The sequence below is a fragment of the Balaenoptera musculus genome, chromosome 3, assembly GCF_009873245.2.
Source record: "Balaenoptera musculus isolate JJ_BM4_2016_0621 chromosome 3, mBalMus1.pri.v3, whole genome shotgun sequence".
Lineage (NCBI taxonomy): Eukaryota > Metazoa > Chordata > Mammalia > Artiodactyla > Balaenopteridae > Balaenoptera > Balaenoptera musculus.
The window spans coordinates 164360201-164501771 of record NC_045787.1 but is presented as its reverse complement, the minus strand read 5'-3'; the positions used below and the strand labels follow the sequence as shown (position 1 = coordinate 164501771).

Genomic DNA, 141571 nt, shown 5'->3' with positions numbered 1-141571 from the left:
TGCGCGTCTGGAGCCTGTGCTCTGCAACAAGAGAGGCCGCGATAGTGAGAGGCCTGCGCACCGCGATGAAGAGTGGCCCCCACTTGCCACAACTAGAGAAAGCCCTCGCACAGAAACGAAGACCCAACACAGCCATAAAAAAAAAAAAAAATTATTACCCATCTGTTAAAAATAACAATAATAAGCCATTACATGTAAACATAAATATCTTTATTTTTTTTGAAGTATATTTTCCAAAACAAAAAATTTAGAGGGAAGAGTAGCATTGGTATATCTCTTTTTTTAAGGAAAATTTTAATTTTGTGATCATTTTTTAGATTGGCAGACAAGTTGCAAAAATGGTACAAGAATCCTCGTTTACTCTTTTTTTTTTTTTGGCCACGCCACACAGCATGTGGGATCTTAGTTCCCTGACCGGAGCGAACGTGGCCCCCTGCGGTGGAAGCACACAGTCTTAACTACTAGACAGGCAGGGAAGTCCCTTTCATATCTCTTTAATGTCTACTTAACAGTAACAGCTGGATTCTCCTATCTCCTTTTACAATCAATGTGTTGTGATATGTTGTTTTGATTGAAGTATTTAAAGAACTTCAGCTATACATAGATACGTAGATGGAAAAGGGATGAGTATTTCTACAGCCTCTTCAGATAATTGTGAATATTCGTCTTTGATACTGTACCAAAATTAACAAGCAGTCATTTATTTCTTAAAGATTAGTTGCCCTGTGGAATCTGAAACCATTATCAATAAACTTGTCATACTTTGTCATACTCTGTCACAAGCAAAAATCAATTTCAGGTTGACTGAGAATTTAAACGTGAAACCAAACGTCAAAAGCTGAAGAAGACAATGAAGCTGAACATATTTAGAATCGGAGTTTGGGGAAGGATTTCTTAAATGAGACACAAAAAGAAAGACTAACACATTAAACTAAACTAAAATTCAGAATCACTGTTCATCAAGACAGCATAAAGAGAGAGGGACATCTACAACAAAAAAAGAATTGGTATCAGAGATATCACACTTCTAAATATCACAGGGAAATGACAAAGATACAGAGAAAAATCAGCAAAAACATGTAAAGGTAATTCCCAAATGGAAACTCAAAAGAGCCAATAAATATAAAAAGATGCCCATTCTCATTAGTAATCAGCAAAGTACAAATTAAAACGAGATACATTTCACATAGAATACAAAACAAATTTGAACATAAAGATTCTACACTCAGCGAATTCATTTTTAGAGTAACTCATATATACGTGCAATGGGAGGTGTGCAAGAATGTCTACAGCAACATTATTCATAATGGATAAAAGCTGCAAACAACCCAAGGAGGTAGAGCAATCTTCCATCTCTTGGCTTGGTTGATGGGTACAAGTTTATTGTTTTTTTTTTTTAACTGTACTCATACGTTTTCATCAAATCTTCTCTATTTCCCATTTTTTAAAAGAAAAATGCAGAATAGAAATCATAACTATTAAGGTGGTAGAAATTAATCCAGTATGTTAGGAATCACAATAAAAAAACTGGATGGGTTTACAGATTGAAAGACATTTTCAGATTGGATTGGGGTGGGGGTGGGATCCAGCTACATCCTCTTTACAAGAGATACATCTAAGTACACAGAAGGTTCAAATGAGAAGGATGGAGAACTATCTAACAGACAGAAAACTGGCATGGCTTTATTAATAACACCAAACAAAACAGACCTAAAAAATCTTTCTCCTTACTGTCTCCAGTTTTTCTCCTAGTTTCTTCTGAACCCATTTCAATCAGGTTTTTGTGGACAGTAGATCACAGCATCAGCTTTGACAGTGACTCCCATTGATATTTTGATATCTGTTGCCAAATCCAGTCAGAAGGAAGGGAGAAGGGCCGAGGAAGGCTGGGTCCGAAGAGTCTTGGACAGAGGCGCAGTCTAGCCAAGTTAGGGCCAGACCAGTGCGGGGTTCTTGAACCATGCCCATCAGTGGAAGAGCCCTACAACCCACAAATGGGCTTGTACTATATTACTCCTGCCAGGCTTAGTCGCTGCTAGGAACAGTCTTAGCACAACCCCAGAGGTGGTTTCTGGGAGGGTCAGCAACCAGGGCCACCAGCAAACTCAGCCCCCTAGTTGGATACCCAAGGGATGGGTTCTCTTGACTACTGCACCAGCACAAACTACTCAGCTGGGAGTAATAAACATTTCCTGAGAGTAATAAAAAAAAAAAATTCCTGATAGCTCCCCCACCATGAAACTACAATGAAGACTTTTTTTTAAAAGAATATTTCTTTTTCTCACGTACCATGAGTCTAGAAATAAGCAGTTCAGGGTCGGTACAGCCACTCAGAGAAACCACTGAGAAGCAAAGAGCCTCGTGTTCTGGCTGCGCCATCTTTGCCTGTGGCTTCTGCCTACTGGTCACCTCCTTCCAACCCCAGGCATTGTATTTACTTTCCAGGCAGAAAGAAGGAGGAAGGACCAAGGACAAAGAGTGAAGATAACAAGCATGGGACTGTCCCGTTTTCAATGGCTTTCCCAGAAGCCACACCAGTGGCTCTGCCTGTCTACCAAGGCTGTGGGACATTCCTTCAAGAAAGACTAAGAGAGAGAGCTGGGTTTTTCTGTTTTTTGTTTTATAGTAAACATTTAACAAGTTGAGCAAAATCCAGGTTCTGAGAGTCAGAAGAAGGGGCAGAGTGGACACAGAGGCAGCAAGCAGTGTCTGCTACACTGGGCCATAAAGTCCCAACAGATGCCAGAGAATCCACACTGTACAGGTCACTGACTCTGACCACAAACAACTAGAATGGAAATGAAAAACAAGGCGACTAAGAACCCCTGGCACTGCATCTGGAAAACATATTCCTGAATAACCCGTAAGTCTAAGAGGTTGTCAAAATGGAAATAAGACAGTATTTAGAACTGAGCCACAATAAGTAAAAAGATTACCTATCACAACTTTTTCAATAACTTAGAGGGCATTTAGAGGGATTTGTGTGGTGTTGAGTATTTATATTATGAAAGGAAACGCAAAGAAATTAATGAGCTAGGGGTCCGTATTAAGAATGCAGCATAGGGAACTATACTCAATATTTTGTAATAGCCTATAAGGGAAAAGAATCTGAAAAAAAAAAAACAACCCAGATATATATGTATGTATAACTGAATTACTTTGCTGTACACCTGAAATTAACACAACATTCTGTAAATCAACTATACTTCAATAAAAATAAATTAAAAAAAGAAAAAAAGGATGCAGCATAAAGGCAAACGCACATTCACAACATTGGCATGGCCTCTCTCAGAACGAGTTCTCTGGTGAATAGTAAGTGAAGATCCACCCCTGAAAGCCCATCCATAGTCATTATACTAACAGGACCGTCCTCCATGTGTCCTCACGTGTCATACAAGGATGAGTGCTTCTGAAGGCTTTCACAACTTTTTCTGTGAAAAACAAAATATGACGGTTTTCCGTGCAGGCATACTTCCTGTCCTATCTGATTCTTTTGAGTCGAATAAAGTGACTTTTGTCAGAAGGCTCTATTTAAGTGTCTACTTTCCCAGGGCTTCTTACATAAGATTTTTTAAAAATAATTTTTAAAACTAAATTATATTTCGAATCCTCAAGAAAGGATATTTATGGGAAGAAATTTGATTATAGGTTGTGAGCTGATAACATTTTATCCATGTTAAATTTCATAAGTGTGTTAATGATATTTTGATTATAGAGGAAAATGTCGGAAGACAGTTCTCCACAGGTAGCTCACGTTTCCACGTGTCTTACTCTGTTCTGGACTATGTCTCGGAGCACAGGGCAGGTTTGTTTGCTGTCCAGTGTAATAAAGTTAAGGTCTCCCTCCGGGGCAAAGATTGGGCAGGTTTATTTGCAGCTCATTAGAAAAGCTTGGGGTTCCTCAGCTGTGACACAAACTCACTGCACGTGTAGCAGCCGCCTGGTCCACTTCACGTCACTCCTGTGGGACTTGGGAGTCGAGGGGAATTGACAGGAATGTGAAGCATCTGCTGCCTGCTGTGCTGTAATAAAGCCCTTGGTCTCTGACCAAGAAGTCTGGTGTCTTGGCCAACATCCATTAAACTGTGGCAGACTAACTAGTTAGCTTGAAAGTAGGGATAATCCTCAGATCTTTCCGTTCTCGACAATGTCCCTGTTCTTGGGGATAAATGCTAAAGAAGTCTGATGTCTAATGGCTCCCCCATTAAAGAAAGTTACACACAAGCAAAGAAAGATACAAAACAATTGTCAAAAAAATGTTGATAACTGGTGAATCTAGGCGAAGGCATGGACTTTGGGGGAATTTCCCCAACTAATTTTATGGGGCCAGCATATCCCAACAACAAAAGAACAGCATGACAAAAGGAAAATTTGCAGGCTGGTCTCACTCAAAGATGCAAAAATCTTAGCTAGCAAACTGGGAACGATGATGTGTAATAAATATGTGAGGGTCAAGTTACCCAGGAATGCAAGGTTAATAGCACAGTGGAAAAATCAGTTCAAGTAATTTACCACACAAACATGTTAAAAAAAAGAGAAGTTACCTATATTCATTCATTCTTTCATTCAACAAATACTTATTGAGTGCCTACTATGGGTTCTACCATTGGTCTAGGGGTTTTGAAATACATCAGTAAACAAATATTATCATCTGAGGAGATGCAGAACAGACATTTGATAAAAATGCAACATCTGTTCATGAGAAAGAACACTAACACCCTAGGAAGAGAAGGGAACTGTCTTATCCTGATAAAGTTATGTACAAAAATGTTACAGCAGACACCACACTTAAAAGATAAAATAGGAAAAGAATGCCCTTTAAGATCAGGAAAAAGACACGGATGCATAAGACCACTCCTAGTCATAATGGTTCAAGCCCCAGCCAGAGACAGGCAATAAAAGCTTAAGAAAGTTGTAAGGATTAAAAAGGAGCAAAGGAAATCTGTCTGTATTTATAGATATGATTATCTATAGAAATCCACAAAAGATCTATGCATCAGTTATTAGATAGAAGTGTAGTAACTTTGCTACAGTCAAACTCAACACACAAAGAAAATTCTCTATGAGGACCAGCAAGAGACATATACCTCTAGGCCTTCTCCAGAAACCTTATACCCTGATATAAAGTATTCAGAGCCTAGGAAAGGAAACCATTCCACGTCTCACAAAATGTCCAGACTTCTAAAGAACACAAGGAAAAGAACCAAATTAAAAAGTGCAGCATGGAAACTACGGAGTAAAAAGAGGAAGGCCCTGAAAGAGAAGATGACATTGCCGAGATAAATAAATACCCCACCTGAACCCCCAATAAATGAGTTAAAGAGTGTTACGCTCTTTAGATCATTCAGTCCAAAAAGGATTCATTAACTGGATGCTAGCTTTTGAGAAAACAGACTGAGACTGGCATCTATGAGGAACGCCACAATTCCAAGGATGACTTCAAAACTGAGTATTATGGGTATATCCTGCCACAATGGAGACTGTGGCTAGATTTATCAAAAAGAATGCATAATGGAAGCACCTTTTATAACAGCTTTAGTGAGATATAACTTACATACCGTAAAACTCCCCATTTGAAATGTACAGTTCAAATGATTTTTAGTTGACATATAGCGTTGTGCAAGTATCAACATGAACCGGTTGTAGAACATTTCCATCAACCCAATAAGATCCCTTATGCCTGCTTAGTTAATCGGGTTCCCCCACCAGAAACAATAACCTACTTTCTGTTTCTATGGCTTTGCCTATTCTGCATATGTCACAAATGGGATCATACGGTCTGTGGTCCTTTGTGACTGGTTGCATTCACTGAGCATCATGTTTTGCAAGGTTCATCCACGTTGCAGCGTGTATCAGGACTTCATTTCTTTTTATCGCCAAATAATATTTCACTGTATGGATAACTACATTTTGTTTATCCATTCTCCAGTTCCCAAAAGGGAAACTTTTGGGGTTTCCCTTTTTGGCTATTATGAAACATGTTATGAACATTTGTGTGCAACTCTTTGTGTGGACATATCTTTTTATTTCTCTTGGGGTCAAATGGTTTTTCATTATGACCACATCATTTTACGTTCCCAGCAGCAATGTATGTTTCCTGAATTTTGGAAGCTGCATTTCCCTGGTTCCCCTTTTCCCTCAAGATCCATGTTTGTCAATAGAAATTATTATTTTTTAGATTTTTTTTTCCTTTTGGCTGTGCTGCTGCAGCTTGTGGGATCTTAGTTCCCCAACCAAGGCCCCTGCAGTGAGAGCACCAAGTCCTAACAACTGGACGGCCAAGGAATTCCAGATTTTTTAAATATTGAGGATCCAGTGTCCATACTTCAAAGTTGTACATGTGTTTAAAAAAAAAAAAAAAAGCCAATAAGGTGAAGTGCTTTTGGAAAACATGAGCCTCCTTTCTCCACTTATTTATTTATTTATTCAGTTGTGCTGGGTCTTAGTTGCGCCTTGCCAACTCCTTAGTTGCAGCACATGGGCTCCTTAGTTGTGGCATGCGAACTCTTAGTTGCGGCATGCACGTGGGATCGAACCTGGGCCCCCTGAATTGGGAGCACAGAGTTTTAATCACTGCGCCACCAGGGAAGTCCCTCTCCACTTTCTTAATGCAAACTCTTTGCCTTAAAAGAAGGATCGGCCAGCGTGTCTTCTGTTTCTGTAAATACAATTATGTTGGTGTACAGCCACACCCATTTATTTATGTATTTTCTGTGGCCACTTTTGTGCCACACGGCAGAGCTGAGTAGTTGCAACAGAGACCATCTGGCCCACCAAGCCTAAAATACTTACTATCTCTCCGTTTATCGAAAAAGCTTGCAGACCCCTGTCTTAAATATTAAGTTTAAAAATCTGCACAAAATACAGAGTTAAACTACTGTTTTGGAGGGCTAAGAAAAGTATATCAGGCTGACCTGACCTAGAACAGTAAATCTGCCCTGCAAATTAACCCCCAATGCAACTGCTTTAAGGTGTTTAGAGTTCTGTACAAAGCTCTTGATTGGAGCACTGGGAAGGAAACTGGCCTACCAGATCATGTGATGTGGGCATGCGTGAAGAGGGAAAACAGCTTACATGCCTACTAGGCTGTTTGCTAGGGTTAAACTGCCCAGGCTTAATGTCAGGTTGGTTTTGTTTTGTTTTTTTGGCCGCTAGGCGGCTTGCAGGATCTTAGTTCCCAGACCAGGGATGGAACCTGGGCCCCCTGCAGTGGAAGCTAGGAGTCCTAACCACTGGACTGCCAGGGAATCCCCTCACCCCACCACCTTCTTTTCTCCTGTCAAATTGCTGCTTCTATTCTGGAAGACAAAAGCATTTCCATTTCCACAGTTTACAGCTTTGTTAATGTTGGGCAAAATCAGTATGTTATGCTTTCTGGGGTGATGGAAATATTTTATATCCTGATTGGGGTAGTGATTATAGGGGTGTATACACTGGTCAAAGCTCACCAGCCTATACATTTCAAATGGTGCATTTTATGTGGAAAGTAAGTTATGAGACAGAATTATAAAATTAAACATCGTTTTTAAGAGAGATTCAAAGAAACGATTGCCTACATGAAAACTGTATTTAAAGATTTCTTTTTTGTTCATGGAAATAGGGTATATAAAAAGAACAAAGATATTTAACTATAAAATACTGTGATTCATCAATCAGCACACACTTCCATTTCCTGGAGTTCATCTACTGACTTTGAACATAAATTACGTGGTGAAAGATGTAAAGATTTTGAACTAACGTTGATTCACATTGTGTTCTCTTACTGTATTTTGGCTTTTCAAAGTACTGCCCGTTGAAAAGGAAAGTACTATGTTTACAAGTCTATTCGGAAATGTTCAACAAAATTTAGTAGAATTCTTAATAAACATTTATCTCTAGCATTCAAAAACATTAAGAATATATGTTTACAAAGAAAAATTACATTTTTAATATATTAGCATTTAGAATGATAAAATGTGATAAAATATGAAGTGCCTAGGAAGACATCTGACACTAAATGTGCCAGACCTTCATAGGAAAATATATAAAACTTTACTAAAAGATACTAAAGAATGCCTCAATAAATGCAGATACTGAGTTCATGGCCTGAAAGATTTAATAACATAAAGATGTTGATTCCACCAGTACTGATTCAATGCAATTCCAGGCATGATACCAATGTGATTTTTTGTGAAATTCTCCAAGCTTATACGGAGACATAAAAGGCACAGAAGAGACATGCCACTCTTGAAGAAGAACAAGTTGTAGGAACCTGCCTCTCAGATATTAAAAAAAATTAGGCATAACGTTATTAAAGATGGTGCTATATTGATGCAGGACTAATAACCTGACCAGAACTGCATGGAAGGCCCAGAAACACAAAAACACACACACAAACAACTTATGGGACCTGGCTTTCTGATTAGAGTTCTAGGAAAATCAGTTCTGTAGGGGAAAATTAAATTGGGCCCCTCTTGACACCACATATAAAAACCAATAATGGATAGGAAAATATTTTAGAAGACATTTTAGAAGGATATTTTAGAAACATTTTACAAGATGAGAGACCTGTAGTATTTACGAGTACAGGTTACTGTCCCAACACAATCAGCCAAAGACCACCAGGGACAAAACCTATAGTCTGACAAAGTCAGGTTTACCAGCTTGTTGCAACCAGGTAGACCACATACGTGAGGAACCTCGGGGTGTCCCACCAAACCAAGGAAGACACATGGGTATTATAGGATTTGGGGGAAGGAGAGAGTTTGGGTGAAATTCAAATGAAGTAGCATCTTGACAGGCTTAAAAAGTAACGTGACACTGTGAGTTAAAATAGATCTAACAGAGATATCAGATGATATTTAGAACTAAACCAAAATTTTAAAAACCTTAGCTCGGGGCTTCCCTGGTGGCGCAGTGGTTAGGAGTCCGCCTGCCAATGCGGGGGACACGGGTTCAATCCCTGGTCCGGGAGGATCCCACATGCCGCGGAGCAACTAAACCCGTGCCCCTAGACCCCGCGAGTCACAACTACTGAGCCCACGCGCCGCATCTGCTGAGGCCCGCGCGCTCTAGAGCCTGTGCTCGGCAACAAGAGAAGCCCGTGCACCGCAACGAGGAGTAGCCCCCGCTCGCCGCAACTAGAGAAAGCCCACGCACAGCAACGAGGACCCAACGCAGCCAAAATAATAAATAAATAAATTTAAAAAAAAAAACAAAAAAAACCTTAGCTCAAAACTCATGTAATATAGCCAAATGGGGTAGGTAGAGGGATATCTATGGCCTTAAATGCTTATATTCAAAAACACAGACTGAAAATTAATGAGCTAGATTTCCAACCTCAGGATAGGGCCCTGATAAAAGCAATCCCACTTTCTTCACATTTATACGGTTTCTCTGCCACTCTGAATTTCCTTGTGCAGTAGTTTAAGTCCCAGCAGAAGACTTCCCCATACTGAAGATATTCACAGAGTTGCTGTCATGTGAGATGGATGAGGCTTTCCCTGCTTGCACTCCTACAATTGTCTTTACTGTGCGTTCTCACATGTTTCCTATGTGATGAGTGACTACTGGAAAGTTCCCCACAGTCGTTGCACTGCTACATCTTCCCCCCTGTGTGTACCCTCTTGTGGGCAGTCGCTTTACAACTCCTATCGAAGGCTTTTCCGCAGTCACTGAATTGGCGGGGCTTCACCCCAGTATGGGTTCTCATGTGCACCGTCAGATGGAACTTCCTGCTAAAGGTTTTGCTGCAGTCACTGCACAGATGGCGTTTCTCCCCGGTGTTATGCATAGTCAGGTCACTGCTCCTGATGAAGGCCTTCCCACAGTCACTGCATTCATATGGTTTCTCCCAAGTGTGCATCCTCCTGTGTATGGCGAGGCTCGAGCCGGATCTCAAGAATTTCCCACACTGGGTACACTTACATGGTTTCTCTCCATTGTGAGTTTGCTCGTGTGTCCTAAGAGACGAGCAGCGACTGAAAGCTTTCCCACACTGAGAACATTCGTAGGGTTTCTCACCAGCGTGAGATCGCATGTGGATCCCAAGGGATGAAGGATAACTAAACGCTTTCCCATGTTCTTTACGTTCACTGCGTTTCATTCCTGTGTAATTCCTCTTGGGCAAAATAAGGTCAGGATTCCTTCTGATGGCTTTTCCACACAGACTCTGTTCATGGGGTTTCTCTCCAGGTTGAGTTGGTGCCTGTTGATTAAGGGATAAGTGGTAACTAAAGGTTTTCTCACTTTCATTGCACTTGTGGGAATTCTCCCCCATAGAAAGTGTGTACAGTAAAGAAAGCAGATTCCTACCTTAGAAGTCGCTACCACTTTCAGAGCACACAAATTGAGTAGAGGGAATACTCGACCACAAGGCTCCATCATGGCCACATTCATAAGGCTTCTTAGGTACAGAATTTTTTTTCTGATAGTTGTTTAAAACAAAAACTGAACTCTGCGTCAATTCTAAGTCTTATTTATGGACCTGCTTACTTGTGGGACCTCTCCATGAATCAATATGGAAATCAGTTTAGAATGTTCCCCAAATTCATGACACCCCAAGACTCTCTCCTGAGACACGACTTCTCTTGGGTGAAGGCCACTGACTGGCCCCATGTCTTGCCAGGTTGTTGTGCTGTTCTATCTCATGGCAATTCCCTCCTGCAGAGAACCAGCAATGAGCCCTCATGAGCCTTACCGCTTTCCTGCTGGTAAATGGTTTTTCCCAAACTTTATTCTGCTTGGCAGTGGTCTCTTTGGTTTTAAGCTGAGAATTCTGGTCTGAAATGAATCGGAGGAAAAAACACTTAAGTTCTTGGAGAAATAAATGGTGAGATAAAGGTGATTTAAACAAAAAAAAAAAAAGCCAGGTCCACATAGATTCTTTTCATATACTGACCCTAAACATGAGAAGGCAATGTGACGGGAAAGAATGCATCAGCAGTTAAAGACAGACTCCAAGGATTTCAGCAATGTGTAGAATTTGACAAGGATGTGAACAAGGGGTGGAAATGGCAAAGTGTCTGGCTAAGAAACAATTTTGTTAAAAATGAGACGGCTGCCAATAGTCTGAGAGAGGGCACTATATCATGCAAGCAAAGTGTGAAGACAGTGGGAAAATGGGCAAGTAGCACACCTGGAAATGTTCTGGAAAGAGGAAGCAGTACTCAGTACTCTGTAATGACCTATATGGGAAAAGAATCTAAAAAAGAGTGGATAGGGGTTTCCCTGGTGGCGCAGTGGTTGGGAGTCTGCCTGCCAATGCAGGGGACACGGGTTCGAGCCCTGGTCTGGGAAGATCCCACATGCCGCGGAGCGGCTGGGCCCGTGAGCCACAACTACTGAGCCTGCGCGTCTGGAGCTTGTGCTCCGCAACAAGAGAAGCCACGACAGTGAGAGGCCCGTGCACTGCGATGAGGAGTGGACCCCGCTCGCCGCAACTGGAGAAAGCCCTCGCACAGAAACGAAGACCCAACACAGCCAAAAATAAATAAATTAATTAAAAAAAAAAAGAGTGGATATATGTATATGTATAACTGATTTACTTTGCTGTACAACAGAAACCAACACAACATTGTAAATCAACTATACCCCAATAAAAATTAATTAAAAAAAAAAAAGAAAGCAGAACAGAGCTTTTTCTAAGAGCAAACGTGGGAGAAACAAGGATTCACTGCACAGCACAGGGAACTATATTCAGCATCTTGTAATAACCTATAATGGAAAAGAATTGAAACACAAAAAAGAATATAGATATATACATATATGTATAACCAAATCACTTTGCTGTACACCTGAAACTAATACAATATTGTGAATCAACTATACTTTAATTTAAAAAAAAGGTGGGAAGAAAGAAAAGAGAGAAGGAAAGGAGAGGAAGGGAAGCAGAAGCTTCGAGGGGAAACTAACCCCAAGTGGCCGGAGATAATTTCTTAGACAAAGATGACATTTGAGAAACTCCCTAAAAAGGGCTCCTCTTGCCCAGGGCTCACCTGCACAGGTGTCTTGGAGAACTCTCCTCTTCTTGGTCCTCAGCTCCTCCTGGGTGAGCAGGCTGGGTTTACGGAGATGATACCCTGGCACGTGGGGAAAGACACATGAGGTGGGGGCAGTGCAGGGATGAAAACAGGAGCTCCCCCCCCCACCAGAGTAGGGCCGACACTTTCGGCAAATGGGCATGTGTGAACCCACGAGCAGTAACATGATGGTACCCAGGACCCCAAACTCTAAACTACCCATCATGCCCTACAGGGATCAGGGATCCTCAGACCCAAGCTCAGAGACACACTTCAGGAGCATGGAAGCTTCCAATCATGAAGAAAACTAAGTCAGTGTAATGGATGAATCTTCACTCTCAAGAGGGAGACACTAGACTAGGGGCTGGTGACTGCAGCCCAGGGGTTAACCACCTGCTTCTGAAAGTCAAATTTTATTGGAACACACTCCGCAGATGGTACATTTGTTTATGTACCATCTGCGGTGGCTTTGGCACTACAGCGGCAGCATTGAGAAGTTGCAAGAGACCCGAGGGCCCACTAAGCTGAAAATATTTCCTCTCTGGCCTCTTAAGGAAAAGTGTGCTCACCCCCACTCTACAACGTCACTGCTTTTTTTGGGGGCTGGGGGACCGTGTCATGAGGCTTCCAGAATCTTAGTTCCCCGACCAGGGATCGAACCCAGGCCCTTGGCAGTGAAAGCGCAGAGTCCTAAGCACTGGACCACCAGGGAATTCCCTACAGTGTCACTTCTTAAGGGTGGGCCACATCTCCTTCTGTGTCACTCTCTTCCCAAGAGCAAGAACAGTTCCTGCAACATAGCAGATGCCGGAGAAAGGTTTGCAGCAAAAACCAATAAATGAAGAGATGAGGCCGACCTCACTCACCCACAGAGGCCAGGTTCCTGTAGTTCTCCAGCATCACGTCTCGGTACAGGATTTTCTGAGCGGGGGCCAGCAGGGCCCACTCCTCCTGGGAGAAGTCCACCGCTACTTCCTGGAAGGTCACCGGGTCCTGAAACATCACACATTCGGGCTCAGCTAAGGCTCATCTCCAACAGTGTCCCAAGAGGGCAGGGTGTGAGGAGGACATTGCCTGGGGACTGACGCTTGGGAAGTTCAGACAGGAAGGCGAGCTCGCCCTCAGCAATCCCATCCAGCCCCATAGGTGTATTAGTTCTTCAGTGAACAGTTGAACTTTCGAACTAGACTGTGAACCCATCCAGCCTGGGTCCCCTCACTCAGGCGCCACACAGCACTGAGCTCCCAGCGGCCTGGGAGGAATACTTAGTAAATGAATGAGTGATGTTCCCAAGAGTTCCTGAGACAAAGTGGTCTCATAGCCTTTCTTGGTTTTCTGTCACAGCCCACAAGTGAGTATACTGAAAAAAATTCATAAATACTGAGGCAATGAGAGCATTCTCTAGGAAGTCCCTTAGCTACAATTAGAGGAAGCATGGGGACAAGTCCCGGTGAGGTTTGAGGCTCCAGGCCACCCACACTCAGGGAAGGGAGATGCCACGTTGGACATAGGGGGATATCTGGTTACCTGTGACCAGGTGGTCAGCAGCTCTGGAGCCACCCCTTCCTCCTCCATGTTCCCCTCCTGGCGACAGGTGGGGTCTTGAGCAGGCACAGCTAGAGGACAAGAGAGGGGCCATGAGAGATGGGCCATGCCTAGATTCCACCCCGCACAAACCTGGACGCTGCTTCACAAGACCCTGCAAGAAGCAAAGCACAAGCCCACCCACCTGCAGGCAGATTTCCTGAAAGGCCAGGGAGGTCCTGTCTCTCTCACAATCGGAAAAGAGGCCTGTGGGCCTTGCTGCCCATGGGGAAGGCTAGTAAACTCCTGTGACTGTTGAGGTCAAGCTTCAGAACAGTTTTGCAAGTCGTATAAGTCGAAAACAAGGAGGGGAATTCCCTGGTGGTCCTGTGGTTAGGACTCTGCGCTTTTACTGCCAAGGGCCCGGGTTCAACCCCTGGTCGGGGAACTAAGATACCACAAGCTGTGCAGCCTGGCAAAAAAAGACAGAAAGAAAGGGAGGAAGGGAGGAAGAAAGAGAGAGAAAGAGAGAGAGGAAGGGAGGGTGGGAGGGAGGGAGGAAACAAGGAATAATGCAATATTATCCCCCAAGTATCTCAAACCCTAAAAGGCACCGACCCTGACACAAGCAGACTCAGGGGCTCCTAGGACTCACTCCCACCTTGTCCTGGCCTTTGGAAGCCCTGGAGGAAGAGGGTCTCAGGAAAATAGTGGCCAGGGCATGATCTACCTCCAGGAGGGGGCTCAAGGGGGAAGAAGGCCCATGTGGGAGAGGGCAGACAGCAGAAGCAAGAAGAACTACAATTCTGCAGCCTGTGGAACAAAAACCACATTCACAGAAAGACAGACAGGATGAAAAGGCAGAGGGCTATGTACCAGATGAAGGAACAAGATAAAACCCCAGAAAAACTAAATGAAGTGGAGATAGGCAACCTCCCAGAAAAAGAATTCAGAATAATGATAGTGAAGATGATACAGGACCTCGGGAAAAGAATGGAGGCAAAGATTGAGAAGATGCAAGAAATGTTTAACAAAGACCTAGAAGAATTAAAGAGCAAACAAACAGAGATGAACAATACAATAACTGAAATGAAAAATACACTAGAAGGAATCAATTGCAGAATAACTGAGGCAGAAGAACGGATAAGTGACCTGGAAGACAGAATGGTGGAATTCACTGCCATGGAACAGAATAAAGAAAAAAGAATGAAAAGAAATGAAGACAGCCTACGAGACCTCTGGGACAACATTAAACACAACAACATTCTCATTATAGGGGTCCCAGAGGGAGAAGAGAGAGAGAAAGGACCCGAGAAAATATTTGAAGAGAGTATAGTCGAAAACCTCCCTAACATGGGAAAGGAAATAGCCACCCAAGTCCAGGAAGCACAGAGAGTCCCAGGCAGGATAAACCCAAGGAGAAACACACCAAGACACATAGTAATAAAACTGACAAAAATTAAAGACAAAGAAAAATTATTGAAAGCAACAAGGGAAAAATGACAAATAACATACAAGGGAACTCCCATAAGGTTAACAGCTGATTTCTCAGCAGAAATTCTACAAGCAAGAAGGGAGTGGCATGATATATTTAAAGTGATGAAAAGGAAGAACCTACAACCAAGATTACTCTATCTACCCGGCAAGGATCTCATTCAGATTTTTTTAAAATTTATTTATTTATTTATGGCTGTATTGGGTCTTCGTTTCTGTGCGAGGGCTTTCTCTAGTTGCAGCAAGCGGGGGCCACTCTTCATCGCGGTGTGCGGGCCTCTCATTATCGTGGCCTCTCTTGCTGCGGAGCACAGGCTCCAGACGCGCAGGCTCAGTAATTGTGGCTCACGGGCCCAGCCGCTCCGCAGCATGTGGGATCCTCCCAGACCAGGGCTCGAACCCGTGTCCCCTGCATTAGCAGGCAGATTCTCAACCACTGCGCCACCAGGGAAGCCCTCGCATTCAGATTTGACAGAGAAATCAAAAGCTTTACAGACAAGCAAAAGCTAAGAGAATTCAGCATCACCAAACCAGCTCTACAACAAATGCTAAAGGAACTTCTCTAAGTGGGAAACACAAGAGAAGAAAAGGACCTACAAAAACAAACCCATAACAATGGTAATAGGAACATACATATTGATAATTGCCTTAAATGTGAATGGATTAAATGGTCCAACCAAAAGACACAGGCTCGCTGAATGGATACAAAAACAAGACCCATATATATGCTGTCTACAAGAGACCCACTTCAGACCTAGGGACACATCCAGACTGAAAGTGAGGGGATGGAAAAAGATAATCCATGCAGATGGAAATCAAAAGAAAGCTGGAGTAGCAATACTCATATCAGATAAAATAGACTTTAAAATAAAGGATGTTACAAGAGACAAGGAAGGACACTACATAATGATCAAGGGGTCAATCCAAGAAGAAGATATAACAATTATAAATATATATGCACCCAACATAGGAGCACCTCAATACATAAGGCAACTGCTAACAGCTATAAAAGAGGAAATCGACAGTAACACAATAATAGTGGGGGACCTTAACACCTCACTTACACCAATGGACAGGTCATCCAAACAGAAAATTAACAAGGAAACACAAGCTTTAAATGACACAATAGACCAGATAGATTTAATTGATATTTATAGGACATTCCATCCAAAAACAGCAGATTACACTTTCTTCTCAAGTGCGCATGGAACATTCTCCAGGATAGATCACATCTTGGGTCACAAATCAAGCCTCAGTAAATTTAAGAAAATTGAAATCATATCAAGCATCTTTTCTGACCACAATGCTATGAGATTAGAAATCAATTACAGGGAAAAAAACGTATAAAACACCAACACATGAAGGCTAAACAAAACGTTACTAAATAACCAAGAGATCACTGAAGAAATCAAAGAGGAAATCAAAAAATACCTAGAGACAAATGAAAACGAAAGGATGAATCCAAAACCTATGGGACACAGCAAAAGCAGTTCTAAGAGGGAAGTTTATAGCAATACAAGCCTACCTCAAGAAACAAAAATCTCAAATAAACAATCTAACCTTACACCTAAAGGAACTAGAGAAAGAAGAACAAACAAAACCCAAAGTTAGTAGAAGGAAAGAAATCATAAAGATCAGAGCAGAAATAAATAGAAACAAAAAAATAAAAAGAAGGCCCACGTGGGAGTGGGTAGAGCTTGCTGACTGGGGTGTCCGGGGAGGAAAGTTGGGGGGGGAAGGGGGGCAGAGGGACCAGAAACTGAGTCAAGATGAGGGCAAAGGAGCATATGGATTTACACCTCATGACTAGCTTATCGGAAGTTTTGCACGAAGAGTGTTCTGTTCCTATTTATATTTTTTAAAGATCATTTTGGCTGCTGTTCACAGGACAGAACTGGGGAGGGCAAGGATAGAAGCAGGCGGCTGGGGGAGGGCAGTGGCAGGGCCCAGGACACCTTGGAAGAGGCCAGGAGCAGCAGAGAGATTCTAAGTGATTAGTATGGTATACATATCAGCGGAAACATCAAAGGATTTGCTAGGGAATTAGACTGGGGTGGAAGGGGACATGGGGGAAACCCAAAGCCAATAACAGAAGGTAGAGAAACCATGGAGGATCACTGGATCCTTTATACTGACAATGTTGAACTTTTTTTTTTTTTTTTTTTTTTGCGGGTGGAGAGGGCCACACCAAATGGCTTGCGGGATCTTAGTTCCCTGACCTGGGATTGAACCCAGGCCCATGGCAGTGAAAGTGCTGAGTCCTAACTACTGGACCACCAGGGAATTTCTGACAGTGTTGAACTTTATACCTGAGCCCTGTGGTCCTAGAAAACAGCAATGGGACTTCCCTGGTGGTCCAGTGGTTAAGACTCTATGTTCCCAATGCAGGGGGCATGGGTTCAATCCCTGGTCAGGGACCTAAGATCCCACATGTCACACAGCACAGCCAAAAAAATAAATGAAATAAATATACTTAAAAAAAAAAAAAAAGAAAAAGAAAACAGCAGTGGGTAAGAAATCCCCCCAACCCTTTGTGTCCTGCAATGAAACACCCTTCCCCACACAACTTAGGTAAGACCCAAGGATGACCCCTTTGTTTACCTATGAAAAGACCAGGCAGAGACTGTCCAAATTCCCCATATCTGTCTCATGAATGAGTAGCTAAACCGTCTGTCCCCGCCCCCCCAGCAACCTGGACAAAACTTCACCAAACTTCAATCAGGCTTCTCCCCACCCACCCACCTCCCACCATGCCCCTGGGCCACTGAACTCTGGCCCACCCTTGAGCCTGGAAAACAGCTGTCCTTCAGGATCTCACTTCCCAGCCTTGTTTACTCTTTCTGATCAAAGAAAAGCCTGACCCTGGGGCGGGAGTGTTGGGTCATTAGCAAGTCTCTCCTTACAATACTAATAAACTGGGTAAATAATGGCCATTGCTTGAGAGGGAAAGATTAAGGAGGGGCAGGTTTGTTCAAGGTGAGGTGTGGCAGAGACAAAAATATATATATTTTGTATACCCTGAAAATTAATAATGATGTATATATCATATAGACTCTACACATATATATTTAACAAATAGCAAATATTTTCCCATCAAACTAAAAGGGGTACAACGCCATGAAAGCTCAGGCACTAGGGAACTCAGGAGCTCAGAGGGTGTGGTCATCTATCCCTCTGACCACCCTCTCCCCACTCCTTGGCAAAAGACGAGGGGGCTGCCAGCTGGAGGTTTCAGGAAGGAAAGGAAATTTCCTCGTGGAGCAGGGCCACTCCCATAAGGCACACTCCCTCAGAAAGAGGCTTGACAGAGCAGAGGCTTTTTTTGCAAGAAGGATATATCAAGGCCTATTCTTAGGCTCGTGGGAACGAGGGGGATTGGGGGGAATAACTTCAAAATGTGGTGGACCAGCAGGCTGAGAGAGGGCTTCCAGGGATGTCTTACCTGGGCTCCAGGTTCGGGCAGCCATCTGCCCTCAGCACCCGGTAGACAAACTGTATAGCCACAGATGACAAAAGATGACCAGGGGCCCGTGGCAGCTGGGGCTGTGCTGGGGATATTTGGAATTTATGTGTATAAAATTTTTAAATATCCCTATGCCTTCAAACCAGCAACTTGTAGGACTGTAAACAAGAGGAACCCTGGCACCTGTGGCGATATAGACAAATGAAATAGATGTGTGTCTGTATTCAAGCTTGTTTACTACAAACTGTTTATAATGGGTAAAAACTAGAACCAACCAAAACATCCCGTTACAGTATAGCAAGGGGCTAAAGAATTATCAGATATTTGTATATGGGATATGATTACAGTGTTTAAAACAAAACCAAACAACTGACACAGATCTGAAGACAAAGTATAAATACATTTACGTAATTTATAAAATATATATGTGTATTGAAAATGACTGCGAGGTGAAGGCTTTTTTTTTTAATATAAATTTATTTATTTATTTTTGGCTGCGTTGGGTCTTCGTTGCTGCGTGCGGGCTTTCTTTAGTGGCGGCAAGCTGGGGCTACTCTTCCTTGCGGTGCACGGGCTCTAGGCGCACGAGCTTTGGTAGTTGTGGCACGCAGGCTCAGTAGTTGTGGTGCACGGGCTTAGTTACTCAGCGGCATGTGGGATCTTCCCGGACCAGGGCTCGAACCTGTGTCCCCTACATTGGCAGGCAGATTCTTAACCACTGCGCCAACAGGGAAGCCCCGAGGCGAAGGCTTTGAATAAACATTTCTCCAAAGAAAATATATAAATGGCCAATAAGCACACAAAAAGATGCTCAACATCAGTAATCATTAGGAAAATGCAAATCAGAACCATCATGAGATACCACTTCATACCCGTTAGGATGGCATAAGGGACGGAGGGAGGGAGGGAGGGAAGGAGGAAGGGGGAAAGAGGGAAAGAGAGAAAGGAGAAATGAAATAACAAGTGTTGGAGAGGATGTGGAGAAACTGGAACCCTTGTGGGAATGTGAAATGATGCAGCCACTGTAGAAGAGTGTGGCGGTTCCTCAAAAACCTTAACCAGAGTTACCTTAACAGAGATCCAGCAATTCTATTTCTGGGTATACACACCCAAAAGAATTGAAAACAAAGCCGAACAGATATTTGCACACTAATATTCATAGCAGCATTATTCACAATAGATGAAAGATAGAAACAGCCCAAATGTCCATCAACAGATGAATGGATAAACAAAATGTGTATACTTACAATGGAATATTATTCACCCTTATAAAGGAATGAAATTCTGACACGTGCTACAACGTGGAAGAATTTTGAATACATTATGTTAAGTGAAATAAGCTGGACACAAAAGGACAAATGTTGTATGATTCCACTTATCTGAGGTATGTAGGTAACAGTCAACTTCATAGAGAAAGAAAGTAAAACAGAGGGTGCCAGGGACTGGGAGTTACGGTTCTGGGGAGTTATTGTTTAATGGGGACAGTTTCAGTTTGGGAAAATGAAAAAGTTCTGGAGATGGATGGCGGTGATGACCGCACAACAATGTATTATGTACTTAGTGCTACTGAAAAGTACCCTCAAAAAAGGTTAAAAGGTAAATTTTATGTTACATATAGTTTACTACAATTAAAAAAAAAACTGCAAAGACATACCTACATTGGTAACACTGGGGCCCTCTGGAGAAGAACATGACACTGTTTCATGTGCACTTGGCAGGGGAAACATGAAGGGAAATGTTGACATTTTTACTCTACAGTTTCCTGAATTATTTTAATGTTAAACAACATATCCACACATTACCTGTGTAACTGAGAAAAATTAAACTGTCAAGTACAAACAAAAATGATGTATGGGGACTTCCCTGGTGGTCCAGTGGGTAAGACTCCATGCTCCCAATGCAGGGGGCCAGGGTTCGATCCCTAGTCCGGGAACTAGATCCTGCGTGCATGCCGCAACTAAGAGTCAGCATGCTGAAACTAAGAGTTCGCAGGCTGCAACTAAGAAGTCCACATGCTGCAACTAAGTCTGCATGCCACAACTAAAGATCCCACGTGCCACAACTAAGACCCAGCACAGCTAAAATAAATAAATATTTTTTAAAAAATGATGTATGTAGCTGAAGCATCACCCCTGCACATGGCTAATCTCATGGATCAAAGGAACTTTTGCTCTCTCACCTATAGGCACACACCAAGTGCCTTCCACTTGGAGCCTTGGCAACCAAAAGAAGAGCCTTTTTTAAAAAAAATTTATTTTATTGAAGTATAGTTGATTTACATTGTTGTGTTCATTTCTGCTGTACAGCAAAGTGATTCAGTTATACATGTACATATTCTTTTTTATATTCTTTTCCATTATGGTTTATCACAGGATATTGAATATAGTTCCCTGTGCTATACAGCAGGACCTTGTTGTTCATCCATTCTATATATACTAGTTTGCATCTGCTAACCCCAAACTCCCAATCCATCCCTCCCCCCTCCCCCTCCCCCTTGGCAACCACAAGCCTGTTCTCTATGTCTGTTTCTGTTTCGTAGATAGGTTCATTTGTGTCATATTTTAGATTCCACATATAAGTGATATCATATGGTATCTGTCTTTCTGGAAGAGCCTTTTAAATCAAACAACTATTTAGCTTCATGAAATGCATCCTTTTACATTATTTTATCGTTAGAAATAGTGTGAAGCAAACATTATTGTGCACTGTAAGGCAACATTATTGTAAGTTGCATGTAATGTGCCCAAGTTGTGGCCTGTAGCATGTCCCACCTGGAAGATTCCAATGTTTTCCAGACTGGTTCCTCTGCCCCCTTTTATCTCTATGTCTTAAGAGTTAACAGTGCTCCATGAAGTCGACAGAATTCTCTTGGGGAGGAAAAAGCCCACAGATCTGATTATGCCCCTTCCCTTAAGGACTTAAGAACTTCTAGAATACCTCCTCCAATCACAACAGGGAAGACCCTCCCACATCTGGCTCCAAGCAGCCTTCCACACACCTACCCAGCCCTCCCCGGCATGAATGCTTGCTGAAGAATGACTGGGGGGCAGACCAGGGTCCTTCTGGTCTCGGTGCTGGGTTTTGGGGGCAAAACTCTCTCCTGAGAATTTGCAAACACAAGTCCACTTCCCGTGGGTATCAGGCCAAATTCACAATACCTCTGTGGTCCAAAACATCTCCAGCAGGGAACTGGCATGAGCATATGAACGTTACTTTCGGAAAAATTCAGCTCCCACCAGGTCATAAAAGAGTCCTACCCATGGATTCCCCAAACCCACGCTGACACTGAAAAGTTCCATAAGTCAAGGATACACCAGATAATAATAAGGAGCCCATCTCATTCATGAGCATAAATGCAAACAGCAGAGAGAAGGTATCAGCACACTGAATGTACCTTAGTAAAATGTATAAATGAAAAATTTATAAATAAATGTAAAATATAAAGAATGTAAAATACATTTATAAATAATAAATAATACAAATAAAAAATGTATAGATAAAATGTGTAAATAAACGTAACATGTAAAAAATGTTTAAAATGTATAAATGAAAATAAAAATAAAGGGAATTCTCTGGTGGTTCAGTGGTTAGGACTCTGCGCTTCCACTGCAGGGGGCATGGGTTCAATCCCTGGTCAGGGAACTAAGATCCCACAAGCCACGTGGTGTCAATAAATAAATAAATAAATAAATAAATAAAAAGATAATCTACCACAACCACAAAGGGATCCAAGTCAGGTTTAACATTTTTTAAAAAACCAACTCATGGAATTTACAACATTAATAGACTGAAGGAGAAAAACCATATGATCATCTCAATAGATTCAGAAAACATTTTTTTAAATTAATTAATTAATTTATTTATTAAATTTTTGGCTGCGTTGGGTCTTTGTTGCTGCGCACGGGGCTTCTCTAGTTGTGGTGAGGGGGGGCTACTCTTCGTTGCGGTGCACAGACTTCTCATTGCTGTGGCTTCTTATTGCGGAGCACGGGCTCTAGGCACGCGGGCTCCAGTAGTTGTGGCGCATGGGTTTAGTTGCTCTGTGGCATGTGGGGTCTTCCCGGCCCAGGGCTCAAACCCGTGTTGGCAGGCAGATTCTTAACCACTGCACCGCCCGGGAAGCCCCCAGTAAACATATTTGATAAAATCACTATCTATTCAATGACAAAAAAAGAAAAGTCAGGACCTCCCTGGTGGTCCAGTGGTTAAGATCCCTCGCTTCCACTGCAGGGTTCTATCCTAGTCGGGAAACTAAGATCCCACAGGCCAAGCAGAGCGCCAAAAAAAAAAAGTTAACAAATAAGAAAAGGGCAACTTCCCTGGCAGTCCAGTGGTTAAGACTCTGCGCTCCCAATGCAGGGGCCTGGGTTCCATCCCTGGTCAGGGAACTAGATCCCGCATGCTGCCAACTAAGAGCCCGTGTGCCGCAACTAAAAAAAAAAAGATCCCACATGCTGCAACAAAGATCTTGCACACAGCAACGAAGATCCCACGTGCCACATCGAAGACCCGGCGCAGCCAAATAAATAAATATTAAAAAAAAAATTAAAAAGGAGGTAACAGGCTCATCGGAAAAGTTTTCTAAAAACCTACACCTTGAGCTCAATATCAAAAAAACAAACAACCCAATTAAAAAATGGGTGGAAGACCTAAATAGACATTTCACCAAAGAAAACATACAGATGGCCAAGAGGCACATGAAAAGATGCTCAACATCACTAATTATTAGAGAAATGCAAATCAAACTACAGTGAGGTATCACTGACTCAATAATCAGAATGCCATCATCAAAAAATCTGCAAACAATAAATGCTGGAGAGGGTGTGGAGAAAAGGGAACCCTCTTGCACTGTTGGTGGGAATGTAAATTGATACAGCTACTATGGAGAACAGTATGGAGGTTCCTTAAAAGACTAAAAATAGAACTACCATATGACCCAGCAATCCCACTACTGGGCATCTACCCTGAGATAACCATAATTCAGAAGAACACATATACCCCAATGTTCATTGCAGCACTATTTACAATAGCCAGGACATGGAAACAACCTAAATGTCCAACAACAGATGAATGGATAAAGAAGATGTGGTACATATATAAAATAGAATATTAGCCATAAAAAGGAACGAAATTGGGTCATTTGTAGAGATGTGGATGGACCTAGAATCTGTCATACAGAGTGAAGTAAGCCAGAAAGAGAAAAACAAATATCATATATTAATGCATATATATGGAATCTAAAAAGAAGGGTACAGATGAACCTATATGCAGGGCAGGAATAGAGACACAGACATACAGAATGGACATGTGGACACAGCGGGGGAAGGGGAGGGTGGGACAAATTGGGAGATTAGGTTTGACATAAATACACTACCATGTGTAAAATAGATAGCTAGTGGGGACCTGCTCTATAGCACAGGGAGCTCAGCTCAGTGCTCTGTGACTACCTAGATGGGTGGGATGGGGGGTGGGGTGGGAGGGAAGTCCAAGAGGGAGGGGATATAGATATACATATAGCTGATTCCCTTTATTGTACAGCAGAAACTAACACAACATTATAAAGCAATTATACTTCAATAAAAAAAATTAAAAGGGCTTCCCTGGTGGCGCAGTGGTTAAGAATCCGCCTGCCAATGCAGGGGACACGGGTTCAATCTCTGGTCCGGGAAGATCCCACATGCCACGGAGCAACTAAGCCCGTGCGCCGCAACTACTGAGGCTGCGTGCTGCAGCTACTGAAGCCCACACACCTAGAGCCCCGTGCTCCGCAACAAGAGAAACCACTGCAATGAGAAGGCTGAGCACCGCAAGGAAGAGTAGCCCCTGCTCGCTGCAACTATAGAAAGCCCGCGCACAGCTCAACGAAGACCCAATGCAGCCAAAAATAAATAAATAAAAAATAAATTATTTTTTTAAATTAATAAATAAATAAAAATTTAAAAATAAAATAAATTATTTATATTATAGTTTATAGAAGTTATAATTTATATGATTTAAATTATATTATCAATCATGCTATTACTTAGCATCTTTAGTCCTATTATCAAGTATATTATTAATTATAGTTTATCATTTTGTATTATACAATATTATATTATTAATAATATAACAGTATTTCATATGATACATTATTAATAATATAAATGTAATTATGTTATAATTAAGATATAATTCTATTTCAGTTATATAATTCCATCAGTTTATGTAATTTCAATTATATACAGTTCAAGGACATGAAAAAATAATGTCTGGTGATAGGAATCACAAAGTAGCAGCTCTTAGAGTTGGAGACTGTCTGGGAAAGGGCACCCGGAACTTTCTGGGGTGATGGGAAACTCATATCCTTGATTGGGATGTTAGTTATTCAGATGTACATATTTGGCAAACCTCTTGAAATTGTTCACTTAAGATCTGTGTATTTCATTTTTGGTAAACTTTGCCTCAATTTTTAAAAGCCGTTTTTAAAATTTGGGGGAAAACAAACAAATAAAGAAAGAAATGGGCAGGGGTCCTCTAAAAAAATAATAATAAAATTAAATTTAAAAATTAAAAAATAAATAAAAACCTACACCTCCAGAATGTGGTAACTGAACTGAGGTTACAAAAGAGAATGTTTTTAAGAGACACATGCTGAGATCTTTAGAGGTGAAGGGTTATTTCTGCAACTTACTCTCAAATGGTTCAAAAAAGATAGTGTTGACAATTATTACATGTATAGAGAGAGAGAAAAAAAAATGTGGCAAAATGTTAACAAATGCTGAATCTAGACAAAGAGCAAATGAGATTTCACTGTCCTGTTCTTACAATTTTTTATTCTGTAAGCTTAAAATGTTTTCCAAATGAAAACAAAAAAAGGAGCCATAACTTACTGGTGAAAAGTTGAAAAATTTCCCTTTGAAGTCCGAAGAAAGACAAGGATGGCAGCTGTCACCATTTTATGTCATGATGGTACTGGAGGTCCCCATCAGGGCAGTAAAGCTGAAAAAGCAAAGAAAAGAATACTTTGAGGACTGGAAAGGGAAAAACACATCCATCATATTCACAGATGAATGCAGTATGCATAAAAAATCCAAAAGCATATACAGGTCAATTATCCCACTTAAATAGCTTTTTTTTAAAAAATTAATTAATTTATTTATTTATGGCTGTGTTGGGTCTTCGTTTCTGGGCGAGGGCTTTCTCTAGTTGCGGCAAGTAGGGGCCACTCTTCAGCGCGGTGTGCGGGCCTCTCATTATCGCGGCCTCTTGTTGCGGAGCACAGGCTCCAGACGCGCAGGCTCAGTAATTGTGGCTCACGGGCCCTGTTGCTCCGCGGCATGTGGTATCTTCCCAGACCAGTGCTCGAACCCGTGTCCCCTGCATTGGCAGGCAGATTCTCAACCACTGCGCCACCAGGGAAGCCCCTAAATAGCTTTTTTAATTTAAAAAATTTTTATAGGATACAAAACATACAAAAGTTACAAAAACCAATTGTAATGTTATATGTGACATTTTTAATAAGTATTTCAATGCCACTCACAAGTCTATCTTGTCCCCTGAAGTGGGCGCTGTGCCAGGTTCAAAGTGACCAACAGAGGTTTGTCCCTGTGTAAATAAATATGTAAATAAATAAAGTGGTGCCGGCAGAGGGAAGCCCACGTGCCCCAGGTGGGACTAGAGCGAGATGCCTGGGAGTCCACAGGTGTGTGGGTGTCCTCCTAGCCACAGTGACAAGCAGCTGCCTCTGGAGTCCGCCAGCACAGCCCAGCTGTTGCCACTTGGGGGGCAGGGGGGGAATGGGCCCTGTGCCCTCAGTTCATTAGGCCCTCCTCCCATGGAGACAGTGGAGGGGAACGTTTGTGGCACAGGTGATCATGCATACTCTCCTTGTTCAAATTCTGTACAATGAACACTCAAAACTTTCACAGACAGACACAAACACACAAACTCTATTTAGATCTATTACATACATAATATATATACATCCAAATATCTATCCATTTTGGATTGAAGATAAGAGCCATTTTTCACCTTTTCCCCATTAGAGGTAAGGAAACCTCATTGCTTCCATAGCACCCCAAAGCCACGAGCTACTCCAAAGGCTACTCCATCGGTATAAATGTTTGCGGTTTTGCCCTCAGATAAAGTACAAGCCAGAGTAAAAGCATATAATTCAGGCTGGTGGACCAAAGTAGCCATAGATATAGGTGCTGCCTCAAGGATATCAAAAGGAGTTGCAATATTTACCCAGCACAATATTTACCATTTTCTCCCTTTAAATAAGAACCATGGGTAAACCTTGAAAAATCTGCATTGGTTGGAGGAGTCTCCTGTAAATTATTATGCGGAGTCAAAAGGTGATCTGTCAGGGTTAGGCGGTTGTGAGGGATTTCGTCAGTGAAGGAGGGGAGAAGAGTAGAAGGGTTGAGGTGAGCACAATGTGAGAGTTATGTGAGGAGCGATTAGCAAAAGGATTTCATTAGAGGTGAGGCGGCTTATTGGAAAGTGCTGAGGTGTGACAAGAAATTAAGAGGGCTTTGACTGCATGGGGTACAAAGATGGTTAAAGGGGATCCCATGATCATCTCTTCAGTGGCTTTAGCCAGAAGGGCAGTGGCAGGAATGGCTCTCATGCAAGGGGACTAGCCCATGCCAGAGTCCAGCTGCTGGCTATAATACCCCATGGTCAGTGATGGTCCCTATTGTTTTGGGTGAGTACTCCAAGGGCATTCCCTTCCTTCTCACATACAAAGAGGAAAAAGGGAAGCTGATGATTAGGATGTCCAAGCTTTTCTTTAAGGCTTCAAAAGCTGGGTCATCTTGATCTCCCTAGTTAATGGGGTCAGGTTTGCAGGTTTTCAATAAAGCGTTATAGGGGCTGAGCCATAAGAGAAATTTGGAATCCAAATTTCGACAGTAGCCGGCTGGCCCGAGAAAACCTCCTAACTGGCTCTTAGTCTTAGGTTTCGGGAAGTTCAGGATGCCACGAAGCCTATCTGCATCCAAATGTAGTCCTTCTTCCGAGATCGGGTGCCCTAAATATCAAACCTGAATATGAGCAAACTGCAATTTTTCTTTGGAGACTTTATATCCCTTTAAGGCCAAAAGTTTTAGCAGGTGGATGCTATTTTCCTGGGAGGAAGCCCTACTCTTGCCCGCCACCTTGGCTATTATTAAGATGCTGGGCATTCCAAGTTTGACTCCCTAGAGGCTAAAGGAAACCACCTCATTGCTATTTCTTCCCAAAACACTGCTCTCAAAGGAACCAAAGGCCAAACCTCAGTCATGGTCCAAAGAGACACTCCCCAAGATAACAATTTACAAAAACTGACTAGAAATGCCCAACAATTGGCTCCAGAAAAGGAAAAAATATATATATATTGACCTAGTAACTGTTGGTTCAATAAAAAGAAAGAACTCCGGTTTGGGCCAAATAACTGGTCCTACTAGAAATTCTAAGATTCGCATTCCTGTCGTTTTGGTCCACTGACAAAATGAGAGCATTCAAGAACCATTATTGGTGGGGAAATAGTAAGAAGCCTACGAAGACCACCTACCTTGCGTGCCCCTCCTGTCCAAAGTACAATGCAGGGAAACCTGTTCATGCTGTTCCTGGACATTTTGAATTGCCTGATGGGTCATTTGAGGTTTGGCAAGTGGATTTCACGCAGCTGCCCCCATCTCACGGCTATAAATACGTTTTAGTCATGGTCTGTATGTTTTCTCACTGGACCAAAGCTTTCCCCTGTAGACAGGTCACTGCTGCTTCTGTGGCTAAAATTTTGTTGGAAAAGATTATCCCAGGACTTCCCTGGTTGCGCAGTGGTTAAGAATCCGCCTGCCAATGCAGGGGACACGGGTTCGAACCCTGGTCTGGGAAGATCCCACATGCCACGGAGCAACTAAGCCCGTGCACCACAACTACTGAGCCTGCGCTCTAGAGCCCGCGAGCCACAACTACTGAAGCCTGCGCACCTAGAGCCTGTGCTCCGCAACAAGAGAAGCCACCATAGTGAGAGGTCCGCGCACCGCAACGAAGAGTAGCCCCTGCGCGCAGCAACGAAGACCCAACGCAGCCAAAAATAAATAAATTGATTAATTAAAGAAACATAAGGAATCAATTAATTAATTGATTAATTAAAGAAAAAAAGATTATCCCTCCCTGGGGAACCTCTCTCAAACTTCATAATAGTGATCAAGGAACCCAGCTCACTGGTCAGGCACTTTGGCAAGTCTATACTGTTTGGCCAGTTTTACATTTTCACTGTGCTTACCATCCTCAAACCTCAGGGTTATTTAAACATAAGACCCTCCAAATACCCTGGCCCAAAGCACTGCCATTGGTCCTTCTAAATCTCAGATCCACCCCTAAGCTATCTGCTGGCGATGTAGAACTTCCACTCCCCCCCCCCCCCCCGCACCCCGGCCTTTCCAAGCAGGAAATGACCTCCAGCCCGCAACACCTTCCCCTCCAACCTCCACACCCCTTCCCTCCATCCCCAGGTGTCCCTGATCCCAGCCTGCAAGGTTTTCTGCCAACACCCTCTCTCGGAAAGCCTTCTGCGACAGCCTCTGAGCCACCTGACCTTCTCCATCCAAAAATTTTCTCCTTTCCCTCCATGAGGGACCCAATTTGTATCATTAGGTATCATTAGGGAGAGTCCAGCCCCCAGGGAGAGGTGGACGGAAGGCTGGAGCCCAGAGGAAAAGAAAGAAGGGATCCTGGCTCTCCTCAGGCCTGAGGGCCAAATTACGTTGGGTGGAGGTTCCCCACATCAGCAATGGAGAAGAATCTCACAGGACCAGTCCGTCTGGACGGGACCTCCTTTGGTGCGCTGGGTAGGGGTGGCCGCACTGGCTGGCTGAGTGCTCAGCAGAGGCCCTGGGGTGGCTGCAGGATGGACCACAGACCTTCTGGTCTTTTGTTTATAAACACACATGCTGGAGATATAACACTGATACATTTCCTGGGAGGAATCTTCATGGGGAACTTATTTTTCGTAGCTTGGCCATCAAATCTCTTTAATTCCTCCACTGGTTTTCTATGCAGTGCAATTTCAACAGCTGTCAGTTTTTCTCAATCTCCCTTGTAATTATGAGAACAGTACTGTATATTTTATTCATGTACGTGTTTGTTGCTTGGACTCCATCCACGATTCTAGCACAAGCACATAGTAAGTGTTCTTCATCCTTTCGTAAATAAATGACTGAGTAAATGAAGGAGCGACCCAATCCTCTAATGCCACTTCCTACACTTCTTTCAAATCCTTTTGCTTCTTTTCTATCCCTAGACTTATTCTCTTGCCACCATGCCTTCTCTAGTGCTTCCTGAAGTCTATTCCCAATCCAGGAGCTAGAATGTTCTAGCTAAATCACAAACGGAATCACATCACATCCCTGCTTCAAACTCTTCAATAAATTCCAATTTCCTTAAAGTCCCAACTAGTCCTGCTGTAAGCAGATAGGGTGGGGGCAAGGGGGTGTCCCCAGAGAGACAGAGAACCAGGAATGGCGTTCTTGACATAAGCTTGCCCTTGAACAGGTCTCAGTAATTAATGATCTTAAGGGAAGTGAGGGAATGCAAGAACAAAGGAAAGGTAGTCAAGAAATAATAGTTCAGCTATAAAACGGAGTCCTAATTCCTCCTCAAGGGATATACATAACAATCACCTAGGTAACTACATGCTGAGACCTCAGACAGGTCGGAACAGAAGGAAAGTCGATGTTGACCTTTTCTGACCCCCGTGACTTCAATCAACTAAAGCTTGGATTCTGGCAACCTTTGACCCAATTCTATGCTGAATTCTCTTCTGCTCGAGCCCCTTCATGAGTATGCATGTACCCTTAGCTTAAAACTTCCCCAATTTTGCTGTTCAAGGAGACACTGCATTGAGAAAGATCGCAGTGTACTCCTTACTTGCTGCAAGTAATATATCCTTCCCTCTCTTGCTCTTTGGCTTGGTTGTGTCTTTTGGCTCGACACCCACCAAGAGGTGAACCCAGATTTCAGGTAAACACTGCCTCCCTCTCTCATCATTCTCTACTTCCCAGGTCAGGTCTCTCTTTCCTCCATTCAGGCAACACACCAGGCTCTGTCCTGCTTCTGGGATTCTGCACTTTCTATGGGGAGGGGGAGGGGTAAGATGTGACAGGGTGAGAGAGTGGCATGGACATATATACACTACCAAATGTAAAATAGATAGCTAGTGGGAAGCAGCCGCATAGCACAGGGAGATCAGCTCGGTGCTTTGTGACCACCTAGAGGGGTGGGATGGGGAGGGTGGGAGGGAGGGAGACGCAAGAGGGAAGAGATATGGGAACATATGTATATGTATAACTGATTCACTTTGTTATAAAGCAGAAACTAACACACCATTGTACACCAATTATACTCCAATAAAGATGTTATAAAAATAAATAAATAAATAAATCATTAAACATAGAAAAAAAAAAAACCCTCCTTCCACAGCCTCTGCCTAGCTGTCCTACTTACCTTTCAGTTCTTAAAGTTCTTCTGTTACAGGCCCCCAAGTCAGTTTTCAATGTTTCTGCTCTAAATAGCCTACTCTGTGGGGACAGCACCAGTGCATTTTTTATTGTCCCTGTGCCCACGCATCGACCTAGGTCTGGTTCATATCTGGCACCCAATGAGTTTTGCTGAGTGCCCTGGAAAATGTTCAGTTATAGCTAGATTGAGAAGGTGCACACATCCACTAGAGATACAATACAAACATTAACACAGGAATTAACTTAAATGCCTGTCCACAATATAAACCACCCGTGTTATTTCTGAAACTTTTAAGAAAAATTCTCATGAAAAAGGTAAGGTGTGAGAAACATTTTCAGAAACAAGGAGCCTATGTTGCTGAATTTCCTCCAGAGTTATTTTTCCTCCAATTTCTCACCCATGAGTTTTTAACTTCCCTGAAAAAACCCCACTTGGTCAAACCACATCTCGTTTAGGGTTAGTAAATTCGATTTTCTGCGACTAATATTAGGAAAGCTGCTTCCTTCCTTTTTCTGGAGAGTCCTTATGTTTTTAAGAAATACAATCTCACGTATTTCACTTATACTTTGGATTCCTATCACGCTTTAACTACAAATATATGGCACCAAAATCCCTTTTAATAATATCAATATAAGAGATCCCTATATTTTTAAACTCTGCGGGGATCACAGCCTCTGGAGGAGAGCTGGAGTTGACTTAAGAGCTGAATAATCTTATTTTAATTGTAAGACCTGTTATTTACGTTTTCACTTCTCCCCTTTCGTTTTATTTTCTTTATTACACTTGCTTATTTACACTCACCCTAGAATCCCGAAAGTATTTTCCCAAACGAATTTGTCAAACATAAATAACTGAAAAACAGTTTATCTTAAAACCTCACCTCAATGCCGCTCAAAAAAGCAAAAGTCACAGGTAAAATTCTCTTGTACAAGGAGGGCAGAAAAGGACCTCCTTGATTAAATCTCACCGGCACCTCTCACCCGAAAAACCGACGAAATGCCCAGGTTAAGAGAACGAAAGGACACGAGGACGGAAGGTCAACGCCATCTCGACTCCCAGTCGCTTGAGACCCCGCCTCCAGAGGTCCAGGGCCGCGCACTCGCTCAGACCCCGCCCCTTGGAGCTCCACGCCCCCTCCCTCGCCTACGTACCGCCTCCCAGAGCCCGGTCTCCCCACCCTCTCCGGGACCCCGCCGTCCGGAGCTCCGTCTCCCCGCCCTTACCAAGACCCCGCCCCCGGAGCACCTTCTCCCAGCCCTCGCCGAGACCCCGCCCCCCAAGAGGCGGGGCCGCACGCGTACCTGCTCATCAGTGCCAGAGGCAGATTGCGAGGGAAACAGTGGCGCAGTTTTGGAAAAGATAGCATCTCTGGGGGCGCCCTCTCCACTTCCTTGGAAGGTGGAAGGCTCCGGGGCCCGACCTAGGAGCGCTTGAGGCGGCAGGAGCGGCGACCATTGCATCCACCAGCTTCGAGGCCGAGACCTCCTGGTGTTCTCTCACAGGAGCCGTTGGGCCCTGCCGGGCGGGCTCTGTTAGGGATCTTGGGGGAGGGGCCAGGCGGGAGGACGGGACACGGGGCGGGACCAGGGCCGCTGAAGTCGATTGGGCGGGTCCAGGGCCGCTGAAGTCGATTGGGCGGGTCCTCGCGCCTACCCTAGAGCAGCCAGGCGGCGGGAGGCTCGAAGAATGCTTTTCTTTGAGCTCTTGCAACGCGGTAAAGGAGGTACAAAGTTTCCAGGTTGTTTGTTATGCAGCAATGGATAACTGACACATCCCTCTTCACTATTCTTTATTTCTAAACTTTACTGTCCCTTCTCAGAAGTTTTTCTATATTATCTTTGAACTTGTCTTACATTTGCATGTTAATCTTAGGACTGTTAACTTTATTTAAATCTATCCAGTTTTATAAGATAAATATTAATGGATTTTTAGACATTCTACAGGTATGTACATGTTTATATCGTTTATATACTTATAATTTGTTGGTTTTATGTGGTTACCATCATTTCCCTTATTACTTTTCCTTTCATTCATTCATATAGGGAATATTTGAGTCATGTCTTCACAGAAATTTTATTTCAATTGCGGAGGAGGACAGATGGTAGAATAAATATATACAAGAAAACATATGTCAATGCCACATTGGAATGTTTCTACTACATTTCCAAGTTACATTGGGTGGAGGTTCATCCAATCATTTTTTTTTAAACCTTTTTTTAAAAATGAGAAATACAACACCAAAAAGGAAAAAACAAATTTATACTGTGATGAATACTTTTTAAATGAAAATCCCCACGACCTTAGAAATCTCATGTGTCCCTTCTTAATCACAAACCCCTAGCTCCCCACCTCAAAGGCAGCAATATCCCTGGATTTTATGTTAATCACTTCCTTGCCTTTCTTTATACTTTTACTACCCGAGTATTCATTCCTAATACTGCAGTTTTATTTTGCATATTTTCGAGTATTAGAGAAATGGAACCATACAACATTTAAAAATTTTTAGTTTCTTTCACTTACTGTGAGATTCGTACATATTATTGTGTATACTTGAGTTCATTCTTGATAATTAATGTATGGTATTCCGTTGTATTGAATACACCACAATTTATTGACCCATATCAGTGATGATGGACCTTAAATTGTTTCTAGTGTGGGGCTATTTCAAATACTGCATATATGAATATTTTTGTGCATAGCTCTTGGTGGTCATGTGCAAGCATGCCTGTTATATACATTCCAAAGAGTGGAATTACAGGGTCCTTGGGCATGCATATCTTCTACCATAATAGGTCTGTTTTCCAAATGGATTGTATTAATTTTCTATGCTGTGTAACAAATTACCATAAGCTTATTGGCTTACACAACACATATTATCTCAGGTTCTGTAGGTTAGCTGGGTTCTCTGTTTTAGGGTTTCACAAGGCTGTAATTCAGATGTCACCCAGGGGTGGATCTTGACCAGAGACTCATCTGCAAAAGAATCTGTTCCTAAGCTCCATCAGGTCATTGGCAGAATTATCCTTTTGGCTGTATGATTCATGAGAGCTTGCTTCTTCAATGCCAGCAACAGAGGAAGATTAGGAAAAGTCTGCTACCAAGTTTTATACAATACAATGCATTGTATAAAACAGGAGCGGCATCCCATCACCTCTGCCATATTGTATCACATATTGCATATAACCAAATTCTGTTGGTTAGAAGGAATATGATTGTAAAAATTTACACTCCCACATAGTCTATGAGCATTCCTGGTGCTCCACATCCCTACTGATACTTGATATTGTCAGCCTTTAAATTTCGACACTGTGTTGGGTGTATACTAGCATCTCAGCATGATTTTATTTCCATTTCACTGATCACTGAAACTGACCATCTTTTCATTTGTTTGTTTTTTGGTTTGGGTTTTGGTTTTGTTTTGTTTTGTTTTTTGCCACACCACACAGCATGAGGGACCTTAGTTCCCTAACCAGGGATCAAACCTGTGCCCCCTTCAGCAGAAGCGTGGAGTCTTAACCACTGGGCTGCCACGGAAGTCCTTTCATGTGTTTATTGATTGTTCGGAAATCTTTCATGAACTGCCTACTCAAGGCTCTTGCCCATTTTTCTTCAGACCTTTGTCTTTTTCTTATGATTTGCAAACTTTATTCACTTATTCTGTTACTTTTCAGATATATATGTTGCAAATATCCTATCCCTCATTATAGCTTACTTTTCCCTTTCTGAATGATGTCTTTTTAATAAGGAGAGTTCTTTAGTGTCGTCTGTGAAAAGAAATAAACCTCATTTTATTTATTTATTTTAAAAAATTTTATTTTATTTATTTATTTTTGGCTGCATTGGGTCTTCGTTGCTGCAAGTGGGCTTTCTCTAGTTGCAGCGAGCAGGGGCTACTCTTCGTTGCAGTGCACAGGCTTCTCATTGCAATGGCTTCTCTTATTGCAGAGCACGGGCTCTAGGCGCGTGGGCTTCAGTAGTTGTAGCAATGTGGGCTCAGTTGTTGTGGCTCGCGGGCTTTAGAGCGCAGGCTCAGCAGTTGTGGCACACGGGCTTAGCTGCTCCGCGGCATGTGGGATCTTCCCCGACCAGGGCTCGAACCCATGTGCCCTGCATTGGCAGGCAGATTCTTAACCACTGCGCCACCAGGGAAGCCCTAAACCTCATTTTAAACGGAGTCCATTTTAAGTGAGGTTTTATTTATTAATTTTCACAGCTTCTTTCACAAAGCATATTTTTTGCCATCATCCATGCCCATGTCGTTTTGAAAGTTCTCATTTAAAGAAGCATTTTCGCATCCCACCATACCTTTGGGTTATAACATCTGCCTTGTGCTTGTGGGCGGGAGGGTGGACAATAGTTTGAAAGATGAGAAAACTGAGGCCCAGCGTCACCTGAACGTAATTCCACTTCAGCTCTTCCCCGACCCCAGTGGGTCAGGAAAAAAGCACTACTGGGGTGGGACTGAACCTACCCAGTGACCCTGATCCACCCCGCAACCCGGCAGTCCGTACCTCTGCTGAGTGACCTTCACGCCCGCTGCGGCTGCAGGCCCGCTGATCCCCACTTCCGCTTCCAGTTTTGTGAGCCGGAAAGGGGCGGGGCCGTAAGGAGGAGCCTAAAGAAGCCAGAGGGGCGGGCACGTTCCTGAAATCGCTGCAGCCTGGCGCCACTTACCAGGGTAAGTGGACGGAGCTAGAGGGGAGAAAGATTCTTGGAGGGCGTGGCCTGGGCGGAGATAAGGCCTGGGGGCGTGACCAGGGCTGAAGACCAATCCTAGAAGGCGAGGCTGGGCGTAGGTACAGGATCTGGTGGGCGGGGCTAAGCCGGGCTCCAGGCTCGGGGTCCGACCTGGGGGAGGGGTTCAGGTGTGAGGGCGGGGCTTGGGCGGGGCCTCGCTTCTAGTTGGCCAGTCCTCAGGATATCCAATACAGGCTTTTCTTGCTCCTTTTCTCTACCATTCGGAGACCCTTATACAACAGAACACCAGGTTTAGGAAGGTATCTGTCCACAAAGGGATCATCCTGTTTACCCTGTTCCTTCTTTAGGGTGTTAAAGTTTAAATTTTTCTTCTTCAGTGGGTTGTATCTTTCTATTAGGTTAGCTCCTAGACACTGTACATACATACATCTAAATTTTCGTTTCATTTCCCATTTGATTATTTTTGGGGAGTTCTGAGAGATGAGGGATGTGCTCTGATTTAAATCATAGGTGTAAATCAGAGGATCCTGCTGATAAAGTGGATATTCAACAAATACGAATTCCTTTCATTTTTCCCCTTATGAAGGGTGAAGAGGAATACAAATGTTAGCAGCTTCTCTTAATTCCTGTGTTATGAAGTTATAATATTTTTCAAATAAGTTTATTTGTTTTTGGCTGCGTTGGGTATTCGTTGCTGCTCACAGGCTTTCTCTAGTTGCGGAGAGCAGGGGCTACTCTTCTTTGCAGTGTGCAGGCTTCTCATTGCGGTGGCTTCTCTTGTTGCGGAGTATGGGCTCTAGGCTCATGGGCTTCAATAGTTGTGGGCTTCAATAGTTGTGGCATGGGCTTCGATAGTTGTGGCATGAAGGCTCAGTAGTTGTGGCTCACAGGCTCTAGAGCGCAGGCTCAGCAGTTGTGGTGCACGGGCTTAGTTGCTCCGCAGCATGTGGGATCTTTCCGGACCAGGACTGGAACCCGTGTCCCCTGCACTGGCAGGCGGATTCTTAACCAGTGCGCCACCAGCGAAGTCCCATGAAGTTATAGTGAATAATTTACATGGCAAATCTGGTGATGTGCTGCCATCTGCTGGGAATCAAGGGTGTTAGATTCTATCTCAACTGGCTACTTTTGAAATCAACCATAAAACTTTCCTTTCCGTATTGGAAAGTTCTCATTTTAAGAAAGCATTTTTCAAGACTATACTTTCAGGGATCATTTCTATAGGTCGTTTCTAGAGAAGTTTCTCTGAATGTGTAGAGCACCTGAAACCACGAGGAGGAGGTGTAGTGTTCTGTCCTGAGCATGAAGCTCGTTCTTGGTGTTGCTTCTGCAGCTGCCATTAGCCATTGATGATCGTTCTTCTCTTCCTTTGCGAGAGTGAGAGGGAGAGAATGCCATCTGAGTAAAAAAAAATAATAAAAATAATAAAAAATTTTTAACTGAAAAAAGAAAAAAGAAAAGAATAAACAAAAAGAGAAAAAAACAAAACAAAAAAAAAGAGAAAAACGATTAAAAAAAAAAAGCATTTTTCCTTACCACTATACCTTTGGGTTCTAGCAGTGCTTAGTGCTTGGGCTTGCGGCGGGGAAGAGCGACGGCTTGGCAAATGGGAAAACTAAGGCCCAGAGTTATCTAGACACAGTATTTCCACATTACCCCCAGCAATCAGGCTGAAAGAATTTGGGGACTGTGAGAATTTCTGGAGGAAGCATGAACAGCAAGTGCAAAGGTCCTGAGGCAGGAAACGTTTGGCCTCTTTGACCAACAGCAGAAGCTCAATACCTAAAATGGTTGAAGTGAATTGTGAAGGTTGGAGACCAGCAGGAGATAAAATCAGAGAAGTAACAGAGTCAGATCATATGGGGCCATCTGGGGAACTGTAAGAATTTTGGGTTTTACTCTGAGTGCGGTGGGGAACCCCTGAAGGGTTTTGAGCTACATTAGCTGATGTATATATTTTTTTGATGTATATTTTTAAAAGATCTCTGTCTTGTGTGTGACTTCATGGAAGCAAATATAGAATTGGGAAGGACAATTAGAAAGTTAAGGCAATAATCCTGATGACAGATGGAGATGTCTGGACAAAGGTGGCAGGGGAGGATGGAACGAGTGGGACAGTGCTCTGATGCTAGAAATAAGGCAGAGCCGATGACTGTCTGCTGATGGATTTGATGTGTAGTTTGGGGGCAAGGAGTCAAGAATGACTCTGAGGGACTTCCCTGGTGGTGCAGTGGTTAAGACTCCGCGATCCCAATGCAGGGGGCCCAGGTTCAATCCCTGGTCAGGGAATTAGGTCCCACATGCATGCTGCAACTAAGAGTTCACATGCCACAACTAAGGAGCCCGCCTGCCACAACTAAGACCTGGAGCAACCAAATAAATAAATAATAAAATAAATATATAGATATTTTTTAAAATGAGGATTTTTGTTTGTTTGTTCTGCATTGTCAAATAAAAATAATTCTGGACATTGGTAAAGAGAGACTTCATTCAAAATGATTATTGCAAGAGGGAGAACACTCCAACGAGATCTGCAAGCATCTTAACGAGTTAGGCAGAAAAAGGCTCTTCTTTTGTTGGGGGAGTTTCTCCCCGAGAAGCTCAGGGAATATCTTTGCATTTAAGAAGGTGCAGTGTACATGGCTGACATTAGCTTTTGAGTGCTGAGGCATCTACTTCAAAGACATCCATTTCAGATAAATCTATTACCAGTTGCATAACACAGTTACTAGCTACACAACCAGATAGAAACAAGGCTGCCCCATCCATGAAGGTCCTCTTTTAGCGATCCCTGGGCAACCTAGATAACTGATTGTTTAAGTGATCCCATTTTTCTCTTCCTGCCCCCTAGTTCCTGCTCTTATGTTTTAAGTTCACCAATACAGAGTGAAACCTTAAAATACTTGTCACCCCACCCTCGACCCCAAGAAAGACAGAACCCAGGTCTGTGCTTCCTATCTCCTTCTATCTGAGACCTTAGGCATGTCCTCGTACCTTTTAGGACCTGTGACTAATAAACCTTGTTTTTTCAAGTTCCCTGTTGATTGTTGCTGAGGTGCTTCTTGGAATTGTCAGTGAAAAAAAAAAACTAGTAGTCAATCTAATAAAGAAATAGAGAATTTTATTCTAGCCAACCTGAGGATTATAACCTGGGAGACAGTCTTTCAGAAAGCTCTGAGGACTTTTCCACCAGTTACAGGTCAAAGCAGAGTTATATACATTTTTTTGAGAAAAAGGTTATACGTCAAAGTGACATGCTGAGAGTTCACAAAGTACAGATCTGCACGTACAAGGCAAAGAGTCAGTCATTGTGACCTTTTACAAGATTAAGAAAGGAATGTTATCTCCCAAGGAGTTACCTTGCTGGTGCCAGGAGAAAATTGCTCTTTACAGTTAGGCAGGTATTCTTGTGTCTTCTAAGGAGGTCTGGTTAATGTATAATGCAGATGCACATTGTACAAAAGGGAGAGGAGGTAGTGGCCCAAATGGGCAGAGAGAGAATCTTATGTTTAAATTTTTTCTTGTCCAGCCTTAAAATAAATTGATTTCATCACAATCATAATAAGAAACCATAAGGGCCAGTCCAGCCACACAGCAGTGGCTCAGGTTGGGGAAATATCTGTGGAGGCTCGCTGCGTTAAGTCTGGGCCCAGGTGAGTGCTCCAGGCATCCCTAGCTGATAGCATCCTTGTCGATAGGCTGAGATAGACACAAAACAGGTATGGGGACTTCCCTGGTGGCGCAGTGGTTAAGAATCCGCCTGCCAATGCAGGGGACACGTGTTCGAGCCCTGGTCCGGGAAGATCCCCCATGATGCGGAGCACCTAAGCCCTTGAGCCACAACTACTGAGCCCACGTGCCACAACTACTGAAGCCCACGCGCCTAGAGCCCGTGCTCCGCAACAAGAGAAGCCACCGCAGTGAGAAGCCCGTGCACCACAACAAAGAGTAGCCCCTGCTCGCCGCAACTAGAGAAAGCCCGCGTGCAGCAACGAAGACCCAACACAGCCAAAAATACGTAAGTAAATAAATTTATTTTTTAAAAAATCAAAAAAAAATTTTTTTTAAACAGGTATGCATCTACTTTAGTCTGAGTTAGGGCAGAAACTCCATTCCTCTGGCTCCCTGGGTCCGAGTAGGGGGAATTTCAGCTGAAGCGACTGTCCTGATCCCTCTCTGCACATACACATGCACACACTTTATCTGAATAGTGGGTTTGGAAGAAGGAGCTGAGTTCGAACGGTTCACACCCTTTCTGTCTGCCTTTTGGAGTCTTCTGGGCCCCAGACAGAGGGTATTTTGATCAGGCTGGGGTCATGCAGTAAGCATCTAGAGGAGCCTTGTGGTTGACCAGCTCTGCCATGCCCGAGTAGGTTTGGCAAATTTAGGGGTGAAATATCAGAAAACCCACCAGGCTGCATAGTGGAGCCACGTGTTTCAGTCCTGCTTTTATGGGCCATGCAGCTGATGTTTTCATTGCTGAGTCCTGTGACTGGTCTCAAACTCAGGAGGGAAATGAAGAGATGCCCGTGATTGTTTTTTGTCCAAAGTCACAATAATAGACGGCCAACTAAAAATTGTCACTTGCCTTCTGGTTCTGCAAGAATGAAGTCACTAGCCACTGCAGTGGCTGACCTTCAACGCACCCTGAAAGGAGTTCAGGGTGGAGATCAGGAATGAGGCACTCTGTGCTCTGGGAAAAACTGGCAGAACAGGTCTTCCGATAGTTAGATTTTTCGGAAGATTTTATCAGTCTAGTTTCTTCCATCTTCTCATATTTAGAAAAGCACTAAAATTATTAACGGAGACATCTGCTCCTTGCGACTAGCAGCAACCTTCTACCAAATGTGTGCTTGATTGCACGTATCCCCCTTCGTTAAAGTCATATGTATACTGACGTCCTCCCCTACCTCTTGGGAGCAGTTCCTCAGAGCTATCTGAGAGGCTGTCTCCTGGGCTATAGTCCTCATTTTGTCCCTAATAAAACTTAACTCACAACTCTCACATTGTGCGGTTTTTTTTTCAGTCAACAAGACAAAGAAAGTTTTAGAAGACGATAAGCCGAACTTTTTACAATGATTCCCTGTGGGACCAGGGATTAGAAATAGATTCAATTTCTGTAATGTTAAAATTATTTACAAGCAGGTATTATTTTCAACATCAGGAAAATTTCTTGTTATCCAGAAATTATATGTTTTTTAAGGCTCTTTTAAAAAAATATTTACATATTTATTTATTTGGCTGCACCGGGTCTTAGTTGCAGCATGTGGGATCTTTAGTTGTAGCATGTGAGATCTTTAGTCCCCTGACCAGGGATCAAACACGGGCCCCCTGCATTGGGACTGAGGAGTCTTAACCACTGGACCACCAGGGAAGTCCCAAGGCTTATTTTATACTTTACTTTTTTAATTGAAGTATAGTTGATTTACAATGTTGTGTTAATTTCTGCTCAAGAATTATATGTTTAAACGCAAATAACCATCCACAGGTGAATGGATAACAAATTGTCTCTAGCCGTATGATGGAATACTACTCAGGAACAAATTTTTTTCTTAAGTTTTTTGTTTTTTATTTTTTTGGCCACGCTGCAGGGCATGCGGGATCTTAGTTTCCCCGACCACCAGGGATCAAACCGGGGCCCCCTACAGTGGAAGCACGGAGTCCTAACCACTGGACTGCCAGGGAATTCCTGGGAACAAATTTTTGATCCCTGCAACAGTCTGGATAAATCTCAAAATTAGTATGCTGGGTGAAAGAAACAAGACCCCTCCCACACACACACAGAAAATAACACACTATATGATTCCATTTATATAATATCCTAGGAAAAGCAAAATAATCTATAGCAACAGAAAGATCAGTGGTTGCCTGGGGACAGGAACGGAGGGAGGGTTATGAGGGGCCGCAAGGAAACTTTTGGGGGTGATGGAAATGTTTGTTATTTTGATTGTAGTGATGGTTTTACGAGTGTACACATGTCAAAAGTCATCAAATTACTTAAACATGTGGTTTGTTATACATTAATTATGCCTCAATAAACTAAAAAAATTTTTTTGTCTAACGGAGCACAGTTACTGGGCCATCCTTTCACATAATGTTCCATGTCAACAAAGCAAATTCACATAATGGTTGAGATCATGGAATAAGATTACTCAAGTTTTGCTACTTCATTAGCTGTGTGGCTTTGGGCAACTTAGCTTCTCTGTGCCTCAGTTTCCTCCTCTGTGCCTTTCTCCCTGGGCTGCTGATAGGAGTCTGTACATGAAGGACTGAGCACAGTACCTGACATGCAATAAGCAAGCACTTGATAAATGATACCTTACCTTCATGGGATGGTGTATTTTTTGTTTGTTTTGTTTTTGGGGTTTTTTTCTTGGCCACGCTGCGTGGCTTGTGGGATTTTAGTTCCTTGACCAGGGATTGAACCCCGGACCCTTGCCAGTGAGAGCTCGGATACTAACCACTGGACAGCCAGGGAATTCCCATGGGAGGGTGTATTAATCATGTTTTTTATTTTCTACATTTTATGATGCTTTGACATCTTAGGTCTTGCAAACCTGGGGAAAAGACCGCCCCTCCCAGGGTTAGCTAGTTCCTAGAGATAGCAAACCACATGCCTGGGAGCCCACTTTTCATATGCAAACCAGCCAATCTGATCACCTCCTTTATCTAACCCTGGGACCCTACACCAATATTCCCCCTGCCCTAAATCATCCCAGGACCATGTAACATGCAACTAGGGACCACCCCTAGAGCCTAGAATGCACTGAAATTATTTATTTATTATTTATTTAAATGCCTTTTAAAACATATTTATTTATTTATATATTTATTTAATTGTTGGCTGCGTTGGGTCTTAGTTGCAGCACGCAGGATCTTCCTTGCAGCATGCGGGATCTTTTGTTGTGGCGCATGGGCTTCTCTCCCTAGTTTCAGCCTGCCGGCTCAGTTGTGATCCCACGGCATGTGGGATCTTAGTTCCCCAACCAGGGATCAAACCCACGTCCCCTGCATTGGAAGGCGGATTCTTAACCACTGGACCACCAGGGAAGTCCCCCACTGAAATTATTTAAACCATCCAATTCTTAGCTTGCTCTGCTGGCCTCCCCTGCCTCTCCCATTCCTTCCAGCAAAAAACCATAACAAAGGCTCTGGCCCATGCTTTTCCCTCACTCCTTCTGACCAGTCCTGGCGCCCCCCTCCCGTGTGGCCGTGCATGGCATGGTATGCCCCTCCTCTTGGGAATTGTAGTAATAAGCCCTTCTTTAAAGGACAGTTGTTGGAGGATGGAGAGAATGAAAAGAGACCACCGAAATGAGAAGGCATCTTGAGACCGAAAAACAAGGCAGGCAGCTCCATATAATCAATGGACCCGTTTATTAGAGGGTAACTTGCTCACAGGGTGGGATCAGTTGGACAGCGACCCAGAAGCATTCACAGACTCACTCCACACCCCCCAGGGGCCATGTGGACAATTTATAGTTAACCTAGGGTATGGGGGAAGGTGCTTGGAAACAGGATGTGCATTCCTAAGTCAAGATTTATAAATGGGTAACTAGTCTCACGGGTGCCGGGAATACATCAGCAGTGAAAGTTTTCATCATTGTTTGGGGCCTAACAGAGCATAGAGGCCACCTGAACCTAATGATTATGAAACAGTATCTATTAACTACAAAGCCCTTGACGACAGAGAAGTGATTTACTGTACAGTACAGTCCTGCATAGGGTCAGTGGAAGGACAGGAGGAACAGGGCCCAAGATGGTGTCAGTTATGCTAATGGCCATACAACTGCTGTCTCCACGTCTGTCACCTTACTATACGTGATTGAAACAAGTTCCAGGTACATTCTGTTTTGTTTTATTTTTATTTTGGGGTGGGGGTAAATTAGAAAAAAAATAGCTTTATTGCTTTGCCAGGCAAAGGGGGCCACAGCAGGCTAATGTCCTCAAAACTGTGTGTCCCAACCTGGAGTGGGGTTAGTGAGCAGTTTTATAGCAATGGGTCAAAGAGGAGGGCGTGATCAGCTCGTGGACATTCTTCTGATTTGTTGGTGATGAGGTAAGTGGGAATCAGCATCATTAACCTTCTGGTTCTAACCGGTCTGGGGTCTAAATGCTTGTGGGCACCATACCGTTAACTTCTCCCACCTGGTGGAGGTTTCAGTATCTGCAAAACAGCTTGAAGATATTGTTATGTATATCCCTTGGGGGGGGGGGTACCAGGACCCTGCCCCAAGGCTGCACTATTGTCCAGGCACGTTTTAAAACAGATGACAGGGACTTCCCTGGAGGTCCAGTGGTTGAGACGCCACACTTCCACTGCAGGGGGCACGGGTTTGATCCCTGGCTGGGGAACTAAGATCCTGCATGCCGTGCAGCGTGGCCAAAAAAAAAAAAAAAAAAATGTATATACATATACATATGTATAACTGAGTCACGAGTCACTTTGCTGTACGGCAGAAATTAACACAACATTGTAAATCAACTGTACTTCAAAACAAAAAAAAAGTAACGCTCATTTCATGGGTGGGCACTTAGGATCACTATCAGTCTGCCACCTGCATCTTTCAAGTGCTTCAGACTCAAAGGGCAGGAAAAGGAGTTGCTACCTTTTGAACCCCTAAAACCAAAGCCACCTGTGAGGCCCTTCCAACCTCTCCCCATCATCTGACTTCACTTTTTTTTTTTTATTTTTTATTTATTTATTTGGCTGTGTTGGGTCTTCGTTTTTTTTTTTTTTTTCTGTGCGAAGGCTTCCTCTAGTTGCGGCAAGCGGGGGCCACTCTTCATTGCGGTGCGCGGGCCTCTCACTGTCGCGGCCTCTCTTGTTGCGGAGCACAGGCTCCAGACGCGCAGGCTCAGTAGTTGTGGCTCACGGGCCCAGTTGCTCCACGGCATGTGGGATCTTCCCAGACCAGGGCTCGAACCCGTGTCCCCTGCATTAGCAGGCAGATTCTCAACCACTGCGCCACCAGGGAAGCCCCTGACTTCACTTTTGATTGCTCACCCCTTGTTCCCTCGGCCACTTGGACCTTCTTCCCATCCCTGGAAATTGCCAAGCTCACTCCCATCTCAAGTCTTTGCCTTTTCTGTCTTCCCCAGCACTTCCCGGGGCTGGTTCCTCACCTCTCAGCTCTCGGCTCAGAGAGGCCCACCCTGCCCACTCAACCAAACACGTGTGCCTCCATCACGTGGCCCTGGTTTATTGTCTCAGAGTCTCTGAAACTGTTCCATGCATGTGTTCACCTGTTTATCATCCTGCCTTCTTCCTTGTGTGTTTTGTTCACTGCTGTGGTCCCAGTGCCTAGAACCATGCTTGCAAAAGAGCGGAGGCTGAAGACACATTTGTTGAATGAATAAACCAAATGCTTTTTTGAAAAACATGATGATTTTTCTTTAATAGCAAAATAATATATATTGTGGAAAACTTGGAAAATCCAGAATACAAAATACTGAAAGGACAACTGAGAACCTTTATTAACATTTCGATCATCAAAGCATGAGTTGTATCTGCCCTTCTCTCCGTGTCTCCTGCGTGCATGTAGGACTATCAATGGTGTGTCGGCGTGTCAGTGGTGTGTCGGCATGTCAATGATGTGTCAGTGTGCTGGTGCACGTGCGTTGACGGCCCTTCTAGGCTTCCTAAGGGGCCTTGGCCCCTCAGGTCTCCCTAACTCCTAACCCACCCTTCCACATCTGTCCTGTTCCTGAGAATGGCTCTTCATCGAGGACCTTCTCGGACCTCAGGGCTGGTAGTAAAGAGTAAGGCTTTGCAACATAACCGAGAGGTAGCTATGGTCTTCCTCATTTCTGGAGGTGAGGACAGGGCCTCCAAGAGGCTGGCTGATGTCACAGAGGCCACACAGCTGGCAAACCATGATTCCAATGATCTGAAGGAGCCAAGGCTTGGGTTCTCCCTACCTGTGGCCTTCATACCTCTCCAGCCTGATTACCTGCCCATGGTAAGGTGCTGCTCAGAGGGTCTGGGACTCATTAATAAAAGCTGAGAGGGGTCTCAGGGTCGGCTGGCACGGTCACATCCACCAGTCCATGGACTCTTTGGGGCAGGCCCTGACAATGACCATACAGTGGGGTAGCCCCTTAGACAGGATCCTCTCCGCCTCCTGACCCTCCCAGCCCAGCCCCTGCAGCTCAAGGACCCTGAGCTTGGGCATGGTGAGGCAGGAAGAGAGGATTTCATGCGGGGAAGGCATTTCTGGGGTGATGAGCGGCCCCAGCAGGCACAGACTCTCCAGGGCCGGCATGCCCTCCAGGACCGACAGGCCAGGGGCCGAGAGGCCCCTCACGGTCAGCCGGATCTTCCGCACATCTCGGAGGTGGCGGCTGACGGCCAGGAGGGTGCTGTCGGCCGAGAGGGTGCAGCCCAGCACCTCCAGCCTCTGCAGGTAGCTCAGCTCCTGCAGGCCCATATCCAGCCCGGTCTCGGTCACCCGGTAGGTGCCGCCCAGCACCAGCGAGCGCAGCGCGCGGAAGCGCGTCAGGCCCTGCAGGTGCTCGTCGCGGAAGGCGGGGACGCGGTCCAGCACGATGCACTCGAGCAGGGGCAGCACGGTGGGGTCCTGCTCTTTGAGGAGCCAGGCCATGGAGATCTCACAGCTGTGCAGCTCCAGGGTCCTCAGGGTGCAGGGGAGGCTGGTGATGGGCACCATGCTCAGGTTGGCCACGTGCAGGCAGAGGCGCTTGAGGTTGGGGCACTTCTGGCCCAGGGCCCTCATCAGGGCGGGGGACAGCTGGGGAGCCTGGGAGCCCGAGAACAGGTAGCCGCCCATCCGCAGGGAATGGAGCCGGGATGCCATGTACCGGCGAAGGAGGTGCCACATGACTTTAGGCCGCATCTGTAAGAACCAGAAACGGGGTGCGGGGCGGGGCTGTGACTGGGGCAGAGATGTGGGGCATCTCCCAAGGCCCCCACCTGCCTGGAGACAGGCAGGCCCCAGCTGGGGCTCTGATGTTCCCTGGGAATTCTGTCCTTCCCTCACCAGCCTCACACAACCAGATACCTCCCCAGGGGCAACAGGATGATTTAATCTGTTTTGACCTCTAGGTTGGAACAAAAGCAATGGCGATAAGAGACCATAACAGATCTGTCTCTAGCAAGAGAGTGGATTCTCATTATCTTCTGCAGTAAGCAAGAAAGTGAATTCACCCGGCAATATTTTTATCCCTTTCTTAATGACTACCTCCTCATAGAAATAAGCAATACAAAATAAAACGGAAAAAGGCTAAAACTGCCCAGGGTAAATTAGATCTAGGTTAAAAGAAAAAAATACAAATCACAGCTTGGTAATAGCAAAAGCTGCAAAAATTAACCCTGGGAACTTAGACTTAGTAGAAAACAAACAAACAAACAAACAAACTATAACTAACTGGTACCCTGTGCATTTCATTATATGTACATTTTAGCTTTAAAAAAAAAGGACAGAAAAAAGAAATTGTAGGGACTTCCCTGGTGGCGCAGTGGTTAAGAAACCGCCTGCCAATGCAGGGGACAAGGGTTCGAGCCCTGGTCCGGGAAGATCCCACATGCCGCAGAGCAACTAAGCCTGTGCGCCACAACTACTGAGCCTACACTCTAGAGCCCACAAGCCACACTGAGCCTGCGTGCCACAACTACTGAAGCCCACGTGCCTAGAGCCCGTGCTCTGCAACAAGAGAAGCCACCGCAATGAGAAGCCCACGCACCGCAACGAAGAGTAGCCCCCGCTCTCCACAACTACAACGAAGACCCAACGCAACCAAAATTAATTAATTAATTAATTAAATTAAAAAGAAATTGCATACCATAAAATCTGTTGACGACTTGTTTTTTGTAAATATGACTTTTTTATTAGCAAAATCCATGACCAGGCAAGAGGATATTTTGCTACCTCTCAGTTACACCTTTTCCGTTGGGTTCTTGGTATCCCTAATCCTTTTATTCCTAAATTCTGTTTTAAATTTTTTTATTGAAATATAGTTGATTTGGGCTTCCCTGGTGGCGCAGTGGTTGAGAATCTGCCTGCCAATGCAGGGGACACGGGTTCGAGCCCTGGCCTGGGAAGATCCCACATGCCGCGGAGCAACTGGGCCCGTAAGTCACAATTACTGAGCCTGCGCATCTGGAGCCTGTGCTCCGCAACAAGAGAGGCCGCGACAGTGAGAGGCCCGCGCACCGCGATGAAGAGTGGCCCCCGCTTGCCGCAACTAGAGAAAGCCCTCGCACAGAAACGAAGACCCAACACAGCCATAAATAAATAAACAAATAAATAAAAATTTTAAAAAAAAAGAAATATAGTTGATTTACTGTCTTGTGTTAGTTTCAATGTACAGCAAAGTGATTCAGATTCAGAATATATATATATATTCTTTTTTTACACTGTCTTCCATTTTAGGTTATTACAAGATATTTAGTATAGTTCCCTGTGCTATACAGTAGGTCCTTGTTGGTTATCTATTTTATATACAGTAGTGTGTATATTTTAATCCCAAACTCCTAATTTATCCCTTCCCCCTGTTGACTACTCTTGACAGAGGAATCAAATCTTCCTGATAAAATCTGGACCTGCAAGTTTGGGCCGAGGGAAAGGAACTCACTAGAAATATTGCCCACTAAAAGGTAACTCACAAAAGTAGAAGCGACCGTTGGCAAAATTTTAAATGGCCACGAAGCCAGAGGTTGAATCCCTTTTACTTGTAAAAGGACAAAATGAGAAAATCCTTTAAGTTTCATAATATCAAACACTGGCCAGGATGTGGAGAAGCAGTTCTCAGGTCCTGCTGGTGGGACTTGGTCTGGCTACTTTGGAAGGCGATCTGGTGGTTTTTACTGAAATGTAAAATGTGGACACCCACTGGCACCCGTTTTGTTTTTAAGAATATGGGAGCAGGAGTTCCCTGGCGGTCCAGTGGTTAGGACTCCGCACTTTCACTGCCGAGGGCCCGGGTTTGATACCTGGTCAGGGAACTAAGGTATCTACATACATTTGAAATAGTTCATAATAAAAAGAAAAAAATGCAAATGGGAGAAAGTGGAAATGGTTTGCCTGCACCACTCAGGAGATTAATTCTGGAAATAAGTTGACTATGGAAAATGATTTCTCCATGAAAACTCATCAATAAGCCCTTTCCTTGCACGACTTTGGTAACACCCATTCTGGAGGTGGGGAAACCTCCAGGTGTGACCTGGAGGTCACAGTGGAGCAAATAATTGACGCGGCCGGGATGCACCCGGGACAGCCTCGCTCGAAACACAGGGTTGGAGGCGTGGTCCTCGAGGTCGGGCCAACCCGACCTTGGCCCAGACCTGCCCGGCCAGACCCGCATACCGTGTAGAGCGTCAGGTCGACATGTCGCCACAGCCACCGGTCGTCCACCAGCCTCTTCCAGCGGTGACAGACCCTGGGGAAGGGGACCCGCCGTTAGAACGTCCCGGCCCCGCGGGGACTAGATGTCCATCTCCTGGTGCACCCCCCCGCCCGGCCCTTCCCTCGCGCGGGGCGGGGCCGCACCTGGAGATGCGGATCCTGTCCCGAACCGGGAGGTAAGAGAAGATCTCCAACAGGACAGAGTCCGGCAAGTCCGCAAACGTCGCCATGATCCCGCCGACACGCACTTCCGCTTCCGGCGAAAGGGACTCCGTGACTCGCCTTGGAAGCCCCTAAGAGACGGCGGGAAGTGAGGGTGCCGGCAGGGAGGTGGTCGTGGCTCCCGGTAGCCGGCAGAGTTCTGGCTTTCCTCTTGCGGGGACGTGGTTGGGACCTGGAGCCAGACCAGCACGGGATCTGAACGCTGCACCGAGGGTGGGGGTAGGGACTAGGACCAAGCCCGGAAGGCGTGGCTAGGGCGAAGACGAGGCCCGGGGGCGGGGCTAAGGGCGGGAACGAGACTCGGGGGACGTGCCTGGGGACTAGGACCAAGCCCGGAAGGCGTGGCTAGAGCGGTGACGAGGCTCGGGGGCGGGGTTAAGGTGGGAACGAGACTTGGGGGTGGGGGGCTTGGACCAAGCCGGGAAAGCGTGGCTGCGGCGGTCACGAGCCCTAAAAGGCGGGATTGAGGGCGGAACCAAGAGCGGAGGCCAAGGCGGAGAGTTCGAGAATAAATTTGTAGAAGTGAAATAGCTTGTTAAAAGACGTGTTGAATTTTTCGCTTTTATTGATGGCGCCAAATTGTTCTCCACAGAGCCTGAATTGACACTCCCTCCAGATATATATCACTCTTTTTTTTTCTAAATATATCACTCACTTTTAAAGTTGCAATTCATAAGGGCAGTGAAATTTATTCAAACATTCCCGTATTGATGAGTATTCACGTTGCTTCCAGTTCTATCACCGCAATATCGGCGCTAAACATTCTCTTTATATATGTATGTACATGCATATATGTGTGTATATATATATATATATATACACACACACATACATAATATATACCTCCCATGTTTTTATTTCTATAGGATAAATAACCAGGAGTTGGGTTGATGGGTCAAAGGACATGTGAAGTTTAATTCTGAATAGGTTTTGCCAAATCACACTCCGAAGAGCTAATAATGGCAGTACATGGTTTTGGGTTTTTTGTTTTGTTTTGTTTTTTGGTTTTGTTTTGTTTTGCTTTTGCCGCGCTGTGTGGCTTGCAGGATCTTAGTTTCTCGACCAGAGATTGAACCCGGTCAGGGCAGTGAAAGCACCGAGTCCTAACCACTGGACCGCCAGGAAATTCCCTGGCAATACATGTTTTTAATACACACACAGAGAAGAAATTGGAGACGTTGAAAACTGTTTTAAAAGGAAATGCAAACTGGGGCTTCCCTGGCGGTCCAGTGGTTAAGACTCTGTCCTTCCACTGCAGGGGGTGCAGCTTCATTCCCTGGTGGGGGAATTAAGATCCCGCATGACGGGCAGCCCGGCCCAAAAAAAAAAAAAAAAAGCAAACTCATTAAGATGTATATTTTAAATGTGTGCAATTTTGTATATCAACTATATCTGAATAAAGCTTAAAAATCTGTATGCTTTCACTTATCCATAAATAAATAAAAAGTAAAACACTGTGGTATTCACCTATCAGATTAAGATGAGGAAGCCAGAAAATACCCACACTAGCCTTGGTGTGCGGAAATAGACCTTCTCAACCACTGCAGATGGGGCAGAATTGATGCAAAATCTTTGAAGACAGTTTGGCAATGTCAGATTGCAGCCCCTGTAGGGCCCAATAATCCCACTTCTAGGATCTCAAATTGTCAGAAAGAATGAGGTAGGTCTTTCTGTGCTGTTTGGAACAATCGCTAGGATATTGTTTGCTTTTAAAAGCAAAAGGTGTAGAGAACAGTGTATATAGTTTGATCTCATTGGATATATATACATATTTATTGTGTTTCATTTTATATATAAAGGCCTGTATGAAAACTAAGTCATTCATTTCTGCCCTTTGACACAACTTAAAATATTGTATGTTACTTGAAAATACAAAGTCCCTATCTCTATTGAAACGCGTTATTAACATCTGAGAGGTTTCATCATTTTCTTGGGAGGCTCTGTATCACACGTTTGAAGACACAGAGATGAAATGAAAACTTTTAACTGTAGTTGTCCCTGGGGAGGGCCTGGGGTCTGGAGGGTGAGGAAACTTTATGCTGCCGTATATAATACTTTTGTACTGCTTGAATTTTTACCATGTGCAAGAAAGTTCCAAATGTTTATTAATAAATCCAACCCCTTTGATATTTTTCCTCAAACAAGAGCACAGAAAAAATGCTTCATGCTCTGGCAACCATTTTACGACTGTGGAAGGAAAGACCAAAAGAATCACACAGAGGTCAAGTCGCTTGCCAGGGCCACAAGCCCAGATTTTTCTGATGCCAGAGTGTGGGCCTCTATCACAGTGCTCTCCGATTCCCTCTGGAAAGCCCATGCCAGCCTGCAGGGGCAATGACTCCTCTGCTCCCAGTGCCTTGGGCTTCCCCTTCACAGCACCTGTCACACTGTATTGCAAGGACCTCTTCACTTGTCTTCTTCTTTACTTGTCTTCCTCCTGTATCAGACTGAATTCTGGGGTGGCAGGTCGGCCTTGGACACTGCTGCATCTCCAAGGCCTGCTGACAGGCTGAGATGTTGCGGGGAAGGGACCTCCTGAGCAACTCTCTCCACCTCTAAGATTATTTCCCCTCTGGTGAACCTTTAAGTTCAGCAGAACGCAGGTGTCCCTGACCCCAGCTCAGTTACAGGGGTTTCCTAAGGACCATCTCCTCCCCATCAAGCATACAGGAGTGGAGGGATGGGAATCCCCCCGTATAAGCTCCTTCCTCTGGGTCAGAAACTTAGGCGACAAGGGGCAGAGGGGCCCTGCCCAGCTTGCTCCTTGAGTTCTGACCCAGAACTCTCCATCCTGGGAAGCATCTACCTCCCCACAAGAGCAGCTCTGACAGCAGGTCCTTCGGCTACCTATAGACGGGAGGATGGGGCTGTCCTGGCCCCTCAATGGGCAGGCACTGAGTCCCTTCATGGGAAGCTCCGAATGATATTTACCAGGATGTGGAGAGAGGTCTCTAAGGTGAGGTGTCCTGTCTCCCGAGGCCTTTCCCCCTCCCACCTGGCTCTGGAGGAGGCAGTCCATGCAGCAGTGGCAGCCTAGTCCTGGGACTTCCCATTGCCCATCCCCTCCACTTCCTCAGGATGCCTTAGCCCAGTTGGGGCTGGCAGCCCCCCACTAGATCCCCACTACTTCCCATTGAGCCCAAGCCCCCAACAATCCCAGACTTTATATTCCTCCCCTTTCAGCAGCACTCCTCACCCCTTTCCAATCTCCCCCAGCCCATAACTCAGCATCACCATCCTGTGCCTTAGCTCCCCTTTTTTATTTTTTTAATTTTTAAAAAAATTTGGGGTTTTTTTTTTGGCTGCGCCACACAGCTTCTGGGATCTTAGTTCCCTGGGCAGGGGTTGAACCCGGGCCCAGTGAGAGCGCAGAGTCCTAACCACTGGACCGCCAGGGAATTCCCTAGCTACCTTTGAATCAAACATTGAAAAAATAGAATTTCTTGTTTTAAAAAAATAACATTTACTTTTTCTTCTGATTACAAAAGTAACATATGTTCATTGTAGGCAATCTGGGAAAACACCAAAAGCACCAAAAAGAGGAACATGAGACACAGCAATTCCACTGTCTAGTGGTAAACACCATCAACATCTGGTGTGTCCTAGTATTTCTATGTGAATGCAAAGATGTGCTCCTTCCAAACTTCCTTGGGCACATTAGTCCCCTCAAGCTCACCCTTGACCTTCCCATCTCCCCCTCTTGCCCCATCTGTTCTTCTGCAAGAAGACTGTCAGGGGCTGGTCCAAGACCGATTCTTACTACAATCCTAGGGTGGGGATTGCTCTCCCCTTTCATAGATGAGGAAGATGAGAGTCAGAGAGGGGAAGAGTTGAGATCACACAGCTTAATATCAAGGGGTTTTGACTCATCTGTTTGGATCCAAAGTCTGTGTCCCCAACCTCAATAAGCTTTCCATTCAGATTCCCTGCCCTCTCAAGCCCACTCAGAGGGATTCTGCAGGGGTCGGAGAAATAACGGATCAAAGTCCTGAGGCAGGAAGGCCCCTGAGTCTAGTGTTTGAGGTGGGACTCCTTGGGCCAGTTCCCTAAGGCAGGACAGCCCCAACAGGGTCACAGGGCATCCTCCCTTTCCCCAGGAAAGCATCTCATGTCTTCCACCTCATCTCATATCCTAGTTTGAGAAGGTGGATTGGGTGAATCAGAAGTGGTGGCTCCACGTCTTCCCTGGTGGCACAGTGGTTGAGAATCCGCCTGCCAATGCAGGGGACACGGGTTCGAGCCCTGGTCCGGGAAGATCCCACATGCCGCGGAGCAGCTAAGCCTGTGTACCACAGCTAGTGAGCCTGCGCTCTAGAGCCCGCGAGCCACAACTACTGAGCCCACGTGCCACAACTACTGAAGCCCGCGCACCTAGAGCCCCCGTGCTCCGCAACAAGAGCAGCCACCGCAACGAGAAGCCCACTCACGGCAACAATAGAAGCCACCACAATGAGAAGCCCACGCACCGCAATGAAGAGTGGTCCCTGCTCGGGGCAACTAGAGAAACCCCACGCGCAGCAACGAAGACCCAACGCAGCCAAAAATAAATAAAAATTAAAAAAAAAAAAAAAAGAAGTGGTTGCCCCTTTTCAGAGTGAATCCTTTTAGGCTCACCAAACTAGGAGAATCCCATCTGCTGAGAGGGAACAGTTCAAGAGTCAGTTCCATTGGCAGGTTGGACTTAGGGAGGGGCGTTCTCTGTCCCACCAGCTCTGGGGAACCAGACCAGTTCAGGGGCTGCTTTGGCGCTGAAAGGCAAGGTTGGGAACTGGTACACAGTGCCCCCTGTAGGGCGGGAGCGACCTTCCTTGAAGATACAGACCTGGGAGATTTTGCAGTTGTGTAGTTTCCAGCTTCCTCGTCAGTGTTGCAGGTAGACGTGCAACGTGAACTCCACTCTAGTAAGTGCTGGTATCCAGGCCAGGATCAGGAGGCTCCTTCACTTATTGACTGTAGTCTGCACCCAAGATGTCCCTGGGGGCAGGCGAGATAAGCAGAGGGAAGGGGTGAGCAAAACCCTTCCGAGGCCCAGCCCTGAATGAAGGCAGGGGGGCGGACGGGATGCCCGCAGGACTCGACCCAGGCTCCCCAAAGCCCTAAAGCTGCAGTTAGAGGCTCCGTCAGGCTCAGGAACGAGAGCATCCCCGCCCCCCGAGATGCCACACCAGACGGCGTCTCGGCACAGCGAAAAGCCTTCAACTAACTGCATCCAAGCGGCTGGGCGCCGGTCCATGACCTCTGACTCTCCACGCCCCTCCCCAGCCGGGACCCTCATTCGGCTCCACGCTCCGTCCACATGTGCCCCTCTACTCAGGCTCGGGACCCCAAAGCTGCTCCTGGGAACCGCAAGCCCACATCCTGCCCGGGGCTGCGAACTCCGCGGGGCGTTGACAGGCACTGGGAGGAGCGGAGGGAGGAGCTTTCGGTTGCGTACTTCCGCTTCCGGTTCTTAGCGTCCGCGCTGGCTGGGGCTCTGCGTTCGAGCGAGCTTGGTGTGGCGTCTGCTGGTTCCGGGAGATTCGAGGTGAGGGGGCCAGGTAGAGAGGTCCGGAGTAGGGGAAAGTTGATGTGACCCGGCCGTCGAGGATCCGCCCGCCTGCGAGAGGCGAGGCGAGGCCTTCAGGCTACCTGAAGTGGGACTGGGCCGGGACGGGGGGTGGGGCGCGCGGCTGCCTGGGGTCCGCGGTCGCCGTGGGGTCCGAGGTCCTGGGACACGGGACTTGGGGCCCAGGAAGACTCCGATATGGGGGATTGAGGGAGGCGTGAACATTAAGTCTCAATAACCGGGTGCCTTGGGGCCTGAGGGACCCCTGAAGTCCCGATTCTTTTGCCTTTATCCCCGCCCTGTGTAGCTCCAGCCAGGATGATCGAGGTTGTTTGCAACGACCGTCTGGGGAAGAAGGTCCGCGTTAAATGCAAGTATCCACTGGCGGCCGAGAGGCGGTGGCTTCCGGAGGGTGCTTGACATGAATGAGGCAGGCAACTCAGTCTATGTTGTAGGGTGATTTTAGTTAAACCCTAAACAGGGGGGCAGGGGTGGGGGCGGGAATGGGGTCCTGGCAGAGTGCATTCACTCCTGGAAATGTCCTCGTCGCGTTCTATCTCCCCCTTCCATTTTCCTTAATTCCTCTGCGCCCAGTACTGATGACACCATAGGGGACCTTAAGAAGCTGATTGCAGCCCAAACCGGCACCCGTTGGAACAAGATCGTATTGAAGAAGTGGTGAGTACAGGGGTAGAGCTGGGGGCTGGACGGGAGCAGGCCAGAAGTTTTTGGTTGGGGGAGGTCTGCAGCCAGCCCTTTGCTTAGGCAGAACTACCTGAGCTTGCGTCCAGGCTGAAGAGCCTCCTTAGGCTTTTTCCTGAAAAGTTTTTATCCCGCAGGTACACGATTTTTAAGGACCACGTATCTCTGGGGGACTGTATCCTTTGACTTCTTGAGGAAGGGTCTACATACCCAGACTTGGTTCTCTTTGTTCAGTACTGGAGTCTATATGAGATTATGCACATAATGTGTTTAACTTAATATGTGGCACATGCTAAGTATTTAGAAAATGGGAGCCATGTAATTATTTTGTTGGGGGAGGAGGGTGGTTGGTGAAATATTTTGATTTGACTCGGCTTATAAGACTTTGACACTTTCCAGTCAAAGTATTTATTACTGAGCTCCACTTGAGTTGGGTACTGGAGGTCAGAGTGGAGGGAGACTCGGGCATGTTTGTTGTGCAAAAGGAACATGAACTTTTTTAAAAGTTTGGATTCTTTTCAAATTAAAATGTGGCCACCCTGACCCAGCTGTGACAGATGGGAGGGGTGGGGATGGAGCCCACAGTGAGGATCCCTTAACACCTGTACTTCAGATGAAATCCACGATGGGATGAACCTGGAGCTTTATTACCAATAGAGCAGAATTCCTTCTACCTGTCCTGCCCTCTTCCCCCACCCTCGCCCCCCACACTAATATGGATGCTTGTTTTTGAAAACTCATGTTAATAAAGACTTAGAGGCTGCTTCACTGTTGTCATCTTTGAGTGAGGGCTATCTCTTGAGGGGAGGGTTGGCATTTGGTCGTCACTATATTCTCAGTACCCAGCTGCTCAATAAGAGTTCAAGATTGGATCAATGAGGGAGCCAGAATGGAAGACCAGAGCTCTGGGGCTAGCCGTGTGTCTCTGAAGGTCAAGAGATCCTGGGATTATTGTCATCCTAATAGACCAACAATAATCCTGGGATTATTGTCATCCTAATAGACCTAATTATTGTCATCTGGGTAACGACAGTAGATGTAGTAGTTAGGAATACAGGTTTAGATTCAGAGAGACTATGGGTGGAATCCCAGCTCTGCCCCCAACTGTGACCCCGGGCAAGTTACTTAATCTCCCTTAACCTTCATTTCCTTATCCAAACTGGAACCGACAGTGTTTACTTCAGTGCTGTGTCGTGAAGTGGAGACGAGATAAAGCATGATTAAGCAGCCACAGTTCTTAGCACTTATGAAATCCTTGTGGACAGAGTGAAACAGTGTGGCATAGGCTACAAGAAGAACCCAGCCTCAAGAGTCAGACCAACTGGGTTTGAATTTTGATCATTAGCAGTGGAATTTGGAGGAGTCAGCCTCTCTGATCCTCAGTTTCTTCCTCTAAAAAGGGGAACCATGATGACAGTCACATTTCCATGTGATAATGATGAGATAATGGAGTTAAAACAGCAGGATGCCTGGCATTATTAGTCGTCTCCTGCCTTCTTCCCTCAGGTTTGAGTAGACAGGACCCCAAACACTCCATTTCTGTTCCCCTGGCCACAGATCCTGGGCTCAACCTTGGCCCTGTCCTTTCCCAGAGCCACATTCTGGAGCTTCTTTGAGAGTTTTCACCTAGACCCTTGCTCCATCCCTTCTCCCCTCTCTGTGTATTGACTTGGCTGATCCTCTCAGGACATAACCATGTTCAAGTCTAGCCCACTGCTCCACCCAGGCTTCTGCCTGCCTTTTGCCACCAAGCTTCTTGGGATGCAGACCTGCCAGCTGCCTGGGGTGATGGTCTCACCTCGGTCTCCATTGGCCACCTCCCTACCTGCTCCCTTGGCTTCCCTCCTGTCCCTAGGACTCCACTTCCTCCTGACAAGTTAGAAATCTCTGTTTTCTGGTACCCCTGCTCTTCCTGCTCTTATAGGTCAGTATCCTCCTTACCTGTCTGCTTAAAAAACAAACCCCCGGGCTTCCCTGGTGGCGCAGTGGTTGAGAATCTGCCTGCCAATGCAGGGGACACGGGTTCGAGCCCTGGTCTGGGAAGATCCCACATGCCGCGGAGCAACTGGGCCCATGAGCCACAATTACTGAGCCTGCGCGTCTGGAGCCTGTGCTCTGCAACAAGAGAGGCCGCGATAATGAGAGGCCCGCGCACCGCGATGAAGAGTGGCCCCCACTTGCCGCAACTAGAGAAAGCCCTCGCACAGAAACGAAGACCCAACACAGCCATAAATAAATAAATAAAACCCAAAAGTTAAAAAAAAAACAAAAAAACAAATTTTTTTTAAATTTCATGACAACCTTGACAAGGTGAGTCCTTGTTTTCAAATCAGCATAGAAAAGTACAGGCTAAAAGTAAGACCCCACTCCTGGCCCCATTCTCTCTCCTGAGGTCAGACCTTTTTCAATGCATTTATATAAACTTCAGTTTTATTTTTAAAAAGACTGTGCCAATAACTGCTTGTAAAAAAAATTCAAATGTTTTGTTAAAAATTGTTTCTTATTTTTATAATATCCCCACCGACAGTGGCAATAATTAACATTTGAGTGAATCCAGAAATTTTCTGAAATACAACCTATAGTTTTTATACAATTGGAATAATTATATATTCTGTAATATTTGCATACCATTCAGCGGTTTGCTTTTTTATGCTTTACTTTTCTTCTTTCTATATAAATTATCCGTTTCATTCTTTTTAATTAGTATTTTTATTGATTTTTGTTTGCTTTTTTTTTTTTTTTTTTACATAAAAGGGCAGTATGCAGGGATTTCTGTGGTGATGGAACTGCTATGTCTGGAACTGTAGTGGTGGATGCAGGACTCAGCATTTGCCAATGAGGATATAGGGAGAAAGATGGAATGCAGGCTGTCAAATAAATCTGCCTGTATTACAAATGAATCACATGACCCCACCAAAGGGGTTAGGGGAGAAAGGAGCTGACCTAAATAACCTTGAAAAAGTAATTTGATTTAATACTGTAAGGATAAAGAAAAAAGAATTATACACAAACACTGTACTTTAGTTGGTAACTATGTTCCTCACAGTGGTATGATTTAGCAAATCTGAAACTAGTTTTGTACATGTATACACACACAGGGTTGGATAATATATTGTATATAATTAGAGCCAGTTTTCTTGCTGCTGGAGAAAGAAGTTACAAATAAAACCAGGAGAGGGTACAGTGGAAGGGGGTGGGTAGAATGAACCCTGTGGGGCTGGATTAGACTTGGGAGTTATCAGTGTGGACTCATGGTTTTTGTTTAATATGTTTACAGACACATGTAGAAATACAGACATGTGCATATGTACATATATTTCCTTTACCCACTTAGAGGGACCAGAAGCCGTGACACCCCAGTATTAGTGAGCACACCCAGCAGCCAGATCTTGGTTTCTAAATAATATTCTCCAATAAAAGGAACCAGGGCTTCTGGGAGAAGTAATTTGGGGTGGGGGTGGGGGGGAGGAGAAGTAATTGATTCCAGAGCTAGGGCAGGGAAAATACAAGCTGAGCCTGTATTTTCCTGCTCTTATAGGTCAGTATCCTCTTTACCTGTTTGCTTAAAAAACAAACCCCCAAAATTTGTGTACCAGAAGGTAAGAGTACTCAAATAAAAAGGATGGAAGCACGTTGAAAGGGCACAGAGGCCAACCTGTGAAAAAGCTCTCAGTGGCCAAATTTGGAACAACTTGAGCAACAAAATAACGATAGTATTGGATTATAACCCAAAGAATTAAATATCCTTGAGCCCATGCTTGTATAAATAAATAACTGAATATGTAAATGAGTGGGCGAGAAGGGACAACTCTTCATTACAAAAGGATTTCAATTAGTTGTAGAAGGAAAGAGAGAAATAAGAAATCACCCACCCTTGCATCACCGTAGTAACAATTGCTGTAGGCAAGATGCACTAATAGATGCTAAAATTGGTGGGCAAAAGTAGGGTATTTGCACAGTCTCAAAAGTATCTCTCCCAAAAGTAGTTATTCATTACAAAGGGGAAAATAGTTCAGATACTGCCCTAACCAAGTGATCAAAAACATCACAACTGTGAGAGGCAGCTTCTAAGATGGCCCCTAATGATCTCATGTAGTCATACCCTTGTGTGATCCCCTCCTCTTGAGTATAGGGTAGATCTAACTTCTGACAAACAGAATATGGCATAAGTGATGGTATATCACTTCTGAGATTGGATTGTGAAGAGACTGGTTTCTGTCTTGCTTGCTCTCTTGCTCACTGATGAAAGCCAGATGCCAGGTTGTGAGCTGCCTTACTGGCCCCCAGCCAATAGCCAGTGAAGAACTTGTGGTCCTCAGTCCAGTATCCTGTTAGCAACTGAATCGTGCTAGCAACCATATGAGGGAGCTTGGAAGCAGATCCTATCCAGTTAAGCCTTCAGATAAGACCACAGACGCCCTTGCTGACACCAGCTAAACTGTACTGGAAACTGAGATGGCAAATGTTAATCCACTAAATTGTGGGGTAATTTGTTATGCAGCAGTTGAAACCCTAATACTACCAGTAATATATTGCAACATCATTGATCACCCAGTATGATGCACTGAGAAGGGCATATCATCTCTGTGGTATCCCTCCCAATAATGCATAACCTCAATCTAATCATGAGAAAATACCAGACAAACCCCATCATGACCAAACATCAGAATGAGAGACATTCTACTCTACAAAAGTATCAAGAGCATGAAAGACAAGGAAAGACCTAGAAATTGACATATATTGGAGGAGACTAAGGAGACATGACAATGTAGATCCTGGAACATACAAAGGATATTAGTGGGAAAACTGGGGAAATTCTTTTAAAGTCTAGTTTAGTTAATAGTATTGTACCAATGTTGATTTCTTAGTTTTGATCATTATTCTGTGGCAGAATTTCTCAGTTTTGGCACTGTTGACGTTTTGGGTGGATAATTGTGCATTGTAGGATGTTCAGTAACATACGCAGCCTCTACCCACTAAATGCGAGTAGCATCTCCTTTCCTCCATTTGTGACAATCAAAAATGTCTTAAAACATTGCCAAATGTCCCTTGGGGAACAAAATCACCCCTAGCTGAGAGCCTCTGTTCTATTATGTAAGATGCTAATATAAGGGAAGGCTGGGTGAAGGACATAGAAAACTATACTACTTTTGCAGCTCTGCCCTAAGTCTAAAATTATCTTTTAAAAAGTATTATTACTATTGTGCTCATATATGCTTGTAAAAAAGAATCAAAATGTTATATTAGAACTTAAGTTCCCATTTCTTCCTTCACCTGAATCACCAGTGTTACTCATTAACATATTTGAATAAATCCAGAAATTTTCTGTGATATAAAGCTATAGTTTTTACACAATTGAGATAATTATACATACTCTAATAATACACATAATTAATTTTTGTTGATTTTTTTTTCGTTTTGTTATGCTTTCATACATACTATAATTGCTACACTGTACTGTGACTTGCTTTTTTTTTCACCCAGCAACACATATCCTTGCTATGGACCAGACATTGTTTCTGAGTGCTTTATATAGATTAACTCATTTAATCTTTACATCAAAGGTATTTATGAGATATGTATTTTGCTTACCCTCATTTTGCAGATGGAGAAGCTGAAGTGCAGAAGTTAAGTAATTTGTTCAAGGTCATAGCAAATGGTAGAGCCAGGCTTTGAACCCAAAGCAATCTGGCTCCTGAGTGCTGTTAACCTTCAACCCCCATCCTGCCTCTATCATTTGTCATAGACATGTTTCCCTGTGTTTCATGTCATTGCACCTCATTCTTTTTAACGGTTATGTAAGGGTCTATGCTATAGATGAACTGTAGTTGAACTCTTCCCTGTTGGTGTCTTGACTCCCATGTCTATCTCTAGCCCTAGGTCTCCAACCACCTCCCCAGTGTCCCACGAGTGCCACAGACTTAATTTTAAATTGACTCGTTCAACTATACTTAAATAAAAAATAAATTAAAAAAATAAATGGACTCAAACTGAGCTCATCATCCTCCCACCCGCGCCTCCCATGTTGTCCCATCTGAATGGCAATGCCAACACCCACTGGTCACCCAGGACGGAGGCAGAAGCCAGACTGGGAGGGAATAGGTGAAGTAAAGTAGACTCCAACGGAAGTGTAAGGTGTTTGGGTCAGTAGCATAGGGAAAGAGACTTGCACAAAAAATTAAAAGGAGGTGGGCTAGCTTTGGACATCTGGAGGAAACAGGTGGGAAGAGGGAGGATGGAGGAGCCAAATTTAGGCTTCTGGCTTCCTAGCTGTTCATCACCAAGGTAACTGCGTTGCTATGGCAACAGCAAAGGCAGCGCAGCCTCTGCCAAGAACCTTCTCTGCTGCAGTTACCTTCACACAAACCAGACACTTCCGCATGGGGAGCTGCGGCCCTCCGGGTACGGCTTAGGAAGGCGGGAATTGCTGCTGCAGTAGCCAATCGGATGAGCTCTGCGGCGAAGGACGCAAAGGAGAGGTGAGGACTTCTTTGAAGCTCGGCAAAGGGCGTTGACAAGGAGGGCTCGTGTCCCTTTCCCACCACTTAGGGGCCGAGGAAAGGAGGAGGGCGGGGCCTGGGTGAGGCCGACCGGGGGCGGGGCCCAGGTAAAACCGTGGGAGGTCCCGCCCACCCCCGCTTCTGCTCAATAGGAAGCCAGAGAGCCCGTCCGGACAGTTGGGGTGCCCAATGAGTGTCGTCGCCAGACCCCGGTGCGGGGCGGGCCCAGCCAATCGGCAGCAGCGGTGGGCAGGCGCGGGCGGCAGAGGCGGTGCGGCGGAGGCGGAGCGGGCTCTGCGGCAGGAGGGAAGATGGCGGACGAGGAGAAGCTGCCGCCCGGCTGGGAGAAGCGCATGAGTCGCAGCTCAGGTGCCGTAGGGGTCGGGGCTGGGGCGGGGCCGCGAGGGCCCGCGGAAGCAGGGCTCGAGCTCGCCCCTTGGGCGCGGCGCCGCCGCTCGATTGCCGTGGGGTCTTGGCTCCTCCGCGTAGTCCCAGGGTGACGGCCCGGCTCACCCCGTGAGGGCTGAGAGCCTGAGGAGTGGGGAACCCTGAGGAAACTGAGGCAAGGGGCGGGGCCGGAGAGGCCCCTCGCACTGCCTGGGTGGTAGGGGGACGATGATCCCTCGGCACTCCCTCAGGGATGTCCCTGGCCCTGCCGATCTGACTGACACCTTTCGTTCGGCCTAATGCACTTGACGTCCGGGAAGAAGGTCTTTGCACCCCGCTGGGCCCAGGGGGCACCCCTGGGGGAGGACACCCCAACCCCATGCTCAGGGCGGGGCCCCAGGGTTGCTCGGCCTCGGGTCCACAACCTCCTACTGCTAACATGCCTGCTGCCATCCATACCTAATTCTGAGTTTGCGATATCCGCCCGGTGGTATTCTGCCTGAGAACATCCCCCCGTGCTCCGGGACCCGATTTAAGGTTTTTCCCCCAATAATAATGTCAATAATAGGGCACGTTTATCTCAGTGCCAAGCATTGTGCCAAGCGTTTTAGGTGTTTTCTTTCTCTGAATGGCTGCAATTCTGGAAGGTAGGTAGTTATTACTCCCATTTTGCAGGTCAGGAAACTGAGGCCAGAAAACTGAAGGAACTCGCTCAAGGTCATTCATTTCAGGGGGTGGGGGCTGGGTTAGAATCCAGTCAGTCTGACTCCACAGCCCCCTGCCCTTGTTACTGCAAACCACTGAGATACACTGAGGTCCAGTGTTTCACTCCGCCGGACCAGAGCTCACAGTAATCACAGTCGCAGTAAGAATTCCGATTTATTGAACGCCAGGAGCTCTGGTGAGCACTTTGCATACATCATCATCAGCTCTCCACATTAACCCCATGAGGTTTGATGTCCTTATTCTCTCACCTCACCCCCACTTTTCAGGTGAGAAAACTGAGGTTCAGGGAGATGGAGCCCATTGCCAAGGTTTTAGAGGCAGTCAGTGGCTCAGCTGTCACCCACCCTGTTGCAGCCTTGGCCTGTGGCTGTGACCTGCAGCATAAAGCTGATGCTCTGCCCAATTCTGGGCCCCCACTCCCTCCATTTCTTCCCAGTTCAACCCTAACAGTGTTCCCCATGGGTGACATCCAGCCCTTCACAATGGTGGGCACAAGTCCTCCACGTAACCCAGGCAAACTCTCCGCCCCTGGAATGACACCCTATCTCTACTGGGTCCTACTTTAAGCTTCTTGTTTGCGGCCCTCACTCCATGCTCCTTAGTCTCTGGGTAACATCTGGCCCCAGTAATGCTGGCCCCCAGTTCTGCAGCAGAGTACACTGGGTAGGGGAAAAGAGCAGAGCTTTTGTGTCTGACGCACATGGGTACAGTTCCTGCCTCCCCCATATGTGCCTGGAGCAGAGTAAACACCCAGGAAATGTTGCTTAGTTTTGTGGTCTATAAAATGGACATAATAGTTGCTACCACACTCCTAATGTGTGCCAGGTGCTATCCTAAGCACGTTACAGATATGAACTCATACAGCCCTTACAGCAACCCTTCAGGCAGGTATTGCTGTTATCTCCATTTTACAGGTGAGAAAACCGAGGCCCAGGGAAGGTTGATCATACAGAGAGTGAGTGGCAGAGTGGCAGATTTGAACAGGCGGTCTGGCTGCTGAGTGCACGCTTGGAACCTTTCTTCCTCACCTGGGGTTATTTTCCCCCTTGAAGTTATGAATGACTGAAGTTATAACGTGGTCTTATTGCTTGTTTGGTGTCTGTCTGCCCCCACCTAGAATGTTAGCTCCCTAAGGCCTGGTGGCACTGGTGGACAGCAGTGGGTTGGCTGAATGGAGGCATCTCATTGGCCAGTCCCTTATCACGGCCTCACGGTGGTGTCCTTTGAGCAGGTCGCAGCTGAATTCCACTCCCCCCTCTTCCAGGCCGGGTGTACTACTTCAATCACATCACTAACGCCAGCCAGTGGGAGCGGCCGAGTGGCAATAGCACTGGCGGCGGCAAAAATGGACAAGGGGAGCCCGCCAGGGTCCGCTGCTCACACCTGCTGGTCAAGCACAGCCAGTCACGGCGGCCCTCGTCCTGGCGGCAGGAGAAGATCACCCGGACCAAGGAGGAGGCTCTGGAGCTGATCAATGGTGAGCACAGGTGGAGACAGGGTCTGGGGCGGGGGGGGGCGGGCAGGTCCCTCTCCCCAGGGGCCAGACTGGGCTTGTAGAAATCATGCCAGACCCTCTACACCACCTTGCTCAGCTGTCAGCTGTGGCCTTGACAGACCTGGAAGTGCCTGTACATGACACGAGCCTGCCTCTCACGGCTGCCTCTCCTTTTCCTCTCCAGCTGGTATTTGAGGGTGAGCCAGGGTAGGTGGGAAGGACCCAACCTTGGGGCTGGCAGACCTGGGTTCAGACGGTAGCCGTGCCACTATAAGCTCCTTGACTTTGGGGCATTCACGTCACTTCCTTGAGACTCAGTTTTCACCTCTGTAAAATGGGCATCATATACCTGCCTCCAAGGGCCATTGTGAAAACTCAGTGAGATGAGAAAGTGCGTGGCACACAGTGGGTCCTCGTTCAGTGGGAGCTATCATTGATAGTAGTATCATCAAGCAGGGTCCTGGGGCACGTGTATGGATGGGTCAGGAGGGAGGTTGGAAAGGTAGAATCCGTGAATTAACCCTGCCCTGAAGGAGAAGGCTGTTCCTCGTTCTGTTCTGTGTTTCCTCCACAGTCTAGAGCAGCAGTCGGTAGGCAAACTTTTTCTGAAAAGGCCAGATGGTAAATATTTTAGGTTTTGTGGACCATACAGTCTCTGTCAGCTCTGCTTGGTAACTCCATAGCAACCATAGATGATATGTAAACAGATGGGCGTGGCTGTGTGCCAATAAAACTTTATTTACAAAAACAGCAGGATTTGACCCGTGGGACATAGTTTGCAGCACCCTGGTCTAGAGCTGTCCAGTGTGGCCACCACCACCTACATGTGGTTATTTCCATTTAAATTAATTAAATTTAAGTCATGTTAAAGATTGGGTCCTCAGTCACACTGGCCGCACTGTTCAGTAGCCATATGTGGCTAGTGGCTGCCATCTCGGACAGCACAGATAGAGAATGTTTCCATCCTTGCAGGAAGTTCTGTTGGACAGTGCTGGTCTGGATCACACGTGTAGTTTCATCATCCACTCAGCCTCTCTCACCAGAGATCCCAGACCCCTCCCGGGCCCTCCAACCCCACATAACCCATCTCTCTCCCATGCCCAAATAGCCTGAGTGCCCATCCAGCTCTGCCAGGTCCTGGCTGTGTGACCTTGAGCATGTTACTTAACATCTCAGAGCCTCAATCTTTTCACTTGTAAAATTAGCGTCATGATAATAGGACCCACTGCATAGGGTAGCTGAGAAGACTCTGACCTAATGCAGTAAAGCATGAATAACAGCCTTGGCATCTAGTAAATGTTCTGTGATTGCTGGTGGTTATTATGATGGGTGTTATTAGCACAGCCCTGGCATAATCAGTCCATATTGGCTGTTGTTTTGCTATGACATCACTGGTCCGGTACTTGGCCGGTGGGATTTTTTTTTTTTTTTTAGTTAGTTATTTATTTCTGGTTGCATTGGGTCTTCATTGCTGCGCGTGGGCTTTCTCTAGTTGCAGCGAGCGGAGGCTACTCTTCCTTGCGGTGCGCGGGCTTCTCATTGTGGTGGCTTCTCTTGTTGTGGAGCACGGGCTCTAAGTGCGTGGGCTTCAGTAGTTGTGGCACACGGGCTCAGTAGTTGTGGTACACGGGCTTAGTTGCTCTGCGGCATGTGGGGATCTTCCCAGACCAGGGATCAAACCCGTGTCCCCTGCATTGGCAGGTGGATTCTTAACCACTGCGCCACCAGGGAAGTCCCTGGCCCGTGGGATATTACTTAAACACACCTACACCCCCCATACAGTGTCTGGCACCTGCTAAATGGCACCTCTTAGCCTCCTACCTCCCAGCCTTGTAGAGCAGAGCCAAGTTCTTGCACAGAATCTTTTTTTTTTTTTTTTAATTATTTATTTATTTATTTAGTTAGTTAGTTAGTTAGTTATGGCTGTGTTGGGTCTTCGTTTCTGTGGGCAGGCTTTCTCCAGTTGCGGCAAGCGGGGGCCACTCTTCATCGCAGTGCGCGGGCCTCTCACTATCGTGGCCTCTCTTGTTGCGGAGCACAGGCTCCAGACGCGCAGGCTCAGCAATTGTGGCTCACGGGCCCAGTTGCTCCGCGGCATGTGGGATCTTCCCAGACCAGGGCTCGAACCTGTGTCCCCTGCATTGGCAGGCAGACTCTCAACCACTGCGCCACCAGGGAAGCCCTCTTGCACAGAATCTTGAAGGCAGATTCAAAAAGCTCACCTCCTGAGCTACACCTACACCTACACCCCCCATATAGTGTCTGGCACCTGCTAAATGGCACCTCTTAGCCTCCTACTTCCCAGCCTTGTAGAGCAGAGCCAAGTTCTTGCACAGAATCTTGAAGGCAGATTCAAAGAGCTCACCTCCTGGACTCCATGAGGGCAGGCACTGGATCTGTCTCTTTCCCCACTGTATTCCTGCCACCCAACACAAAGCCTGGCCCACGGCAGCGTCCGCAGCCTGGTTTCCTGAATCAGGAGGAAGCGAGAAGGATCCCTGGCAGAGGAAGCGGCAGAAATGAAGGCCTGTGGCTCGGCTGTAGGTAGGACTCGGGGGAAGGCTGTGGAGGGGACTGAAGAGGGATGAGACCCCTCAAGGGCAGGTCCCAGCCAGGTGGAGGACGGCCCAGAGTGAGGCCAAGAGTTCGGGTCCTTTCCCAGAGACAGCAGGAAACACATGGCCACGTGTGACTGGGAGGGGGGCCCTGTGGCGCTGGCTTTTAGGAGAGAGCCGTGTGGCTGGAGGGTGACAGGCCAAGAAAGCCAGAAGGCCCAGGGCCCAGGCTTGCTGGACCAGCGGTGAGCTGTGAGCAATGAGCGGGGTCTGGCGGCCCCAGGGGAAGAGGACGTGGCAGGAAACCCAGAGGAATCACGAGATGACCTCTTGGGTCCTCCTAGCTCCTAGAGGGGTCCCTGTTCTGAGGCTTCCGAACCACATGAGACTGAGCAAGGGGTGATGGGCACTTGGAGATTGAGCAGCTGGAGGTGCCATCACTGGTTGAGGGGATTGGGAAGAGGCACAGTCTGGGGAGGGACTCACTAAATCTGAGGGTCTGAGGAAGAGACTTTGGCAAGGCAACCGTGAGAGGACCTGGATTCCGCAGAGCAGCAGGCCAGAGACAGAAGCCCTTGCGGCAGTCCTGGCCAGAGATGGCAGGTGGACATGGGGATGTCTGAGCATCACGTGGAAGGAAAGCTGTTGGGCCCTGGGGACTGCCTGGGGGTGGCAGGTGAGGGTGCCCCCCAACCCAGCTCTAGGATGGACGGGGATGTGTCTGGTGGGGCTCACACTGCAGTGGGAGCCTGGGGGTGCTGAGGTCAGCCTGGGTCTTGGGAAGGGGTGTCTGGGGGTGTGCCCAGTAAGCAGCTGGGCCCTGGGGCCTGGCCTTAAGTCAGTGCACACTCGGGAGTGTTAGCAGGGGTCCGACATGCCTGCCTGTGCCAGAGGGCCTGGTGGAAGCTGTGGGAGGAATCGCAACTAGAAACACTGTGACTTGAACTTGGGGCAGGTAGGAAGCAGGTAGAGTAGATTCTAGAGAGATTTAGGAGGCAGAATCGGGAGGACGGGGTGATGGATTAGAGGGGCAGGGGTGGGGTAAGGTCAGAACCAGTGTGGCCCAGCCCTGGAGTCACACAGAGATGGATCTCGGTGCCAGCGGCGTAGCTTCCAGCAAGTGTCTTTACTCTCAGAGCCTCAGTTGCCTCATCTGTAGGATGGGGACCGGGTGGCCGTGAAGGTCCAGGGGCCACAGCCAGCAGCTGAACGCTCAGCAGAGCAGTGGGCTCAGTGCCGGCCGCTTGCTGTCTACACAGCAGAGCCTCGACCCCAGTCATTTAGGAGTGTGTGCTGGGGACCATGGTCTGGACAAGGCTTCCGCCTACCAAGAGCTCCCTGCTGCTTCCCCATGGCCCATGGGTGGAGCTCTGGGCCAGGATGCGGGAGGCCTGGTGGGTTTAGCGTGCAGACCCTCCAGTGACCTTGGCCCGTGGTTTTATTCAGTGTCCTGAGATGGGGCTGAGGCAGGCCCCCTCGGGGGTCCTGACGAGGGTGCAGTGAGATGGCCCGGGCCATGGTGCGCTCGGTAACCAGACACTCGTGTGCCACATCAGCAAGCTTTGGGCGCCTGGGCTTGGTTTTCTCTTTTGTGAAAGTGGATGTTGTTCCCCCCTCCCCTGTTCTTGTCATGGGCTTGTTCCACGTGATAAAGAGATCAGGATTTGGGCAGCACACTCTGCAGCCGGCAGCCTGGGTCCATCAGTTCGCTTTTAGGTCCTGTGCTCCCCGGTTGCCCCGAGGGGACAGGCTGCCGGCAGTGTGTCCACATTTTCTGCTGAGGCTCCTTTTCCCAGTGCTGGCTCCTCTGCAGCTGCTGGGCTGCGGCCACAGGCTTGTCAGGGATCTGGGGACCGGCTGCCTGTCATTGCCAGTGTCCTTGTGTAAGGAAGCCAGGCCATGGAGAAGCCCTCCCTGCCTACTCCCATCCCTCCATCCCCACATGCCCAGGGCCTGAGGGTCCCAGGGAGGCCCTGATGTGAGCAGCAGTCCCCTTACATGTAACTGTCACATTGGAGGGTTAGGGCTTCAATATATGAATTCCGGAGGGACATAAACATTCAACCCGTATTATTTATGGACTGACAGCTAGTAATTGTCAGGGGCTCACTCTGCACCAGGCACTGTTCTGGCAGTAATTCCTTTACCCTTCACAGCAGCCCTCCAAGGTCAGAGCTGATAATTAGCCCATTTTACAGACCAGGCAAGTGAAGCTCCAAGAGACGAAGTCACGTACCAGGGTCGCAGAGCTCAGGATCGGTAGAGCTGGCATCCGAACACAGTAGTTGGGGTCCACAAGCCGCCCTGCTCTGCCTCAGCTGCCCCGTTGGGTGAGGGTTAGATGGACGCTGTCTGGGTAGGGGGTGTTGCTGGTCGGGTGAGGCAGGGCATTGCTGGGAACAGCCCGGGGTGTCTGGTTTGCACTTCCTTTCTTGCCTCCTCTGCAGCATTTGAGCCTGAGGTTCATAGAAAAAAGGCATGAGATTCCAGCATTTCCGTCTACAGAGCCCAGTGGTGGATCCCTCTCTCTCCTTCCCCGTGGCCTGTTTCTGTCTCATTTATTCACGAATTCCTTCAACATTAGTGAACACCTGTTCAGTGCACAGCACGGGGAGCTGGGGACACAGCAGTGAGCAAGGCCGACCTGGTCCCTCTCCTCCCCGTATGAGGCAGCAACAGACGCACAAACAGGAAAGGGGTAAATGCAGGGCCCAGGGAGGCATCTCGCCTAGTGGGGCCTTGGGAGACTCCTGGGTGAGAACAGAGGACAGCAGATGAGCTTCGGGTGGGAAGAGACGATTAAACAAAGTTTAAGCAAAGGCTGAGAGGTGGGGGGGTGTGGGGGGGGCAAGACCGGGCAGGACACCATGGGGCGTGTAAGACTGAGCTGAGGGGACACAGGGGGTTCTGAATGTAGCCTTGCATCTTGACTTGTGGCCAGACCCCTGAAGGTCAGCTTTTGAAAGGGAAGCTCAGGAAGGAAGCGTTGTTTCTTTAAACAAAATCATTTCAGGTTCCCATCCAAGCAGAATATTTTCTGAGAGAGTTGGCTGGTCAGAGGAAGATTTGGGTGCTATGAACTATGGGGGACACGGGAATTCTTTGGCATTCCAGTGGTTAGGACTCCGCTTTCACTGCCGAGGGCCTAGTGAACTAAGATCCCACAAGCCATGCGGCTGGCCAAAAAAAAACCCCAAAAAAACAAACGAACAAAAAACTATGGGGGGGCAAAAGCTTGGCTTTTATTCAGTCTTTAGGCTGCTGTTGCTTGCACACATACACTGTGTGCGCGCCTTGGCCAGGCCGCCTAGTCTCGGGGGTTCCCTGCCACTGTGCCCACAGCTCCAGCTGCTGGAGGATGCAGCAGGGGGGTGCTTGTACCGGGCTCAGGGCTGGGCCCGACTCCCCAAGTGCTGGGCGTGTGCAGCAGCGCCCCCCACGGTACCTGGAGGCGGGCAGGTGCACTGGGGGGCACTGTGCACTCAGGATCCCCTGGCCGCTGTTACTGAGGTCCAGACAGAGGAGAGAGGAGACATCTTGGTGCCGCCCGGGTGAGGCCGAGGACGCAACCAGAATCCAGGGAGAGGAGGAGGTAGAGGCAGGGTATCCTAGTGACATCCGGTTCAGATCGCAGTCACCCATGAATGCGTCTGGCACAGGGGGACCGCCTACCTGGCAGCCCCAGGGCGGCGTCGGGAGCACAGCAGAGCATCACGGCAGAAGCCGCTGCAGCATGCGAGCCGTCCACAGAGGGTGGGGCTTGTGTCGCATCTGACGGAGAGCCTGCCTGACCAGGCAGCGCATCACGGTGACGGCCGGCGCAGACTGCGAGGTGCAGGCGAGGAGGACCGGGGTGCGCAGGTCAGAGAGAAGTAGGGGCAGCCTCGTCACCGGCTGGCACAGCCCACGTGGAAGGGGGGACAGAACGGTGACAGCAAGTGCCATTTGTCAAGGTGTCTGTCTGTGCCGGGCACTGTGCTGCGGGTCACTGTGGCCTGCTGGCAAATGACTGACAGTTGAGGCTCAGAAGCAAAGGGACGGTCAGGACAGGACGAGAGTGACAGGGACACGGGGGAGGCAGGGGCTACCGGGACAGCCGTGGAAGCAGCCGAGCAGGTCAGATACCGGGACACGCAGTTGCTGCTGTGACATGCAGTGAGACGGGGGTGGGCGGGGAGTGATAGGTGTGCTGTCACCGTCGTTCCAGGGAGATAGATGGATAACAGTGACATTGAGGTCGGACGGGAGTCGGAGGCCCATGGGCCGAGGGGAGGTTTGCACCAGCCGAGCATTAGGCAGATGGCCTGGCTGTGTGTCTGGGCCTCAGAGCACCAGGTAGATTAATCCGCAGTGTCCCTGCGGTGCTCAGACAGGTACCAGGCGTGTCACAGCCTCATTTAGGTCAGACAGGAGCAACGGCTAGAGGTGTCACCATGGAGTTCAGAAACCCACCGGTGGGTGTGATGGGGTGCCTCTCACATCCAGCGTGGGCTGGTGTCCCGTCGCTAAGCTGAGGGGGCGGTACATGGTCCCAGGTCCCCCGGGGGGCCTCAGGGATAATGCCCCCCAGGAGAGTGGCTGTCAGGGAAGCCGTGTAGGCCTAGCTCGAGGCAAGGGGCTGTCCGGTGGTGGTCTGGGGAGGACAGGATGGGTTCTCGCTCCAAGGGCTCCTGCCTGGACTCAGGAGGGTGGCTGGCGGCCCTTCCCTACCCCACACACGCAGGGTCTGTGAGAGTCACACAGGTGCTCGGTGCTGCCCCCTGGCGCCCTCTGCTGGGAGCCCTTCCCCTCAGTCATCCTTTTCCTGCCCTCCCATCAGCCCGGCCTCCCTGTCCCTCCGGGGAGAATCGGTACCCAATGGGGACAGTTTGGGCTGCACAGAGGGTGAATCTGGTGCGCTACCAGCACACCCTGCTGTCTCTGGGCCGCAGTCTGTGGGAATGACGCACGTCCCTTCCCGAGCCCCAGCTAGGCCGCCGCTGGGTCTCCACAAAGCCCCAGTAAGCGGCCCTGGCCTTCCTCACACTTTGAACAGATGAGACAACTGAGGCCCATGGGCTGAGGACCCAGCCGTCTCCTGTGGCAGAGTTGGGCTGGTGCCCTGGCCTCCTGCCTTTCTCCTAGAAGCCTGTAGAAAACTTTCCACCGGGGCTTCCACCACTGCCCTGGGGCTTTTGGGGAACCCCTGGGTCCCAGTGTCCCTTTTTAACTTCTGTCCTGTCTTCTGCTGTCCTCTCCAACAGGGCCTGGGGGCTAGATTTTCTCTCAGAGTATGTGTGAGGGTAGGAAGAGGCCATGCTCTGTTCATTGTATGTTGCTGAGTGTGTGTGGGGTGGGGAGTGACAGAGCGGGCGGTATAGGGATGGGACGTGAGACCAGCTGGCTGTTGCGGTCACCACAGGGTCACGGTGTGCATGCACGTGAAAGGCGCTTTCTGAGTGGAGTGCCGCCCTCCCTGGAGCCCTCTGCCCCGCCCCAGCCCTGACGGGGAGGTCTCCCTGTGTGTCCCCCTCGCAGGCTACATCCAGAAGATTAAGTCGGGAGAAGAGGACTTTGAATCTCTGGCCTCACAGTTCAGCGACTGCAGCTCCGCCAAGGCCAGGGGAGACCTGGGTGCCTTCAGCAGAGGTGCGCGAGGAACGGGCACCACCAAACCCTGGCAGGACCCTCTGACCCACCAGCGCCCGCCCACCACCTAGAGATGGGGGGGGGGGGACACGCCTGCCGCATGGGCCTTTGGAGTCCACCAGGTGGCAGCAAAGTCCCTCCCTCAGGCTTCAGAGGCCGCCCTGCTGGGGGTGGTGGCCGCAGAGCCTTCTCCCCAGTGACATTCTCTTTTGGGGTGGGGAGTCCATCCGTGTGTCTCTCTGCTCAGTTGTCCCCATCACGGGCCCCCCAAGGTGGGTACTTGCTGCCATTTTCCTCTCCTCCTGTTGGAGGTGTAAGGCTGGGGCCCCTTAGAGCCCCAGGGCATGTCCCCCAGCATCCCCTGCCCCGCCCTCATGGGTGGGGAAACCAGGGGTGAGGGGAGGAGGGGGTCAGATCAGCAACCCCGAGTTCAGGCCTCTCCAGCTGGGGCTGTGGAAAAGGGAGGAGCGGAGGGAGCCAGGACTCCGCCTCCTTCCCACTCCATCCCTGGGGTCTACAGAGCATCAGGGAGGGGCCCAGGACGGGGCGAGGGGTGTCGGGGAGCCAGCAAGGGTCTGTGGACCGCCTGCCCGCCCCAGGAGGCAGGGGAGACAGACAGTGTGGCAGGGGCTGGGGACCGGCGCAGGGAGACCAGTTCATGCCTAGAACGCGTCTTTACGTGCACGGCAGAGACCGCAGCTCTGCCCTCATCCCTCACGCTGTCCTCAGCCTTCCCGGGGCCTCGCTAATTGCCCTGCCGCCCTCAGCTGGGCCCCACTCGCCGCTGTGACCGGGCCATAAACCACGTGACGGATGAGTCCAAATGAGTGCCCGGGGGTGCAGGTGGGAGCCCCATCTGCCCGCCCTGCCTGGTCCTGGCCTGCAGCCCGGGTCTTGACCCCCCACCTGCCATCCCTCATGCTTCCTTCCCCAGGTCAGATGCAGAAGCCATTTGAAGACGCCTCCTTTGCACTGCGGGCAGGGGAGATGAGCGGGCCCGTGTTCACGGATTCTGGCATCCACATCATCCTGCGCACGGAGTGAGGGGTGTGGACGGCCCAGGCCTGCCACGCACGCCCCCCGCCCGCCCGGGCTGGGTGCGGGAGAGGGTGGCTGGGTGCGCACGCGCCGCTCCCTGCTGCCGCTGACCAGTGCGTTCCCCTCCCTGCTCGTGTCACACAGTATTTATTGATCCCAAAATGGCTGGGAGGGGGGCTCTTCACCACCGGGGCTCCCTGCCAGACTCCCCTCCCCTTTAGGAATTGCCTTCAGAAGGGCGCAGGGTGGAGAGGCTCGCAGGACTTCCAGATCCAAGGGCTGGGGGTGACCTGTCCCAAAGAGAAGGCCTGGTTAGCTGAGCCGCCCCCTGTGTCCCCCCAGGTCCAGGACGGGGGCAGGAGGGCCTTGAGTTGTTTCTGGTGTTGCCACCTGCCTGTATTCAGTTGCAAAAAGCAAATGCTCCGCCTGGGGCCCAGGCTGCTGCTGCTTGGGGGCCCTCTCTAAGCAGCAGTGCAGCCCCATCCCCAGCCTCGATTAAACCTGGAACCACTGTTCTGCTGTCCCTGTCTCTCATTTCCTCCCTGCGGAGGTGAGTGGGGCGCGGTTGGGGGAGCGATCATCCCCCACCATCCCCGGCGTCCAGGTGTCCAGGCCGCCTCTCCTCGCGGAGAAGCCGCTCCTCTTGCTGGGCTTGGGGGCATCCTAGCGGCAGCCGGGCTCTCGGGGACATGGAGCCGTGCTCAGCGCCAGCGGCCCTCACACCTGGGTGTTCAAGAACGTCCTGGCACACGAGGGCCCTGACCCCCCAGCTGTGGATTCAGCAGGTCGGGTGGAGCAGGGCATCCTCGGGGAGCCAGATTGAAGCCCCCGTGCCCTGGGTGCTCTCGCCGCCCCCCTCCCACCAACTCCCTCCACGCACGGGGGCCACTTGAGTTAGAATGAGCTACGCCCAGCACCCTGAGGCCTGCTTCCCTGTCACCACGAGCGCTCTGGCAGATTGTGCTTGGGTCCTGCGGCCTCTGCAGACGCTGTTACCATGGCAGCAGGGGGCCAGCCTGGTGGGGGGGCCCTGCCAGGCGCCTCTGAGAGCAGGGGTCCTGCCCCGCCCTCTGGGGGAGGGGCTGTCGTGGAGCAGAGGGAATCCTGTGGCACATGGGGGTCGGGGGGGGGTACTCTTCCTCCTCTTCAGGTGGGGGGCTGGGGTGCGGCCCACCTCTTGTCCATCGCCTCCTCGTAGCTGACCTGGGGCCAGGGCCTGGGCTGGGGGCTCAGGTCGGTCAGGAGGTTTGCGGAGCTGCTGAGAGGCGGTTAGGCCTGGTCTGCCCGCCTACTTCACGGGGACCAGCCCGGGGCGGGGGCGGGTGGCCGGCTAGCGGGGCTTGGGCACCTGAGGAAAATAAAGCCCTGCCTGGCCTGACGCCAGGGAACACCCTGCCCCCCGCCCCGCGTCCCCCGTCCCCGCCGAAGCCGAGTCTCTGATAAAAGCCCGAGTCTCAAAACAGCCACCTGGGCCGACTCCCATCTGGCCAGCTTCTGGAGCCATCGCTCTCTGCCTGCCGCCTGCCAGATCGTTTGTCATTAGGAAGGTTTAATGAATTTCCTCTCAGCTCCGGAGGGCTGGGGAGAGCCGGCTGGGCGGCTGCGCCTCCAGGCAGAATCCTCTGCCACCACCCGTGGAGGCCACAAGGCAGGCAGCAACCCTGCCGTCTGCGCCAACCGTTCTGCGGTGTCGGGGGAGCCATTGCACCCCTCCAGGTCCAAAGGAGCCTCTGGGAAGGATCGGAAACGAGCACTTGGGGGCGGAAGGGTTTTCAGGGTCCTGCTCCAAGGCACCACCTGAGGATGGGCCTGTGCCTCGCTCTCAGCACCAAAGGCCCGGGGAAGGTCTCCCTGGGGTCCCAGGCATCTGAGATGCTGCCGGGGAAGGGAGGGTGCGGGATGTGTGTGTGTGTGTGTGTGTGTGTGTGTGTGTGTGTGCGCGCATTTTCCTGTGTGGGGCTGCCAGGGAAATTTTCCTTTTCTTTTGGCCAAGCCGCACAGTTTGATCGAACCTGTGCCCCCTGCAGTGGAAGCACAGAGTCCCAACCAATGGACCACCAAGGAAGTCCCAGGGAAATTTTCTCTGTGTCACTCCCTGTCACTTTGGGCATCCGTGTGTGTGTGTGTGTGTGTGTGTGTGTGCGCGCCCAAGCCTGCATGTGCCCATGTGACTAGTTGGCCTTAGGTGTGTGTCTGTCCTGTGTGACCCGGGGGTCCCCCCATCTGGACGTGACCACCTGCCTCCATGGACCTCCCTCTCCCTTTGTCTAGCTGTGCAGCGGCCAAAACCCAACACAGAGGAACGTTGCTCTTTGGTAAACATGCCCCCAGAGCCCACTCAGCATGCATGATTCAGGAGCTGTGGCTTCTGTCACCTGCTCCACACCCCTCCTGCCCAGAAGTGAGGCCCTAAATCCCAGGCCTTCAGCATGGTGAGAGTATAGTCTTTGTCACTGGTCTGGCACCTCCCGGCCCAAACTCTACCCAGGGGGCTGGTGTCCACTTTTTTGCCGTTTTCACCAGCTCAGGCTTCTGTGGCCACAGAGCAGGGCTAGAGCCAGTTGCTTCCACTCGGGGTAACATGGGTACTGCCACGGGATGGGCTACAAAGCTTCCCCGATGTAACCAGATACACATCCACAAAAGGGGAAGTCAGGGTAAGCAGTAGGCAGCCTAGGACACACGCAGATGACACGCAACCCTCGCCTGGGTCCAGGGGCAGGGGGTTATTACTCCTTCCCAACCTTGGTTGGAACAAAAGCCACCAACCCAAAAGTATAAGGAGGGCTGGGCCTGCCTCTGTGTGTGTGTGTGTGTGTGTGTGAAAGAGAGAAGGGGCGCCTGTGGGCATCTGTGTGTGTGTGTGTGTGTGTGTGTGAGAAAGAGAGAAGGGGCGCCTGTGGGCATCTGTCTGATGCCCAATACAGATTGGAGGGTTGGGGTGCAGATGTTCTAGGTGCCCCCGCCCTGTGCCTGTTTTTTGTTTGTGTGTTTGTTCGTTGTTTTTGTGTGTGTGTGTGTGTGTGTGTGTTTTAAAAGCAGGTACAGAGCGAAGTGCCTCTCAAGGTGTTTATCCAGGAATCGATTCTCTTCAATGTCGAACTTGTTAATTTAAATGGAAATTAATTGCATTTCTTGAAGATTTCTTTAAAAATTGGTTTTAAATGAGTGCATTAGGCAGTCGCATTTATTATTCATTGGTTTCATCGGCAATGCGGCCCCAGCGTCCCGAGTTCCGGGAGATGCCAGCACGGAGCGGAGATGATTTAATCAGGCCATTAATTAGAGACGGGGAGACAGGGAGGGAGGGTTCCTCCCAGAGGAGCAAGTTTGGCCTCCGTGGCCTCAGCGGGGGCGGGCGGGGGGGTTGTCTGGGCCGGTGGGGCTGTTTGCGCAATGTTTCTGCTGGAGATTTCAGGGGGGGGCCGTGTGTTGGGGCCAACGCGGGGGTGGGGAGTGGTCAACACTACCTTTGTTCCCGGCCACAGCTTCAGAGGCGACTGTCTCCCCCGTCTCCTTGCAGTGTGTCACCCAGGCTACCAAAGATCTGGTTAAAATAAAGCCTTCATTTTGTTTTTCCCCTTCTGTGACCCCCTCCCACCCCACCTTAGTCACACTGCCAAGGTTCCTGAGGACTTGGCCTGTGCTTACTTCAGTCTCTTCCCCACGCGCTCACACACCCCTTCCCTTCCTCTCTCTGATACTTGCTAGCTTTGCCCGTCCTTCCCCTCCAGGAGCTCCGGTCCCCACGTCGGTCCCCACGTCAGGGACTATCCCTGCCCAAGCCCAGGCACAGGGCCTGGGTGTGTCCAGCAGAAGGGCCCCTCCACACTTTCAGACTTGCTATCTTTTTTTATCAGCTAACTCAGAACAGGTGCAACTCATACAAAATGATTTTGATGTTACAAAGCAAAAAGAGAAGAAAAAGGAAAAATTCTGTGTGCTACCCTCTCATACCCATATTCTTAAAAGCAGCCAGATTGTTAAAAAAAAACCCATTTTAAAAGTTGCCAGGTGGGTCAATGATTCACCTGTGTGATCAGTGAGTGAAAAAAAAAAAAAAAACAGTGACAAAGAATATTCATTTGAGGCCAGTCTTCATCGTTGTGATAGAGTTCTTGGTTATTTGGATCATGTTGTTTGGATCAATTGAAACAACTTTGGATTGGGTATCCTCGCCTGTCTTCCCAAAGGGCTCGCCCTGCCATGGCCCTTGCCCATCCACAACCCCCGGGCTGGGCTTACCTGCCCCTGTTCACAAAGCTTGTGGCCTGGGACAAGGGGACCCAGCTGGGATGGGCCTCCAGGCTCACCCTCCCCCTTGCCTCTTCTGCCCCTTCCAGACACACACAGCAGCTGAAGCATCAAATGTCAAAGGTCCCGTTTATTCCAGCAACCCGGAAAGAAAAAGTGTAAATAAAAAAAGAAGCATCCGTGCACTCAACTCCTCGGGTTGGGAGGCGGGGACGTGGAGCGAGGAGGAGGAGGAGGAGGAGGAGGAGGAGGGGGTGGGACGCGAAGAGGGAAGGGAGGGAGGGAAGAGAGACAGGCAGAGATAGAGAGCTGGAGAGTCAGATCGATCAAAAGATAGAGAGGCCTCAATAAAAAGAAAGAGCGAAGTATCAAAATCAGAGATCAGTAAAGAAGAGACAATACTGAGAAAACGCACTGACAGAAATACAGAAGCGGAGAATGAAAGCTGGGCGCAAAGGTGGAGAGAGAAAAAACAGTACAGGAGGGGAGAGGGAGAGAGAGAGAGAGAGAGGGCAGGACAGAGACAGAAAGATAAACTTGGAGGGACACAGGCGGAGGAGAAAGGGCTCCCGTGGCCCTCGCGTGGCTGCGTGAGCGATGGCGGCCCCTAGGGGCCCCCAGCGGTGCTGATGACGTGGAAGAGGGTGACATTGTAGAGCACCTGGTGGCCATTGTTCCAGGTGTAGAGGGCCCGTTCGCGGGGGTTGTAATCCAGCATGGAGATGTGGGAGTACTGGTTGTGGAAGGGCACGTCTGTGTACTCATAGCTGGACGTGTTGGTGAAGTAGGCGAAGTAGACCTTGGCCCCGGCCAGGTGGGAGTTGGTCACGTAGAGCACGCCACAGATCATGAAGGCCTCGCCGGCGCTGCGCTTGGGGTAGCCGGTGTCCCAGGACCGCACGACCTCGAGGGTGTGCGGGTCCAGCCGGCTGACCACGATGTTGCCTGCATTCTGGTTGGTGGTGTACACGGCCCAGAGCCCGCTCTCGTCCACCATGAAGTCCATGTCCGAGAAGCCACCCCAGGAGTAGGGGAAGGTGTTATTGTAGCCGGCCCCAGGGAGACTCCTCTGCACCAGCACAGAACGCGAGCGGAAGTGGTACTTGACCACCACGTTGCTCTGGTACTTGTTGTAGAACAGGGAGCCGTTGTACACCACATGGCCCGTGCCTGCCCACGGCTGGGGCAGCAGGTGCTGGATAAAGTTCTGGCCTTTGATGAAGTCTCCCAGAGTGTGGAACTCCAGGACCCGCCGGCCCTTGTAATAGCCATCCATGTACCAGACCTGCAAGAGAGCTGCTGGTCACTGGTGGACCACCACCGATGACCCAAAGGTCCCAGCAGCCACTCAGGAATCATATGGTCACTAGGGATCAACAGTCACTAAGTGGTCATTACTCAGTCATGGGATGTCCAGTGACCTTTCATGACCTCCCAGTGACTGGGATCATTTGGTTGGGGAGTGCTATTGGTCTCAGACACTCAGAGGACAGTGCTTGATCCCCAAGAATCGGGGAAATTGCAGTCCCCGGTGACTCACTGGGCCTAGGAGTGCACTGGTCATTGGATATGGGATGGCTACTGGTCATTAGGCTGCCCTTGGGCGGTAAGAGGTCACGTGCATCCATTGCCCATGGGTAATTCCTGTAACCACGAGGTGACCGGCATGAACGCAGCATCCTCTCCATCAACATCTTTCGCTGTCACCATGGTATTAGCATTTGTGAGTGCCCTTACTCGCACTGGTTATTGGGCAAAGCATCCTAAAAACTGTAACGCTGATGTTATCATAACCGTTTTGAAGATAAGGAAAATTGAGGCTCAGAGACATTAAGGAACCTGCCCAAGTTTCCCAGCTACTAAGAATTGGTAGAAGCGGGATATAACTCCAAGTCTGATTTCTTTCTTTTTTTTTTTTTTTGGTGCCTCGTGGCTTGCGGGATCTTAGTTCCCTGACCAGGGACTGAACCCATGGCCCAGCAGTGGAAGCACCAATCCTAACCACTGGACCACCAGGGAATTCCCCCCAAACCCAAGCTCTTAACCCCTTGGTTGAACCACCAGGATGTCTGGGAGACCAATGATCACAGTGGGGCAGTGGCTATTTGCTGCCTCTAATCTGTGACACTCAGTGGCTGCCCAGGGACCAACATCCATCACTAGGACAGTCACTAGGCAGTTCATAGATGGTTCCTGTGGATCAGAGGTGATAGGCAATTGTGACCATGGTGGCCACCGGAAGTTTAAAGGTCACTGAGTGGTGCTGGTAGGTCCTAGTCCTCGGGAAGGCACTGGTCACTGGTGGTTACTTTGCGGTCAGTGGTCACTGGGAGCTGGTCATTAGTACTAGTAAGCATTAGTCTCTATACAGTCATTGGAGGTCAGCTGACTTATGGATTCACAGGGCTGGAAAGTTCTTGGTCACTTGGTGGTCGCTAGACAGTCAGGGGGAGGTCCAAGGGCCCTGGAGACCCTAGGACACTCCGCCCTACAAGATAATCATCAATGTGGAACCGCTTGGCACCTAGGGCCAGCCACAGGCTATGTCTCCTCCCCAGTATAGGTTCTGACCCCTGGCGTGGGCACAGTCACTCACCCGGCTATCCGCACTGGGGGCCATCGTGTCAGTCATCCAGGAGCCGAAGCGGGACCCCATGGCCCGAACGGTGATGGGGTTACTGACCCCCGTCAGCTTCCCACAGCCTGGGAAGCAGGAACAGGGGGGGATGAGAGCGGAGGATGGGAAGAGCGCAAGGGAGGCAGGGCAAGGATGAGGTAGTGTGAGAAAACTGAAGAGCTGGGAACAGGGCTGAGGAAGGATCCAGAAATCTGGTCCCAAGGTGGAGTTAGGTTGGGGGTGAGGGACTGAAAGTGTAGGGTCAGGAGCATTTCCAGCTTCTGGGTCTATTTTTGGCCTTGGGTAGGGAGGTCAAGGGTCAAAGTTTCGAAGTTAGAGGTCAAAAGCATGCCCTGGGCACACAGAGGGTTTTGGGGGTTGGGTGTGGAGGCCAGGGGTCAAGATCAAGCAGCAAGGCATACCCAGCTTCTGGGCACAGGCGTGGAGCCGGGCCTCCAGTGCCATCACCCGCTGCTGCAGGTCCTCGTATCCGTAGGCGCCCATCTCCTCCTGGATGGCTGCGAGGCTGCCGGAGAGATTCCTCACCTCCTCCCGCAGGCGCACAATGGTCCTCATGTCCGCCTTGTACTGCTCCAGGACCGAGCTCAGGGGCAACAGCTCCGTCATCCTGCCCTTCAGCTCCTGCTCCCAAGGTGGAACCACTGCTGATCCCAACCCCTGACCAGTGACCCAGACCTGAGCCCGACCTTCAACCCACAACTTCCCCCCTTATCTCTGATGCACACCTGGCCCAGCCCACAGTGGACCCTAGATCTGGGCCAGCCAACACTCGGTCCTTCCCAGATGTGACCCCCACGCTGGGAACTAATGGGCACCGATCCCAATTCTTCTCTTGACCTCTGACCTGAACCCAGAAGGACCCACCTGGAAGCTCTTGGCCGAGAGGGACCCGTCGGCCGCCCGGAGCCTCGCATCCAGGCTCCGCATGAGGGTCTCCATGCTTCGCACGTACTGGAGGTCACGGTACGTCCGCAACTCAAGGACCTCCATGGACTGGGAGACGTTCTGAACCTAGGAACTGGGAGGGTTAGGGAGAGCCACACTCCTGTCCCCGTCCCCGGGATGCCACACACAAGACCTGGAGGGGCCAGAGGCCAGACAAACACCCCACTAACCTTCTCCTCCCAACCTTACCAGCAACCTGAGCTCCCAATGGCATGCTCAATCCATCCATCGGCTACTAGTCTGGCCATCACCATCTCCCACCTCTCCCCTCCTCCCTGCTCTCCCTGCCTCCACTCTCGTCCCCAGCAGTCAAGTCTCCACAGAGCAGCCAGACAGAGCTTTTTCTTTTTTCTTTTTTCTTTTTTCTTTTGGCCACACTGTGAGGCGTGTGGGATCTTAGTTCCCCGACCAGGGATCGAACCCGGGCCCCCTGCAGTGGAAGCGTGGAGTCTTAACTGCTGGACCCCCAGGGAAGTCCCGAGAGGGAGTTTTTCAAAAGGAAGATTGGATCACCTTCCCCTGCAGACCCTGTGAGCTGGTCCTGCCCCTTTGCCTGCCTACTCGCCGTGTTCATCCACCGCGACCACCAGCCCGACTTCGCTCACATAGATTTGAAGCTTCTTCCCTCCTCAGGGCCTTTGCACTTGCTGATCTCTCTACCTGGAGCGCTGTTCCCTTTGTCTTCGCTGCTGGCTCCTCCTCATCCTTCACATCTCAACTCCAGCATCACCTCCTCAGAATGGCCTTCCCGGATCACCCTGCCTTAAGCAGCCACTCGCCCTCTCCCCCTTACAATACTTTCCAGCTATGACTACTACCTGGAACGTTCTTATTCATCTGTCTCCTTTAGGTGGGATCCTCAGAGGCAGACCCAGTGTCTGGCTTGTCCACAGCTGAATGCTAAATAAATACTAGATGCTCAATAAATACTTTTAGGCTAAATGAGGGAACTGAACTTCCCCTTGCCCTAATCCAGACCGAGGGCCCCCTAGCTCCCACCTCCACTTGGCTAAGTTGAGTTCCTCCTGGCCAAGGTGAACTCAGAGGCAATGCTGGATGCTTGTTGAAATACACAGACTTTCCTGAACCATCGTTCACGTGACACTTGGAAGTTCTCAGAAAGCCAAGAGCCTGATACCCATCCTGGATGCCACAAAACATTTTTACGGTCATGGTCAACAATCAGGGGACACCACATGGCCATTCTGCACTATTGGGGAAAGCAGTTCCGGTGTCACGGGCAGGGCAGGATCCTACAGAGTTAATGGGTGGAATACTCCAGTGCCAACAGGGTCTCTTCTGTCCTCAGCTTCCTCCTCTACAGGATGGCGGTGGGAAGTTGCTAGTCCCTTTCAACACTGACATCAGAGGTGACTAATGGGCAGTTCAGCTGGCTAGTGGCAAGGGACAGCAGTCGGCCTCTAAAGGGCACCGAAATATCCTTGGGAATGTATTGAATGGGGACCAGTTTATATCAACCACAATCAGAAGGGGAAGGCATCTTTACGTAAGTCTCTTGGGATGGAGGGTGAGACCCTTCTTAGCAGGTGAGTCTGGCTGAGTGCGTGGTGGGGCCAGAGCTCACGCACCGAAGACTCAGATGCTGCCACTGGGGTTCTCCTTCCCTGTCCCCATACAGCGCTCAGCTTCTCCTCCAAAGAAAGCACTAAACAGATACTGACCGAAATATCCACCTGGAGGGGAGCCAGGTCATCCACCAGTTCTGAATAATCTGCATGGCTAGATCTGGCCCCGGCTGACCTGGATGGGGCAGAGGGCAGGGTGGGAATTGGGAGATTTTCACAAGGGAAGCTGGAAGGTTCTTACCTTCTCCATCAGCTGCCGCAGCTCCCGGCTCCGGCCATCGCGGGAGCAGGTGCTCTGCGCGGGGATCACGGCCGTGCAGATGCATTTTCCGTCGGGAGCCTGGGCCGAGGTGTACAGCTGCCAGCCTTCCTCTGGGCTTTGGAAGAGGGTCTGCGGGGAGGTCGGGGTCAGAGAGTGGGAACCCAATGGGGGAATCACCCCATCACTCCTGGGAGAGAAAGGGGGCCCCGGAGAGATGACAGACGTCTTTTGCTGGACCCTCGGAATGTGCCAGACCATGTGCTAAGTGCCAGACGTGTGTGATCTCAATCCCTCCTCCGGGAGACCCATTTTACAGATGGTAATACTGAGGTATGAGGGGTGAAGGAACACGGCAAGGAATTGTGGGATTTGAGCCCTTCCAAAGAGGGGAATTCATTCTCTCAAACGCATGCAACAATGCCTCCATAACCACCATTAGAACATAGACCCAGACTCCTACCGACCCTCAAACCTGAAACTTCCTCTCTGCTTCTCAACCCACAGTGACAGATGGGCTCTGGATATATCTTGGGGGCCACTAAGCACAACTCTACTATTGTCATTCCCCCTTCCCCCATCCCCTGTTCTTGAGAAGAGGGAGGGTGATGGCCAAAGGGTGACAGATTCCTTGCAGAGACCTCCAAGCCCTTGACTAGAAGGCGTCACTTTTAGACTCCTCCTAAACTAAACTTCAAGTCAGTTGATGCTGCTCAGATAATTCAGGGATCAATTATGGCCGTGCTTCCCAAACCACGCTCCTTGGAACCCTAGCAATCTTAGCAGGCATGCTGGGAAGAGGGTACTCTGAGGTCAAATATGTTTGTCCATTGCTGAGTGAAATGAGTTTCTTTCTTTTTTTTTTTTTTTTTTTTGGCCATGCTACACGGCTTGAGGGCTCTTAGTTCCCCGATCAGGGATCAAACCCGGGCCCTCAGCAGTGAAAGCACAGAGCCCCAACCACTGGACCACCAGGGAGTTCCTGAAACGAGTTTCTTTAATGCAGGACTTATCAGAACATTTGAAATGCTCATGTTCATCAGGGAACTGACGCTGGTTGTTCAAGTTTTTAAGGGATGCGTGTGTCCTATGGCTCATGTTCATCAGAGCCATAATTTTCCAAAATTATTAGAAAATATCTAGTGAGTGCCTATTCTATGCCAGGCATGGGTCCGGGATAGGGACTAGGAAGAGAGAGACGAAGAAAGCATATTGATTGTTGCCCATGGATGTGGAGGAGACAGACATGAATTATGCAATCCTGCCATTACTTCTAGAACTATATGCTGCAATGAATGCTACAAAGAAAGTACAGAGAGTAACAGACCCTCCCAGGCTGAGGGTCTCAGAGGAGGTGCCCCAGGGAAGGGACAAGTAAGCTGAACTTGAGGGATGAGTGAGCCAGGAGAAGGGGAGAGAGGAAGGGACACTTTTGGCACACAAATTCTGACCAATATCTGGAGGGATTGGAGAAACATTGTTCAAAAAGCATTGAATCCTCACTGGATGGAACGTGTTGGGCCCCCAGATCAGGCCCCCTTGAGCTTCCCCAGAACGTACTGGAATCAGTCACAAGTCCCAGTCTTTTTGTTTTTTTGTTTTTTTTGTTTGTTTGTTTTTTTATATATATAATAGACTACTACTATGCAGCCTTTGGAATTCATAGAAGTAAGGAAGATCTTTTTTTCTTTTTTTAATTAATTTATTTATTTATTTTGGCTGTGTTGGGTCTTCATTTCTGTGCAAGGGCTTTCTCTAGTTGTGGCAAGCGGGGGCCACTCCTCATCGCGGTGCGCGGGCCTCTCACTATCGCGGCCTCTCTTGTTGCGGAGCACAGGCTCCAGACGCGCAGGCTCAGTAGTTGTGGCTCACGGGCCCAGCCGCTCCGCGGCATGTGGGATCTTCCCAGACCAGGGCTCGAACCCGTGTCCCCTGCATTGGCAGGCAGATTCTCAACCACTGCGCCACCAGGGAAGCCCCAGTCTTTTTGTTTTTAATCAGGGCATGGTGGTCTCATTTGTTCAACAAATATTTGTTAAGCTCCTACTGTGTGTCAGGCTCTGTTCTGGATATTGAAAACATAGTAAACAAAACACAAACACAAAAGCTCCTCTAGGAGTTACATTAAAGTGAAGAGCAACAGAAATAAACAAATAAGTTAACACCAAGTATTTAAAGGGTGATGAGTGCCATAGAGAGAAGTAAAGCAGGGAAGAAATGATGGAGGATGCTAGGGTTGGGGGGTGGTTAGGGATTGCAATTTTAGGGGCCCTGGGAAGGGCTTAATGAGAAGGTGTCATTTGAGTAAAGACCTGAAGGAGGTGAGGGAGGAGCCATGAGGATATCTGGGGAAAGATGTTCCAGGCAGAGAAAACAGCAAGTGCAAAGGCCCTGAGGCCGGACCACGCCTGGTATGTTTAGGAAACATGGAGGAGGCTAGTGCGGCTAGAACAGAGTCACCAAGGGGGAGATTGTGTGTGGGGTGGGGGAGATGAGGACAGGGATGGGACAGGACAGCATGTGCAGGGCCTTGTGGACCATGGGGAGGACATTGATTTTTACTCTGAGTGAGGTAGGAGCCAAGGAGGGTTCTGTGCATAGGATGGACAGGACCTGATCCAGGTGTTCACAAGCGCCCCCTGGCGGCCGTGGGGGGAACAGACTGTGGGTGTGGGGTGGCAAGGGTGGGAAACCAGGGCAGAGGTGACTGCAAGAGTCCAGGCAAGCGATGATGGGTGGAAACCGAGGAGATGGGAAGTAGAAGATACTGGTCCTATCCAGAATGCATTCCTAAGACAGGGAAGAAAGTCTGATAAAACCCCAAGTGTTTTACAGAGAAACAAAGCTTCACCATCATGGATCATTTGCACAGCCGCTACTTATCACCCTGCAGAGGCTGTTCCCATGAGCTGTAGCAGAGATAAGCCAGGCTGTGAGTTATGAGCAGTCCCAGAGACTCCAGCTGTTAGCCCACCTTTTTCTCTCCCACTCAATAAAGCCTTTTTTTTTTTTGTAAGCTTATTGGAATGTGAGCAAGTGATATCACTGTACAGATGAGCTTGACTCCTCCGCTAATTTATAAGAAAATAAATAAATAAACCATTCATAGATACCATCTGAAACTATTGTAATTAGTCATTCTTTGAGCCTTATGTACACACTTCGGAGGTTGAGGGAACCCCCTCTTTACGAGTCCATGTTTCCCCGGCGGAAGAATGAAGTCACTCACCTTCCCAGGCTCCCTTGCACGCAGGCATGGTCCAGGTGGAGCCCACACTCCAGCCTTACTGCAGAGCGCCCAGGATCCCCAATGCCAAGGGCTTCCTCGTGTGGTCGGAGCCCACCCAGCCTTTGCACTGGGCAGGCAGAAGCACCTCCCACCCGGAAGTCCCCACGGAGTTCGTGATAAATACCAGCCCTCTCGCCTCTCCAGTGGGAGAACTCTGGGGTGCCTGCTGCCTGCAGTTTCCCAGAGGATCCCATGGGGATCTGTGCTCCAGGTGCCCACAGTGGCACCCTTAGATTGCCCTGCCTGGGTTTCCTTCACTTCCCATCTCCCTTTTGGCACTGGTTCCTCCTGGAATCGCCTCCCAGCTAAGTATTTGCACTCAACTCCTCTCATCCAGCTCTGCTCCTGAAGAAGCCTGACCAAAACCAAGAAAGATGGCCTAAGACAAAAAGGGTGACCCAGAGGGGGAGGGATAAATTAGGAGGTTGGGATTAACATACACATACTACTCTATATAAAATAGATAATCAATAAGATCCGACTGTATAGCACAGGGAACTCTATTCAATATTCTGTAATAACCTGTATGGGAAAAGAATCTGAAAAAGAATAGATATATGTATATGTATAACTGAATCACTTTGCTGTACACCTGAAACTAACACTACATTGTAAATCAACTATACTCCAGTATAAGATAAAACTTTAAAAAAAAAAAAGAAAAGTGATTCAGGAGTGCCTTCCCCTTTGGTTCTAGGAGAATGCAGAACTAGCTTCACCTTTTTTCATGACAAATACAGTTCTTAAAAAACAAAAACAAAAAAGACAAAACCATGAACTTGAATCCAAACATCTCCATCTGTGCTCCCCTGGCTCTGATCCCCAAGCAATTTGGATAGAACCCCCTGAAGGTTCTCATTTGTGCAGAGACAAAGCAGCCCGGTTCAACATAATTAACATCCCCTTCCTACATTCTGTAGCGTGTCCTTTGAAGCAAACAAGCCATTTTCTCTCAACACACGAAATATTGAATTGTAAAAGAGAAGCAAGATTTAAGTGGCGCAGAGAGAAGGCCTCCACGGCTTTCCTAAAATAATTGTCTGCGTTGGACGCACCTAACTGGAGTGTTCTCTGCAGCAGCGTAATTAAATGCTCGGGGTTTGGCTGCCAAATCTCAGCAAGGCCAAGAGCCTGAGTTTCGCCCATTGGGTTCAAGTTCAAATACACAGTCAATTCACGTCCTTGGGAACCCATTGGAATGTCCTGGAAGGCTCCGTGTTTGACTGTCCAAAGGCCAGCTCTCTCAGACTGGGTTTAGCTTCAAACCAAAGTCATGAATTCTCAAAGGTCACAGTCCGAGGGATAGAGAACGCCTATAACTAAGGGAAATGTTTATAACAGCAGGTGTGAGAGCCGCGGAGCTCTCCCGGTACAGACACTTCTGATCTGGTGGCCTGTCTCACCTCACATGTGGCAAATGCAATGGGGAAGCCAGCCGCTCTCTTGGCTGAGCTGCTGGTTTCAAGTTCAATATTCTTGCTAATGGGCTCTAAGCAGGTAAACAATGCATTCAAGTAGCTCTTCCTCATATTGCCTTTTCTGGCTGGGATTTTTCAAATGCTTTCACCCAGGCTGCTGCCCCGATTAAGCAGCAGTCTCTGTAACAGGTCCAGGATTGACTGAGTACAAGACACGCAGGAAAACTTTTTCTAGCTCTCGCGTCCGGGATCATCAGCTCAGCCTACAGCTCCGTCACCTACGTCTTGGTTCAAAAAACAATTCTTGGTTCTTCCGGCGGCCAAGGGATTGCTACAGGATCCCAGGGGCAGCCAACCATTGAGCACTGGCTATTGGGGATTAGCAAACAGGAAAAGAGCAAGCAGCTGCCTCTTAATAAGTCAAGAATATTATTGCGTTTGAGGCTGGATAATTTAATCAGGAAGCAGAAGTGGCTTGGGGCTCATATATTTATTTGTTGGCTGCCTTGTTCCAGAGAGGACTGCAAGTGGTTTACAAGGATATGTAAAATACCACACGATAGCTCCAATTAAATAGGAGAACAGGAATTAGATATTTCTGGAGGGCGGTCTGCCAATCCAGAGCCAAAGCCTTAAGGTTTCTGCATTTGTATTTAACCCAGCCAATCTGAGACTAAGAATTTAGCCCAGGGAAATCATGTGACAAGCACTCAATTGCTACAAGAATGCTCATTAAAGTGCTGTCTAAAATTGGACAACTGGAATTTTTTTCCCCTCCAGCCGTTTGCCAGTAGGGGCATTGATTTTAAAACTCTACAAGAGGGAATACTATGCAGCCATTAAAATCGGGGACAAGCAGGGATTTTTATCCCCATCTTCAAATTTACCTTCTAAGTTTTCTACAATAAACACATATTGTTCTTCTGAAGTTGTTTTTCAGTCCGTTTAAAGTTTTGTGGTTTTTTTTTTTTTTTTTTTTTTTTTTTTGCAAGGAAGAGAGAGAAAAAGTGGGGACATAGAGCCAGAAGTGAGGCTAAGAAAAACCCGTCCCTTAAAAACTTGAACAACCAGCATATGGTTGGGCCATAAATTTGGCTTCAAGCTCCTTAGCAGCCAACTCAAAAAGGGAAAGCTGGTCATTTATGCGGCTCCCAGTGTCCTGAAACAAAAACACACCAGATGCTCAGAGAAAACTTAACTATTTTTAGTACCAAGAACAGGCAAGGATCTCTCCCACGGTCCTCCCAAAAAGGAGTCCGTGTGATGTCACCAGCATCTTTCCAGACAACATCCTTACAATGGAAATGACTCGTTTCTTCTGGATATTCCTTCTTCCTACTCAGCTGGTAGAGTAGAGCCCGGTGGTTAAGAGCAGGGTCTGAGGGTCGGCTGCCTGGGTTGATGTCCTGGCTTGGCCACTCACTTGCCATGTGAGTTGTTTAACCTCCCCGTGCCTCCGTGTCCTCATCTGTAAATTGGACACGATAATTTGTACCTACCTCACAGCGTTGCTGGGAAGCTTGGATGAGTCAATACCATACGTGTGAGAGGGGACTTCCCTGGTGGTCAAGTGGTCAAGATTCCACGTTCCCAATGCACGGGGCACGGGTTCAATCCCTGGGTGGGGAATTAAGATCCTGCATGCCGCATGGCGTGGCCAAAAAAAAAAAAAAAAATACTATACTTGTGAGCGATTAGAACAGTCATCAGCATGTAGTAAGTGCTACAGAAGTGTTTGCTATTGTTATTAATATAATCCTCATGATGCTCTAAAGCCAATTCGGTAACTTCTTGAAGTCAAAATTGTTTGAATTTGATGCGGGCACTGAACTGAGATGATCTGGAAGAATGGGTGAAAGTCCATTGGATTTGGGGCTGAGAATGCAAGATGATGAGAAGTCACAGCCAGATGGCAGCGAGAGAGAGAAAGAGAGACAGGGTGTCGAGTCCTACCAAAGACAGACAGAGACACTGCTCCGTCCTACTCGCCACGTGACTCGGCCAGTTCGGTTTCTGGTCCTAGTTACATCTCCCTGATGTAATTTGGTGGAGGGGAGTCCTGTTTCAGTGTAACAGGCAATCAACAAAGCTCATGGGACTTTCCTGGCGGTCTAGTGGTTAAGACTCTGCACTTCCACTGCAGGGGGCGCGGGTTCAATCCCATAGGGGAACTAAGATCCCACATGCCATGCGGTCCAGCCAAAACAAAACAAAACAAAAAACAACAACAACGAAAAACAACAACAAAACCCCAAGGCTCACACGGCCGTGTTCTCTGTGGTCCATCCTCCAGGCACCCTCCTCTTCCTGGAACACACCATGCTTTTTCCCACCTTCAGGTCTTTGCACTGGTTGGTCCCTCTGCCATCAAAACTCTTGCCCCATCTCATGGCTGGGCTAACTCTTCCCCATTTCTAGGGCTCAAGCATAAACGTCTCTTCCAAAAGCAGCCTCCACTGTCCCTTCCCCATGTTACCCACTTCTCAAGGCATCCTGTGCTTTTTGCCCCGAATACTTGTATTTCTTACTGTATGTCAAGCCTTGTTCTAAGCACTTTGCATGCTTTAACTGATGGAATTCTCACCATGGCACTAGGAGGCAGGCACTGTCATTATCTACCTTTGAGAGGTGAAGAAAACTAGGGGAGAGAGGGCTCAAATCTCTTGCCCAGAGCTTCACAGTCTATAAGTGGCGGAGCTGGGATTTGAACACAGGCCACATGGCTCCACAGTCTACACCACCATGCTGCACCTCCCCTGTTCTCCTTCAAGCCCTGATCACAATGGCCATTGGGACCTCTTGGGTGTGACCACTGGCTCAAAGCCTGCCTCTGCCCCCTAGATGGAAAAGAGCATGGGGAAGGGGAGTTCTGTCTGCTTTGCTCATTGCTGAATCCCCCAGGCATGATGAATGTTTGTTGAATGATTAGATGCTGATGGGCAAACAGCCCATCACGGATTCACCATGCATTTTCCCCTCCACCACCAAATCGGTTTCTGTCTCTCCCAGGGAGGGACTTGCTGAGATCAAGTTGCAGATCATCTGAGGCAGGCACAGAGGCGGTGGCGGCTTCCCTCTGACTGCAGGGACGGCAGAAAGGCCGTGATGAATGATCAGGGACATACCTATCTGCCACGTCTCAGCCGTGATGGGGCCTGAGTCCCTTTGGAGGGCTTGAGATAATAGCAGGCTGCCCCTGTCAAACCTAGCAGTATGGGGCAAATCCCCGCTGAGTGATAAGCTTGACAGGCTTTAAAGAAGATATCAGCTCGCCGGTGCCAAGATGGAGAACCAGAACCTCCCTCAGTCTGAGCAGCTGGGGCTTGGCCTGTGAGAGTCTGTGGCCAGGGAAGGGGCTGAGATGGGATGAGGGGGGTGACTGTGAGTTCATTCATTCATGCATTCTTTTTTTTTTTTTTTTTTTTTGGCCGCACCCTGCAGCTTACAGGATCCTAGCTCCCCGACCAGGGATTGAACCCAAGTCCTTGGCAGTGAAAACACTGAGTCCCAACCACTGGACCACCAGGGAATTCCCAATTCATTTATTCATTCGTCCCCTTCCAATGCAGATAACCCATCTTGCCCTGAGAGGCTATTCAGGCTGGCACACATCACCTCTCACCCTCCGAAGCCAGCCAAGCCATGGCAGAAGACCCCCATTGCCCCTTGGGCCCCGGTCCAGACATACATTCCAGGATGTCTTAGGTTCTGCCATTACAGTGCCAACGTGGACCAAAATGAATGAAATAGACTTCCTTGGGAAAGGTGGGAAGAGACACAGGTCTCTGAGTTTGACTGACTGCCCTCCCTGGGGTCCTTCTCCCTGGAGAAGGCTTGCCTTGTGCAAGAATTTACAAACGCAGTCCATTCCCTTGCAGTGTGGCCCAGACTGTCGGAAACACCGTGGATGCCCGCAGACAGCCCTAAGGGTAGGGTTTATGGACAGAGGTCTGCGTCCAGGCTACAACACGAGAGCCCCAGTTTGCTTTGAGAAAGGATAAGTTCCTCCCCGTCCCCAGCACTCAATAACACCCCATTTGAGGAGACCCCTCAGGGAAGAAACAAACCCTCACTCGAGTCTCCTGAATCTCACCAGCCTACATTCAGATTCCCAATGACTCCTGAGCTCTTTATCACCCCAGGGCCTTTGAATGTGCTGTTCACGCCCACAGTCATCCAGGTGAGCCATGATGAGGGCTTGCACCAGGGTAGATGGAATGGGGACAGCAAATGGGTAGATTCCTATGTTTTAAAGTCAGAGCCCGGGACTTCCCTGGCGGTCCAGTGATTAAGACTCCGTGCTGCCAGTGCAGGGGGCACAGGTTTGATCCTTGGTTGGGGAACTAAGATCCCACATGCCTCGAGGCACAGCTAAATAAATATAAAGGCAGAGCCCACAGGATTTGAGGGACTAGATGTGGGGTGGAAGGGAAAGAGGGGAGTTGAGGATGAGTCCAACTTTTGGGGCCCAAGCAATGGAGTGCATGGATGGGGGGTACCATTTACTGAGCTGAAAAAGGCTGGAGGAGGAGCCCATGTGGAGTGGGGTGGGGATGAAAATCAAGAGTCCAGCCTGAAGGCATGTTCCATTTATGCTGCTTGTGACCACCTCCAAGTGGAAATATCAAGTAGGTAGCTGGGGAGAGGAGGAGAGAGGGTTTGGGTAGAGATACATATTTGGGTGCTCTCAGCAGAGAGATGGGATTAAAAGCCATGAGAAGCCTCTTCTACTGGTTTTTGTCTGTAAAACTTTTGATTTCTCCATCAAATCTAAATGAGATCCTTGCTGGGTAGAGTAATCTTGGTTGTAGGTTCTTCCCTTCCATCACTTTAAGTATATCATGCCACTCCCTTCTGGCTTGTAGAGTTTCTGCTGAGAAATCAGCTGTTAACCTTATGGGAGTTCCCTTGTATGTTATTTGTCGTTTTTCCCTTGCTGCTTTCAATAATTTTTCTTTGTCTTTAATTTTTGCCACTTTGATTACTATGTGTCTCGGCGTGTTTCTCCTTGGGTTTCTCCTGTATGGGACTCTCTGCACTTCCTGGACTTGGGTGGCTATTTCCTTTCCCATGTTAGGGAAGTTTTCGACTATAATCTCTTCAAATATTTTCTCGGGTCCTTTCTCTCTCTCTTCTCCTTCTGGGACCCCTATAATGCGAATGTTGTTGCGTTTAATGTTGTCCCAGAGGTCTCTTAGGCTGTCTTCATTTCTTTTCATTCTTTTTTCTTTAGTCTGTTCCGCAGCAGTGAATTCCACCATTCTGTCTTCCAGGTCACTTATCCGTTCTTCTGCCTCAGTTATTCTACTATTGATTCCTTCTAGTGTAGTTTTCATTTCAGTTATTGTATTGGTCATCTCTGTTTGTTTGTTCTTTAATTCTTCTAGGTCTTTGTTAATCATTTCTTGCATCTTCTCAATCTTTGCCTCCATTCTTATTCTGAGGTCCTGGATCATCTTCACTATCATTATTCTGAATTCTTTTTCTGGAAGGTTGCCTATCTCCACTTCATTTAGTTGTTTTTCTGGGGTTTTTTCTTGTTCCTTCATCTGGTATATAGCCCTCTGCCTTTTCATCTTGTCTATCTAAATGTGGTTTCTGTCCCACAGGCTGCAGGACTGTAGTTTTTCTTGCTTCTCTCCTACTGGTTTTTTATTTTATTTAACACTTATAGAGTGCTCTTTGCTATAGACTGTTTCTGTCTCCCCAGAATTCATATGTTGAAAAATAATCCCCAATGTGATGGTATTTTGGGGTGGGGTCTTTGGGAGTCGGATTAGTGCCCTTATAAGACACCCCAGGGAGCTCCCTGAACTCTTCTGCTGTGTGAGAATACAGCGAAAAGACACCATCTATGAACAAGGAATCTGGTTCTCACCGGGCACTGAATCTACCAGGACCTTGATCTTGGACTTCCCAGCCTCCAGAACTGTGAGAAATAAATTTTGTTGTTTAAGCCACCCCGTCTACAGTATTTTTGTTATAGCAGCCTGAACGAACTAAGATGCTCTTTTAAGCTGCTTTACAAATTTTAAATCCTTGTAGGCTCCCCTCCCCCAATGAGGTACGTACTAACATTAGCTCCATTTTACGGATGGAAAAACTGAGGCAGAGAGAGGAAAGTTAGTTGCCCAAACTCACAGAGCAAGTGTCTGAGCTGAAATTTGGACCCCAGCCTGTGAGACTCTCAAGACCTCACTCTTAGCCGCTATGCTCATGGGAGAAGACTCTCTCTCTCTCCATGGAAGCTTGGCTTCAAGCCTTGCATCCACTGATCCATTCTCCCCAGAGAAGCCAGAGCCAGCTTTCAAAGTGTCACCCCCGGGCTTCCCTGATGGCGCAGTGGTTAAGAATCCGCCTGCCAATGCAGGGGACACGGGTTCGAGCCCTGGTCCAGGAAGATCCCACATGCCGCGGAGCAACTAAGCCTGTGCGCCACAACTACTGAGCCCGTGTGCTGCAACTACTGAAGCCCGCGCGCCTAGAGCCCGTGCTCCACAACGAAGAGTAGCCCCCGCTTGCCGCAACTAGAGAAAACAGTGCACAGCAACGAAGAACCAAAGCAGCCAAAAATAAATAAATTTACAAAGTGTCACCCCCCACATTGGACCCTTCATGGCCCCCAGTGCCCTCAGTATAAAGCCCAAATGCCACCTGGATGCACCCACCAGTCCTGCCCACTTGGGTATGGCTGAATTCTCAGCCTCACTGTTTACTTGTCTTCACCCACATACAGCTGTTTCAGTTCCCCTTTCTGCCTCTGGATCTTTGTCCGTGTTGTGTTCTTTGCTTAGGACACTCTCCCTCTCCTCCTTCACACGGGGAAAATCTGCTCAGGTCTCAGCAGAGTGGGGTGTTCTGGTTCCAGGATGGACCCCTCCCTTAAATGGTCCCCATCCCCACCCCCTCACACACACACCCATACACACCCAGAGTCCTGTGACAGTGGGATACAGCAGTTCTATGCAAAGGAAGGTCCTTTAGCATCATAAAAATGACAGTAGTTGTAATAGTAATTATTATTATCCTCCTCCTCATCAATAACAATTAACATTTATGGAGCATATCTTGTAAGCCAGGCTCTATTCTAAGGGCTTTGCAGCTCATTTGTCACCAATCCTCAGAAGAACCCTACGAGGTTGAACCCATAATACATGTCCAAATCCTGGATCTGCCACTTACTCTTTGTGAGTTTCTAAGCAGATCACTTTGCCTCTTTCACTTGTAAAATGGGAACCAAAACCACCCCTTCCCCTTCCTGCCTAGTCCCCCCCATGCACACACACACTTAAGTGTAAGCTGCCTGATGGTTGAATTTTCATCCTTTCCTTCCCCTGCTCTGCTCCATATGGTTGAGAACTACATCTCTCACACTCCTTTGCTTTCAGAAAGGTTCAGCCAATGGGAGGCATACATGGAGGATATGAGGGCAGGACAAGGGGAGAAGCAGCGGTATTTCCCTGCTTTCCTGCCTCCTGTGCTCCAGCATTGGTTCCATGGCTTCAGCCCCCACTGATAGTCCCACACCTGGGCTCTGTTTATACCACCTCTTCTATCCAACGCCCCACCACCACCCGTCCTAGGGGAATAAATGCTCTGGGCTGTTGCTAATCTCTGGTTTTCGTTTCCATCTCTGTTTAGTTTTTCATCTCTTCCATCATCTTTGTAACCAATTCCCTGAACTAAAATCCCCGAAAGCCCTAGAAGAGTTGTTTCTCTAGTCAGCCTCTGAAGGGTATAGTAACTAACTGCTCAGTAAATACTGTGCCAGCTGTAGACTTTATCACACAGGCTGCTTCAGTCCAAATTCTGATCTACTCCTTCCTGTGTGACCTTGGGCAAGTAGCTTAACCCCTCTGTGCCTTTCTTAACCTCTCTGTTTCCTCATCTAAAAGTTGGGATAATAACGGCCAGGCTTCACAAGGTTCTTGTGAAAATGATGAATTGGTACATGTCAAGAGTCAGTCATGGTGCCTGGTATATTGTGACTGCCCAGTCAGTGGGAGCTCTTATATCAATTCACGGAACCAGCACTGTTCTAGAACTGTTCCATGTCCCCTGCTGACTTTTTTTTAAATAAACTTTTTATATTGGAAGTATTTTATATTTTATCTTTTTAATTATTTTTTTTTTTTAATGGATCCTTTTTAATTTTATTTTTTGGCTGCGCTGCAGGGCACGCGGGATCTTAGTTCCCCAACCAGCAACTGAACCCGCGTTCCCCTGCAGTGGAAGCATGGAGTCTTAACCACTGGACCGCCAGGGAAGTCCCAGAAGGATTTTAGATTTACAGGAAAATTGTAAAGATAGGACAGAGAGCTTCCATACGCCCCTCACCCGATTTCCTTTGTTGTTAACATCTTACATATCCATGGCACATTTGTCACAACTAAGAAACCAGCATTGGTTCATCACTCTTACTAAACTCCAGACTTTACTGGGATTCCTCCAGTTTTTCCACTCATGTCTTTTCTGGTTCAGAATCCCATCTAGAATTCCACATTGCATTTAGTTGTCACATCTCCTTAATCTCCTCTGGTCTGTAATAGTTTCTTCATCTTTCCTTGCTCTTCATGACCTTGGCAGTTTTGAGGACTACTGGTCAGAGACTTTGTAGAATGCCCCACCAGCTTTGAAGGGTGGGAAGCAGGTCCTAATTTCTCCCTGAGGTTTCCCTGGCTCACAGCCCAATGCCTGGCATGCAGTAGCTTCTTCACAGACACTTCCTGAATGAATGAATGAATACAAGAATGGCAGTCATTTATTTCTTTATCCTCCCGCACTCCGTGTTCTGCAGGCATCCCTGCCAGAGTCTAGATCTAGAAAAGTTCACAGCGAAATAAAAGCTCTTCTCCTTTCAGAAAGTTTCGTTTTTGATCCTTTCTTTGTAGACATCAAGGATTCATTTCTTTAATATTTAGGGGCTTTTGTACCAAAGGGAAGCAGCTACATTTGTATCAGACGTCTCATTTTTCAAGGCAAGTGAGAGAGATTTTTTTCTAGCAAGACGGGGATTCTTCCTTCCCAAAGCTATCATTTGATTTCTGTTTCTTCCTTCCTGGCCTTCGGGCAGGCAGCAGAGTGGGGGTGAGGGGCTACGGAATTATCCACATTTAAAAAAAAATCTTTTGGCCTCACTGTGCGGCATGTGGGATCTTAGTTCCCTGACCTGGGATCGAACCTGCAACCCCTTCAGTGGAAATGCAGAGTCTTAACCACTGGACGACCAGGGAAGTCCCATCCCATTACCCACATTTTTATGTCCTCTCTGTCATAGCACAGGGAAGATTAATTAGAACCTTGCAAAGTTGCCGAGACTGAATCGGCCTCAGGACCTGGTGCAGGAAGTGGCCTGGCTGTCATGTGATGGAGATGAATTAGAAGCTTTATTTCCCATCCCTCTGAATGGCTCAATATTTGCCACAGGGACCAAGAGACTTGTCTTTAGGTACACAGAGCTTGCCCCTTTTTAACATTAGCTGGTTAGAAATGGGAATTCCCTTTAACCACACAGGCCTGTGGGTCTGGCTGCTTTTTATTTCTCAGCTCTGGGAGGCCAGGGTGAAGCCAGGGGATGTAAGGAAAATACCCACATCAAGGTCATTTCCCTGCCACCACAGTCCCTGCTGCTGGAAGACACTGGCCCAGGTTTAATCTCTCTCCTGAAGTTTGTCAGAAGTAAAAATGAGCCTGGGTGAGCTTTTCTGACAATTCTCTCGACCTATAGGAATTCAATTTCTGGCTTGGGCATAAATTTGCAGCCATCAGTGCCTGCGGTAGGGGATGGGCACATTGGCTGGAGTTGGATCTCTGAAATCAATCCGTCGGTGCACGGAAAAGGTCGTCACGGGGGAAGATGACCTTCTGTGACTGGCTCAGGAATCTCACGCCAGGAGCCAGGGACGCCCCTGCACAAAATGGAGGTGTTTGCTATGAGGCTCCCAGGCGGGGGATGGAGGGAGGGAGGCCTTGAAGGCTGGATAGTGTGGCCAGGAGGTGACAGGGGCCCAATCTGCTGGCTAATAACTCACAGGGACAGCCAGGCATCAGCACTGCCTGAAAACTGACTTCCGTGGGCTCCGTGTGCGCCGCTGGGGGTGGCAAGTTAATTTGGGGTCCAAACCTTTTATCCTTTGGCTACACCTTGGACTCACATTCAGGATTTCAAAGACAGGCATTCAATTCCCCCAGCCAAGGTGAGGCAACAGAGCGTGATCATTTAGGGCACCGAATCTGGGGCCAGGTCACCTGGGTTCCGATCTCAGCTCTGCTGTGTGACCTTGGGCGAGTGACTTAGCCACCCTGGGCCTCCGTTTCCCCACTAAGTAATATGGAGCTAAGAATAGTACTGATGTCACTGAGGTTGTTAGTGTATTCGAATAGCTTAACATCGGCAATGTAATATACACGTGAGTGCAATAAAATTGATTTTGGTATGAAAATAAGCAAATAGAGGGAATTCCCTGGCGGCCCAGTGATTAGAACTCGGTGCTTTCACTGCCAGGGTTCAATCCCTGGTCGGGGAACTAAGATCCCGCAAGCTGTGCAGCGCAGCCAAAAAAAAAAAAAGGCAAATAGGTGCTGACAGGGAATCCAAAAAGGTAGCCCAGTATCTGGGGCTCAGACAGTCTGCATTTAAATCCTGGCTCTGGGTTACCTTGGGCGAGTTACTCTCTCTGCGCCTCAATTTCCTCAAAGCGGAGAAGAGTGATGACAATGTTGGTTTTTGAGGGTTAAGGGAGCTAAGATATTTGAAAGACAAAGAGTCGATTATAAAACAGCGCAACAAAGCCGTGATGGAGCGAGCACAAGTAAGAGCAGAGGATGGCTACGGGGCCTGGTTACAAGGGTTCCAGGCAAAGGGAACAGCATGCGCAAAAGCATCCCACAAACATTGATTGAGCACCTACTCTGTGCCAGGTACTGGAGACACAGCAGCAAACAGGATAGGCAAAGATCCCTGTTCTCGCAAAGATTCTACTCCAGTAGGGAGAAGATGGTGCACGATTTGAAGCTCAAATCGGGAGGCCTGGAGATGAGCTGGATATTTTGTTTGCCCCTCCAGGTCCTCCCTCCCCACTTCTTCAGCCGCTCTGTGCTCCGGGAGGCTGACCCCTGCAGCCTCCACCTCCCAGAAGCCCCCACCCTCCAGCTTCCAGCGACGTCTGGCCAGTGAGTGTGACCACAGGAGACAGGGGTGGGGGGCAGGCAGAGGAAAGAGTCTGGGGTATTGAATTCCCTGGTTCCCTTCGTGCCAAGCAATGGTTTCACGGTTGCAATGTTCCTCTCCTGACACTGGTGGCTCCTCTGGGCATCCCCCCAGGATGTCAAGCCCAGGATGTCTGGAAGCAAGCGAAAAAGCAGTGGTGATGTAGCTGGTACTGTACTTTTCAAGGTACTGTACTGTACGATTAAAAATGTTTTCTTTATTTTTCGTGTTTGTTTGTTTTTTATGTATTATTTGTGTGAAAAGTATTATACACCTATTACAGTACAGTACACAATAGCTGATTGTGTTAGTTGGGTACCTAGGCTAACTTTGTTGGACTTACGAACATGATCTCAGAACAGAACTCATTTGTATAGAGGTGGACTTAACTGTACAGTCATATTCTGAGGTCCTGAGGGTGCGGACTTCAACATATGAATTTGTGGGGTGGCGAGGGGACATCGTTCAGCCCATAACCATGTGTGAGCAGAGAAAAGATCTGGTCAGGAAGATCATTGAGGGTGGGCTGGTTAGAGCAACACAGAGAGGCAGAGAAATCCACCAGCAAGATTCAGGTGAGCACATTGGGGGGCTGACTCGGCCCATCCTTTGAAGTTTTCCAGAGCTTTCAAAGAAATGGATCTCAAAGAAAACAGCTCCGGCCACGAGGCACATCCTCCGCTCGGAGGGCAGGAGGCGGTGATGGCCACCTGGGTCACCGGAGCTCTTTGTTAGTGTGAACGGCCCACTTGAAGGGAAATCGATCCTGGCTAAGCACAGAGCAGCTGCTCCCAGCCAAAGCTGCTGTAGAGAGGCCCTTTGCCCCTGTCCTCCAGGGCTGGGACAGGAGCCAGCAGGAGCCCGAGGACTGTTCTACCAGGTCGTGGGTTCCAGAAGGGCCTTCAACCAGCATGCACTGCGACTGCCCGCTCCTGCATTGGTCCAAGGTGGAGTTTCAGCATCACCTCCAGTCTTGGCACTCACCAGAGACCAGCTCCACATGTAATGATTATCATTATCACCAGCCTTGCCGACTGCCGTCCGTGTGCCAGGCACTATGCAGGCATGTGCGTGCGTGAAGGACTTCCTAGTGCCACCTCCCAGCCATGTGACCTTGGGCAAGTGACTTGAACCTCACTGTTCCTCGGTTTCCCATATATAAAACAGGGCTGGGACTTCCCTGGTGGCTCAGCGGTTAAGAATCTGCCTGCCAATGCAGGGGACACGGGTTCGATGCCTGGTCCGGGAAGATCCCACACGCCGCGAAGCAACTAAGCCCGTGCGCCACAACTACTAAGCCTGCGCTCTAGAGCCCGCACGTCACAACTACTGAGCCTGCATGCCACAACTACTGAAGCCCACACACCTAGAGCCCGTGCTCTGAGACAAGAGAAGCCACCACAATGAGAAGCCCTCGCACCACAACGAAGAGTAGCCCCCACTCGCCACAACTAGAGAAAGCCCGTGTGCAGCAATGAAGACAAAACAAACAAACAAAACAACAGGGCTAATAGCAGCACCCACCTCTTAGGATTGTGGTGGAGGTAAATGAGTGCCTGAGCACATAGAGCTTCAAACCATACGTAGTAAGAACTGTGGAAGGTCAGCTCCTGATAGGATCACCTCCATTCACCTCCCAACAGTTGTGGGATGTAGGGGGTGTCCTCAGCTGAAGGTCAGGGAGGAAAGGCAAGGGGAATAGCCTACCATGCCATCAGTCTGTTGAGGGACAGAAGCCATACTAGATGGTTCCATGGAGGGAATTTAATATGAGGAGTGTGGTGCCGAGGAGCCATAAGGGCTGGATGGGGTAGGTGCGGAAGGTGAAGTGATCAAAAGAATAGCAACTGTAAGAAGCTGCAGGGTTGGGAAATTCCCTGGCGGTCCAGTGGTTAAGACTCTGTGCTTCCACTGAAGGGGGCACGGGTTCCATCCCTCGTCGGGGAACTAAGATCCCACATGCCACGCGTCGTGACCAAAAAAGAAAAAAAACGAAGCTGCTGCAGGGTGGCAGGGCAAAGGGGGTTAGTGGAGCTGGACCCAAGGAGGGGACAACAAGGCCACTGCCTGCAGCAAAGAAACAGGGGGAGAAATACCCTGACTTCTCTCTTCCTCCCGCCTCCAACTCCCACCACAGTTTCCCATTGGCCAAATCTAACAGGAAGCCAGTGAGCAAGGGAACCTGGGAAATGTAGTTTTCAGGGGTCAACCCCCCTCTGATACCAAAAACAAGGGGAGGGCAAGGAATAAATCTGAGGGACACCATGTAAATGACCAGTCCACAGGACTCAGGGCCCAGCCTGCCTCTCTCTAAAGTTGTCTTAACCACCAAGCTACACACTTAGGGAGCATCTGTTTCAGTCAACTGTCCCATTGCATGCCTCACAATAAGTCTTTGAAGGAACAGTGATAATGCTGGATACTTCTTATCCATAGTTAAGAGTCACCTAAGTTTATGAGAATTCCCTGGTGGTCCAGTGGTTAGGACTTGGCGTTTTCACTGCAGGGACCCGGGTTCGATCCCTGGTCGGGGAACTAGGATCCCGAAATCCATGCAGCATGGCCAAAAAAAAAAAAAAAAAAAGAAAAAGAAGAAGAAAGAAAGAAAGAAAAGAAAAAAAAAAGAGTCACCTAAGTTTAAAAGTCACCTCCTCAAGAAGCCTTCCCTGATTACCTCCTTAAAGAAGATCTTCTCAGTCCCCATCTCCCTGCCTGGCACTTGTCATGGAAGAAATCATACTATATACATTTGTTGGCTCAGGTAGTGTATGAGAAGTGTACAAATACAAGGACCTTATGTCTTGGTCACTACCATGTTCCCAATGCCTAGAACAGCACTTGGCACATAGTAAGTGTTCAATAAGTATTTGTACAATATTTTTTAAACCCTGAGGTGGTGCTGCTTGCTCTGTATATTAAATAGTAGAGCTAGAATTACAAACCCAGTTCTGTGGTGCTGTAGAGATGCTGGTGTTTCTACTCTGTCATCCTCCTGCCAACTACCCCAGGGCTGTCCAAACTCTCTGCATCCTTCAGGGTTCAGAGTAAACATTACCACTTCTGAAAAGCCTCCCCCATCCCTGCAGACAGGTCAGAATCCCCTCTGTGTGTGTCTCCAAAGTCCCTACCCCTTCCCTCTTACAAGGTTCTTACATGATGAATGAACAATGAACAAATGAATGAATGAATGAGTGCCTCCGGCCCACTCCAAGTCCTCCAGGTGACCTCTTTCTCCCCCACCCTTCACATATTCTCTGTTCTATTCTCTCAGGGTTTCCTCCCCTCTTCCCACTCCTCTCAGGGTGGATACAGGGGCTTTGGGTTTTGAAGGGGGTGTGGGGTCTAAGGCAGTTGAATGTAGCTCAGAAGCACATAGACCCCAGATCCTAACGACTTGAGTTCAAATCCTGGCTCCTCTGGTTTCTAGCTGTGTGACCTTGGCAAGTGATTTAACTTCTCTGTGCATTCGTCTTCACATCTGCAAAATGGGCATGACGGCAGTGCCTTCCTACAGGACCATGGGAGAATGAAATGAGCTATTTCGGATCTGTTTCAGGGCTGCATCTCTTCCTCACAGCTCCCTTCTGCAATTCCCAGGCAAGTCTGAGCAGCAGAGAGCTGAGTCTCCAGCAGTTAATGAATCCGGAAAGGATCTCAGCTGTGTGAGGGGAGCCCCAGTGCCAAGTTGGCCTGATTTTCATCCTGAGAGAGCTGAGAACAGGTTCTGGTGTCAGACATCTGCGCTCTGATTGTCATAAATGCCTGGTGCTCCCATGACCCTCTTTGTTGGAGCCTGGGGGTGTAGGCAATGCTCTTGGGGCTCTGCCTAGATCTTCTTATAATGGGGCACACCCACCCCACAGCTGCTGAGAGTGGAGGCTCACAGCTAGCATTGGTGACCTTCTCTGGATACCTGCCGTTGGCCCTGGGGAGCTACCACACACTGGAGATGCTTCGGAGACATCCCCCACCCCCAGGAGCAGCCAATGATTGATTGATGCAGGGGTCCAAAAGCCCACCCCTCTGCAGTACAATTTACGTTCCAGAGCTCCCCCCATCCCTGTGGATCAGGCCAAGCCTGGAGTGTACCCGAGTCCCCTTCCCTGGTCCCACTTCCCTTACCCTGCACTCACAATTAGTCATGTGCTCCAAATCCCTGTCTTGGGTTCTGCTTCTCAGGAACCCAACCTAAGATGGGGGGAAACAATGAACATTCAACAGAAGAGGGTATTTATGTGGGTGTCCCTTCAAAGCTCATCTTCACACCCAGGCACCAGGTTCTGTCATTTCCACCTACATACGCCGTTTATCATCCAATCCTGAGAACAGCTCTCACGTCACAATGTATCCCCAATTCTGCCCAGCCCACCCAACCTACAATGTGCAGCCCCATCACTCCCCAAGGCTTGCCGCTCTGCTGCGTTTTATTGCATAAAATGTACTGTCCCTTGACCCTATATTAAAATTTATCTTGCTTCCTCTGTCTGCCCCATGATGCTGTCAGCATTCCAATGGCAGCATCCAAGGGATGTTTACTGCTTTGCTCATTGCTGTGTCCTCAAGCCAGAATGGTGCCTGGCACCCAGTAGGTGCTCAGTAAACATTTCTGGAAATAAAGAATGAATCCTTTAAATGCATTCATTTGGAGACAGCTTTAACTGTCTCCTTCTCTTACCTCTTTACAATCGGGATCTATGCACTTTTCCTGCTCTGGACGGGTATCTTCCTGGTGCAGTCGTCTCTGCCCTGGTACCCTGGATCCCACCCTCGCCGCCCACAGTATGTTCCCCCTGCAGCAGCCAGAGGGCGCCTGTGAGCACAAGTCAGATCATATTCTTCCTCTGCTCAGAAGCCTCTATGACTCCCACCTCACTTGTAAAAGCCAAAGTCCTCTTGCACCCCACAAGGCTCTGCACAATCTGTCCCTGTCACCTCCCTGCCCTCGCCTCCTCCATGCTCCCCCCCACTCACTGCTCCAGCCACACAGGCCTCCTCGCTGTTCCTACAACACCCCGAGCACGCTTCTATATGAGGTTTTGCACCCGTTATTCCCCCTGCCTGGAATGTCCTTCCAACTCCTTTATTTAATGTCGTTGTTTCAAGAGGCCTCCTTGACACCCCTCCTGCTCCAGTCAGAACTACCAATGTCTCAGCACCACCCGTCACCTTCTTTTCTTTATCAGTTTCCAACACACTACATCATTTATGCATTAATTTTTTGTTATCTTTCTTCCCCTCCAGAATGTCAGGCAGGGATCTTCAACTGTTTTTGTTCACTGCTGTTTCACCAGTACCTAGAATAGTACCTCGCACACAACAGGTATCCATTTTTTACTTTAAAAAATTCTCACAACTCCCGGGACTTCCCTGGTGGTGCAGTGGTTAAGAATCTGCCTGCCAATGCAGGGGACACGGGTTTGATCTCTGGTCTGGGAAGATCCCACATGCCACAGAGCAACTAAGCCCGCGTGCCACAACTACTGAGCCCATGCACTGCAACTACTGAAGCCCAGTGCCTAGAGCCCGTGCTCTGCAACAAGAGAGGCCACCGCAATGAGAAGCCCACGCACCTCAACGATGGGTAGCCCCCGCTAGACACAACTAGAGAAAGCTCGCGCGCAGCAATGAAGACCCAATGCAGCCAAAAATAAATTAATTAATTTAATTAAAAAAATTTTTTTAAATTTCTCACAACTCCCTATGGGGCAGGGACTCTGAGTGTCCCCCTACACAGATAAGGACACCGAGGCCCACTGAGGGGAAACGCCACGCTTGGCTTGTGGGTCAGGGAGTGGTCCACAGGCATCTCTTTGGGTGTGTGTGATTGTGTGCGACTCTGTGTTGTGTGTGTGGGTCTGAGCTTAAATGCCTGTATCTGTCTGAATATGGACACAGGAGGAGGCTGCCTGGACGTGTTCAGGCCGATTTTGCAAGTGCGTGTCTGTGTGTGGAAAGGAGGCAGTGGGCTAGATCCCAGGCAGGTGCGAATGTGTATCTGTGTGCTCAGCTGTGTGGGAATGTGTGTGTGTGTGTGTGTGTGTGTGTGTGTGTGTGACAGTGCACCGGACGATGGGGATTCATGTATCCACAGCCAAGCTGTGTGTGGCGGGGGGATGAGGAGGGGTAGCTCTGGGAGGCTTGGATGGGGCTGGAGCTGAAGTCGAAGGAATGTGGTGGGTGAGGGAAGAGCCCCGCCAGCCACGGGCCTGTTATTTATAGACGGATCCTGGTTCATAGATTCCAAATTTTTTTTTTTTTAATCTCCCTCACTGCCAGGCCCTTATAAATATTCATGAGTTTCCAGCCTTGGAATATTTAAGTAGCCAGAGGAGGAGTGGGGCGGGCCGTGAGAGGGGAAGGAGAGGGTCCTGGCGGCGATGGGAGGACGCGTGGATAGAGAGGAGTGGGGTCTCTCTGGAATCGCCTTCTCCCCTCGGGGTTCCTCTTCCAAGCTGCAGTTGGCAAGATGGGGAAGGTTCTCGGCCAATACGGAGATCCCCCAATGCCTATTATTATTCTTCCCCGGGGGGAAGAGAAGGTATGTATGCTGTTTTCTCAGCTCTGACTATAGCACGGGCTTGGAAACTTGTTACCCTGAGACCCCGCAGCTCAGGCGGGAGCAGGAGACCCCTCAGATGTACCATGAAACAAAGGAGCTCTGGAGGCAAACTATGGGGAGGTCATGTGTGGCCTCCTGCCTCGACCCATGGAGGAGAACAGGTGCCAAAGACTAGTCCATATGGGAAGAAATAAAATGTGCATGTATGGGCCTGCATCTGTGAATGTCTAACTCTTTGAATGTGTAAGAGACTGTGGCAGCTGATAGAACTGTTCACAAAATTTCCAGTTCTCTCTTGGGCACATGATAGGACTGTACTTCCCCAAAGTGGCCCTGGGACTTCCTTTAGCCAATGCCATGTGAGTGGAAGTGACCTCCAGCTAAGAGCTCTAACAGCCAGCGCGTGATTTGCCACGTTCTTGCCTCAGGAATTGCGGAAGTGTGTGTTGATGAGAAGCCTCCAGCAGCTGGCCACGCAAGGCAGAGACCCCTGCCAGCCCTCATGCAGCATGAGCAGTCGCTCATTTGGTCATGCTAATCCACTGAGACTTGGGGACTGTGTGTTATGCGGCACAGCCTCGCCTACACTGACTAGCACAGAGCCTGAGAGTGTGTGAGATGGACGAGTGGCACGTCTGTGTCCGTGTGGCCAAGAACACACGTGAGTGTGTAGCCATGTACAGGCTTAAGTGTGAAAGCATCAGCAACTGTATGAAACTGCACATATCAGTGTATAAAACAGGGACTGGGTAAGTCTGTGTAAGACTCTGCAGGTGGGTAAGAAAATGTGAATGTGAATGGCGAGGCACTGCATGCACAACTCCTGGGGGCACTGTTCTCAGAGAACACCACGCCCCCTAGAGTCGTGCCACTGTTGTAAATATGAAAGTGTTATGACTATGGTGTGGGAGGCTAGGTCTGAATGCACTGCCTTGGCTGGCTGGCAGTGTATTTGTGATGCGGTCTCTGCTTGTGTGTGTGTGTGTGTGTGTGAGGATTTGTATATGGCAGCTGTATCAATGTGCGTGTTTGTGCAGAGCGTGTTGCTGTGTGTCTGAGGCACATGCATGGGTGTGTGTGCTGTGTGTGTGTATCTGTTGCAGTGTGAATGCATGCGCCCCTGTGTGTGATAAGCCTGTGTGAAGTGTAAGCATCACTCTAGTCTCCATCAGAGTGGTCACAGTCAATACGGAAGGAGGGGAATTCGTTGGCTGTTCAGTGGTTACGATTCCAGTGGTTTCACTACCAGGGCCCAGGTTTGATCCCTGGTCAGGGAACTAAGATCCTGCAAGATGTGTGGCACGGCCAAAAAACCCCGAAAAACAAAAACAAAGAAACCCAAAAATGAAAACAAACAAACAAACAAAAAACATGGAGGGAAGGGAGGCTTGGCTACCCTGGGCATTCCCAAGCTGTCAGCTCTGCCGAGCGTGTTCTGGGCCTATGGGCCTGAGCTGGCTCCGACCTGGGTCCTAGGATGACTTGGCGTCGGCAAATAAAATTCACTTCCCCTCATTAGTCCTGGGACATGCCGTGTCATTTACAATGGACATTAATCAAAGAGGTACTCAACAGTTAGAGCAAAATGGATCAACAGGTTGGGAGATTCCCCGGAGGGCAAGCCTGCTCTCCCCAGCTTTCCCAAGAGAAGCCCATTTTCTGTCTGTATCTCCATAAGCTCTGCTCTGGTCTCTCTAAGGATATGGGTTCAGCACTGGACCATCTCAGGACTCAGGTTCAACTCTTGTCTATCCCAGGACCAGGGTTTGGCCTTGTCCCTCTCAAACTCATACTGTAGCCCTGACTCACCCAGAACTTGGATTCATTCCTGGGCTCCTAGGTCTTCTAGGACCAGGTTTATCTTTGGTCTATCCCTAAACCCAAGTTCAGTCTTTGTCCGTCCAGGGCTTGGGCTTGACCCTGGTGTGTCTCAGGGTCAACCACGGAGTATCTTAAGACCTCAGGGGTGTACCTCTGCTCTGCCCCAGGACTTGCATTAATCTCCAGTCTCAGGACCTGAGCTGAGCCTGATTTATCTCAGAACCCAGCTTCCCCCAGGTCTATCTTAGTATCTGAGCCCACCTTGTCCTAGCTCAGCTTTCAACAATAGGTGGGAAATCAACAGCCGAAGTTTCCTCTTCCTGGGCATCTCCCCACTCATGGATCACTTCCCCCACAAGTGCTCAGGCCTCTTGAATGAATGTCCACTGCAAATGATTGGTGTGTTCCAGGATTAACAAGGGTAGGGGGATTTGATTTTTCCAATGCCATTATCTAAAATTCACTAGAGTGGATTTTACGGGTCTTTCAAGGATTATTACAAGGCTTTCTTGATAAGTTATTACAAACAGCATTAGTCTTCAAGAGTTGGGGACTTTACGAGAACCCATCATGAGTCTTACCTCATAAATATTGGAGTTGGACACCCCACTCCCCATCTGATCTCTCTCTAGGCTCAGGTGCCAAACCTCAGGACAGGAGTTCAGTAGGGGACGTGGAAGAGGGCTTTCTTCATGGGTGTGTACCATGGGGAAGGCCTGCACACCATCACGGGCAATTCCAGCTACATTGGAAGGCTCAAAACATTCTCCGTTCCCCTTCAACGTTCCCTGACCTCCCAGGGAAAATAACAGCCATAAAATGGAACCCCCTCTTCTCCCCTGACATAATTTACAAACGTTTGCCCCATCCCAGCCCCTCCCCCCCATTACAGTGGAGGAGTTGCCCTTCATCGTTTAAGGATCATGCAGCTTTTCTTGCTTTGGTCCTCTTCTGCCTTCTTATACAATGTATTGCATGTATCTGTCTCTTGTCTATACTTATCTATCTATCATATTACTTGTCTTTATCTTACATATTTAATCTCTCCCTCTCAAGCAGAACTTTCTTTTTCAAGTATTTAATTTAATTTAATTTATTTATTTATGGCTGCATTGGGTCTTCGTTGCTGCGCGCGGGCTTTCTCTAGTTGCGGCGGGCAGGGCCTACTCTTCGTTGCGGTGCACAGGCTTCTCATTGCGGTGGCTTCTTTTCTTGCTGAGCATGGGCTCTAGGTGCTCAGGCTTCAGTAATTATGGCACGTGGGCTCAGTAGTTGTGGCTTGCGAGCTCTAGAGTGCAGGCTTAGTAGTTGTGGTGCACGGGCCCAGTTGCTCCACGGCATGTGGGATCTTCCCGGACCAGGGCTTGAACCTGTGTCCCCTGCATTGGCAGGGGGATTCTTAACCACTGCACCACAAGGGAAGCCCTCTCATTGGTTTTTAAATAAACTCAAGTCTCTCCTATGAAAAAACAAAATGCCTTACTTGACTCCCCCTTCCATCTGTCTACTGTTCCTCTCCTCCTCTTCTTAGTTGCCTACACTAACTGCCTCCATTTCCTCACTTCCTGAACTCGCACCTCCACTGCTCCTATCTAGTTTCTGACCCCAACATACGACCAACATAGTTCTTGCAAAGTCCACCCATGGCTTCTACGTTTCTAAATCCAATGGATGCTTTTCAGCCCACCATCTCTCTTGACCTCTCAGCAGGGTTCAACTCTGTTGACTTTTCTCTCTTTCTTGATTTATTTCCTTCTCTTGGCTGCCATCACATATGTTTGCATGGTTCCTTCCTACCCCAGTGCATCTGTTTTGCAGACTCATCTTCCTCTACCTGGCCATTAAATGTTACTCTAGATCAGGGTAACTCGACCTAAGCACGATTGACATTTTGGCCAGATAACAATTCTGTGCATTGTAGGATGTTCAGCAGCATTTCTGGCTTCTACCCACCAGACACCGGTAGTATCCCCTCTCAGCTGTGACAACAAAATGTCTCCAGACATTGCCAAATATCTCCCTGGGTGCAAAATCATCTCTGGGTTGAGAACCACTGCTCTAGACTCCGCCTTAGGCTCTCTCTTTACGTCAATCTTTCTCTAAGGATGCTTCCTCTTACCAAATCTTATATCATCACTTGTATGCATTAACGTCCTTAGAACTCCAAATCCATATATACATCTGACTCCTTGATCCCCTCTGCCCAACACCTTTGGACATCTCAAAAGCACCTCAATTTCGACATTCTCAAAATGAAATGCAAGATCTTCTCTCTTGAGCCCAGTTCTCATCCAATACTCCCTATGTCACCTTCTCCATCCCCCCAGGCCAGTGGTTCAGATGTCCAGGCATTATCCCCACCCCCATTTCCACTCCCTCACTAAGTCTGGTTGACTTTAACTCCTAGATATTTTTACAACTCATGCAGGGTTCTCCACTCTCTATCACCACTCAATGGTCCAAGCCACCCTCACAATCCAGAAAGTCTATCTGGTCTACCTTGATCTACCCTTCCTCTTACCAGTCCACTGCACACATGGGAGCCTCAGGGAACTTTTTTTTCTCATATTTCTTTCCATTATGGTTTATTACAGGATATTGAATATTGTTCCCTGTGCTATACAGTAGGACACTGTTGTTTATCCATTCTATATATAAGTTTGCATCTGCTAATCCCAAACTCCCAATCCATCCCTCCCCAACCCCCACCTCCTTGGCAACCACAAGTCTGTTCTCTATATCTGTGAATCTGTTTCTGTTTCATAGATAAGTTCATTTGTGTCATATTTTAGATTCCACATGTGAGACCATATGATATTTGTCCTTCTCTGTCTGACTTACTTCACTTAGTATGATAATCTCTAGGTCCATCCATGTTGCTGCAAGTGGCATTATTTCATCCTTTTTTATGGCTGAGTAGTATTCTATTGTATGCATATACCGCTTCTTCTTTATCCATTCATCTGTTGATGGACATTTAGGTTGTTTCCATGTCTTGGCTATTGTAAACAGTGCTGCTATGAACATAAGGGTGCATTATCTTTTTGAACTATAGTTTTGTCTGGATATATGTCTTAGGAGTGTGATTGCTGGATCATATGGAAACTCTATCTTTAGTTTTTTGAGGAACCTCCATACTGTTTTCCATAGTGGCTGCACCAACTTACATTCCCAGCAACAGTGTAGGAGGGTAGGGAAATTTTATAAGGCACATCTGATGATATCATTCTCCCAACCAAAACCTCATTGGTAGACTCCTTTTATTCTTAGGACACAGATAAAACTCCTTAACAAAGTCACAAGGCCCTGCAGGTCTGCCCTTTATTTACCTCTCTGCTTTCATCCTACACCTTCTTTCCCCTCCAAAGCCTTCTTTGGTCTGTCATACTGCCTACACTTTCCCTCACCCCAGAGCCTTTGCATAAGCAATTCTCTCTGCCTGGAATACCCTTTGTTCTCTGCTTCAGATCTCAGCTCTTACTTCCTCTGACCTTCCAGATTAGATCAAATCCCCTTATTAGAATCTCCTATAACACCAAGAATCTTTTCCTCAAGCTGTTATCACAGTTGCCACTTATATATCTTTGTGAATATTTGATCATTACCTGTCTCCCTGTTTCGAAGGAGGCTCCATGCACTGTTTGGCTCATCATCTTATCTCCCAGGAAGGGCACACAGTAGGTCCTCAAAAGTACATGTTGAATAAATTAATGATTGGATAAATGGCCCCAATGCTATCAGGATTAAGTTTGAGTGACCTGCCCTGGCATTTGAGGTTCTCCATGACCTCAAGGACTGAGCTCTCAGTCCAGGTAAAGGTCAGAGCAGAGACCAAAAGACACAAGACACCAAGTGAAGAATAATAATTGCATAGAAGCAGGAAGTCAGAAGCAGGGATGACCAAGAGAATATAGGACCTCCAGGGGGTGGGGGAATCTTGGGGAATAAATGGCCTTCCATGGATCTTAGAAGGGGATTCAGGCCATTATATCTTCCTGGTTATTAAGAGGCAGAGTGACCCAGCTGGTATCTGGTCTGCTCTGGTCCCCCCGGGGTCTTTTAGAAATGCTTCCTAGGTCTCTGGTTCTCTCTAAACATCACCCCATTTCTCTGTTCCTTACTTTCTCTTACCCCTAACATCTGATCCATCAGCAAGTCCTGATGGCTCTACTTTAAGACATGTGCCAAATCTGCCCACAGTTCACCATTCCGGATGCTTCGATCCCGGCCCAGCCACCACTGGCTTTTGCTTGGACCATTGCAGTCACCTCCTCCTTGATCTCCCTGCTTCCATGCTCACTCCCTGGAATCCATTCCCCATCACAGAAGTTAGAGGGATCTTTACACAATGTGAATCAGATCATGGCTCCCCTCTCCACTGCAACTTGTCAAGTGGCTTCTCACTGTATTTAGAATAAAACCCAACAACTCACTTTGGCCTGTGAGGCCCTGCATGCAGTGTCCCCTGCCAAGCTATAAGACCTTATCTTCTCCTCCTCTAGATCCACCTGGTCCTCTTTCCAGAAGGCAAGAAGCTCCTTCCCATGTCAGAGCATTTGCACTGTGGTTCCCCCTCCCAGAATGCTCTTCCCTCTCCCAGAATGCTCTTCTCCCAGTCATTTCCCTCTCCCAGAATGCTCTTCTCCCAGTCATTTCCCTCTCCCAGAATGCTCTCCTCCCAGAATCCTCTTCTCTCTCCCAGAATGCTCTTCCCTCTCCCAGAATGCTCTTCCCTCTCCCAGAATGCTCTTCCCTCTCCCAGAATGCTCTTCTCCCAGTCATTTCCCTCTCCCAGAATGCTCCTCTCTCAGTTCTTTCCACCACTGACTCCTTCTCATCTGTGTTCACATGTCACCTCTTAAACTTCTAACTATAAGATGGATAAGTTCTGGGGATATTATGTATAGCATGGTGACTCTAGTTACCAACACGGAATTATATACTTGAAAGTTGCTAAGAGAGAAATCTTAAATGTTCTCACCTCACACACAAAAATGGTAATTATGTGAGGTGATGGAGGTGATAATTATTTTGTGATACATACAGGTATCAGAACATCTTGTTGTACATCTTAAAGTTACACAATGTTATATGTCAATTATATCTCGATAAAGCTGGGAAAAAAGCCACCTTCCCAGAGGGGCCACCCCAGTGTCCTGACAAAATGAGGTTCCCCAGTCACATTACTTTACTTCTTGTTATTTTTATTACAGCGCTTATCAATCCAAAATGAACTTGTTTATGTATTTGCTTACGTTTGTTGTGTCTCCATATAATATACACATCACAAGACTGAGGTAGGCCCTCATATTCACAGCTGTGTCTCAGCACCTACAACAGTTCCTGAGACTCTAGGCACTCAGTCAGAGTTTGTGGAGTAAATGAATGAATGAGTGATGATGTCTAGCATTGCTTCCCCTCCCAGTGACCCTTCCAAGAGAAAGCTCCTGCCCGTAAATCCCTGCTGAGTGGGAGACCTCCATAACCACATGTTCCCAAGTGCCCAAGGTGTCTGGCAAATTGGACAACAAGTGGACTCCTGATACAAGTTGAAAGAGACAAATTCTCCAGTCCAGGGAAATGGAATTGGAACATGGAGGTCAAAGCAATTAAAAGGTATGGAGCCAGTGGGGCCCTGGAGCTGAAGTTGCATGGGGGATTGGGGGCTGCAGAAACCAGAGCCATGGGCAGGCTGGAGTGAGGGGTGCAGAAATGAAGGGCCCCCAGAGTGGAGGGGAGGACAGGAAAGTGGGGATTTTCTCCTGAATCCAGAGTAGCCCCACCTCCACCACATCCCTCACCCTGGTTTAAAGTCTGCACAGAGCTCTTACTGGGTGATAATTTCTCGTTGTGTGTAACTGGTCTCTTCTCACTAAAATGTCAGCTCCACGAGAGCAAGCACCCTGTCTATCTCGTCCACCTGGTTCCTAGTAGGTGGGTAATAAATATTTGCTAACTGAGTTGCTAAATGAGTGCGTGAATGACGGCCTTCCAAGTCCCTAAAGCCCCAGCTATTGGGTTTTCTGAGACTCCCTCCATTCTTTATCTAAAGCTCCTATTTCACCAGCCCATTTTAGGGGGCTCTATATTCCAAACAGACTCTCTAACACCCACCCACCCCCAAGCAGACAGACTGGAACTGTGATGCTTGGAGGCAAATGAGAATGAAGAGAGATGTCAGGGAAGAGTGCACAGTGGGAGATGAAACCACGGCTTTAATGGACTGACTGACTCTCTCAAACGAGAGCAGGAGAGAAACAGATGAAGCTGAAACGCTGGAGGGACACTGCGGTGGATGCCAGGACTGAAATGCAGAGGACCACGATCTCTCTGCATTTCAGGAGAATATTCACAATGGTAATAACATTTCTACTCAATGGTAATAATGCTCCTTAACACGCACTAGGCTCTTCTTTGTGCTGGGCGCTACTCTAAGCCACTTCTGAGCACTGGCTGCCATAATTGGCCCTGATGCAAGGGGGGTGTCAAACAGGTGAGAATCGCAGCTAAGACAGCCTGAGAGAGGCTGGCTCAGGGCTCTGTGTTCCTGGATGGTGTCGCCGGGTCACCCAGGCACTCATGTGACTTGAGACATCCCTTCCGTGGTCCTCCAAAAAGGGTCTGGGGGCAGTTCCAAGGCCACTCTTGTTGCTTTGAGATCTCACTTTGCCAGGAATCTGGGGAATTTACGAGGGAGTTGGTCATTTGCATCCCAAAATGGTGGCATGTGGGTCCTGGGGTACACAGGGGCTCTGTGACTGTCTGTGGGCATCCATGTTTATCCACAGGCACCTGTGAGCATCTACGTTCCGGACACATATGGAACATCTGGATACATCAGTGACTAGCTATGTGCATAGGTGCACATTTGTGTAAATTCAAGCGAATGCTGGTGTGCATCAGCGAGCAAGTGCAAGTATACATGCCTCTTGCACTGTTTTCCATAGCCATGTACATTCCCTTCATTTAGACGTGTTCGCAAGCATTCTATTCCCATATACTCTGTGCACAATTTGTGAGCCCACGAGTCAGTCTGCATAAGGACTCTTTATATATATATAAAGAGTAGCCACATATGTAAATGCACATTGCCTAAACCCACAAACAGCTCTGCCACAGTGTGCCCAACACACAGGGGAATGCCCCCCTCTAAATACCCACGACCCTCTGTGTGCTATTCTGGACAGCCATGTACATACGTGTATGTCTATCCAGAAGCCACAAACATGTTACACATCTGTGTCCTTTCAAGAACCCCCGCACCCTTCCTTGTATAATCCTCCAGGTCCATTCGTGTCCATCCTGTAGCCTTGAACATTCCTACACTCTTCTCAGTGGGAACTGACATCTGTATACATTCTGTCAGTTGCTCTCTTAGGTCTCCCCGACTAACTCATTAGCATTGCAGTCAGTCCTGAAATATTCCTGAAGAATTTATGCTTTACTAATAAGCCTGGTGTCCTGCTGAGGTCACATGGCACTTAACAAGGGCTAATGGAGCCAGCTTCGGCCAGCAGGTCTGGGGAATCCTTGTTTCCTGGAATAGCAAGAGAATGTATTCACCAGAATGAGCAAATTTCTCTTCCTTCTCACTGCACCAAATGTCCCAGCCAGTGCCTGTCTGTAGAACTGAAGTCAGATTTCAAGATATGTTTATGGCCCCGACACTGCCCTGGCATCACACTAAGGGCTGTATCTCCAGATTTGTCAGTATATCTTAGGCTGCATCACTCTGATGGGAGCTACACTGAGGGTTGCATCAACAGACTGTGTGGGGTGGGAAGGGGCAGGCAGAGGTGAGAAGTAATCCCAAGGGACCTGGTAGGACTGTAGCAATGGGGGAAATGGAGACCCTAATGCCATGCACTGGGGGAGGGAAACTACAGAAGACAGAGGAGCAAATAGTGCATCGAGAGTTAGAACTTGGGGACTCCCTGGTGGTCCAGTGGTTAGAACTCCACGCTTCCACTGCAAGGGACACGGGTTCGATCCCTGGTCAGGGAACTAAGATCCCACATCACACGTGGTGCAGCAAAAAAAAAAGAGCTGGAACTCAACTCTCCTGACCCACCAGTGCTGAAGGGGATGGGGAAACTCAGAGTGCATAGCTGCAGGGGTGGCAGCGGGTGGGGGTGACCAGTTCCTCCTGGAAGTTGTAGATATTGTTATGGCTCTGTTATCCCTGCCAGGGGGGGTCCTGCAAGACATAGTTTGCCTTGCACTTGAGGATAAATGCTTAACCTGCAAGTGCAGACCTTCACAGCATGGCATAGGAGCCATTCTGTGCCCTGTGCCCTGCCACGTGCCACATCCTCTGTTGGGGTGCTCTCATGCTCAGGCATTCCCCACATGAGAGACACGCTCTGACCTGCTCCAACATGTCCCGTGTGCTCAGATACGCCTGGTGGCCATCGGACTCTCCTTACACGAAGGGACATGTTTGCCATGAAGACATACCCCAACATGTTCAAACATGCCACGACACACCCTGAAATGCAGGGCAGGCTCCAACATATGCACACATGCCTTTGCATGCTCTGGGGGACCAGCAGGTCTCCAGCCTCTGCCTGAGTCTACGCGCCTGAGGCCACCTTGCCCTTCCGGATGGATTGATAGGGCAGCAAGGAGAAGGCTGTTATAAATTAAACATTGAGACACCATCTGAGCACCAGACTGCCATCCACTCATTGGCTGGTTTTCTCCCAGGAGGCTGCGGGACCTCAGGGTTGGGGAGAGGGCAGGGGAAGTGACTCGCTTAGTTAATTAGTCCTAATTGAGATATCTTTGTAAATATCCCTTTATGGAAGGACACGATCCCGTCATTTCCTGGGAATTTGCCATCTCTATTTGTCTCCAACCGCTGAGTATCGCAGAAATGACAACAACAAAAAAGAGCAGTCCGAAGGGCTGCTGGAGACTTAGCCGTGCTTCTGATAATGAAGGCAACACCGAGGGGCAGGCGAGGAGGCTCAGAGATACACAGAGATCCAGGCGGAGTGGCAGGCAGAGAGACAGGGAGATACAGGCAGGGAGAGATGGGGAAACTGAAATACAGGGCAGGAGGTGTCACAACAAGAAACACAGAGTCTGAGTGACACAGGCAGCGTCAGAGATGCAGGCTCTGAAATACAGGCAGAGGGAGAGCGAGCCAGAGAAACTTCACACCAGGGAGGACCAGAAGTGGGGACAGATGGACCACGCGTGGGCCGACAGACCTCCCTCTGCCTTTTCCTGCCTCACCCAGTCTCCCCATCTCCTGGGCAAACTACCCGCTGCAGCAGCAGCAACAATCAAGCCTGATTCCTCTTTGGCCCTTGCAACCCTCCCCTTCTCTCACCCTCCCCCACTCACTCCTGCAATCATCTCCCTTGTTCAAAATGAGCTTCTGCAGCTGCAGCCCAGACAGCTGTTCCATCTTGGAGCCAGCGCTGGGACCTCGTGGCTGGGTCCTAGAGGGATGCCCTCCTGGGCAGCAGAGGGGAGTGGGAATGGGGGGTGGAGGGCACAGGGTCACCTAGAGCTTGGGCACCCACCCACCCTTTACCCCGGGCTGAAATCAAAGCTTAGCCCCCATTCCCAGCATCTCCAGGGGTACAAACGTCTCCTCCCTTGTCCCCCCCCAGGGCCTTCAAGGGCTGATGCTGGTCTGGCTCATCCTGTCCCACTCACTGAATCCTGCCCAACACCCAACATACGTTCTGGCCCTGTCCTGTCTCAGGAGCCCTCTTAGGTCTGAGAATTTGAGTCTCTCCCCCACTCCCTGTCAGGGTCCTAGACTGTGAAATGGTAACTATGGTGATATGGAAACAGAATCCTAGAGAGAGAGAAACAGAATCCTGACAGACAGACATAGACTGAGAGACAGAGATGGAAGAGATATAGTGACAGAGACACAAAGAGGCAGAGATGGCAGAACCAGAGACAAAAGAGACACATAGAGATAGAGACACACAGAAAGGATGAAACAGACTTAGAGACAGAGATAGAGACAAGACAGAGATGGAGAGAAAACAGAGAGCAGGATAGAGACAAAGAGACGCAGACATGAGACACAGGCAGACAGAGATAACAATCAATATTCACTCAACAAACATTTATTGAAAGTCTATCATATGTTGTAGATATATAGTGAAGACAGAGAGGAATAAAGACAGCTAATGAGACAGAGATATGTGAGAGAAAGAGACACACACACACAGAGACAGACTCAAAATAACAAAGTTTAAAAATAGAGAAGCATCAAGGCTGAGACAGAGAGAGACAAGGACTGAGAACTGGCTTGGTCCCTCAGATCTCCCAGTGGCAACTTCTTCACTCCCACACACAAACACACCCAACCCCACACCAAACTCTCTCAAAGCGCCTGAGCCTCCCCCAGAAGCCTGCGTTTTCCTCGCCCAGCTTTGCGGTTGCTCCTCTCTGGAGCTTCACAAAGAGGCAGCAGCCGCCCAAGGGCAGGAGGTGAGAAGGATGCTGGGGGCATGAAGACACCAAGAGGCAGAAACCAGAGCTTCCCTCTGGAAGAGGAGGAAGCCAGTTTTAACTACACGCAAGCAGCCCCAAAGCCCAGACCACCCTTCCTTGGTAGCTGTCTATGGTGCTGTTGTTGGTGCCGACTGTATGGGCAAAGGCAGCATCTCAAGCCATTTCTATATGTTGCGTCAAGCTTGGGGTCTAGAGTGGTAGTCAGGTATCTGCCTATCTCGCCAGATCCTCAAACACACCACCTGCCATCCCATCCCAACACCTTCACGCACCCTGTTCTCTTGGCCTCTCTCCCTCCATGTTACCAGCTCTGTCTTTGCCCAACTCTTACTCATCCTTCATGTCTCAGGGCAAACATCACCTCCTCAGGGAAGCCTTCCTTGATCAACCCTTCCCAACTTCCTGCCCTCACGGCCCCCACCAATCTTTAATTATATAGCCATTTGCACAATTCCAAGTTCACTGTGTCTCCCTATGAAGCTTCGTGAGGGAAGAGATCAAGTCTCTCTTGTTCACTGCTGTATCCCCAGCCCCCAACACAGGACTTGGCACACAGAAGAGCTCAGTGACTGCTAGTCAGGGATGACTCTGCTCTCTGGTGGCAAGATCACTCCATACCCTTATGTGAGAAAGTGGCAATGTGCACATTTGTTGGACATCCATTCAAACAGAGAAGGGTTGAGAAACAAAGACACGAGAAAAAAAGCTATAAGAAACAGACACTTCTGAGCCATGGAAGAAGACTAAGTGGTCACAGGAATCCTCATCAAGGCTTAGAAGTTTCACTGGGAGGACAAAGGGGCAATGGTCTCATGGGGCAGAACTGAGACCATTCAGGAAATACCTATGGCCCCAAATGAGAAAATCCCAGTAATAAACAAGAGGGACAAAGTTTTCACTCAGATGGCACTTCCATTCTGTGGGTGGTAAACAAACAATTACCAAGATGATTTCAGATCATTATGAGTACTGAGAAGATAATAGAACAGGTTCAAATAATAAAGTGGGGACACTGTAGCTGGGGTGGTCAGGGGAGCTCTCTCTGAGGAGGTGACGTTTGAGCTGGAACAGGACTGGTGAGAAGGAGCTGGCTGGAGGAAGGACTGGAGGAAGGGTGGTCCCAGAGGATGGGAACAAGTGAAAAGTTCCAGAGGCAGGGACAAGAAAAGCAGCAAGAGATGGAAGAGTGATCCAAGATCTGAGACTCAGGCAGGGGTCTTGTGATAATAGCGAACCTTATAGGCACCTTCCACATGCCAGGCACATGGCTGAACACAATGCTATATGGTACAATCTACTATTATCCCCATTTTATGGATGAAGAAACTGAGGCTTACCAAGTTGGGCCAGGGTAAGGAGTTTAGATTTGGTGCAAGTGAGACAGGAAAATGTTAAAATGAGATAAATTTCATACTCACAATCTAGAAGGATTTTCTAACAATCAGGTCTTTTGAAAAATGCAACTGACAGCCTCATATTCCTTTCCTGCTCCAAACCCCTCCAAGTCTCCCATCCTTTGACACTCAGAATGAAGTACAGACACCTCAGTCCAAATCCCTTTGTGACATGGACCCCTCTGGCCACTCAGGCCACCTCCACACTCTTCCCAACCTGGCACATTGTCTTCAGCAACTCTGAACAGCTTGCCGTGTCCCTGTCCTCAACAGGATGTTCCTCACTTCTGAGCCTTTGTCCATGCTGTTCTTTCTGTCTGGAATGCCCTTGCTCTGTTTTTACCTGGCCAGTTCCTTCTCCACTTTAAGACTCAGTTGGACATCACCACCTCCAAGAAACCTCCATTGCAACCTGGCTGATTTCAGTGCCCCTCTTCTGTGCCCCGACAGCACTCCAGAAATATCTCTCTCTCTACACATACCATGTCGTGTCACAAGTACTGTTGATGAGACAGCGATCTGATTGAAGTTGGGGCATTATTCATCTCTATATTCTATAGTCTAGGACCCTTCCCAGTACAAAGTAGGTGCTCAGTAAATATTTCCTGACATATTGAGGTGTTTGAGCAAAAGCCATTAGTCCACAGTTAGGAGCAGGTGAATAGGCAGGTGTGGGTCAAATCCACAATATGCCTACTTTTCTCTCTACCTCCTGGGTCCCTACCCTGGTCCAGCCCCCATCATCACTCACCTGGACCAGTGCTGTGGCCGCCTCCCCAGTCTCCCAGCTCCCACCCTCACCTCCTACAGTCTGTCCTCCCCACAGGGGCCAGAGAAAAACTGTGAACACCTGAGTTAAGTCCCATCCCTCCTTTGCTCAGCAACCCCCCCGGCATCCCATTTATTCACTTAACAAGTATTTATTGAACACCAACTATGTGCTAGACCCAGTGCCAGGCACTGGGACTCTGTCAACAAAAATGGATTGTGAAAAAAATCTCTGCCCTCATGGAGCTGACATTACAGTGGGGGAGAATCAGACAACAAAATAAATGTCAGCTACACCGTGAATGTTAGAAGGTTAAAAGTGCATGTTGAAAAGGAAAGCGTGAAAGGAGGAGAGGGAATGCATGAGAAGTTGCAAGTTAAATCTAAAATCCCTGCAAGTCCCTCTCCCCCGCACATGATGTGGCTCCCACCACCTCCCTGCCTTCACCTCTTCTCACTTTCCCCCCTCACTCACTCTGCTTCAGCCACACTGGTTTCCTCACTGACTCTCCAAAATTTCAGGCATATTCCCACCTCAGGGCCTTTGCACTTGCTGTTCCCTCTGCTTACTTCCTTCAGATCTCTGCTCAAATGTTGCCTACTCAATCTAAAATAGTCCCCCCCAGCACTCTCCACTCCCCTTATATTGCTCTATGCTTCTTCATAGCACATGTATCACCATGTATTATAAATTTATCTGTATACTTATTTATTTCTCCCCTACCCTGCCCTAGAATGTCAGTTCCACAAGGACAAGGATTTCTGTCTGTTTTGTTCACTATCATATCCCTGGCACTTAGAATAGCGCCTGGCACATAGTAGGTGCTCAATAAATATTTGTTGAATAAATGAATGAGTGAATGAATGAATGGAGATACCCTCCAAGAAAACTCTTATTGTAGAATAAGAGGAAGAGGGATCAGTAGTGTATTTAGGGTTGTTCATAAATATTTGGCCACTCCTTTCTGTCCAGGTCATAGTAGGACCACACTTCTCACCCTCTTTGAGGTTAAGCATGCCATGTGACTTGTGTTGGCCAATGAAATGTGAGCAGAAGTAACGTGTCACTTCTAGGGAAGAGCTTTAGGAGCCAGTGGGGGCTATGCTGTACCTTCCTTTCCCTGCGTCAACGATCATGTCACCATAGAGCCTCCATCATTCCAGGTCCATGACGACCATGGACAGAGCTCTCCAGCCAACATGGATACATAGTTCAAGCACAAAATAAACCTGTGCAGTATTAAACCACCGAGATATGAGGCCACTTGTTATGGCAGTGTTACCTTGCCTCTCTTGACTGATACTGAGTATTGGGGTCCTTCCCCCCCGCCCCCTGCACAGAAAACTGTCAAGAAAACACATAGATTCTGAACTTTGGTTCTTACTGGGAAGTCCTCAAAGAGCCTCTTGCTGATAGCTGCTCAGACCCTCCCTGTTCCTCCCATGAGGAAAACGGTCCTCCCCAAACAGAATATCCCTCTTCCATCTCCCCTTCCTTCCCTCCATCCCTCAAGGAGGAGGGGATGGACAAGGGCATAACATATAGGATGCAGGTAACTCACTTCAGGCCCCGTAATGACGGCAGCTGCTGGCAACGGGGCTGACAGCTCTTAGTCTGGTTCTGAATTTATGACCCCCAGGTGAGAAGCCATTCCACTGAAGGCTCCCATCCCACAGGGATGGTTTATGGCTGGGAGTTGGCCAAAGGTAGTAGCAGTGGCAGCTTCTCCACCCCCCCCCCCCCCCCCCCGCCACTTTCAGAGATGATCTGTAACACCATCTCTCAGAATCTCTTAGAATGCTAAACTGTTTCTCTGGATCAGATTGGGGAGGGGAAACCAGAGACAAGAATGGCCTGAGGGTCTGGGCTCACCCCTACCTCACAGAGGTCGTTTTTTAAGTCAAGACCAGCATCCAACTGGCTGCCTCATAACTGGGAATTCTCACTACCTGGGTTCCGGAACCCCTCAGCTTACCCACGTTTGTGCTCTGTAGCTTCGTACAATTCCTCCTTACTGAGCATCTACTCTGTGCCTCCTCACTTCCATCTGTTCTCCCCAATCCTTAGGAAGGTGGATTATTGATTTAGACACTTGACAAATATTTATTCCATGCCTATTATATGCTTGGCTACAATGTCAAACAGAGCAAACTCTCCTTACTGAACACCTACTATGCACCCAGCCATCTTTCCATTTGAAGATGGAATCCTTATGAAGATGTGATTGTTGATTCAGCCACTTGACAAATATTTATTGTAGGCCTACTCTGCATCAGGGCTTAGGGTTCAATAGTGAGTAAAACACAGATGTTCTCATGGATCCTATGGCTTAATGGGGACTCTGAACTCCCCTTGACTAATGAGGATATTGGAGTTTAGAGAGATTAAATAATTTCCCCAAGGTCATACCACTAGTAGATTGCAGGACCGGAATTCAACCCCAGATTCATCTGACTCAGAGTCCTGTCACTAACTGAGCATTTACTATGTCAGGCACTGAGCTGGGATTTTCAAGCATATACACACTTGACATAGAGGAGGTACTCAATTATTTTGTTGAATAAACAAAATGGGTGGATGGATAGAGAGATGGATGGATGGAAGGATGGATGCATGGAAGAATCGATGGAGAGACAGATGATGGATAATGGGTGGATGGGAAGATAGATCGGTGGAGAGCTGGATGGAGAGATGGATGGAAGGATGAAGAGATAGATGGGTGGGTGGATGGTTGGATGGATGGATGGGTAAATGGATGGATAGGTGAGTGGACGGATGGATGGGTGGATGAAAGGATGAGTGGAAAGATGGATGGATGGAGAGATAGATGGAAGGATGGATGGATGAAGGGCTGGATGGTGGACCTCTTACCCACAACAGTTCTGTGAGGTAGGAATTGTCATTCCCATTTCATAGATGGGAAACCGCAGCTCAGAACAGTGATGTCACTGGGCCAGAGTGCAAGTTGTGGAGCAAGTTAAGGGAAAGTCTGGATTTCAGCCTACGTCTATCAGACTCCCAAGGCACTTTCCTGAGCACCCTCATGTCACAGTCCCCTCCGAGGTCCTACCCTGAGTTCCTTGGCATCTCACTCCATAGAGCTCTTCTGGCAAGGCTTAGTGAGACTGAGGGATGGGGTGGGGATCAGGAATGGGAGAACTATTAGCTTTCAGCAGATGATTTCATGGAAGCATTGAATCAAGGTCCTGTTAGCTACAGATGGCTAGAGTGAAGACCAGGTCAGTTTGGGTACACACACACACTCACACTTACAGAAAAATCATGAGACACACAGGAATCCACCCACATGCATACAAACTAGGCACACACACCATTCATAGACCATAGATACACACTTGAACATATATGCACACACTTCTAAAGACATGCATGTCCACATTTATATGCACAAAACATGTACTTGTACATATTTGCAAAGACACATATACACACACAAAATCATAACTCAGAGACATGCTCTTATACACTATGTACACGTTCCCCAGACATACATGCTCTCATTTACCCATATGCTATACATAATACATGAACACATTTACACTGAGTCAAACTTTTTAGATGGTAGGGGAGGGAAATCTGACTTCTGATTTCAATGAGACACCATCTCTCTCCCCCCTCAGAAGGCAATAGCAAGAAGTCTGTCTCAGACTCATGTATATAAACTTATATGCACACATGCAATTACATACATGCAAACCCATAGTTAGGGACATACAGCTGCAAACACATCCACACCCAGACACAGCGAGTACTCAGGGACACACCCACACTCATTCTGGGATGCACCCTCATACACAGGCAGACACACTTGTGCCCTCATGCTAGCAAAGCACATAAACTTTCTCACACCCTCCACTCACACACACACCCATACACACACCATGCATAGATAGATACACCAGGACATATTCAAATATTGCTTGATGTGACAGACACACAGATAAACACTGTTTCACACATTGGCTTCAATTCTGAGGATTTAAACTGCAAGCCCTCACCTGGGCCAAGCCCAGTGACAATTCCCTCCGGGAGCTGGACAAAGCCTGAGCACAGGGCACCCCCCTCTCCACTTGCCCACAACCCTTGGGAGCAAAGACCTCTTATCTTTCAGTGTGGTGGCAGTTGGAGGCTAAACAGGGGGGCTGATGAAGTTGGCAGAACATCAAGCAAGAGAGGGAGCCCCCACGAATCCCAGTTCCAGGTATTGGGAGGAGCACCGAAACCAGATTGAAGAGGGTAAGGAATGGGAGGGAAGGGGCATATCTGGAGGAGGCTGAGGGAAGTTTGCAGTGGAGGATGTCTCCTCCCCTCTCCCCAGGACCACCATTATTAACCCCGATGGACTGCCCCCCAACACACACATCCTGCCCCCCCTCACCCCCCAGCCAAACTGTGGCTTGGGAAGCTGGAGGATGAAAGTGATAGAAGAGGATAGGATGGGACGGGGGAGGGGGCAGTCCTGCAGTTTCTGGGGGCAGCACGAGCCCCAGCCCCTGCTCCCACCCCGGTATGAGACCGGGCCTCCTACGGAGGGTCAGTTATGGGAATAAATATTCAGCACGTGGTGAGGCAGGTAATGAGGAGGGAGATGCAGGGGGTGGGGTGTTGTGCAGGGGAGAGAAAAGGAGAGACACAAAAAAAGATACAAAGTCGGAGACAGCGCGACAGAGACAGACAGACGGAGAGGAAAATAGAGAAGCAAACCAGAGGAAAAAGAATAGAGTGAGACAGAAAGAGAGAGACATAGAGACAGAGATGGGGAGAGACAGAGACAGAGAAGAGAGGGAGAGACAGACAGACAGACAAGCGGCTACTCAGAGACACCGAGACACAAACAGGGAGAGGTGCTGAAGGCGGAGACCCTCGGAGACCCCGAGACTTCCCTCTTCGGAGGTCGGGTTCCAACCAGCCGCCCGAATCTGCCCTCCAGCCCCGCCCCACTCAGCCAGGACCAGGCTGAATTCCGCAGCCCTTCCGCCTGCGCCCCGGGGCCAGAGCGAGCCTAGTACATTGCTGCCGCTCGGACACTGCCCACTAATAATAAGAAATAATAATAATAACAACAATAAAAGGCGCGGAGGTGGCTGCGGGTCCTAGGGCTCCTCCGCCTCCGCGTCCAGCCCCCAGCCCCGGGAGGGCGCTCCCCGGCCGGGCGCGCCGGGAAGCTGGGGGGCGGGGGCCCCCGGGGGCTGCTGCGGCGGCGGCGCGGGCACCACGCCCCCCGGGAGCGCCCCCTGCGCGGCGGCCACTCACGATTTTCTCGGAGGCGCCCGCGCGGGACACGGTGCCGTTGAGCCCCACGAGCGAGGGCAGCGTCTGCGACATCCAGTTGGTGACCATGGCCATGGTGCTCAGCACGGCCCCGATCTTGAGCAGCGGCACCGACATCGCGCCCCCGCCTCATGCCCCGCGGCCGCCCGCCGCGCGTCCCTTCTCCGGCCCGCCGCCTGGTGCTCGGTCCCTTGCCACCCAGCCGCCCAGGGGGCGCGAGCGCGAGCTGGGGGGCCGGGGCCGGCCGGGGGGCTCGGGGACGCGGGCTGCGGCTCGGCGCGCCCGGCGGGCTCCGCTTATAAAGCGCCGCCTCGGCCCCCCCCACCCCCTCCCGCGCCTCCCACGGCCTCCGCGCCGGGCACTTCCAGCCGCTGTGACGTCACGGCTCCGGCCCGGAGCCCGGCGGGGGGCGGGCGGCGTCCCGGCTGTCCCCACCCCTCTCCCCCGGCCTTGCAACCCCCTCTGTCCAGGATCGCCCCACCCCGCAAGGGGCCCCCTCCGGCGGCATTCCCCAGCTGCCCCCCCCCCACGCCGCGGCATTCCCAGCCCCGCCCCCCGAAGCGAAGTATTCCCGGGCCACCCTCCGCTCACAGCCCCTTTCAGAGCCCCGGGCGCTCGGCCTGCGTTTAAATGGGCAGCCGCCCCACCCCGTGCACCCAAAGCTGGCAGGGGGCCGGAGTCGCAAGACCCCACCCACCTACTGTTAGGACACCGACCCCGGCTCCCTAAAACCCGGGAGAGCAGGTATGGGGCAGGGGTCCTCCGGTGCGCTCCCTTGAATCGGGTGGTCAAGGGTTTCCTTCTCCTTGGGGAAGGGGCTTCCCTGGTACCAGGACCACTTTGGAGACCACTTGGTTGTTTCCGAACGAGGGAAGCCCAGAGTGGCGGGTCCGAAACCAACAGGCGACTACGGGGATGCGGAGTGGAGTCACTTCTGCATCTGCAGCAGGAGGACCCGAATGACTCCAAGAGGCGGCATCATAACCCCGGACGGCCGAGACGGGAGCTAGCCTTTTGCCGGCAAGTCCCAGCTGGATCTCCACTCACAACTTGGACTTGGGGTGGGGGCGGGGAACTGATACTTCGGACCTTCCTCCAGACCCCAGGGACCAGCTCCGGGGCCCGCCCCTTCGAAGGAAGGGGGAGTGCAGTGCCCCCAGCTTTGCACCCACGCACCAGCCGGCGGCGGGGCGGCGAGGCCGCCAGGAGGAGAGCCCGGCTGGTTTTAATTTCCTCTGTTTTCCCTGCACTCACGCCCCCTCGTGGCGTCCCCGCATCACCTCGCGCTGCCGCCGCGGCCGCTGCAGTCGCCCTCAGTTCGCGGCCGCGGCCGCCGCCGTATGGAGGAGGCGATGACTCAGGCCTTTCCCTGGGCCGTGGCAGCTCACCGAGGGCTCGCCTCGGGGAGAAGCGCTGAACATGGGGGTAGGGATGGTGGGGGTCTTGAACTATCCTTTTTTTCCCCTTTTTTTTAAGCTTAACAGCAGGGAGAGGCAGGTTCTGCCCCTATGTGACCTCCAGCAATGACCTCTCTCTGCCTCAGTTTCCTCATCTGCAAAGTGGGTGGTTGTAAGGACCCATGGACCTAATACGTGTAAATGGCTCCTGTGTCCTGAGAATCAAGTGAAAGCTTTATTGAACATCTACTATGTCCCAAGCACCGTAAACAACAGATTAAAAAAATGCCTGCCTGGGACTTCCCTGGTGGCACAGTGGTTGGGAATCTGCCTGCCAGTGCAGGGGACACGGGTTCGAGCCCTGGTCCGCGAGGATCCCACATGCCGTGGAGCAACTAAGCCCCAGCGTGGCAGCTACTGAGCCCGTGCTCTGAAGCCAGCAAGACACAACTGCTGAGCCCCTGCACCAGAACTACTGAAGCCCACGCGCCTAGAGCCCGTGCTCCACAACGAGAAGTCACCGCAATGAGAAGTCGGTGCACCACAACGAAGAGTAGCCCCTGCTCGCCGCAACTAGAGAAAGCCTGTGCACAACAAAGACCCAGTGCAGCCAAAAATAAATAAATTAATTAATTTTTAAAAAACGCCTGACTATGTGGAGATGAACATTCTATGGGATAAGACAGACAACAAATGGGGGTGGGGTGGGGAGTAAAATACCTAGGGTATCGGGAGGAAGGGGCATATGGACTAAGTAGGGGAGTAAAACTTTAATCGAGGTGGTTGGGGAATGTGACATTTGAGCAGAGACCTGAAGAAGGTGAGGGAGGGAGCCATTTGGATATCTGAAGGAAGAGTTCCAGGCACCAAGAACAGCAAGTGCAAAGGCCCTGGGGCAGGAGAATAAGTGTTCAAGGAACAGGAATGCGGCCAGTGTGGTTGCAGCAGAGTGAGCTGGGGCAGACTGGGGGGAGATGATGCTTGTAAAGCACTTTGCCCGGTGTCTGGAACATGGTGTTTCATAAATAGTAGCTGACATTGTAATTATTTGCAACTGACAATGAGCTTTAAAAAATGAGATGTCTCCTTGCCTACTTGTACTACAGCTTGCATTTATGAGTGCTGAACACTTTGCAAATACACTTGCTGAGTACTGGATGCAACCTCCCATGAACAGTACAGCAACTTCCCTATTTACAAGAGAGGAAACTAGGCTCAGAGAGGAGAGGGGACCAGCTCAAGGTGACCCAGCCCATAAATGGGAGCCCAGGATTTGGACCTAGGTGGGTCTGATTTCAGACCCCAAAACCACTGGGCTCCAAGCCCTCCCTGTTTAGATAATCTGGAACCCAATGATACTCTCTCACTCTCTCACCATTGGTGATGTAGGAAACTCCCCTGCCTCCTCCCAGCCAAACTCCTCCAAGGAGTGGTCTACACTCACATCTGCACTTGCTGTCTCTGCTTCCTTACCTCCCATCTCTTGTATGCTTCCAAAACTCCTCTCACTAACGGCACCAGTGACCTTACAATTGCTGGTCCCACAGCCTCACACAAGCCCTCATTTAGTCCCTCTCACAGGTAAGTCTTCATGAATCATTCCCTCCTTTTTGAAAGTCATTTGTCCCTTGACTTCAAGGCTGCACTATCACTGTCTCCTGCCTTCTCCCCAAATGTCTCCCACGGCTTTGTTCTAGGTCCCTAGCCCCAGTCATTCTGTATACTGTGCCTGGACCATCCATCACACTCACATGCAGGGTTTTGGTTCCATTTGGCACACTCCCACCTCAGGACCTTTGCACTTGCTGTCTGCTCTACCCAGAGCATTATTACCACAGATACACATGTGGTTTGTTCCTTTACTTCATTTATATTTCTGAGCTATCATTGTGCAAGTCAGAGCAATGCCCTAACCTTCTCCAGAAAACTACATTTCCCAGGTTCCCTGGTACACTGGCTTCCTGTTAGTCTCACCCAATGAGAGGCACTGGAGGGAGACGGGAGGGTCGGGAGGAAGGGAGAGGCCAGGGTATTTCTTCTCTCTCTTTCTGCTTAGGGTGAGGGTGTGTATTCTGACAGTGGCTATACCTACTCCATGATCCCATGATCCCAGCTCCCACACAAGAACCTTTTCTTCATCACACCACCCTTTTGTCATGTCCCGCCAGTAGCTTTTTGTGCTGTGGTTTATTCTGGATCATCCCATCAGTTTGGCTTCTCAACTCTTCCGTCTCACACTTAACCAATTCTCTATATTAAATTTCCTCTCTTTGAAACACCTAGACTGGTTTGTTTCCCTGATTGGACTCTGAGTGATCTGGCTATTGTATCCTGAAAGACATCCCCTGGCCACCTCATCTACAATAGCAACCCCTCTGCCCCTGTCCCCTACTCTGCTCTATTTTTTTGAACATTTATCAACATGTGACATTATATTGTACTTTTATTTGTTTATGGTTTGTCTCCTCCACTAGACTTTCAGTTCCACAAGGGCTCCTACATGTCTGTGTTTTTTACAGCCTCATCCCTAGGGCTTAGCACAGTGACTGGCCATAGTAGGTGCTCAAGAAATTGTTTTTTGACTGACTAAATGAATCTACAGCTGAGGCTCCCAAAAGCATTTCTGCAGCCCAGATCTCCATCTAGAGCTCAAACTCCTATGCCCACCTGCTTCTTGGACATCTCCACTTGTGTGTTTCACAGGACTAATAGCACATGACACCCACCAGAACAACCTCAATCAAAAAGACAGGCAGTACCAAGTATCGGTGATGAAGTGGAGAAACCTAAACCGCTTTCTAGTGGGAACATAAAATGATGCAACTACTTTAAGAAACAATTTAGCAGTTTCTTAAAATGTTAAACAGAAATTTACCATAAGACCCAACAATTCCATCCACCCAAGAGAAATGAAAGCATATGTCCACGGAAAGACTTGCATGTGAATATTCATAACAGCATTGTTCCTAATGAATGAAACAATTCAAATGCTCATCAACTGGTGAATGGATAAACAAACTGTGGTACATGCATACAATGGAATGTCGTTCAACAATAAAAAGGAACGAACTACTGATACATGCTACAGCATGGATGAACCTCAAAAATATTTTGCTAAGTGAAAGAAGTCAGACACAAAAGGCCACATTTTGTATGATTAGTTTACACAAAATGTCCAGAGAAAGCAAATATATAGAGACAAAAATTAGATCAGTGATTGCCTGGAACTGGGGATGGGGTGGGGATGGCATGAGGGGTCTTTTGCGGGTGATGGAAATGTTCTAAAACTGGATTGGGGTGATGTTTGTACAACTCTGCATATTTACTAGAAGTCATTGAGTAGCACACTTAAACGGGTGGATTTAATGGTATATAAATTATATCTCAATAAAACTGTTTAAAAGGGGGAATATCCCTAAACTTTCCCTGCAAGTTCCCTCCCCCCAGGAGCCCTGCACTGACATGAGAATGAGTCCTTCCTTAAATTTTGCACCCTAGATTTCTTGCTTGCCTCACCCTGGTCCTGGCCCAAATGTACCCACAGTTAGAAACTACAGATAATGCCCCTCTCACCTTCCTTCTCTTTCCCTACTCCTCCATTCAAATTATCACCAATGCCAGCTGAAATTGATGTAGAAATATCTCCGGAAAGAATCCCTTTCTCATTGTCACCATCATTACTCTAAACATCGTGTTGGGGAGTGCTACAGATTGAATGCCTGTATCCCCCCCAAATTCATATGTTGAAAGCTAATCCCCAGTGTGATAGTATTTGGAGATGAAGTCTCTGGGAGGTGATTAGTTCAAGAGGGTGGAGCCCTCATGTATGGGATTAGTGCCCTTATACAGAGACCCCAGAGAGCTCCCTCTCCCTTCCATCATATGAGAACACAGTGAGAAGACACCAAGAAACTGGTCCTCACCAGACACCAAACCTGACAGCACTTTCACTTTGATCCTGGACTTCCCTAACTCCAGAACTGTGAGAAATAGATTTCTGTTGTTTATAAGCCACCTAGTCTATGGTATTCTATTATAGCAACCTGAACACACTAAGGCCAGGTGCCATGAAAAGAAATCTTTTTTCCCTGACCTGAAAATTATCAGGAGGAAAAAAGTTCATAACTCTCAGAAACAATAACAATAATTGCTAAGGTTTATTGAGTACTTATCATGAGCTTGGCACCATTTGCAACAATGTACATGTAATAACTCATTTAACCCTCAGAATACCACTATGAAGTAGATAGGGTTAAATTCCAATTTTTTTAAATGAGGAAACAGTGGCACAGAGATGCTAAGAAACGTTTCCCAGCCCCCAGAAATCTATCCCAGACAGTCAGGCTCCAGAGTCTGGAGCCTGTTCCTGGGTCATTTGGCCCTATTCAAAGGGGAAAGAATACATGTTGATCCCTACCTCAAGCCACATACAAAAGTCAATTCCATGTAAATTTTATATCTAAATGTGAGAGATAATAAATCTTTTAGAAGTAAATATAGAAGAATATCTTCATTACTCTGGGGTAGGCAAAGATTTCTAAAACAGGACACTAACAAGCACTAACCTTGAAGGAAAAACAGTTATTATTTAAACTACATTCAAATTAAGAAATTCTATCTATCAAAGACATCACTAAGAGAATGAAAAGACAAGCTACATAGTAGGATAAGATATTTGCAATCCTATGTCCAACAAATAACTGATATCCTAATTTTTAATTTATGTAAAAGAGAGAGAAACACAGATATAAAATTTGGATGTACAAAAACACATATTCTTACAAATTAATAAGAAAAAGGCAGACAACCTAATAGAGAAATAAGCAAAAGACTTGAGCAGGCATTTCACAAAAGGGGATACTCAAGTGGTCAATAAGCATGTGAAAAGGTATTTAAATATTATTAGTCATCAGGAAATGTAAATTAAATACAAAATGTGATACCACTAAACACCCATCAGAATGTCTAAAGTGAAACAGAAAGACAACACCAAGTGTTGGTGATGATGTAGAGCAACTCGAATGCCCAGACACTACTAGTGGGAGAGTAAATTGGTAAACTCTGATGAGTCTTTGGAACTTTCGAAGACTGTTCAGCGGTTATCTCCTAAAGTTCAATATATTCCTCCCCTATGACTCAGCAATTCTACTCCTAGGTATATACACTTGAGTCTCACTATTTGTGGGTTCCATATTGTCAAACTCGCCTACTCACTACAATTTATTTATAACCCCCAAATCAATCCTCATGGGGCTTTTGTGGTGATTCATGGACATTCACAGGGTAGCAAAAAATTGAGTCACTGACACACAGTTTCCCAATGGAGATCCACCACAGCCATGCTCTGGCCTTGTTTTAGCTCTCATAACTGTAATCAAGTGTCTTTTTCACAGTCTACTTAGTGCCAAAATTTTCACATTCTCGTGCTTTTTATTGGTGATCTCGCTATTTTAAGTGGCCCCATGCACAGCGCTAAGTTCTGTCTAGTGTTCTAGGCGCAAGAAGGTTGTAACGTGTCTTCCAGAGAAAATACAACTTGTCGATAAGCTTCACTCAAGCATGAGTTATAGTGTCTTTGGCAGTGAGTTTGATGCCAATGAATCAACAATGTATATTAAATAAGGTGTTTTTAAACAGGAACATTCATAAAAGGAGGTTGCATATTGTTTGGTCAACAAAAATGTCGTGACCAGAAGCTTGCAAGAATCTAACCCCACAATGATTCAGTATTCACTAATTCAGTATTCACTAATTCTTTATAGAACATAATTACTGCGAATAGAGAATCTACTGTACATATATACCAAACAGAAATGTGAACAAGCATTCACTAAAGACGCGTCAGAGTGTTTATTTCAGCACTGTTTGTCTCAGCCACAAAGTTCACCAACCCCAATGCCAAGAAACAGTAGCATGGATATACCACATGCGATATATTCACACAATGGAACACCATAAAGCAACAAAAACAAGGAATCAATCACAAAACAATAATATGGAGGAATCTTACAAACATTATGTGGAGCAAAAGAAGCTGGGCACCAAAAACTACATGCTTCATGACTTCATTAAGTTAAAAAGTAGGTCAAACCAGTGCATAGTGAAAGACATCAGCTTAGCTGTTACTCTTGAGGGGGCAGGTGGCAACTAGAAAGAGCATGAGGGGGTTTCTGGATTCTTGCAAAGTTCTGTTTCTTGACCTAGTACTGGTAACATTATGTCACTTCGAGACAATTTATCAAGCTGCACCTTTATGATTTGCATACTTCTTTGTAGATATGTTTTATGTCAAGAAGGAAGTTTACTGAAAAATATGAATTAAGGTATCAAGTATAAAACATAAGGGTCATTTCTGTTTGATGTGCAGCAGGTAAAAATGCTAGAAGTTCCAGTAGAAAAGCTAGAAAACATAAACCAAGCAAAACTCACTGTCCTTTGTAAGAAGCCAAGTGGTCTCTGTCAACCAACTCTGCCATCTTGGTCTCCATGGTACTTCATTCACACAGAGGAAAGGCATGAATTTACGTCTGCACATACACAGCTTTGCATCCCTTGGAACACAAATGGTGTTAATCTTCTAGCCTATGCCTGCTTTTAGTTTTTTCCTTGGTTACAGCAAATGTTTGGAAATGGTGTTGAATTCTCCCTGGAATTCTCTCTCTTGCCATCTCTGCTTTCCTGCCTGCTTCAGAATTCCAAGAAGAGATTCCAAAGGAGACAGTAGTCCTGGCTGAGGACCTTGGACACCAGACAATGAGAGGTACATTCCCCCTATCCTCCCCCAAATATTAGTCCTACTATGCCTCTGGCTGTCACCAATTTGCCTCAGGTCTTGCTAGCTCCTGAAATAATTCTGTCTTCACACCTTTACTGTCCCTACTCTAGTTTCAGCCAAAGGATCTGTCCCTCGCACAAATCCAACCATGTCTCATTCCTGGCTTTAAAACCTTCTATTTAAACAACAAAAAAGCAAACATCCCAGTTTTGAAAAGGAACAGAGGACTTGACTAGACATTTCTCCAAAGAAGATACACAAATGGCCAATAAACACATGAAAAGAAGCTCAGCATCACTAACTCTTAATAAAATGCAAATCAAAGCCACCTTACACCCCTTAGGATGAGCTAGAATCAAAAAGTCAAATACTAACAAGTGTTGGTGAGGATGTGGAGAAAATGGAACACTTGTGCACTGTTGGTGGGAGTGGAAAACGGTCCAGCCACTATGGAAAATGGTATGCATGTTCCTCAGAAAGTTAAACACATTATTATCATACAATCCAGAAGACCCACCTCTGGGTATACACCCAAGAGTTAGAAGCAAGGTCTTGAAGAGATATTAGCACACTCATGCTTAGAGCAGCATTATTCACAATAGCCAAAGGTGGAAGCAGCCTAAATGTCTATTGAAGGATAAATGGATAAACAAAATGTGTTCCAACCATACAATGGAACATTATTCAGCCTTAAAAAGGAAGGAAATTCTGACACCTGCTACAACATGGATGAACCTTGAGGACATTATGCTCAGTGAAATAAGCCAGAAAGACAAACACTGCATGATTCCACCCATGTGAGGTCCCTAGAGGAGTCAAATTCATAGAGACAGAAAGGAGAATGAAGATTGCCAGGGGCTGGGGGTAGAGGATGGGGAGTTGTTGTTTAGTGGGTAGAATTTCAGTTTTGCAAGATGAAAAGAGTTCTGGAGATGGATGGTGGTGATGCTTGCACCACAATGCAAATGTACTTAACGCGACTGAATTGTACACTTAAAAATGGTTAAGATGGTAAATTTTATATTCTGTGTATTTTGCCACAATTTAAAAAACGCTTTTATTTAAACACACACACACACACACACACACACACACACACCCTTACTTGGCCCTGAGAACGATTCCACAGTGGGCTGTGTCGCACCCCTCCATTTCCCCAGTACCTCGCTCGGTGTCATTCACATAGGAATTACTAGAGAAATTCAGACTAGAAAGAATCTGGCTCATCATGTGCTCCCCGTGTATTTTTCTTGGGCATAACCAGGGTCCTCTCAGCACCTAAAAGGTAAGAAGCTATCTGCCATTTCACTCAATGGCTTCAACCGACTTTGCCTCTTGGTTTCTTTCTTCTCACGCTGCGACTCCCTGTCTTCTCATCTGTCAAGCAGGGCTTAGATGCTAACAGGCACTGAGACCCTCCTGGGTTTCCCAGAAGCAACACAAGTCAGGTTCTGCACACAGACTTCATGGAACCTATTCTGACTCCTCTCTGTTCCTCTGGTTTCTCCTTGATTTGTGGCTCAGCTCTGGATGGATGAGGTTGTGAGACAGACCAGGCTTCTGCTCTGGGAGTGAAGATATGTCAATGTTCTTGGACAAGAGTTCCTGAAAAATGGGAACAAAATCTCCTGCCCTTGTCACAACTCCCTTCTCCCCAGCACAGCCAGGCTCAACTTTAGAGAAGTTAAATCTTCCATCCCAGTCCTTGAGAGCTCAAGCAGTCACCCAGCCTTGGTGTCCGGTATAAGGCTCAAAACACGGAAGGCTCACAATGGATGCTTTCTAAGTGAATACATGAATGCATGAATACATGAAAATAGCAAGTTACTGCCTCCCAGGCACTGACACTGAATTCTGGGGACACAGAGTCATTGCCAACACCAATTGCTGGGATTATCAGAAATCCACACACACGCCCACATGGTCAACCTGTATGGACACAGAGTCCCTGTGCCCACACACCCACAAACATGATTATGGCACACACGTGTCCCTATGTCCAGTTTGGCCAATGCCAAGTACACTGTCCCTAAACATACACACACACACACACCCATGGACACTACAGACACACTCCTATAGGGCCAGAGTTACAGTGAGGTGAGTCATGCAAGAGCAGAGGTGGATCCTGCCTTTATTTAAATTTTGATATTTTGTTCATCATGGATTTTTTGCATTAATTTTGATTTTCTTAAAATATTGCATTAAAATAGTATTTATCTTGGTCTCTGAGGCTTTTGGCACTCCCTTCCATCTTGCACCCAAGGCGAGTGCCTCGTTTGCTTCACACCCTGGTCAGGACCCTGGCTGACACACATACGCAGGGGCATCTCTGCACAAACCTCATTCTACCACTAGGTGTCGCCCCAGCTCCTTGATCTTAGGCTCAGCATCAACACCGCCATTCCTTAGGAAGAAGATGTCCAGTTCACTTATCATCTGGGAGTCCTCAAGATTTCCTTTTACTTCCATCCACCCGGGACATTTGCATTTTCTAAAGGCGCCCTGGGGGGAAACAGCATCCTAACCCCAAATAGTGGTGCCCTGCAATGGTGGAATTTTAGGCACAGATGAAGAAGATGGGTTTTCCTGATGCCTCGGATCCAGGAGCTGTGGTCGACTTGAAATGGGTATGGGATAGCCCAAGGGGAGGGTCGTTCCCCCGACCCTCCCTTGGCACAAGATTTCCACTGTTTGAGAACGAAAGAGACTCTGTGGGAGGAGGAGGGGGATTCATCCATTCATTCAACAGATATTCGTTGAGCACCTACTATGTGCCAGGCTCTGCTGTAGGCATTGATGATACAACAGAGACCACTGGACCCTGATGAGCTGCCCCTCTAAAGGAAGACAGACAATAGGTGAAGAAACAAATCCTGGAAATGTAGTGACAAAGCCTATGAAGAAAAATAACACAGAGTAAGAGCTCAGAAAGTGGCAGTGGGAGGTTATTTTTGATGGCCTCTCAGAGGAGGTGACATATAAGCAGAAAGAGAGGGAGGAAGTTGAGTAGCTACCTGGGGGATCAGTGTCCCGGGCAGAGGAGATGGCAAGTACAAAGGCCCTGGGGCATGCACTGTAAACTGAGCTACTCCTCTTGTCCCATCCTGTGGGGACCCCAGGAAAGAGGTGACCTCAAACCCAGATAGTACCAAAGATGTAGCTAGATCTTTTTATATATATATAAATTTATTTATTTTATTTATTTATTTTTGGCTGCGTTGGGTCTTCGTTGCTAAGCGTGGGCTTTCTCTAGTTGTGGCGAGCGGGGCCTACTCTTCATTGCAGTGCACGGGCTTCTCATTGCAGTGGCTTCTCTTGTTGCAGAGCACAGGTGCTAGGCACGTGGGCTTCAGCAGTTGTGGTACGCAAGCTCAGTAGTTGTGGCTCGCGGGCTCCAGAGTGCAGGCTCAGTAGCTGTGGCACACAGGCTTAGTTGCTCCGCGGCATGTGGGGTCTTCCCGGACCAGGGCTCGAACCTGTGTCCCCTGCATTGGCAGGCGGATTCTTAACCACTGTGCCACCAGGGAAGCCCTGTAGCTAGATCTTAAGGAGGACTTCCCAGTGGTCAGGAAGGGGGCATCTTTCCCACGGGTAAGATGGTGGGCCTTGGACCTGTCAAGCTCTCTGGTAGCTCCAGACCCTGGAGGGATGGACAACTCCTCTGACAGGTCCTACTCCCCTGTTCTCAGGGTCAAATCCAAACTGCTGTCCACGGCCCACAGGTTCCCACTTGGTCGGTCCCTCCTGGCTTCCCTGGCCTCATCTCCCCCCAACTTCCCCTTCACTCACACCTATCCAGCCACATCAACCTCTCTGCTGCTCCCCGAACATACCATGCTTGTTCCCACTTTCAGGGCCTTTGCAATTGCTATTCCTGCTTTGAATGCTCTTCTCCTGGATACAGAAGGCATCCTTCTCTCACTTCCTTCAAGTGTCGCCTCAAATACCACCTCCTTAGAGACACCGCCTCTACCACACCTGCTAAAATAGCCCCCCACTCCACCACCATCACACTTTAATCCCCTTCACCCTGTTTATTATTCTTCATGCCACTTGCATGGTATTTTATATTGATTTAGCTGTTGACATTGTATTATATATTTATTCGATTCCTGTCTGTCTCTCCTGCAACAAGGTCAGCTCCAGGAGGGCAGGGATTTGATGACTTGGTTCATGGCTATATCTCCAATGCTTCGTCATATCTGTTGATTGAATGGACAAATGAATGATTTCTAGAAAGGACCCCTGGTGGAGACCAGGGCCCATCAAGGACCGAGGAGGGGGTTCTGGGAAGCGATGGAGGGGACGGAGATGGGACAGAGCATCCATTCTCCAGACCTCTTCCTTCCCTGGGGCGCCAGGCTGGGTGGGAAAGCTGGGGCACACAACACTGTAGTGCCCATGGCCGCCTGGAGGCACTGTAGTTGGTGGCAGGACCCTACCAGCCTCACCCCAACTGATTACCCCAGCTTAGCTCCGCCCCACCGGCCATTTAGCCCCACCTCCACTGAACCCAGTTTAGTCCCACCCCCCAAAGAGCCTGGTATAGCTCTCATGCATCTTCATGCTAGCCCTGCCCCCAAGCATCTCCCATCCTCCTCTGGGGTCACCCAACATCACCTCTCACTGCACTCTCCCACACCCTTAGGCAATCTTGGTGAAGAAACAGGAAATCTAGAGTTTCCTAGGGGCCAGCAGGGGTGGAGGACAATCCCCAGGTGGTGGTTCCAAGGATCCTTCTTGGAAACCCAATTCAACTTCACTCCTGGTGCATTTTTAGGCACCATTCTCTCAAGCGTATACCTCTTTCGGTCTCTCGTCTCTCACTCAGCTGACTCTCTTTACTTCTTTGGGGCTCACATATCAGTTGAGCACCCAGTGTGTGTGGCCTGATGCTTGGTTCTGAGCACACTTCCCATCCCAGCCAGTATGTGGGTCCTGAGACGGAGAAACAGAGGAGTGAAGGAGGGGACCTCACGAGGTCTCCCTGTAGCCTGGAAATCTTTCTATCTAGAGTCTGATCTCCATCCCTCCCAATAGCCCCCCTCAGGGTGGGTACAAGGGTCTGATTCTTCTCTTGACCAGGAAAGAGAAGATGCCAGGACTGTTTTTCCTCTGAGCTTCTACCTAGAAACCCTCCTAGTGTTTACACAGGCACTGTTCACACCCATGGAGTGGATTATTTAACAAGAGGGTAAATGTGTGGGCTCAGGAGCCGGACTGCCTTGGTTCAATCTTAGCTCTGCCACTCCCAAGCTGTCTGAGCTTGAGCAAGTGACCTAACTTTTCTGTGCCTCGGCCCCCCCCACCTGTAAAATGAAGGTAAGAATAGCACCCGCTAGTAAGCTGCTCAGAGGATTAAATGTCTTAGCTCATTCGGTGTGCTTGAAACAGTGCCCAGCATATAATAAGCACTTAATAAGTGTTAGCTGTTATTATAATTATTTTATTATTTTGGATTCCAGTTTCCCTCTGAGCTCCTGAAGATCTGAGAACTTAGGGGGCTCCCACCCCCAAGATGGAGGAGGAAAGAGGTTTGCCAATAGCATTAGAAAGCTGGGACCACCCACCCCCAGCATTTTGAAAAGCCCCCCAAGCTTGCCCAAGAGATGAGGTACCACGGAGAGGGAGACGTGCTCCTGTGAAAGCATGTAGTGTGCAAGGCACCAACACACACACACGGAGGTACACGTTCGCACACACAGCCCTTGCCCCGCACACCCCCTTTTAGAATGACTTAGGTACAGAGTGACACATGGTTACCCAAAGCTCCCACACAGCCACACACCTGGTCACCCACATTTTGTACAACACCCGGGCAGATGGGCCAGAGTCACGGGGACACTGACACACACCGTCCTTTATACACAGCCACAGCTGCCCACATACCGCTGGGATTAATACAGTCCTCACGTGCTGCCACACAGCCAGTCACACACAGATACACAACTCCCGGTCTCAGGCTCACAAGCCTTCCACTGTCACATCGGCCCTCCAAGTCACAGCCTCCCACTGTCACATACAGACTCTGCCTCAGGTACAAACACCCTCCCCCAGTCATGCCCCAAGTCATGCACGGTTGGGCACACCTGCACAGCCATACACGCAAACTCTCACTCACACCCAGCTGTGACACAAAGGCACACACGTTTACCCAGCACCCTCCAGCACTTCACACACGTCCCCGTCAGTCACTCACACGGGAGTCCCGCCCCCTTGCCCACCTTGGGGGTGCGGGCGAGGAGTGGGGGGCTATAAAAGCCAGGCACCGCCTGCCATGATGGGGGAAGTGAAGGATAAGCGACACACAAGGCCCCCTGAAGTCCCCCCACGACCCCACTTAGCTCGAGCGAGATGGCGGGTGTCGGCTCCGGGTCACCGAGAGGTTGAGAACCCCAAAGCTGGGATCAGGTTGTCCCCCAAACCATCCCAGCTCTGAGGCCGGATCTGAAGCTCCCCTTCCCATTCCCAAAGCCAGGGTGGACGTCCCGGCCCCTCCCTCGCTGCGACGCCCCCTCCCTCGCAGCCCCGGGGGGGCTCATGGAGCCCCCAGTCCCGTTTCTGCGGGGCCCCCTGAGCCCCCGGCCCTTCTGGAGCCCTCTGCGCCCGCACCTGCCTGCCGGGCCCCTACCTGTCCGGCGAGGCCTGAACACAGCAGCAGCAGCAGCGGCAGCGGCGGCGGCGGCGGCGGCGGGACCGTGAGCGGCCACATGACGTGCCCCCGGCCCGGCGTCCCGTCCCCCGCCCGCCCTAGCGACGCCTCGGCACGGGGACCGCCACCATGCGCTACCCCGCCCGCCGGGCCGGGCGACCCTATGCCGCCGCCTCCCCCGCCTCGCCGGCGGCTGGGATTCCGCCCCACCCCCGCCCCTCGCTCGCTGCGAGTCTTTGTTGCGGGCTCCGCCCCCCGCCCCGCCCCCAGCTCATCTTCGGGCGCCGACGGAGTGGGGTCTGTGGTCGGCGAAGCGGGGCGGGGTGGGGTGGAGGGGTGTGTGTGTGTGTGTGTGTGTGGAAGCCGGCCCCCGAGAGGGTAGCTGGGGTCGTGACCCAGAACCCCAAGGCCAATATGGGGGTGGCTCATGGAGATGGGGAGTGTGAGGGGGGTTCCTTCACGTGGTAGTCAATTTCACCCTCCCTGGACATTTCCTACGTTATAAATGGGGTTGGGAGAGGGATCAAGGGGCAGGGGGAGTAGGAGGGAGGCCTGGTAGCAAAGAAGAGAAATTGAGAGGCCTCCTCTTTAAAAAGCTCAGGAGTCAACAGAGAAACTGAGGCAGAGTCTGTGAAATTAGACTTCGAGGGAGTTCGACCCTGGTTCTGTCACTTCTTGGCCATGTGACCCCAGGCAAAGAGCTTTCCTTCTCTTAGGAGGCCTGTTTCCTCTTGAGGTGTTGGGGACTTCTGTGACTTATGAGTGAACGGAGCACCTAACCAGCGCCCAATCCCCAGAGGGCATTACTACAATGAAGCGTGGGGTTGAGGACACTGGCCATGGGATGTGGGACACAAAACAGAATCTGAGCCAGGAAAGGCCTCTCATCATCCCTCTCCCTCTTTTTCCCAGGTGGGAGATGATCTTTTGCTGACTCCTCAGGCCAAGCCTGCATTAGGCATGGGATAGGAGAGGGGTATTGGTTGTTGGAACCCACAAG

General features: G+C 48.4%; 5 protein-coding genes and 1 non-coding gene across 17 annotated transcripts; 3 read left to right on the top strand and 3 right to left on the bottom strand.

Annotated features, from left to right (window-relative positions):
- Positions 1 to 9156: 9156 nt before the first annotated feature.
- Positions 9157 to 32010, bottom strand: LOC118893330 (zinc finger protein 558-like). 2 transcript variants are annotated; one of them, XM_036848750.1, is made up of 8 exons: positions 31847 to 32010; positions 28016 to 28232; positions 25350 to 25458; positions 13527 to 13615; positions 12866 to 12992; positions 11976 to 12059; positions 10679 to 10761; positions 9157 to 10186 (listed from the first exon to the last, which is right to left on the bottom strand). In XM_036848750.1, the coding sequence occupies exons 4-8, from the start codon at positions 13572 to 13574 to the stop codon at positions 9578 to 9580; spliced, it is 951 nt and encodes a 316-aa protein (XP_036704645.1). In that variant the 5' UTR covers positions 13575 to 13615; positions 25350 to 25458; positions 28016 to 28232; positions 31847 to 32010; the 3' UTR covers positions 9157 to 9577. The 2 variants fall into 2 exon arrangements, with proteins under 2 accessions (XP_036704645.1, XP_036704644.1); XM_036848749.1 differs by lacking the exon at positions 28016 to 28232.
- A 4847-nt stretch (positions 32011 to 36857) lies between these two features.
- Positions 36858 to 37068, top strand: LOC118893744. Its single transcript, XR_005019588.1, has one exon. It is a non-coding gene; the product is annotated as a small nucleolar RNA U3 (small nucleolar RNA).
- Positions 37069 to 44666: 7598 nt separating this feature from the next.
- FBXL12 (F-box and leucine rich repeat protein 12) lies at positions 44667 to 54593 on the bottom strand. Of its 7 annotated transcripts, none has more exons than XM_036848844.1 (6): positions 54455 to 54593; positions 53865 to 54224; positions 52718 to 52762; positions 49173 to 49321; positions 48990 to 49062; positions 44667 to 46520 (listed from the first exon to the last, which is right to left on the bottom strand). In XM_036848844.1, exons 4-6 carry the CDS (start codon positions 49256 to 49258, stop codon positions 45699 to 45701), a joined length of 981 nt encoding a protein of 326 aa, XP_036704739.1. In that variant the 5' UTR covers positions 49259 to 49321; positions 52718 to 52762; positions 53865 to 54224; positions 54455 to 54593; the 3' UTR covers positions 44667 to 45698. The 7 variants fall into 7 exon arrangements, with proteins under 7 accessions (XP_036704739.1, XP_036704741.1, XP_036704742.1 ...); XM_036848846.1 differs by having other exon boundaries at positions 53865 to 53998; positions 54073 to 54570; XM_036848847.1 differs by having other exon boundaries at positions 54073 to 54570.
- Positions 54594 to 54654: 61 nt separating this feature from the next.
- UBL5 (ubiquitin like 5) lies at positions 54655 to 56262 on the top strand. 2 transcript variants are annotated; one of them, XM_036848852.1, is made up of 5 exons: positions 54655 to 54774; positions 55103 to 55169; positions 55390 to 55473; positions 55635 to 55672; positions 56111 to 56262. In XM_036848852.1, exons 2-5 carry the CDS (start codon positions 55114 to 55116, stop codon positions 56152 to 56154), a joined length of 222 nt encoding a protein of 73 aa, XP_036704747.1. In that variant the 5' UTR covers positions 54655 to 54774; positions 55103 to 55113; the 3' UTR covers positions 56155 to 56262. The 2 variants fall into 2 exon arrangements, with proteins under 2 accessions (XP_036704747.1, XP_036704748.1); XM_036848853.1 differs by having other exon boundaries at positions 54688 to 54855.
- A 5988-nt stretch (positions 56263 to 62250) lies between these two features.
- Positions 62251 to 74341, top strand: PIN1 (peptidylprolyl cis/trans isomerase, NIMA-interacting 1). The gene is made up of 4 exons (XM_036849133.1): positions 62251 to 62366; positions 64375 to 64587; positions 72678 to 72788; positions 73723 to 74341. Exons 1-4 carry the CDS (start codon positions 62309 to 62311, stop codon positions 73830 to 73832), a joined length of 492 nt encoding a protein of 163 aa, XP_036705028.1. The 5' UTR covers positions 62251 to 62308; the 3' UTR covers positions 73833 to 74341.
- Positions 74342 to 78190: 3849 nt separating this feature from the next.
- OLFM2 (olfactomedin 2) lies at positions 78191 to 140739 on the bottom strand. Of its 4 annotated transcripts, none has more exons than XM_036849407.1 (6): positions 140551 to 140739; positions 83491 to 83640; positions 81583 to 81729; positions 81120 to 81339; positions 80677 to 80783; positions 78191 to 79365 (listed from the first exon to the last, which is right to left on the bottom strand). In XM_036849407.1, exons 1-6 carry the CDS (start codon positions 140629 to 140631, stop codon positions 78688 to 78690), a joined length of 1383 nt encoding a protein of 460 aa, XP_036705302.1. In that variant the 5' UTR covers positions 140632 to 140739; the 3' UTR covers positions 78191 to 78687. The 4 variants fall into 4 exon arrangements, with proteins under 4 accessions (XP_036705302.1, XP_036705304.1, XP_036705301.1 ...); XM_036849409.1 differs by having other exon boundaries at positions 83491 to 83698; positions 140551 to 140649; XM_036849406.1 differs by lacking the exon at positions 140551 to 140739 and adding an exon at positions 125727 to 125961.
- Positions 140740 to 141571: the final 832 nt, after the last annotated feature.

Bases quoted from the DNA above. Each gene is read 5' to 3' on its own strand.
- LOC118893330 (XM_036848750.1), bottom strand. From the start codon at position 13,574: ATGGAGGAGGAAGGGGTGGCTCCAGAGCTGCTGACCACCTGGTCACAG. The intron at 12,993-13,526 runs GTAACCAGATAT...GTGATGTTTCAG, and splicing joins TGCTGACCACCTGGTCACAG to GACCCGGTGACCTTCCAGGA. The intron at 10,187-10,678 runs GTAAGGCTCATG...CTTAATCAACAG, and splicing joins CATTTACCAGCAGGAAAGCG to GCACCAACTCAACCTGGAGA.
- FBXL12 (XM_036848844.1), bottom strand. From the start codon at position 49,258: ATGGCGACGTTTGCGGACTTGCCGGACTCTGTCCTGTTGGAGATCTTC. The intron at 49,063-49,172 runs GTGCGGCCCCGC...CCCCTTCCCCAG, and splicing joins GACAGGATCCGCATCTCCAG to GGTCTGTCACCGCTGGAAGA. The intron at 46,521-48,989 runs GTATGCGGGTCT...TGGTTCTTACAG, and splicing joins TCGACCTGACGCTCTACACG to ATGCGGCCTAAAGTCATGTG.
- UBL5 (XM_036848852.1), top strand. From the start codon at position 55,114: ATGATCGAGGTTGTTTGCAACGACCGTCTGGGGAAGAAGGTCCGCGTT. The intron at 55,170-55,389 runs GTATCCACTGGC...CTCTGCGCCCAG, and splicing joins AAGGTCCGCGTTAAATGCAA to TACTGATGACACCATAGGGG. The intron at 55,474-55,634 runs GTGAGTACAGGG...TTTATCCCGCAG, and splicing joins AAGATCGTATTGAAGAAGTG to GTACACGATTTTTAAGGACC.
- PIN1 (XM_036849133.1), top strand. From the start codon at position 62,309: ATGGCGGACGAGGAGAAGCTGCCGCCCGGCTGGGAGAAGCGCATGAGT. The intron at 62,367-64,374 runs GTGCCGTAGGGG...CCCCTCTTCCAG, and splicing joins GCGCATGAGTCGCAGCTCAG to GCCGGGTGTACTACTTCAAT. The intron at 72,789-73,722 runs GTGCGCGAGGAA...TTCCTTCCCCAG, and splicing joins CCTGGGTGCCTTCAGCAGAG to GTCAGATGCAGAAGCCATTT.
- OLFM2 (XM_036849406.1), bottom strand. From the start codon at position 125,861: ATGTCGGTGCCGCTGCTCAAGATCGGGGCCGTGCTGAGCACCATGGCC. The intron at 81,730-83,490 runs GTAAGAACCTTC...CCCAGTTCCTAG, and splicing joins TGCGGCAGCTGATGGAGAAG to GTTCAGAACGTCTCCCAGTC. The intron at 81,340-81,582 runs GTGGGTCCTTCT...CCTTGGGAGCAG, and splicing joins TCTCGGCCAAGAGCTTCCAG to GAGCTGAAGGGCAGGATGAC.